The following is a 109042-nucleotide window of genomic DNA, read 5'->3' as shown; positions in this document are numbered from 1 at the left end:
ATGGTTGATTTCTGTTCTTCGATCCTGAGTAAATTAACATGCAAAGGTAGATGAAGACTCCATTAGCACTGCAGGCCACACACAAACGATAAGTTGTTCTTTCCTGCTACCATGAGCGTAAAAATCAAACCCTATCTTGACTGACTTCCTGTGCAACTGATTGGGCAGCGAAGCAAAACCAACATACTCAAACTAAAGACACACTTTAGTGCAGCCAATTGTGAATAAAAGAAAAGTTCAGTTCAGATACCTCATGGGGGCAGTGTCACTCCTTTGTATTTACAAGGTGACCCCATTGATGTATTATAATAACAGTCGGTGACCCACATTATAGTCTTCACTGGAGTGCACTGAATGTCTAATTTCGCACACACAAAGGATTGTGTCTTGTGTTGTGTGAGTTTCTTGATGAGTGTATTTTGCCAATGGGGAAGCCCCCAATTACAAATGATAGCTATTAGTATTTTCACAATTAAAGGCCTAGTAGGCCTAGTACCTGACCTGACATAGGAAAATGTTAATTTAGATTAATTATTTGTGCTCCAAACTAATCCCTAACATTCATTCAACTGCACTTTTCATACCGAAAGAATGGCATATATGTCCTTGTATTATAAAATGCAAGATATACATACAATACAATACATTGACACATTCCACATTCCAAACACATTATAGCATCCAAATTCTTCACAGGGATGAGTTTAAAAACATGTGTCACGGAAAGCTATAGTGAGCCTGAACATATACAAAGGACTTTGAATCACTAATGACCCACCTTATTCAAAAGAAGACTGCAGTTTGGAGTCTACCTTTTCAATACGACCAAAGCAAACAGGAAGTCAGTCAGTGCAACCTGTCAATCACATCCCACTTCCTGTTTGTCAGACGCCAATCTTCAGTGTCCAGTGCTGGTGGTTTGGGACACAGATATGGGCCAGGGAGGGAGTGACCGCCGCAGCAGTGGGACGGTGTGAATGAGGGAGGCAGGAGCACACGACATGGGAACAATGATGAGAACAGGCCACCAACATCTATTGTGTTTCCTGTGCGACCACTCCAGCTGCTTCTGGTGGGAAGCCCAGAACAGAAGTTGGTTCAGACATTTGAACAGTATAATCAACAGCAGGGCAAGGGTTAATGCAAAGTCAGGCATCAAATTAGAATCGGATGCATCAGGCAGTTTAAAAGTTATTGACAAAGATTAGTATAGCTAGAGCCTAGAATGTACACATTATCTCAGAGCAAATTTGCAGCTCTTTTGTCTTCAAACCATAGAATAAAACAGCTTTTCACATTTCTCAATTTGTACTGTCTGAGGCACATGACTTGACTTGACTAAAAAAACATTTTAATGCTGGTCAGACCCACGCAAGCAGTTTCCCTCTCTAGATTTACATGGAGCTCAGGGTCAAGGGGAAACTCAGTGTACCTAAGCATGCAGGAAGGCCAGGCCATGTGGGTGTACAATAGTCATGTGCAAGTCTGTGCAATTCATCCATGTCCCTGCCACTGCGCACGAGGAAGAGTGCATTGTTCTCACCAAGCTTTTCCCCCATTTCCATGGACACAATGGAGATGCAGAGCGGGGAAGGAACACTGAGGAAGCAAAGGAAACATGGATGGCATTTTTATTTATTCTGAGTGCAAGTCAAAAGTTGTAGCCGAACTACATGTTTTTAGTTTCTTTTTAGTGTCTGCTTCAATAGCCACACTCCTTGGCGAATTTATATTACTTAACTGAACATCAAGTATCCTGCTTCTTCTGCTGCTTTTATAGTGATCTGACCAATTCTTCAAGTGATGATGCTTATGTGATTAGTTTCTGAGTTGAGGACGTTTCTCTTCCGTACACAGAGCAAAAGCAAAACCCAAGTGGAAGCTGGTTTAAACTGTCACGGAATAGAGACAATCGGGATTAACACCCACACATCAACTTTCCTACATCAAGTCAAGGCTTTAAACTTGATGTGTGACTCTTGTGGGAAGTTCTGTCGATGACCTGTAGACTTATAAAAAGTGTGACAACCAGCTCTGGTCTCCCGATGTCATTAAGTAGAAAAGGTGCAAACACTGAGCAGTCATGGTGATAAATGTCACATGTGTGACATTTTGTAGATATTCTATATATGCAATTTTAAAACTATGCAGTTTAAAAACAAAAAATATCTGCTAAATATTTTAAGATGTCGATTGTCCATTTTTCAAGAGGTTTTCTGACTGAAATGGGGAGCAGTTGAAAAATATTATGAGGAAGAAAATGCGGATTGATTGTGTTTACCTCTGTGATTGTGCTTGATGGAGGCAGGAAATAATACTGACACACAGGAAATGGGCTGATGCTGCAGATAAGGCCAGAAAATGGCTCCAGGATTCAAAACAAGCCCACGCCAGAGTGACCGCAGTAATCAGAATATCCTAAAGGAATAAAGTGTTACTCTGAACCAAAATGAGAGAACTCAGCCATGATAAAAGGGTTTGTGATTGAAACATGTATTCACACACATTTCAGAATAATATATTGAACATATTTTTGTTCATTTAGATCATCATGAAATTAAAATGTAATAACTAAGTATGAAACGCATGAGTTATCAACAGTACATTCACAGAAGTATTACAAGCATTTGGAGAACATTTTTGATGCTTCATTAACTCTGTCACGGCGGCCACGCCCGAACCCAGTGGTGGCAGGAACTAAGCTGAAGAAGGAGTCCTACTTGGCCTTGTTGGCTTGTGGGACTCCGGAGGCAGCTGAGACGTACCGGCAGGCCAAGCATGCTGCAGCCTGTGCAGTCACAGAGGCAAAAACTCAGGTCTGGGAGGAGTTTGGAGAAGCCATGGAGGAGGACTATCGGTCGGCCTTAAAAAACATTTGGGCAAACGATCTGGCACCTCAGGAGGGGGAAGCAGTGCTTCACCAACACTTTAAAAGTACGAGTGGGGAGCTGCTGACCTCGACTGGGGATGTACTCGGGCGGTGGAAGGAGTACTTCGAGGATCTACTCAATCCCACGGTCATGTCTTCTGATGAGGAAGCAGAGTCTGGGGACTCAGAGGGGGACTCGTTCACCCAGGCTGAAGTCACTGAGGTGGTTAGAAAGGTCCTCGGTGACAAGGCCCCGGGGGTGGATGAGATCCATCCTGACTGAGTACCTTAAGTCTCTGGATGACTTGTCTTGGTTGACATGTCTCTGCAACATCGTGTGGCAGTTGGGGACAGTGCCTCTAGAGTTGCGGATCGGGGTGGTGGTCTCTCTTTTTAAGAAGAGGGACCAACACCCCGAGGGTGTCCAGAGGGTGTGCTCCAATTACAGAGGGATCACACTCCTCAGCCTCCTCGGTAAGGTCTACTCCAGGGTGCTGAAGAGTGTCCTGCCGACAGTCGAACATTGGATTTAGGAGGAACAGTGTTGGTTTTCGTCATGGCACACTGGAACAGCTCTACCAACCCGTCTTCATGTGTTTTGTGGATCTGGAGAAAGCGTTCGACCGTCTCCATCGTGGTGCCCTGTTGGGGGTGCTCCGGGAGTATGGGGTCCAGGGCCCTCTGCTAAGGGCTGTATGACCACAGCAGGAGCTTGGTTCGCATTGCCGGCAGTAAGTCTTGTTCCCAGTGCGTGTTGGTCTCTGCCAGGGCGGCCCTTTGTCACCGGTTCTGTCCAGGCGCAGCCAGGGACCGGAGGGTTTCCCGTTTGGGAACCACAGGATCTCATCTCTGCTGTTTGCAGACAATGTTGTTCTGTTGGCTTCATCAAATCAGGACCTTCAGCTGCTCTGGGGCAGTTTACAGCAGAGTGTGAAGCGGCCGGGATGAGGATCAGCACCTCCAAATCCAAGGCCATGGTTCTCCACCGGAAAAAGGTGGCTGCCCCTCTTCAGGTCGGTGGAAAGTCCTTGCCTCAAGTGGAGGAGTTCAAGTATCTCAAGGTCGTGTTCATGAGTGAGGGACAGATGGAGCGTGAGATCGGTGTGGCGGTTGTGGTGAAGAGGGAGCTGAGTCAGGGGTCGATCTACGTTCCCACCCTCACCTGTGGCCACAAGATCTGGATAATGTTCGAAAGGACAAGATCACGGATACAAGCGAACAAAATGAGTTTACTTTGCAGGGTGGGCACACCCTTCCAGATCGGGTAAGGACCTCAGTTACTCGAGAGGAGCTCGGAGTAGAGTCGCTGCTTCTTCACGTCAAAAGGAGCGAGCTCAGGCGATCAGGAGGCATCTATGCCTGGTGTTCTGGGTGTGACACACTGACGGGGCTATGTCTCTGAGCTGGCCTGGTGTGGTCTCGGGGTCCCCCCAGAACAGCTGGAGAAGTTCTACGTGGATCAGGAAGTCTGGCCATCTCTGCTCAGACCGCTGCCTCCGTGACCTGGCCCTGGATAAAGTAGAAGAAAATGGATGGATGGAATTTTGTTGCAAGGAAAAACTAAGCACACCAAGAAACGACGGAGTGGGGAAGAAAAGGGGTAACTTATCTCAAATAAAAAAGGAAGCTCATGCATTCTCACTCTTAAGAATTTAAAGCTGCAATGTTTTGCTCACAGTGACCTTCGTCAGACTTGAGGACAGACCCTCAATATTTTATAACATACTGCTGAATAGTTTTTAGTGGCCATTGTTCGTGAACATGTTCCCAAACCAGTTCAATCGCGCAACATGAAACGTAAAAACATATAACACCTAACTTAGATAAATAATAAACTATAAAAACGTTCAAACTATAGATTATAAGTGCATGCATGAAGAATATTAAAATAATATTTGATAAAGACAACAACAATTTGACAAAGAACAAGTGTGAGTATTCTCAGATGCGCCATTAGCAGCAAGTGTGGACATACTGCATAGGGGAACCTGGTATTTCACAATACCAGTGCATATTGGAAGACTCACAAATATATCAGACAATTACAGAATTGAACAATGCACAAAGTATATGCATGATTACCTGAGAAATGTCAACATTTAAAAGCATCTAAAGTTTATTGTCAATATACAATTGTACAATGAAATTGCATTGATCAGATATTGGGTTAGTCCTGAGCTGCTGTGACTGTGTGCGCCGCCACTGTGGGCCAACCTGACAAACTCCACTCAGGAGCGACCATGTTCCAGGTTCCTGGGACCTTCTAGTAAGGCAAGAGCGCTAACCACTCAGCCACCGTGCCCATTCATTTAACAGAGGAAATAATTTAGTATAAAAAAGAAAACAAACGCATGATATATCAACATTAAACTCACAGAAATATTACAAGCATTTTGAGACAATTCGCAATTCGTCGCTCAGAGAATAGACTCAAACAGCTCTGTTCAAGTACGCGCCTCTTCACGGTCTGGCATCTAGAGCCACATGAACCATCTCAGGCTCTGAGAACACCTTTACTATTGGATTCCATTCTCTTCTTTTTTCTTTTTTCTCACCAATCTACACACAGTACTCCATAATGACAAAATGAAAAAAGCTAGCAAATGTAATAAAAAAAACAAGACTTAAATATCACAGGTACATACAGTAAGTATTCACTCCCTTTGCTATGACACTCAAAACTGAGCTCAAAAGCATCCAGTTTCCACTGATTGTCCTTGAGATGTTTCTACAACATGACTGGAGTCCACCTGTGCTAAATTAAATTCACTGGACTTGATTTGGAAAGGCACAGACCTCTCCACAAGATCCCACATCTGACAGTGCATGTCAGAGCAGAAAGTAAGCCCTGAAGTCAAAGATATTATCTGTAGACAGATCTGTATCAAGGCACAAATCTGGGTAAGGTGACAGAAAAAATGTTGCTGCAATGAAGGTTCATTGAAGAACACAGTGGCCTCAATCATTTGTAATGGAAGAAGTTCAGAACCAGCAGAACTTTCTTTAGGCCATTTTATACTCACTACTGCCACCTCAGGTCTTACGTGTAACTGCAGCTTCTATATTAAGCTCGTGCATGACGGCACTTCGGGTCCAAAGTAACAACTTTTTGAGTGACAGAGCAAGATTTTAGAGGCAATTGTGGTGAACAGGTCATCAGGACTCTTCCTAGAGCTGGCCGTCCGTCTAAACAGAGCAATCGGGGAGAAGGGCCTTGGTAAAGGAGGTGACCATGACTCTGGTCACTCTGACTGAGCTCAAGCGTTATTCTGAGGAAATGGGAGAACCTTCCAGAAGGAAGGAAGGCACTCCACCATCTATCTTTATGGTTGAGTGGCCAGACTTCTCGTCGGAAAAAGACTGCCCACTTGGGGTTTGCCAAATGCACCTAAACTCTTAGACCATGGGAAACAAGATTATCTGGTCTGATGAAACCAAGGTAGAACTATTTGGCCAGACTGCAAAGCGTCACATCAGGAGGAAACCAGGCACTACTCATCTCCTAGCAAATACAACCCTAATGGTGAAGCATGGTGGTGGCAGCTTCATTCTGAACAATGGAGGCCACTGTGCTCTTCAGGACCTTCAAGGCTGCAACAATTTTTCTGTGTGCTTTTCCAAATGAAGACCACTGAATTTAATTAACCACAGGTGAACTCCAGTCAAGCTGTAGAAACATCTACAACTTGACAATCAGTGGAAACACCAAAGGGTGAATATGTATGTACAAGCAATATTTCAGAGTTTTATTAATTTTTTCATAAATTTGAAAAACATTCTAAAAATTCATCATTCATACTTCATAAGACACAAGAACTTTGTGAAGTCATTTTTTGCTTGTAGCCATGGAAACATAACCGAAAACATTTGTATGGTTACAAGGCAACATTTTTATTTTGTTCTTACAGCCCTCGGTGTAAGAACAAAGTTCTTGCGTCTTATGAAGCATGAATGAGCCTTTAGTGTATGTGTAGATGTGTAGACAAATGCGGTCAGTTTTGGAATGGGTCTGTAGCATAACAAAGTGTGGGAAAAGTGTAGGGGTGTGAATACTTTCCAGATGCACTGTATATACAGTGTATATTATAGCCTGTGTACAAACATTGAATTCAAATGGTTGACTGGGATTATGGCTCAACCAAAGCAAAGAACTCTTACAAATAAAAGATGTATTTGAAACAGAGTCATATGTAAAGCCAAACCTGACAAGGAACCAAAGCTCTTTGATGGATCTCCCTGGCCTTAGAAACTGGCAGGTTCACTCAAACTCCTGAAGAGGACAGTCTCTGTAGATTGTGTGACTTAGGTTGAAAGTGAAATTCAATTTGTGTTATACTGCCCAAGGTGCGATGATCTTGTTTTATTTGGTGAACTGTTTGTTCAAAAGCCTGAAATGTTCTGGATCAGTGTTGAAATGGTTGTTTAATTTTAATGTGTTTAAATTGGCAGACTTGTTCATTTAAATATGTTTATGTATATTGTGCTTACTCTCAGGTAACTGGTCCTTTGTTGTTGTTATTGGTGTCTTATAAGCCCATTAGGGCTGGGCAAGACACAAACCATTCATTCATTCATATTTCCAGCAGATGACTGTGTAGTGAAAGCTGTGTGGCCAGCTAATGGTCGTGTCATGATGACTCATGTCCTCTCCGTGAGTCACTGAGGGGATAGACAACACAAAAGTGTAAACCCCATCTTTAAAGAAATGTTGACAGGAAAACAATGTGACCAGTTCACAGAGTTTTTGATATGTCAAGGTTTATTACCCCTACCAGCGTCAAACTGGAGTCACATCTGACTAACAGCGAATAATAGGTAATAGAGGATGACGGAGAGAAGGAGAGAGTATCCACAGCAGCTCTCAGAACAATGGTGTGGAGCGGAAGTGATAAGAGGCAGGACATCCTAGAGCTGCTTCTCAGACCTCCCTGCAGCTGCAAACACCTCACCCTTTGTCTGCATTCATCACTTTTATTATGGCACTGCAACATCACTACTATATGTAAACAACATACTGTCAACACTTTTCAAACTTTCTGATCAGTGCTACAGGTGCTTTTTTAATGCTTTTTTTGTTCCCTCAAAACTTGGTAAAATCATGTGAATGGCAAAAGCAATAAGGCCGAAAATAATTTATGATTGTGATATTTGTTAGGTGCTGTATTAATTGAGTTGCGAGTTGAGTGTAATTGTAGATTGATGTGGAAATAACCCTGACTGCTTTGCAATGGGTGAGCTAATTAACCGTATTATCGTTTTCAGGTAGAAATCACATTTGGGAGGGTCATGCAAAGTGAAACTGTCAAAAATGAAAGAAGAAATTCCTCAATCCTAAAACATCAAAGGGTCAGGTAAAATATATTTTCTTTTGTTTGTGTGTACATAGAAAGGAAGCATCTGCTTTGACTGATATGCCCCACAGGCACAAGGACGTTAATTAGAGGTCACAATACCATGTGCGAAGACACTTTTCAGTGTCATTATGATTGTTGCTCTTATTAAGCAAACAGGAAAGCATTTGCTAAACTAAAGCCTTTCAGCCTAGTGTGTACGTGACCTGGTCCACTGAAGGCTACTCCCATGTGTGCTATGGTTGGTGTATAATGCTGTTTCCAGACAGGGCTGATTGTATTTGCAACAACAAGCTGTTTGTCAACAATAAAAGCCAAATGATTTTCTGGCACCTGTAATCAGGTCAGAGGTAAATCTGATAAATAGTCCATGGGCCAAACCCCAAATCTGGCATATCGGTACCACCCCTGTGTCTTTTGACAATGGTCCATATTTTGGTTTAGGTCATTTCCAGCCCAGATAGATAATGATTTACACCATTGTATTTGGTATCATTGTAAAAAAGACCTTTTCATGTTTACATTTTTTCACAATTTTCACGATGTTTTTTCCAGAAACATCACAGACACAAATGTTTGATACTGGGAAACTCTCTAGACTCTGAGGATCCAGGAAATGTATAAAATGCCAGTACTTTCTCAGCTTAAGGTCTCACTGTGAGTAAAAGAATGTCCACCCCATGTGAGGGTCTCCAATAGAGATACGTGCTAATTGGTAAAAAAAAAAAAAGTAAGAAAAGTTGGCTGCATTTTCATCAAATCAGAATCAATTTTGGAGTTAGGATTTACTGAAGTTCATATTGTAATTTTAATAAGTGTAATTTCAAGTTGAATTGGTCCTGTCTTGGACAGAAGGTCTCACCAGCTGTTCCAACCTTTGAATGACAGACATAGGTTTATTTCTATAGGAGAGGCTCACATGAGGTGGACATTCTTTTACTCACAGTGAGACCTTAAGCTGAGAAAGTACTGACATGTTATATTATACATTTCCTGAATCCTCAGAGTCTAGAGAGTTACGTATTTACAGCCCTTTTGTTCTTGTTTTGTCACTGAGTACTAAATTTGGGCGCAAACGAAACATGACAATGCCTTCTTTACAATGATACCAAATACAATGGTTAGAGGGCAGGATATAAAAAACTGTGAAACAAGAAGACAAAAAGATCCTTATCAATTTTTTATTTCTCGCACCACGAAAGTGGTGTTTCGGGCGTCAGGTCAGCCCTTCATCAGACATCATCGTCTGATTTTGCCCTACCAGGACACCTTGACAAGGTTTTGTTAAGTTCTGCCATGGTTATGATGTTTCTTGTGCCTATTCTTGTCTTTGTCTCTATTCCTGGCTTTAGTGTTTTGTTTAATGAATGTTTCGGTAAATGGGTTGGTGTCCCGTGTGTCATATCAGTGGACTGAATAGTGACCAAGGCTCTCTGTGAGGTCTGTGGCTAAAGATTGTGCTGCACTTCCATAAATAATCTGGGTAATTAGAAAAGGTGTGGCCCAGTTTTTATCACTACATCACTATGTGTCGAGTAAACACTGAACTATGTCACATAAACACATAAAGGACCAGAGGAAAGAGTGGTGTTTTCATTTGAAGTCTGGAGGAAAATGTGTGTTTCTGAATGAATTGAGTACGTCCATTTCATGCAAAGGGTGTATTGAAGGATAAATCAGGCCAAAGGGATTCCTCTTAAAACAAACAAACAAACCAGAGTTGGGGGATATTTCAATAGCAGATTCCACTGGCACAATGGAGCAACTAAGACCTCTCTTCATGCACAGTGTCCTGTGTGTGCGCATAGGAAGAATGGGTAGATGTGACCGGTGGACTTCTGCGTTGTGTAGTTTATGCAGTTTGTGATGTGTTAAGAAGCCACGAGACACAGCGGTAACTTTTGGAGGCGGTCTCCGTTTACTCTGGCGAAAATATATACAAAAATACAGTCAACATGTGCCGCTAACAAGATCCAGACAATGGACAATATTAGCATCTCCCCGCATTACTTCACATGCATAAATTAAAAACATCGGGGTATGGACGAAGCTCAATATCAAAGTAAATACAAATGAAATATGTTCCCAGAAGAAAATAAATGCAAAATACTGACAAAAGGACTCTTAAAACATAGGATTACAATAGATGACTGACCCCTTCCCAATATCAGATTTGCAAAGGGGAGAGGCAGGGGTCAAACCCCGAATATATATACAGGGGCATCTCAAAAGTCAACGAAGAAGAAACAAAAACATAGAAGAAGTGGCTGGAGGACCAAGTCTGCACAGTGTATCAAATGCCAGGTATGGACAAAATTCAAGTAAACAAAAGGACAATTTTGTGTAATTATACCGTTATTACTTATGAACGGGTTACATAGAGAACTCAATTATTTTGGAAGTGATGTATACTTTCTTGTTATTATTTTTTTTATTATTATTATAAATAGGCCAAGGTGTTCTAGAGTTAGTGTGACATTGTGACATTTGCCAATGTTTAGATGAAGACCGAGAAACTTGCTGTTCAAATGTTGTTAAACAATGTGAGCCATAATCACAAGGCACTGGTGTTGTTTCACATCAGCTAATGTGTTGGTGTGCCAAGTTTCCTCTACTCAAATTCAGAAGTTGCCAAAAAAAAGTTGATATTACTGCATTTTTACTTTTGCCCCAGCGGCTATAAGTGCTTAGCATTAGGGCTGAAAGATTTATATCGTTATCGTATCGATACCGAGATATGAACATTCAAGATATTAATATCGAAAAAGCAATATATTAAAAATATAGATATTCCATCACTTTTGTACAATGATGTTTTTATCTTTCTGAAAAATGCTTGGTTTTCACCAAACCCGTAGTTGTATCATATAATATTGATATATCTGGCATCATTATTGAGATATGAAATGTTGTCCATATCGTTCAGCCCTAGTTAGCATGGCACCTTCACTTTCCATCACACGCTAACAATTGTTTTTAGGGTTTCTGATCTATTCTATGGGTTTTCTGGATGGAATGAATGCGTAAGCTTGGAGATGGCTCCATCCATTTTTCTTTTTTTCAGAACAATGCCTGAGCCACATTCTCACCTCCAGTTACCCTTTTCGGATTGGCTGGTCAGAGATGCGGTCAGTGCTGATTGGACGAAAGTTTTAGAGCGACTTGATGCAAAAGCCTCAGTGAAGGGTGGTCTCTAGAATAAAAAGTTTAGGTCCTCGTTGAGTTGAAGTCTTTGACAGAACGCAAAGGAGGAAGAGCCGTTTCCCCCTAGAATATTGAACAGACCTGTAGCAACCATGCTTGCAGCGTGCCTGGAGTTTGTGGGTTTGGCTCTGAGTGTGGTCGGCTCTCTGCTCGTCATGATCTCCTGTGGGCTCCCGATGTGGAAGGTCACCGCTTTCATAGACTCCAACATTGTGGTGGCTCAAACCATTTGGGACGGTCTTTGGATGTCATGTGTGGTCCAGAGCACGGGTCAGATGCAATGCAAAGTCCACGACTCCGTGCTGGCCCTGACCCAGGACCTTCAGACAGCGCGCGCTCTGACCGTGATCTCCGCCGTGCTCGGGGTGGTCGGGCTCACCGTCACCGTCACTGGGGCGCAGTGCACGAACTGCTTACGGGACGAAACGGTGAAAGCCAGGGTGGTGAATGCCGGCGGGACCATCTACATCCTCAGCGGGCTGTTCGCGCTCGTTCCTCTCTGCTGGATGGCCAACAACATCATAGTGGACTTCCACGACCCCCAGCTGTCCTCGGCCAAGAAGAGGGAAATCGGAGCGTCCATCTACATCGGCTGGGCGGCCACAGCTCTGCTTCTACTCGGCGGGACGATTTTGTGTTGCTCTTTCTCACAGGTCGTTAGAGGCACATATTCCGTCAAATACACACACACCAAACCCGTCTCGATCAATGGAGACTTTGACAAAAAACACTACGTATAGTCTCATGTTTTTATTTATGGTTGCATCGCTTTAATTTTTCATCAAGTGTTTCTGAATCAACACTGTACTTGAATATCTAGGCCTACCGGATTTTTTCTGGTCGTGGAAGGAAATTATTTTTGTCCTCTTTTAGTAGGACATAAGAGGGGAAAAACAATGTATACAATTCATGAGCTTACAGGGTAGTTTTTTCTATTTTTATTTTTTTTGCATTTTTGTGAAAGTGACCCTGCAAGTTGTGTGTGCATGTGAGTGGGAAGCTACAAATATAGTAGGACCATGAGTTTGGACCATTACCAACATTTTAATTTAGTGGCTTTGTCTTCTAAAACAATAAAATTAAGTATACAGTACACTGCAAAAAGTAATTAATTAGATCAGTATAAACATCTCAATTTGAGCATAATAATCAAAATTTTAGTTGTTTTGACTAGTTAAGACGTTCTTGGGCATTTGTCCTAGATTATTTCACTTGTTGTTTCTGACTCGTTTCAATACATTTCGTCCTTATTTCAGGTAATTTTCTTTGCCAATGGGGTAAGAAAATTGATCTTATCTCATTGGCAATTGTACTTTCTTATTTCAAGTGAGATTTACCTTGGAACCAGTCTGAAATGTCCTCAAACAACCAAAGTAAACTGGGTCCGATCAGGAAAAATGTCTAAATTAGCGAAAACCACTCACAACAAGATATATTTCCTCAATTCAAGTCATTTAAGACAATGCTTGATATTTACTTTTTGCAGTGTAGGGCCTTTAAATTTGAATTGCTTTCCCTCTGTCAGCATGAAGCTTTTGCCACTTGGCTTTACTCAGAGTAGAAAGAGAAACCACATGTTTTCAATAGTATTGTTGCTTTAAAACAACATCACTCAAAGAGAAGGTTGTGTGAGAAAACAACCCCATGAAGTAGTCACGTTAAAAAAAAAGTTATTCATGTACAATGCAACTGAAAAACCGCTCCTGGATTTAAGACAATAGGTTTTCTGTGTTTGGTGATGAACTGAATTTGTATCCACTTCCTGGGTAAGGTTTTGAGCCATGAGTTCTCTTAGCTCATTGTAAGTGTCATTTGTCCCAGTGGTCTATTTGTGTGCATTGGATGAGATTGTTTCCCACAGTGAGCATTGAGCTGGCATGGAGTTCATACCGGTGTGCTCTGCTGGTGTTATTTAAGATACAGATATGCAATTGAATCAAGTTTTTAAAGTACAGTATGTATCAGAATGTTTTTGTTGTGAATAAATCTTTTTTTTACTCAATTATGTTGTATTTTAAGTTATAGTGAGTGATACTAAGAACATGTAGTAGTGGAAGAAAGACTGTAATCATGATGGTAGTAATGGGTTGTTAGTGATTCTTGTTTTTTTCTGTATACAAACGTTCACACACACCCTAATGATGTGGTGATGCTCCTGGTCACATGATATATCTAGACAAAAAGAGCCTCAACATGGACCAATAAGACCACACTGCCACACAATGTATTTAAAATGAAATGATACAAAAGCATAGTCGAGGCGTCTGCAGACATTATTTTCTTTTGCTATTGCCTGCACTTAATTTACATCTGTACTTTGTTAGACTGACATATAGTGAAATTCCTACATATTATAACTTCCCCAGTACTTGTACTTCCCACAACAGAAAACAGGATAGCAATTACTCAGACCTCAGTTTAACTTAAGTTAATTTAGACATCATCAAATCTTTATAAAGGCACAACATTGCACCCTAGTGGTGACATGTAGACATTTCATCCTGCAGTCTTTCATCTTCTATTCACAGCATCTCATCTCTTATACTCAGGTAAATATGTCCCAAGGATTAAATACCATTTCTGGCCTATTTATTTACAATGACATTTAAAAAAAAAAGGCTTTACAGGTTACGTTTTTGTACAATCTTGTCAAATCTTAAAGTCAAAACTGTACAACTAATTGGCTTTCAGATTACAATCAAATTACAATCAGAATTACAGTTATTGTTGGTATTCTTTCAATAGGTGTCCCGCAATTACCAGTCTTTGGATCTCGCTGGTGCCCTCATAGATTTCTGTGATGCGAGCGTCTCGATAGTGTCTTTCCGCTGGCATGTCTGTCACATAACCCATTCCACCCAAAATCTGGATAGACTTGATATGACATTATATATAGAGCATTAATTAAAATGTTTCATGCAAAGCGGTTTTAAAGCGATTTGTTTCATTCTTTTACCTGATGTGAGCAAAAAGTGGCAGCTTCTGATGCAGCTAGTTTAGCCATTGCTGCTTCCTGTGGGCAAAAACATGAGATAGGGCGTTCACTTAGAAATGTGTGTGCAGTTGAATTATGTGCAGTTTCTCTGTGAGGAGTGTTCCTGTACCTTTGTGAAAGGTTTCTGAGAATCTCTGAGGCATGCAGCTTTCCAAGTGAGCAGACGTGCACTTTCGATTGCCACCGCCATGTCAGCCAGCTTGAACTAGAAAAATCAGAATGTTTGTTGATATCATATAACATAATATAATGGTTCCTTTTTTTCCACATTTAAGTGCAACAAAACGGTGGCTTCAACACTTCCTTACCTGTATGCCCTGCAACTTTCCTATGGGTGAGCCAAATGCACAGCGTTTATGTGCATAGTCTGCAGCACAATCTAGTGAAGCCTGAGCAATACCAAGAGCCTGGCCTGCTATTCCTATACGTCCACTGTCAAGGGTTTGCTGTGTAAAGTTACATCATGTACATTTAGCCAGAGTCACAATAAACACAACAGATTCTCTTTTAATCTTATGGTTGAAGCTAAGTTACCATAGCAATTTTAAAGCCGGCCCCACGGGGCCCGAGCATGTTTGACAGTGGTATCCTGCAGTCCTCCAGGATAATGTTAGCGGTTGATGAAGCCCTGATTCCCAGTTTATCTTCCTTCTTCCCAAGAGACAGTCCTGGGTGAGGCATAGGGATGAGGAATGCACTGATACCCTGAGATAATGTAGACAAAAAATACATTTCATGAGAAGCGCACAATAGGTGATTTAGGAACAAGGGGAGAACATTAAAAGTAGTTTTTAAAAAAATGGATATGCCATGCCTTGTGTTTTAGTTTCTTATCTGTCGTGGCAAACACTACAGTTGCTGAGGCATCCCAGCTGTTGGTGATCCAGGCTTTTGTGCCGTTAAGCACCCACTCATCTCCCTCCTGGTGTGCTAATGTGGAAGCAGCACCTGCATCACTGCCATTACCTACAATCAAGGACAAAAAGTCAGATTTTAACAATTTGCCTTCAGACACGACTACCCAGACAAAGACAAAGTAGACAAATATATAGTTTAAAACAACATTACCTGGTTCACTGAGTGCAAAACAGCCCACTTGTTCTCCTGTTGAGAAAGGTGTTATCCACTCCTTTTTCTGTTCTTCAGTTCCAAATTTTAAAATTGGCCCGATGTAAAGTGACTAACAAAGTGAAAGAATAAAGATAAATGCTTTATTGGAATAAAAAGGGAAGGAAGTTACTGAGACAAAACTACACAGATAATATTCCCACATTATTGACAGAGACCACGACTCCTGCGCTGGCACAGCCTCGGCTAATTTCCTCCATGGCCACACTGTAAGCAAGATAATCCATTCCAGCCCCACCTAGTTCTTCTGGAACTTCAATGGCCATTACCCCCATAGCACCTAATTCAAGGATCTGGAAAGGAAATCATTGTAAAAAATATATATATATATATATATATATCAAAATATCTCCACCAGCCAGTACATGGTATATATTTGGATTACTTGTTTGGTAGGGTAAGTAAGGCTGCAACTAACGATTATTTTTCTATCGATTAATCTATCGATTATTTTTTCGATTAATCGATTAATCTATCGATTATTTTTTCGATTAATCTATCGATTATTTTTCATGTTACCAATTATTTTTTCATTTAAAATGAAGAAAAAAACATTGATGTTTCCAAATGGCATGGCTTTTATATATTTATTTACTACTAGTCTATTTTCCCCACTTTTTAAAATAGTAAATGGCAAACGGTCCCATTCTCTCACTTCTGGCCCTGACCCACACTTTGGGAACCGCTGATTTAAAACTAACTGAAACCTGCACCTGACAGTTATTTCTGTCTGACCACTGAGAATTAGCCTGTGAGTCGCCCAATTCGTTATAGACTGTGCACATTCAGAGAACCAGAGTTACTGTAAGTTACTGTGCTCGTGAGAACCGTGTGGATTCAACTCCTCTTTGAGACAAAAAGGCCACGGACACGGCTTTACTCTCGTCTATCCATCAAACTACTGTCCTGATTCTCCGCTAGACACGACAACAAGAGAGTTTAAATGAGTGTTTTAGCCGATGCCCCGAGTCCGCGCAGAGTAAACATGAGAGCAGCGCCGGGACACGGGGACGTGATGCAGCCGCGGAGGAGCCGCGCATGAGGGCAGCATGAGGCGAAGCGAGAACCGGGAGACAGACAGCCGAGCGGGGCACGAGCGGAGAAGTAGCCTACTCGCGTGTTGGGAGTGACAGGGGGAAGGCGGTCGGTCTCTCCTGCTCATTCACCTGCAGACTGCTTCGTTTTGGTTTTATATGCGGCAAAGTAGGCGGAGAGTGCGTGCGCGCTGGAAGAGCCTGTCCCCGTAACAACGCGTTGATTAATCAGTGAAACAACACCGTAGTTTGACTGAGATGCGGGGCCCTTGCAGCCGCGGGTGTTTTCGTTTCACATGTTCGTTCATAGCCGTTGTGCTGTAGCCTGGCTAACGCCAGACTAAAATCACAAGTGATGCTGCAGTTCGAAATGATTGGAGCCACACAGCAGTCTGGTGTTAGCCAGGTGAGCTGTGCTGCTGTGATATGACATTTCCGCTCGACACAGTGTGCAAACAACAACATTATTAGGCCGTTTCTGGAAATACTCCCACACTTTTGACGACTTTTGCCGTGCTTTTCCCCCCTCGGTCGCAGCGTTTGCATTACGCGCAGCCACGCTGGAAGTGAAATGTAAACAAGCGACGCGTCGACGCACAAAAACGGCGTCGACGTATTTACGTAATCGACGACGTCGACGACGTCGACGCGTCGTTGCAGCCTTAAGGGTAAGTATGCTCTTTGTCTAGCCTCCCAGCAATGGGAGAGAGTTCTCTGTCGGCATAGTCTCTGCAGGTTTGTCTCAGGATCTGATGCGTCTCCGGTAACTCTGCTAACTGAGACAATCTCCGACTGCCATTCACACACAAAGCAAGAGCTGAGGACAAAAATGACACAAATCATTTCAATGATTGAACGCTAACTAACTGACAGAGAAATCATTGTTGTTTGACGTCACACTTTAGAAATCTCGTTCAGAAGGGAGGAGATAAGTGAATATTTTTGTGTGTGTGTTGTTGGTTTTTTTACCAAAAGAAAATGAAATGACCAGGTCTCAATAAACATTTGTTCTGCAAACAGCAAGCGTGTATAGTAGAGTTTGAATGGAACCAGCTGTCATGTCTGAATAACAGGAGTCAGCTGGGGTGGCAAAATGCCCTGAGCCACCAGAAGTGACAAAGTTATTATGGGAGCAATCATTCACAAAGGACACGGTTTCAGATTAATTCAATGTGATGGATCTGCATTTCATAAACAATTGGTAAATGAGTCACATCAAAGCGCCAGTCCTGAATTAGGCCTTAGGTTATTGCCACCGCCCTGACCCTGAGTTGTTACTGATTCATTTGTGCATCAGATTAAATAGAGAATGATATTTATTTATTTATTTAAATTATTTAAACATTAATAATTCAATACGGCTGGTGGTTTTTCAAACATTTCACACCAAGTACCACCTTATGTGACCTTCAAAGTACCACTAGCTCAAGACAAAAATATCAAATCAGGACTAAACCTGGTCTAAATTAGACTTGAACTGGACTACAGCATGTGTAAACTCTGTGTGTAAACCACGTCTAAATCAGAAAAAAAAAAAAACATTAAGCATAAAAAGGCATAACTAAAGCACAGTGGGAATCATCATCAAAATGAATGAAGTCAAATATCGCAGATGAGAGGACACCTTGAAGAAGTACCACAGTTTGGGGACGGTGTTATGTATTAATAGGTGAAAGGTCACGGTCTCTTCAACGTCACTCACCTTTGTTATAAAATGACCAGGAAAACAAATGCTTTATACACGTTTAGAAATATATTTTCTCTCCTCGAGTCTTTTTGATTGCGATACTTTTTGCTAAAGAAAAATTAGCAGCTCATATTTTGTATCCTTATCTAACCCCCAAAGCCTCTTCGGTCACGAATGATTCCGTGGAAGATGTGATTTACATTTGTGCTGCTCAGTAATTCATCCTTAGAACTGAACATTATATCAGGGTTTACTTTGATAGTAAAATGTTTCCTTGGGTTAATGGAAATACCCGGCTATGTAGCAACTTAGCTAGGTCGCTACATAACCAAAACCATAGACTGTAAAATTAGCAAGTCTATGGCCGAAAAACAACAACAAACAGAACTCTGTTACATCACGTGACTAGTGCCGATACGTTTGTACGTATTAAGCTACAATCTTAACAACGAGTGTGGTTTTAACACCCACCTTTTCTTGCTTTAAAAAGCGCAGCCATGTTTTCCACTGTAGTAACGCTGCTCCACAAACACACACTGGACTGAGGACCGTGAAGTAGACTGGTGCGTTTGAGTACAGTCAGGAACTACTGCCGGAGCCTAACTGAGAAGAGAAAGTCCATGGATATGACCACATTAGGCAGACCTACTTCTACCGATAACTCCACTATGTACACGGCGACAACAGAACTAAGCTACTACTGTAACTATTTACTGCCTACATTTGTATTGCGCTTTACAAGCTTGACAAGTTTCTCAAAGTGTTTAATATGTTGGCATTATGGGGATATGGGTATATGGGTATATACTACAAACATGCACAATAGGCCGGAATGAGTGTGTTTGAGAGTGTGAATATAACGGGTGGAAATTAGCCCAAGGCTCAATAACATGCACTGTCCAAATAATTAAATAAGTACACAAATAAAATGGGGAGGGTAGTCACAGTGGCGCAGATGGTAGAGAGCGTCGCCTCATGATTGGAAGGTTGGGGGTTCGAATGCACATTGTTAATGTGTCCTTGGGCACGACACTTCCAGTGTCTGCCATGGGTGAGTGGTTCCTTGCTGTAAAAGTGCCTAATGTAGGTGGGAAAGTGCTATATAGAGGTTATGCCATTTCTTTTTAAGTATTTTAGAATAATGTAACATGTCGATATTGGTTGATATTTAAAAACAACAACAAATCATGTCAAACATCTTTCATCAATCTGCCCCAACAGTCTGCTCACTCACTCCATGAGGCGAGTTTGCACCAGCATGAGCCTACAACTGCGGCTGCTACTACTACTACTACTAAATTTAATAAGTACTACTTCTACTAACTAGTACTACTACTACTACTACTGCTGTTGCTGTTGCTGCTGCTGCTGCTGCTGCCACCACTACTACTACTACTACTACTACTACTACTACTACTACTACTACTACTACTAATAATAATAATAATAATAATAATAATAATAATAATAATAATAACAATAATATAACAATAATAGGATTAAACTTTGTCCAGTCATGATGAATTACATTTTCCACAAGATGTTTATTTTTAAGCACCATTAAATAGATACTTTATTGATCCCGAAGGAAATTCAGGCATAAAAGTCACTTAATGTTGTCCAGTGTAATGCTCTGATTCTGTCTTTCCTTTGGGATGGAGGAATGACGGTACAAGGTTTAGGAAAGCAATGATGAAAAAGCCTTGGAAGAAATAAAAAGATTTGGGGGCCTGGTTAGAAAACACCAGACTGCCTGTAGGTGTCATGAATTCACTTGTTGGCAGAGGTGAAGGTGAAGCATCCTCTCTGGTGGAACTGCATGTCCCTGATGCGACGCATGGACTGAATCTGAGGCTGGAAAGCGCAGAAGTCGTTGTAGTGTCTGTAGTCACCACACTCAAACAGGTACTGGTAGCCTCTGTAGCCAGGGTACTGATAGCCCACCCAGCTGTGTTTGACAGAAGAGCACAAATAGATTGTTAGCATCCTTATTCTCAGTTCATAAAGTGTTTTTGAGGGAAACACAGATTTTATTTAACGGCATCGACTGGCCAATTATCAATATTTTGTTTTTATATGTTGATGTATGTTGATTTCATGATTGCTAGCTTAAAACAACAATCGAGGTTGAGGGTTTATAGCATCCCAAAAGAAACAAGTACAATTTTCTTTTCAATATAGCAGAGAAAAACTATGGAGTGAGTATGGAGTGTTCGACCAACAGCAAAAAAAGCCTAAAAACTCTTTTTCTCACTAAATATAAGCCTTAATACAATACATAATGCTACTTAATCAAAGTAGTAATCATTTTGGTTTTGCCAAGTATATACTAACTTGATGATCTACTGAAATGATTCTTTGATGATGTTTCAATGGGATTTTCATTTGTTATGCATTTGATTTCTTTCTTAACATGAAATAGGTAAAAATGTAACTTGTTTAGGGGTGTGACATTAAATATGAGCCCTTTAGGGTTTCAGTCACACTCCATCACACTTTTCATTTTTATTTATGTTATCAACATTTCTGCAGTTATCTATGTGAAAATAAATGAATAACAAAAATGACCTTGACTGTTATTGGTCTATGTGATAACTACATTTTAGAGTCATGTCCTCTAAACAGCACTGTTGAAAGAACAGTTATAGCCCAGATCTCACACTCTATGAAGTAGAGTTCCCAGGCGGCGTGATAAAGCATATTCTCGGGGTCAGACAGATATACCACAGTAACGTGACATTAGCACAACATTAGCAGCTTTACTGTTATCTTTGTGACACTTGTTACTCACGCTCCTCCGGGGACCCTCACGCTGCCCACTCTGTCACAGAAGCCGTGCGCCCAGAGGGTGGGAACATCATCCTCCTGGATCTCCATCTTGTTGCCCTTGAAGTCGGAGAGCTCATACAGGCAGATCTTGTGCTCCATGCTGTCCTGTGGGGAACACAAACATCATAAGTTAATTTGTTTTGTTTAGTATAGTGTGTATCAGTGATAATCTAAGATATAGTGTACCATCCGGATGGGCCTGAGTGACATGAGGCAGTCGCTGCGATAGGAGTTGCTCCAGGTATCCCAGCGAGGATACTCTCCCTTCTCCAGGATAAACATCTCCCCACGGAAGTTACTCTGCTCAAAAGCAACAAAGCTGGAGAAAGAGAGGCACCAGGTGCAGAGAGGGCACAAGTGAGGAGAGAAGAAAAAGAAGGAAGATGACAAGGATATGAGTCATTGGCATACAGACAGGGGAAGTCAACCAGGGGCTTGTGAGTGTGTTTGCTTACGGGCCACACTCCACGATGATACTACGCACTCTATCCATGCCACGGTCACACACATTCATGCACTCATTCTGGACCTCAATCATTCTTCCCTGGAAGTTCTCCTGGTCGAAGAGCATGATCTGTAAAGGAGAGATGGCAAATACCCATTAGCGGCTATCAATACGGATTTGCCATGGACAACAACCATAATAACGTACTTGGACTAAAAGTAGTGTTGTGAAAAAAAACTGCTATGCATAATCAACTCCTAAATTAAAGTTTATTGTAACATAATTGTTGGTGCCTAGACAAACTACTTCTGTTTGTCATAATGACACAGTGCTTATGTGTTCACTACAGTACTACTATGTAAATAAAACAATCTATAATCATTGTAATCATTGGGAGAAGAGGAAGATATATTCTTCTTGAAATTAGAAGAATTAAAAGAATGAAGGCAAATGAGCTGAAGTACTTACTCTGTAGGATCCCATTCCAGGGTCTCCTGTCTTGGTGGCCTTGCTGGAAGCAGCAGGAGCAGGGGCTCCCTTGTCCTTAGCATCAGTACCCTGGCTGGAGGCGGACTTGGCAGTCTGAGACATGGTGAGGGGTCTGGAGAGTCTTACATAAAACAAATACAGACGTGTGAATGAATGACACTTTGGGAGAATGGGCTTGTCATGTTTTTGAATTTGAACTTCTCAGCTTTGGGTTTGAGGCTAATTTATGGCCACTTTCCCAGGTGGAGGAACACATGTCTCAATGTGGCCAACAGGGAGTGAGTGGATACCCTTGTAAAACCCTCAGTGGCGTGTGTCTGCGTGTCCTTACCTGCTATAGAATAGCTTGTAGTGCCGTGCTAGAGTGGCTGGCTCGTGGTGGTCCCTTCAACCCGCTACCAAAGCTTTTATACTCTGGCAAAGGCCAAACCTGGAGGCTCAGAGCACAATAAAAAGGCTCTCGTCATCACAGTGGCCAACACCAAAGCCGGGAGTCATCATGAAGCCCAGAAAACACTGCCGGCCTCTCTCTGGCCAGCCTGTAAGCATTTCACTGTCAAAAGAAACGACTGAGTAATGCATTTTCCCCATGTGTGGCAGGGCTTGAGCCGAAAGCTATAGTGCATGTAGAGAGGTGGAATGCAGAGGTAATCCCTCCTCTGTCACTAACCTAAACTATTCTTCTATAGCTTACTAAAACTTATCCTAAAGTTTTGAAGAACATAACACTTTACTAATGTGTCCTCAAACAATTCCCTGCTCTTCTACATATATATATCAAACATAAAATACTTAATGTTAAACAGTTTCTAAAATATTTGGCTACATTTATGAAGGCTCTCATTCGTTCAGGAAGTAGCTCCAGACAATGATTTAAGCTTCACTGTGATGAAAATGACTTCACGGTGGAAATCAAAATGATTGCGATATTTTTGTGATGACAATTTCTAAAACAGTCATATAAATGGCGAATGGAGGCTAATAAAGAAAATTGGGCTAATATGTGTGTCACTGTCATCACTGTCATCACTACACTATAATTTCATTAAATCAGGTCCCATAACATCTGTTTATGATCAGTGCAATTTATACTCTACGTGTGTTCATTAATGTGTAATTATTTGCAACAATATAGCATGAACAATATATTTGCATAAAGGTTATTCTTGGTTACTCTTGGTTAAATATAACTACATAACCTAAACATATTGTTCCACCATTTATTGTGATGCTACATAAATTAAACAACATTGTACAATTGTAATCTGGGGGTGGGTGGGTCGCAAGACACTGAAGTGGGGGTTGCAAGATGATTTTGAGACTTAAAAAAATTAAAAAAAAGACATTGGATTTGATGTATTTTTGACTGAAAAAAGCATATTTTAGTGAAATTAAGCCAAAATATAAAAAAATACAATATCCTAACATTAACATAATTAAACCAGATTTTAAATGTTTTGCACCTTTAATCATTATAAATCTGAATTACATTTTACAGAAGGGGGTCCTGAGTTATTGGTTGAGTGATTTGGGGGGGGGGGGTCATGGTCTGAAACCTTTGGGAACCCCTGATCTAGACCAGTCGAGACCAGTAATTCGTTTCACCTCACACTCCAAAGACACATTCTCAGGGAGTCTTGCTCAGTTACAGTGGTCCTGCAGTAATAATGTGATGTTTGCACTTCTACCTCAGGGCAAATTAATGCCACTTTTGTTAGGGGTGACAAAGAATGGAGCTCCTCCCTGTTGCTGAGCCGGGGCTTTCAGCATGGCCTCTTGCCAGGGGAGGCTTTAAAAGGGTGGGGGCGCGTGGTTGCTCTCACTTTCACAGCAGGACAGCTCCCGAGCATCAAACAAGGTGAGTTTCTGTCCGAAAGATAGCATAGATCAGGCACACAACATCTGTCCCAAACCAGACCAAACAAGAGCCTTTGGAGTCCGAGCCTGGTCATATAAGTTGTGAGAAATGTAGATAATAGAAACACACACACGCACTTTCATTTCTATGTCAAGGTATCAAGTTTTAATTTACACTGTGATTAATGCAACTATAGTTTCAATTTACCTGCATTTCTTTCAGCCAAGATGACTCACCATTGTACCAAGTTCTCCGGACACTGGAAGGTAAGCCTTTGCTGTATGCGGAACTATTTAAAACTGGTACTTGGCCATCTGTGTGTTTATAGGGATAAGATTTTGGACAGCACACTAAATATTTAGATTATTATGTTCTGCTGATATCATAATTTAGTCAATAAGTGAGCACAGAAGGCTTGTGTAGTTTATCCAATGTAAATATAATAACTTCGCTTTTTGGGTGAATTTTAACTGATCATACATTCCTTCCAGATTATTGTGTACGACGAGGAGTGCTTCCAGGGTCGTCGCCATGAGTTCACTTCTGAGTGCTGCAATGTCATGGAGTTTGGATTTGAGAGTGTGCGCTCCCTAAGGGTCGAGAGTGGAGCGTAAGAACAGAACAAAATACATTGCTCAACATATAGTAACACTACATAAACAAATTGTTATTCCAAAACAGGTGTTGTCTCTTGTGAGCGTCAGAATGCTGACAAGGTCCAAATTAAAAGAAATGTTTTCTCTTTTTCCCAGCTGGGTGGGCTATGAGCATGCCTCTTACCAGGGACAGCAGTTTGTGCTGGAGAGGGGAGAGTATCCTCAGTGTGATGCCTTTGGTGGAAGCAATGCCTATCATATTGAGAGAATGACCTCCTTCAGACCTATTGCCTGTGCTGTGAGTTGTTCGAAATGCTTTACCCATGAATGTATCAATTGTGTATAGAAAAAGATTTCCAAACATATTGTCCCACTTGTGCAGAACCACAGAGAGTGCCGTATGACTATCTATGAGCGCGAGAACTTCCTTGGCCGCAAAGGTGAGCTGAGTGATGATTACCCCTCCCTCCAGGCCATGGGTTGGTGCAACAACGAAGTTGGCTCTTTCAGGATCCAGTCTGGAGCGTAAGTGTCCTCTCTAGATACAGTTTGTTTTTCTTGACATCATAATTTTCCACTCATGATGTGTTTCCAAATGAAAATATGTCTCTAAAATATTATTATTTTCTTTTTTTCACAGCTTTGTGTGCTACCAGTATCCTGGTTATCGTGGATACCAGTATATCATGGAGTGTGATCGTCACTGTGGAGAGTACAAACACTTCAGAGAGTTTGGCTCCCATTGCCAGACCCCTCAAATCCAGTCCATCCGCCGTATTCAGCAGTAACCACTGATGCAAACCTCTTCCCACGTGACCCTTCCTTTGACACTGCTGCTTCCAATGAAATAAACTGTCTTTCTTAACCCAAACTCGCTTCACCAACGTATCTGTTTTTTTTTTTTACTTTACAGCAGTGTTAATTTTGACAGCATTTTTCAATCTAGTTTTAGTCTTAGTCTTTTGCCGAAAATGTATTTCAATTTTAGTTGAGATTTAGTAAAAAAAATATCTTCGATTTTAGTCTAGTTTTAGTCGACTAAAATTGCAAGTAAATTCAAGACAAATTTAGTCGCCTTTGCATTCATAATTTTCATAATAATCATATTTAATTTGCTCCTCTGCTTCATGGAGCTTCTCCCACATGAACAAAGCTCAGCTGTTCCTTTGGCAGAGAATTTACATGATCTGAGGCTCTTTCAGACGGTCAATGGACGTTTGGATAATTTTAGTGTCTCCTTTTCATTTTTATTTAGTCTTATTTGAGTCGACTAAAATATCAGGACATTTTAGTCTTAGTTTTAGTCTCATGAAAAACTTTTAATTTAGTTTTAGTCCAATTTTAGTCGTCAAAAATATCACTTTGATTAAAATTAAGACTAAATATTTCAGTCGACGAAATTAACACTGCTTTACAGTTGTCTCAAAAGGTGTGTTTGGCTATAGCCTCTATCAGTGCCTTACATTCACTGGTTAGCCTTATTGCATTACCACAACTAGCCAGGGAACGGCACTGCGTGTCCATTGAAATAGAGGGACAGTGGCTCGCAATGCATTTTCTTAGTTACCTCATTTCAGACCTAGTTTTTCTTAGTTTAAATATTAATACATGTAGGAAACTGTAAAAATATGCATTAAAAGTATTCATCATAATAATTATTATCATTATCAAAATTATAATGTTATGTTTTATTATTATTAAAATAATAATACATAATACATTAATTCTCATCAGATTAAGTTTTAAGGTATTTTGGTAGCCACACTGTCCCCAGCCTGAAAGTCTATGTCGATTGGTCTACACTAAAGGTGACCAATGTGTGGCCCGGGGACAAAACTCAGACCAAATTTTGGTGACCCTCAGGATTCATTTTGAATTGGCATGCATCGCAAGAGACAATACTTTTCACACCCCTCAGGAGGAGAAGCAGTGCTTCAGCAGGATGTTGTCGGACTGTCTTGGCTGACACGTCTCTGCAGCATCGCATGGCGGTCGGGGACAGTGTCTCTGGATTAGCAGACCGGGGTGGTGGTTCCTCTCTCTAAGAAGGGGGATCAGAGGGTGTGCTTCAACTATAGAGGGATCACACTCCTCAGCCTCATGATGGATCTGTGCGGCGTCAGCAGTGATGCGGTCGCTGTATAGGACTGCTGTGGTGAAGAGGAAGCTGGGTCAGGGGCAAAGCTCTCGATTTACCGATCGATCTACGTTCCCACCCTCACCAATGGTCATGAGATTTGGGTAGTGACCGAAAGGACAAGATCGCGGATACAAGCATCTGAAATGAGTTCCTTCGCAGGGTGGCTGGGCGCACCCTTCGAGATCAGGTGAGGAGCTCAGTTACCTGGGAGGAGCTCGGAGTAGAGTCGCTGCTCCGTCACGTCTATAGGAGCCAGCTGATTGTTTCGAATGCCTCGTGGTCACCTCCTTCGGGAGGTGCTCCAGGCATGTCCGATTGGGAGGAGGCCTCGTGGAAGAACCCTGGACACCCTGGAGGGACTATGTCTCCGAGCTGGCCTGGTGTCGTCACAGGGTCCCCCCAGAACAGCTGGAGGAGGCCTGTGTGGATCGGGAAGTTTGGGCATCTCTGCTCAGACTGCTGCCTCCGCGACCCGGCCCGGATAAAGGGGAAGAAAATGGATGGATGGATTTATTAATTCCACACAATTAAAACATCAAAAAGTAGAATTTCATTGTGGGACAGATCTAGAAATAAGGTTCCAAGCCTAAATAAATGTTTGAAAAAGTTTGGACACCCCTGGCCTACCCGATATCCACCCATTACTCCCACACAATTCCCAGGTGGGGTTTGCCCAAGGACACAAAAACAGAAGGTTTAGATCGAGCCAGCAGTGGAAGTTCTGTAGAAGCTATACGCAGGAATTCAGCCCAATGGTTTAGTCGTATTGTATTAGCTCCATTTTTGAACATATTCAGCCCAAGCATTGAGTGAGCCTATTGCCTATGACCACCAACGGTCTATGGTGAGAGTTGTGGAGTTTGTGCTCTATAGCAGGGCAGGGGAATAATTGGGAAGGGAAGCGATCAAGTCGCCAAATCTACACGCTGATGCCTTTCAGAATCAAAATTGGTATGAGGCATTGAGTCCTCCTGTTGTGAGTTTTTGAATGAATTACTCAATTATAACAAGTGGACTCTTTGAGACTATGTTGCTCCCGTTTTTTGTTGTGTTTACATTTTAAAGCACTTCATGCTCCTCAAGTTAAACGATCAAAATGAATCTGCTTTTGTTTTTGAGACTGTATAGCGTTGCAGACATGATTACTATTCCAGGTCCAGTTCTAGAAAACCCCGGTCTGTGTTTTGCAACTCTCCGCGCCGCAGAGAAAGGAAGTTAAACCACGAAAGCACTTGTGCACTGCAATGACAAAACAGAAAATACATCGCATTTTACACGAAAGGTTTACAGAACACAGTTTATCGTTTGCCACCCGCGCGCCACGACTGCTAAACTCTCCGACTGTGGGCCTCTCTGCTCGCAGTCTGTGACAGCGATTACAGGGTGCTGGCAGCGTCATGGTGGCGAGTCCACAAAATCAACCCTGCGCATGACATGTGTATCCCCGAATAACGTCGCGCAGTTTACTTGGTATTTTTGTTTTGGAGAGGCAACACACACACACACACACCACCGCTGGGCAGCCGAGTCCATCATCTCCCACTAGTGAACCCTCCCCCTCCTCCACCGTCAGTCTGCGCCACGATCAGCTCGGAGGCAGCACTCTGCATGGTCCGTAGTAGGAGAGGAGAATGCCCCTTAATCTCGAGGAGCACGGCAAGAACGTTTGGATTAAGTTGTATTTTTTGGCAACATCCTAATCTGGACCATCGCGGAAGCTGCTCTGGGAAGAAGATATAACTTCCCTTTTTGAGACAGGCCACTTAACTCGCTGACGCTAGCTTATTAACTAACTAATCGGCGTCTGAAATCGTGCCGTGTCCATCTTCGTGTGACTGGTAAATGCCGACAAGGACAGTGTCTGCGTTGTGGGAATCAGAAAATATAACCTGGATGCGCATAGCGACTGATCACACACACCTCGCTGTTAGTTAGCCTGCTGGCTAACCAGGCTCGTGCTAGCGCTCAAGCTAACTAGCATATGAACCGAATACCAAGAACAACGGCATCGTATGGGAACTGTGGATTGTATTTTACCACCGAAGTTTGTCGACAACGTTGGGTTTGATGCGGAATCTTTTGCCGAACTGCACCTCTGAGGCGACATTTTAATGATTGATGAGCCGATAAGGAACCTTACCCATTACACAGGAAGCAGCGACCACGGCAACATAAACAACTGCAGTGCGTGGATTTCTTGGGACCAGTCATGACACTGGGCCAGTCTTTCACAGAGGTGCATGTACTCTTTTGTCTCGACCTTCACTCATATCTTTAAGGACCAAGAACACAGAAGTCGGTGGCCATATACTTTCCAGGAAAGTCGTAGCCCAGCGTGCTCAACTCTTCCCCCGATCCCACCAGAAGGCTGCATGTGATGGGCTTTCACTGAGCTGTAGCAGGTTGCCTTATATTACACAGTGTATTTCCAGTATTGTAGTTTATAATCAAAGACAAATAGAAGCATGCCACGCTGGTGACGAAACAAGCCCGTTTCCATCAAGTGGATCGACCGCGGAGACCTGTTGGAGCGTTTGGTGCCTCTGTGCGCGCGTGTGTTTGACCATATCACATCGGTGGAAAAGCAGGGGATTGCTGCGTAAAACAAGACTGCAATTCTGCTCGCACCGTCACTATTTCTGTGCAGACTTTAGACTAAATGGCGCTGCAAGGACCGTGACCCTGGACTGCAGCTCGCAGTGTGTCATTTACATGAAACCGACAGCCATTCTCTTTAAAACCTGTCATTTTTCTGCCATAATGATTCGAGGGGAAGAGAACTGACCGATACAACACGTTTATTCTCGACGGGGATCTGTGTCATTCGCTCCGCTGCCCCTGTCACTCACCTCGACCATTGATGCTGCTCATAACTGATGGACTTTGTTTTATAATCCCCTAAAAACAACCTCCCCCGAACCCGGTGTTATATTGATTTGATCGTCCCAGGGTCGAAAGATGGCGGACCTCGAAGCAGTGCTCGCCGACGTGAGTTATTTGATGGCGATGGAAAAGAGCAAATCTACTCCAGCGGCCCGGGCGAGTAAGAAAATCATCCTCCCTGAGCCCAGGTAACCCTCTTTCATCTGGTTATTGTCGCTGTGTCGCAAATAGCAAGGGAACGTGCTTTGAGGCCGCTGTAGTTCTGACCACAATGGTTCGTCTGATGGAGGCGGGCTTCCTTTAAACGTGTCTTAAAGCAGATAAGTGACACTCAAGCAGGCCTTCGCTTTACAAACTTCTGCTTTAACTTATTGTGATGCATGTTTAAGTCCATCACAAGCACGAGCTGTCACTGCTTTGCCATAAGCCTGCACACTACAATACGTCTTCCATCCAACATGCATTGCTTGTTATATTTTGACTTGATGCCAGAATTATTGCTGCAACACTCTTGACAGTTTGTGTTTCTTTTCAGTTTCAAATCACTTAAGTATTTGTGTGCATCTGGTCACCGATGCACACATGCTTTTATAGGCCTATCTGTGTTGCATGCGACAAGAGTGAAGAGGATGTGGTTACAATTTGGTTATTGGAACAGTTGCTTTTCATCCAGGGTTTAGTGAGCTGGCGGAACCATTTGGTTTTAGTCAAATTGCAACTCTTGCTTCAACAGAATGTAAAGCAAGGCCCGCAGTTTTACGTGTGTTGTGTGGGATAATCCATTTGTTGGTATAGCTTTGCATAGACCTTTAAATCTATTTGTGTTTGTAGCACACATAACAATGCAGCTTACGCAAAAAAGCGCACAGGCTTGTTTAGTGTTTGAAGATTGGTGCATTAGGCTTAACTTTGGTCAACAGCCTGGCAGCAAACGTGACTGGTCTTCTGAACTTTATTAGAATCTACTGACAGTGTGACAGTGTGAGAAAGTTAGATTTGTGCAGCAATAATCAGCTGTAGGGCGTGATTGTTGCTTGTGGTTATTGGAATATCTTTGAAAGGTTTGTTTGTTGCCTGATCGTTATGATTTGTCAATTCCATGAGATGTAACTTTACTATTTGCACTGCAGCCAGCTTCATGAAATGTTTCCTCTGCTCTCAATTTGAACAACAATCTTGGTTTCAGCATCCTCTGCCCCCCATGGTCAGACCTTACTTATGAAACTGTCATCAGGACAGATGAGACCACTGTAATGGGGCTGAACTTAATCAAACATTGAAATAAGACTGGGGAGAAAGTCAATCAAATTATTGTTTTCTCGACTATTTATTCAACATGAGATTTTATCACTTGACGAAGTAATAATTACATCAGAGTGACACAGAAAATTAGTCAGTTGCGTTTTTGATAATAACCTATAAATAAACCTATTTTGCATACGGATAAGTATACTTTATCAAGATACCCTCAAGTGGCCTAACCTGATTCATGTGGTCAGACTGAACTTGACTATAGCTGGGCCCGACCATAGCCGGTAAAGTTATGACTGGACTGAAGGAGCTTAGCGTTCAGCGCAGGCTACCTGAGGCGTGTTCATGCTAGCAATGTGGCTGGATTTTGGAGCCAGCTCAATTATTTAGAAAAGGGTGAAAATAAATATAGTAAAAGGATCAAATTAGGACGATGTTGCGCATGTTAAGACAAACATGTTGAGGTAAGAATGACTTACAGAGGGGCAAAGCTCTTTCAATGGAAAGTCCATAGGAGTCAAGAACTTCTGGAGCCAGTCACCATTTCCTTATGGTTTCAGGAAGAAGTCGGTCACAATAAATTCCTTCTTAATTTTACAGCCTATGGGCCCGAGCCTGGACAAAGTCCTGTTATTGACTTGTATTGTAATGGCAGTGACAATTATTGTAATATTTCAATATAACATTTAATTAAATCCTGGTTTTACTATTTACCTGTTTTTACAAAAGCTCATTGCACTATGTCCATTAAAAGGTATAAAAGCCACAACAATATCTGATTTTGGGAGATTGAAGCTGATGCTTTCTATTAAAATATGTGGCTGTATCTTTTTAAAAGCTAAGGAAAAGTCTGCAAATAATAATGGATAAGATTTACTCTCTGCACATTGCATTATTTTAACTGGTCTAATATTGCAATAATGATGTTGTGATATTTTAATATACCGTTTGTTTAAATCCTAATTTTTCTCTTTACTTTTTGCTTCCTCAATTATACCATTCTGTTTATCTGGTAGTGATCTGATTGATCATCTTAATTGTAATGCATTTTGTGTGGATACATGTAACCAGATATAGCTTATACAACAACAACAGAGCCAACAGTCAACAGTACAGCTTTAGAAGAAAAGGAAAATAAGTTGCAATTCTTTTGGTTTCAGGGTGCCGTTAAATGTGGCACTTAGAAGATAGTGTGGTGATGCAACATTCTCTGCAGGCCAGGGCTGTGTCCTCTGGCAGAGAGGTGAGATTTTGACAGCAATGCCAAAGACAGTCGAGATGAAGGCATGGGGGAGGGCAGATGGATGGCAATGTTGTTACAGCAATCAATAAAATGATACACTAAAGTTCAGCCAAGTGGGGCTTGATTGCTTGAGTCAAATTCATTCTTCAGAGCATAAGTATCTCAACTAGTCTTTATGATTAATCTGTAAGGAATGATGATATAATAGTCTCTTTGCCTTTACTGTACGTCACGTCATGTGATCCATACAGTAATAAAGTCATAAAATCTAGCTTCCCTGGCTCATTGTGCAAGTTGAACATGAAGCAAGCATGTGCTATATTAGCACTGCATTTATCTATCTAAATCCATTAGAATACTTGTTGTCTTGGCACCTCTGAATAATTCCATTGACTCCACCAAAAGGCAGTCCACACACCGTTCATATTGCGGCTCTCAAAAGTTATTGCCGTGCTGTTGTTCCTTCAGTGATGTATGTTCTGTGTACCATTTCTAATGGAAATAGTAGATGAGTTAAACCGGGCGAAAGTGTGTGGCTCTCCGGCCAAACAGTGCTGGGTTGAAGGTGCTACATGCAAAAACACCACATGATGCACGGTCGGTGTGTTGTTAAAATGGAGTACAGAGGGGGTGGGGAAGTGTAATTAATATTTAAAGTTAGCCATAAACAGGAAGTAGATTGCCACACCTGTCACTTTAACATGGTTTAAGATAAGATAGGACTTTATTGATCTCACTGTGGAGAAATTCACTTGTTACATCAGCTCTCAAGAAACACTCAGAGGGTGCAAACAGACAGGAAAATGTGCAATCAGGTAATAGTAACTAGAGGTACCTTATATACAATGCATATAAGACTGCAGCACTCCCTCTGTTCATGTTTTCCCACATGAACAGCTTTTCCCTCAGCCATCAGACTCATGAGCACTAAATAACCTGTTACCTGCCATTTGCACTGTTGTATTTGCACTACGTGCTCATTATTCACCTCACATCTGCTGCTTTTTTATACATTTGTAAATCCACAATTCATACATTTTTTATAAATCCTAATTTGTTTTATTTTTTGCACGCCCTTTTAGACTTATTTTATTAATAGTTTGTTTCATGTTGCACAATTGCAACTGGAAAAAAAAAATCTAGTTGGTGAATGTACCTTTACTGACAATAACAATATACCTCTTCTGATTCTGAAAGATAGTTTAACTAAGTGATTTATCCTATCAGCGCCATCAGTCTTAAATATAACCTGTGGAAAGATGAGGCATTGTTAGTGTAAACATGTAGAATAGTACAGCAGTGTTCCGTGATTGCCTTTGTCATTTTCTGGTTTTAATAGTGTTGTTTATGTAATATGCTTTGTCAAGTACTCAGCGCACTCAGGCAGGAGAGCAGTGGAGCTAAACTTAGTTTCAAGTTTACTGTATGTCCATGACACAGATAAAATAATGTTTTATTCTGATAAGAAAATGGCTACTTTTTAATTCCATCTGAAATTGCTCTGGTTGATTGTCAAGCTTCAAATGATGAGCCTTTTAACTATTCAGGGGAATCTATACAAAACTTTGTTCGCTCTCCACAGCTCGCTGCTCCGTGAAGCCGAATGTAACTGATAAAGTAAACAAGAAAGAGGATGTTCCTTTTTGGCTTAATGTGAAAGCATACTTTATACAGAGTACAGACTAGTGCCAAATGGTTGATCGAGCTGGAGCTTTAAGATAGTTTTACGTGAATGCTCTATAAAGTGCGGCCCGGGGGCCAAATGCAGCCCTCAGACCTTTTTTTGGTGGCCCTCAAGCTTCTTGTTGAACTGGCACTGGCATCAGAGGTGGTACTTTTTATGACAAGTTTCATATTTTTACACAATTGTAACCTCATAAACTAGCTTTCTGGGCAGATAGCAGATTTTAAGGGTCCAGTTCTAAATAAAGGTGTGCGGCACAGGTTCAAACTTTGTTAAAAACACTCCCTCTACTGTATACACTTCATTATACGGCCCTCAATGCAAAAAGATTGCTCCATTGTATTACATTGTAAACTTACCTCACCCTGCTGTCACTACACAAACCGGATGTAGTTAAGTTGTTGAAGCCATTTTGTAGTTCCCCCCAGTACTTGGTGTTTTCAAAGCGTGTGAAGATGTTAATGATAACTCAAAATGAACATGTTTAAATCTGTGGTCATTGTCATACTCGCTAATCAACAAACTACAGCCAATCCTACGGCAATAACAGCTTTGTTTGGACAGAGCATAAAATGGAAAGTATTTTTGTTTTAGATGGAAATGGATTGTAAAGATTTCATTTGTTGTCTCAGGATTTATTATCTCATGGACCATATTAGTAAATGTGAATAAAAAATTGGCAGAGTGAAAAACGTGAGGAAGAAAATTGTGATGTATTTTTTTGGCCAGCCCAGATTAAACTACCCCTCCAGGCCAGAATATACTCCTCTAATGAGGGAGTCACTCAGCGTTAAAGCTACACTGTGGAACATCAGAAAAGAGTTAAAGCCCCACTGTTGAACATCCAAACATGCAAATCTTTTTGGCAAAATCCGCCATTTTGACCTCAGAAAATACCTTTCACGTGAATCGTTTCGATCTGTAATAAAAAAAAAAAAATGGGTTTGGTAAAGGTGTAAATAAACTATGCACAGGGTGAGGTTTGTAAAAGTTCACCGGTGCTGTTACGGCAAAGATGCCCTTTCCCCGTGGCTGCGGCTGCAGGCGGTGTGCCCCACACTCGCTCACTTCACCTGGGCAGAGGAACAGCAGCCTGCAGCCACCGGCTATAAGCTCGTCTACTCGCTAATCCTGCTCCAACAGATGCACCACTGGGAGCGATGAACCACATGAGACATGGCACTGACTGTGAGGTGAAAGTTCTACCGTTGTATACATTACTCGTTTGATTCACGATCACGGTCAGGAGAGGGCTGACCTCTCCAGGTGGACCATGTAGTCATTGGTTCTTTCTGCTGATCATGTTAACGTTGCCAAGTTTTCTGAAACTGAACTTAAGTTTACTCACCTCTTTGGACTCGCAGCTGTTCAAATCTGCCCAACCCTTGGAACCAACTCGGAAGCTTTTAGTGGCCCAGTGTAGCCAGAATAAACCTGATACCAATCTTTGGTTTGTATGCTATAGGATTACATATTCTATGCTAGGCTATATTCCTATGAATCAGCCATACAAGTTTAAATCTATATTTAATAATATTTCCACTCCACTTTTAGTTGAAATAGAAGATGGTATGTCTTCTGTTGCACATCCTGATTTGGAGAATCCTGTCTTTGTCCACACTCCACTGTGATGAAACTGAAGCACAAGTCATTACAGTTTGAAAACTAAATGAAAGCTGACTTTCAAGTTTAGAGAGTATAATGTTCCACAGATTTGGGGGTTTACAGAGTGAAGGGCAAGGTCTACTCCAGCGTGCTGGAGAGGAGAATCTGACTGATAGTTGAACCTCGAATTCAGGATGAGCAGTGCGGTTTTCATCCCGTTTGTTGAAGTACTGGACCAGCTCTATGGCCTTCATCAGGTGGTCAAGGGTCTGCACAATCAGTGTCTATGCTGCCCTGACTGTTGCTGAGCGTAGCTCAGTCTTAGGGGTGTAGCACCAAATTCTTGGCCCTAGGTACAAGCTATATTTTTTCTTGTAGCTTGGGGACATGCAATGTGTTTTGACAGGAATAATGCATTTGTGACTTTAAAATAGGAACTATGATGCCGGATTATATATTAATGATATTATATGTTGCCTGTGTGGCTGGGAGGTGTGGCCACTTCATGAACAAGAAAGCCAAGTGCTTCCGCCTGGTTTAGTCTCTCATCATATTTGCCGCCTACATGAATATGTACTGTCACAGTGAAGTTCTGGAATAGGCTAAAGCCCCATTATAAGTCAAAGGGAGAAATTGGCAGAATAACTGGCCAATTGCGTAAAATCTGGGAATTGCAGAATTCCCAAATGTAACAGCAGGATTTTGAGGTATAACTTGTGGATAACGCTGAAAGTGTGAAATCAGTGAAACACGAACACTGGAATGAAAGGTGGACGTTTTTTCAGACCCATGGCCTGTCAGAAGAGTTCCTACAGTTGGATTCTCGTTGATGGGGATATCATGATACATTCAGTTGTGCTCAAAAGTTCACATACCCTGGCAGAATTGTTTTAATTTTTTCAAAGAATATGAAAGATATCACATACGGTTTTTTTTTGTTTTTTTTATTCATAGTGGTTGTGTGAAGCCATTTGTGGTCAAAAAGAGTTGTTCTTTTTACATAATGAAAAAAGAAAGTCCAAAAATGACCTGGATGGAAACCCCGTTCTGTGTTTTTCCCCCTTTAGCATCAATGACAGCTTGGAGTCTTTTGTGGTTGTTGTGGAGAAGGTTCTGTAAATAATCTAATGGTAAAGCGGCCCATTTCTCTTGATCATAAACCTTTGATCCGGGTCAATTTTGATACTTTCTTTTTTCATTATGATTTAAAAAGAGCAAACTGTTTTTTTTTTCACCACAAATGGCTTCACAACCACTGACTATGAGTGAAAATAAATAAATAAATTGTGTTATCTTTCGTATTCTTTGAAAAATAGTCAAAAAATCCAAAGTTTGTAAACTTATGAGCACAACTGAATAAATGGAGTGAAAAGGTTGCTCAGTCTGTGTGGGTTAGAGCAAAAGAAATATTTGCTGCAAGTAGTTGAAGATCATTGAAACAAACTGTCAGCACATACAAAGCACATAGATTTGAAGCAGTCCACATCATCTGCTGACAAGGGATGGGACGATCATGAAATCTTGGCCAAAATAATTGCGATTAACGATGATATCACGATATTTGCCTATGGTTTAAAAAATCACTGAAACTGCAGAAATGATGGGGATTGGGCAATTATTAAATATTCCTCTTCATTGTCTGCTGTAAATGTCATATTGAGTGAGACATAAAGTAAGTATTTAAAGGCACACTGTGTAACATTTTGGACTATACTGTTGTATATCAATATAAAACATGCAGCTCGACACAGAAAATGCTATTTCTACAGTGGGTCATCACAGAGTGGATTCGGATGAGGAACTAACCGGCTGAAATCTTAAATACTGCTGACTTTAGTCACATCTCCATGGAGACGTACCCACTCCCGGTAAAGTTACCGGCACTGGTTGTCTGGTGGATTTAGCGATTATCTTCTATTAGTAATAGCATGATAATCAAAAAATATGGCAAACGATTAATTGACGCATTTTTTATTGCGATTAATGATATTGTTTATCGTCCCATCCCTGCTGCTAACATGAGTTTGTGGCACTGACAAATTCTAACAATATAATATTTGTGCTCTTGCAGTGAACTCCGGAGACTGTCATTGTACACGACTGTAATACAATTCAGGTGGATTTGGCAAATCCTGAATATCATTTAATCCTTTTAATACAGCCTATTTACAGCCTCTTGAACACAATGGAAGGTTGGTCAGTACATTTCTGACTCTTTGTTTTTTTAGGAACACCCTAATGATCGGTGACGATCAGATCCGTGCACCTCTAGCGGAAGTGGCGACCGTTTTAAACATCACTCACGTTGCTAGAAACTTAAGCAAACATCTTAATAACATTCTGATTACGACAACAAGCGCTTTGTTTGCTTGAAGTAACTAACTGGATCATTCACAACGGAGGAATTAATAAGTAGAGACAGGACAATGACAACGTCTTCGATTCAACCAGACCGGTAACTAAAGTGAGTCTTGTTGCTGTGGTAACCAGAGGCGCAGAGTGGCAGTCACATGACTGGACTAACGGGCCTTTATTACTACAAATAAAGCACTTGCTTACATGCATGCATATTGTGTGACTGCGATATTAAAATAGACCGTTATGCATGATCTGATATGGCCCATATCATATCATCCATTATCGCGTACTCATCCGTGTCCAGAATTTGACTGTACAAGTGTTCTCTGAATCCGCCTGTTACATTATTTTTCACCAGTGTTGTTTGTCAATGACAAGAAGGTTCCATATGTAAATGCAATGGTGTCAAGCAGGATTACTGGTTGAGCAGTTTTCTCTGTGAAGGTGTTTGTGGATATGGCCCGGCCTGGTCAGTTCCCTCGTGTGTCAGCTCTCATGGCGCCATGATGCTGTTGTAGCGTTATTGGGCCAGTGGAAAGGGTGCTAATTGATTCATTGTCCCCACACTCATTCTTATTAACACCTATCACCAGGGATGCGTCGCTCTCTCCAGGATTCCCTCTGCCTCCCCTGTGTCTCGACTCCCTTGTGCAGTTTGATGTGTATGGCGACCGGCCCAGACAAACACAAACCTAGCATCAGGGCATGAACTCGGGAAGGCTGCTTGATTGTTTTCATCCTATCTATTGTTAACTCTGATAAATAATACTATTCCTTTTTCTTTTCTCCCCACAGTATCCGCAGTGTGATGCAGAAATACCTTGAGGAGAGGGATGAACTGACATTTGACAAGATTTTCAACCAGAAAATTGGTGAGTTAAATCAACAAAGGTGCCATACCGTACCAGTTTGAGTAGTTATGATAATGTTGTTTCCTCATCAGTAACATACCTAGTTTTAAATTCACCCATTTTTAAGTTTTTCTGCATGATGTGTCAGTCTCCTCTTCAAGAACTCAAACAGCCAAACATTCACCATACAGGACCCATATTCATCACAAAGCATTCACAATGTCAATAATTGGACAGTTGCTTTTACCATGACTTGGACGTGCAAACTGGGCATGCTCTGTACAGGTGCTGAGACCACCCTTGTTGTAGTTGGTGCCTTTTTTAAACCACCAAGAGCACATCCTACAAACATTACCATTAACCTAAATAAGATAAGATAAGATAATCCTTTATTGATCTCACAACAGAGAAATTCACAGCAAAAATCCTAGGGGGCAGAATTATTACAATAAGGAAATAAGAGTAAATAAAAATAGAATAAAAATATAAAAAGTATAATATTGAGGTGCAGAGTTTACAGTCCTAGTGCAGGTTGTCAATAAGTGACTGGACTGTTTACAGCATGTGCTTCTTTTAGGACACCACAGTTTGGTTCAAACCATGCAGTTTCTTTTTGATTGAATGTCAACTTTCTGGCTGTAAACCTCCTGATACAAGTATTTTATGCGTGATGTAAGCCATATGTCCTATATGATTGAGCTGTGAGATCTGGTACTTTGTGTTGACAAGATGGTGACCTTGATGTTTGTATGATTGCAAACAGCAGTCTGTGCTGAATCGTAATATCTCTGCAGAAAGCAGTGTGCTAGTATGTGGTTCTCCAGGGGACTACAGTGGCCCTGCAGGCATCAGTGAGGTTTACTTACTGTTCTGGGTCTCAGACCCCTGTGAGAATAGACTGTTAATTCTATCTGCTGCCTGCACTCTGCTTTCATCTCTATTCTGTCTCACACTTGTTGCTTCCTCCACTTCCCTTCATCTCACTCTACTTCCTTTGTTTCAGGGTTGTGTGTGTGCCTGTGTGACCATGTGCGCGTGCATGTGCAGTGGTACTCAAAAATGTACACACTCTGGCAGAATTTTTTCTATTTTTTTTGTGTCATTTTTCAGGGAATATGATTTTTTTTTTTTTTTTTCACTCTTAGTTAGTTGTTGTGCAAAGCCATTTGTGGTCAAACAACTCAGTTTACTCTTTTGAAATCATTTTTGATTGATTTAAAAAAATGACCCTGATCAAAAGTTTACAAACCCTAGTTCTTAATACTGTGTATTTAACATCAATGGCGGCTTGGATTATTTTGTGGTAGTTGTGGATGTGCCTCTTTATTTCCATAGATGGTAAAGCTGGCCATTATTTTTGGCAAAATGTCTCCAGTTCCTGTAGATTCCTGGGCTGTCTTGCATGAACTGCATGATTGAGATCTCCCCAGAGTGGCTCAATGATGTTGAGGTCAGGAGACTGAGATGGACACTCCAGAACCTTCACTTTATTCTGCGAGTCACTGAGAGGTCGACATGGCCTTGTGCTTTGGATCGTTGTCATGTTAGAAGTGTCCCATGTGCATCTTCCAGGATAATGAGGAGTTGCACTTTCCTAATTTTTGCCAAACAGTTTCACCATCAAAGGAAATAAAGAAATAAAGAATCCAAGCTGTCATTGATATTAAAGGAGGAAATACACAGTATTAGAACTGTGGTATGTAAACTTTTGATCAGGGTCATTTTGGTAGTTTATTTTGTCATTTTTTGCCACTGGAATTTCTGAAATTTCTGCCTAAAATGGTCATAAAATATCGTCTGATCTTTATTAAAATCACAAGAAGGAGTAAACAGTCTGCTTGAACTGACACCAGCCAACAATTACATATTTTTTATTGGCAATAACATGTATTGCTCTCTGGGTGAGCGATACACAGCGTGGTGCGCAGAAGTCAGAGACGAAGATGCTGCAGGCGACTCGCTCTCCCCACTTTGAACATGTTAATGTTTAGAACAACGACCGCTCGCTCACTGCACTGTTTAGCTTCATCTTGTTATGGACATTAGTGCACGAATCAGCACTGTCGTCTTTGTGAGCAAGTTATTACTACTGATATTCAAAAGTAGTTAAGAACTCCTGGGCCTGACTTAATCACGAGCCAATGAACCAAGCACTAATACATTTTTATCTTGGCCAGCATCTATTGTCCCCCACTCACCAATTTGGACAGTTGAGTTTAGTTATAAATGGGGTTGATCTGTTTATGCACACAAGAAAATGAAGCATGGTACTCAGGCCATTCAGGCCATAGTTCAGTCTGTGTTTTTGTGGAATATTAGGTTAGTGTACAATGTACATATAGCTATTAGTCGGTTTTACGTAAATTGTAAAATGTTTGACATAGGAATATAACCTTATAAATAATCATACTGGGCTTGTAAATACATTGTTGCTGGTAACATTTAAAGGGGGGGTATTATGCAAAATCGACTTTTCCAAGCTTTACATCATGTTATTAAGTCATTCCCTCATTAAAAACATGCCTGAAGTGTTGCCTTAGCACATTCACGTATTTTCGAGTAATCTGTAAAAACTCCGATGGCAGCCATTTTAGGGATAAAACGCCTGATTCCTTCAGGAAACGCCCTCGACCTCCAGGATACGCCTCCGAGCTTTCGTCACCAGCCGAGTAACCAACCACTGCTCCTCAGCAGAACCCCCTCCCCGCAGTGTCTAGCCCCAAGATGTAAACAGAGTCATCATGGAGGATTAGCTTCATGTGTTGTGAACCGGAGCCACAGCAGACTTTTACAAAGACACACATCAGTGTTTCTGTTATCGAAACACCCAGGATTAAAACCGGTGACAAGAACGCTTATTTCAGTGTCTGGTTCTGCGCTGGGCCTTGATGATGCACAGAGCCTCCGGAGAAAGCTAATGCTAAGCTAAACCTCGAGTCATCACGTGAAAACGAGAAATATGCACACATAAAGTCAATAAAACCACCACACACATAAAGAACCGTTTAACAATGATCACACACGGAGCCTGGCTTGCTGATTTGGAAGTTTATTGCTCACATTTCATATACAATGGGTCATAGCCGAGTGGCTTTCTCCCGGAGCTAACAAGCTAGCCGCGACAAGCTAACGGGAAAATTCACTGAATACAAGCAGCATATTATGCATTGAAAACGTCACTAAAACAGGCAACTGCTTGAAGCAGCCTTTATGATGATCACACACGGAGCCTGGCTTGTTGATTTTGTAGTTTACTGCTCACATTTCATCTACAGTGAGTCGTAGCCGAGTGGTTTCTCCCGGAGCTAAGGCACTATTAGCCGCGACAAGCTAACAACCTTCACCTTCACAACATTCATTGAAAACAGGCAGCATATTATGCACAAATAACGTCAATAAAGCAGCAACTACTTGAAGCAGCCTTTACGATGATCACACAATGAGCCTGGCTTTACACATTTGTGGTTTATTGCAGACTTTTCATCAACAATGAGCTGTAGTCGATTATAACAAGCTAACGGGTAACCTCGAAAAACCACTGTCCACCTGCACAGATAATGTCCGTCTTTTGAATCGTATGGGCTCCTGCAGATCCTGGTGTCGTCCATGGGGGTATAGTTAGAGATCCATAGGGCATGGCAGATGCAAAGAGATAGCCTCCAAACCGCAGTTATTTTTCAGGCAAGAGCCCCTTCCAAGCGTCCGGTGTGGAAGGTTTGTCTCCAAATAATATCCTGTGTGGCCATTGTTCACAAAGTGATAAACAGTAGCTCCTTTCCAACAATAAAAATTAAAATGCACCGATCGTAGTTTCAATACAGTTGAGACAACGAGCGCAGTGTTGTTGTGATGCCACAGACAGCGTGTGGAGGGGGCGTGTCGGAAAGGGTCAGAGGTTCTTAAAGAGACAGGGGCCTATTTCAAGTCATTTGCTACCGCCATTTTGAAAGAGCAATTTTATACAAGGCAGTTATTCTAATTTACTGCATTGACAGACCAACAGAAGGTTTCGTCATCATTGTAGTGTGCTATAGACTGGTGCTATGTGGCTGAAAAAAGCATAATACCCCCTCTTTAAATAAAATAAATTCACCATTAAGCAACAATCCCATCCCATAGGCTTATTTGAACCTGCTCATGGAGTCATCCTTGTGACAGATGGACCTACATTATATAGGCCTATGTAAAACAGTATGAGCTTCATTTAGACTTTTACACCAGTTTCTTCATAAGACATGTTTAAGTTCTTTTTTCACCTTTTGTTTGTATTTGGTTTTGATAACATGTTTTTCTGCTTTTCTCTAAATTCTCCGAGTCTCCAATTCAGGGCCAGCCACTTTTACAATTACAGGGCACATGCCACTTTATAATGCAGCTTTGTATGTTTAATTTCTGTTTTTACTCTCAACTGCAGAGACTGAGATGGATGTATTCAGGTCTGTTTCTTGAAACGTTTCAAACCATTTAGTTTTGGTTGCACCTTTTCTGAATTGGTAAAATTCATTTTATTTGTGCTTAATTGCTTCATTTTACTGATACTGTAGTGGACTCTTCACCTGTTAAAATTCATCAAAATCCAGGAAATATGAATATGAAATATGGACGACCTCCAGACCTACCTCATTTAAAAAATTACTTATTTTATTTTATTGCGGCCCGCTACAGTCTATTTCAGCGGGTGTTTTTAACAATTCTATTGTGGTATGTTATCTATCAATGTACATCAAAACAATTTAATGGGACATGTTAGCTGTTTGGACCCTACTTTCATTTGCACTAGAAATTACTTTCTTACAACAGTGAAATGTTTTTTTTTAAGTTGTTTAAAATGCACCAGAATGCAGGTAAATGCATCTAAATTTAAAAATCTTCATGTGATCTGAATGAATGTGCCCCGGTGTGGTGCTCAAAAAAAAACATTCTCAAGGTTGGCAGGTCTGAGTCAGGCATACCAATCACAACTGCTTGTCTCCACCGAGTGTGATTTTATGTTTAAAAAAACCATAAGTGATTTACATGCAGAGCCTGCTCAGCTGTGATTTGATTCAGAACTCCGACCTTTACACACATGCACTTTCAGACAGATCTGAAGCAGCTCATTCGAGAAGAGCTGCTTATGTTTGTACACAGGCCCCTTTTCAGACCCGGAAGAGATGCCTTCATGCCCCCAGTGCTGAGTGCTGCTCGGGCGACTATTTGCTCAGAAAAGGGGTCCGTGTGACCAGCTGGTGATGCACTTCTCTGTGTATGGTTAAGGCTAATTTCTCGGGTTAACTGGGTTGTCCTACCCTATATCTCTCACATGTACAATTTAGAGCAGCCACATTTCAGCCATGTGTACTGTTTGTAAAAGGCTTTAGATTTCGTCCTTGAGCTCAACAGGCCTTGGCCACTGTCATGACAACTGCTGTCAAGCAGAAGATAGTGTTTTATCCTCAGGGGTAGTGTTACAAGTGCACTTTTAGTAAAGGGTAAATGCTGTGTTTTTGCTTAGTTTTATCCAAATAACTTATAAACTAATGTACCCTTTGTTTCATACTATTCTTTTTTCCAAACGTATCTGGCATACCTAATAAAGTAAATATATTTTTAGGCATCTTGAATGTTTTAAAACTTCTACCAGAAATTATAAATGCTTTCACATGAAGTCTTGAGATTGCTTTTAAAATACATAGTTTTCCTCTTAACTCTTGCAAATGTATGAATTGCCTTCTGCAATACCTTCTACTTCTGTATTTGCTTTTTGTTGTTGCCAGGGGTACTGCGTGTACACTGGTTTAGATATACGGCTAAACCATCAGAACGATCAGAATTGGGAATGTGATTTTGTTTTGATTGATCTTAATTCTCAATTCAATCAGATTTGATTTAGATCTGTGTTCATTAATGTGGTGTATTTTACCTTTTCTTAGCTGAATACACACTGTGGACTAGGGCGCGACCGATACAGAGTTTTGCGATCTGATACCGATATGAAGGGGTTGGCATGGCCGATAGCCAATACATAGGCCGATATTATTAGTCATTTAATTTTTGTTTTTTTCCAGATAGCCTATAGCTAAACATTTGATAGGAAAGTTTTCAATCATAGAAATATATCTAATAGATGTTGACCAAGGCCGATACTAACATGCACCGCTGATATTTTTTGAAAAAGTCTGGTCTATAAAGCTTCTAAAAGTGTCAGTGTTGAACTGTGACAGCAGGTGGCGCTGTATATTTGTGTTTAGTAGGTACTTTAGAGGGAGCTTGTTTGGAAGACAAAAATCAGTAGATTCCAAAACAAAAAAAATGGTAAGTCTCTATCTTGTATGGTTCCTACATTATAAACAAAAGTCAACACATAAAATGTATAAAATAGGTAGTACAAACTTGTGACAGATTTGTCTCCGCCCTCCTGAGGCCCAGGGAATTGTGGGAGGGCTCATTTTAAAGCCCTGATTGAGCGCTTTCCAATGAAAAAAGTTAATCCCTTTCACTTTTGGAGATATCAGCATTTTTATTGGCCAATATCGGCCGATAGCTGATTTTGTAAAATACCTCTTATCGGCCGGATGACCCAATGGCGCAGATTGGCAGCTTCACTTCCATCCGTCTACCCCAGGGCAGATGTGGTTATAATAATAATACCTTGCTGCCACTGAGTATAGAGCAGAGCTGGGTAGAGTTAGAGTAGCCAAAATATTTACTCAGGTACTAGTAACAAAAAGTTAGTTCCAAAGTAGTGATGCAAATACTACTTTAGTAAGAGCAAAAATAATATTAAAAATGTTACTCATAGCATTGAACTGTGTGAGTGTGAAAGTCTGATTCATATTTCTGTTATGGCACAAAGTATGAGAAACAAAACTTTCAATGTTAAAATCCTGTAATGTTCCAAAGAAAATGCCATGAAATATAATAAGAATTAATTTGAATAAAGCACACAAAACCTAAAGTACATTGATGTGTCACATGAAGCTCTTGCAACTTTAAAGATTTTGCTTTTTTACACTGGTAAAAATCTTTACTTAGCTGAAAGACAATGTCTGTACTAGTACAGATGTTTAAATGTAATATTACTCAAGTAGAAGTAAAAAATACTGTGTGATTAAACTACACTACGAAGTACAGTTACTTGGAAGCTAGCTCAATTTTATGTTTGCACATTGTCTGTGTTGAAAAAAACGAAACTTCAAAAAGTTTCTCAATAAGTGTGTAAGGCACAAGTGTAATAATCATTCCTCTGAAATTGTCTTGTGAAGTTCCCTCTGGAGCCAGCACTGCCCTGAAAAAGAGATGTTTAATCTCAGTGAGACTTTCCTGGTTAAATAAAAGTCAAATGTGCACACTGCAAACCCGTCTAAGGAGGCTACTCTTTCTGCCTATAGCCATGGACAAGTAGAGGAAGTCGTGTTGTGGTTATTGTCCCATAGTATATTTTTTATATTGCTTCATTCTCCTCTGTAGTGCTGCTGCTGCTGCTGCTGCTGCTTTATTCTTCCTAATGTACCCCCATGCTCTCATCTTCCTCTCAGTGTTTTTGCATTCTCCCTCTCCATCTGTCAGACTTCTGGAATGGATGATGGAGAGTTGTGTGTTGCCTAGCAACTGGGGTTGCCATGGGAACCCTACCAGAACTGCTGCATTTGCTTGTCGACAGGGAGAAATAAAATTGATTAAAGGAGGAATATAATAGGTGATGAAAAGAAAGGGGAAATAAAGACACTGTCCGGACATGAGCTAAATACGATGACAGAGAGATAACAAAAACTCTCTTTAACCAGAAAACATGTAGTTGCTTGACTAATCTGTCATTTCAAGTGATCTGCTGCAGCTTCAATGAAATGGGCCCAAGGAGGCCTGTGCAAGTTATCAAAATTCAATTACGACTTTGATTTCTCCACTTAACAATTAAAAAACCAGAGTAATCGAGTGTAAACAATTATTAAGGATGTCCTCACAGTTTTCCCTATAGAGCAATTAGTTTGTAAGCAGCACAACTACATGTGTGGCTGCATTTGTCAGAGTCAAATATTTAATAAATCTTCATAAGTCACTCTTGTGATAATGCCACTGATCCATGCTCACCCTCTCTGAATTCTGAAGTTTTAGCCTCTTCTGGAACATGTCTTGAAATAAAAATTTAAATTTTTTTTTATTTATTTTTTTACACATTTCTGGGCAAAATTCTCATTTCTGCAACGCATGTGCAGTAAAATCTGTGCAGGATTCTTAGACAAGTTAATATATGAAAGTAAAACTTGGAGAAAAACAATGTCATCAATCATTTAATTTTTAATTTCGGAAATGTGTGCTAGGTTAATGCTGAAGCGAGCTGTTCAGTGTGAACAGTCATCACATCTTTGCAAATGAGCCCGAACTGCAGAAATATTTGCGGGACATGGGAATCGCAGTCTAAAAGCATCGTCATTTATTATTTTGTTCATGCTGTACGACCAAACTACCACAACTCTCTGTTGTTCAGTCGTAACCTTGATTCCACAATAAATAAATAAAAAATGTGCAAATCGCTATGCATATGCTAATGCTAGCGCCGGTATAGCTAACATCCACAGCAGCTTATAAATGCTGCTGATGAAGAGGGTCTGCGTCTTCTAGAACATCAACATTGCAAGGAAAGACTTATCTTTTTTGTGCTTCCATGGAGCCTTTAGAGTAGAGTCAGAACTCTGGTAGAAAGTATGTCCTTTTGTTTTTTGCATATTAAGTAGCGGTGTGGGTACGTCTCAGCCTTTCAGAGTAATACAATAGAAGTGGGAGGGCCTTTAGACGCCAATATGACTGAAATAGCATGTGTCTGTCTGTCACAGTGAGCGTTATAACACTGCATCTGCTGCTGCTGTGGTGTTTACTACAGGTTTTATGTCTCAACTCACTGGCTTTTACCCATGTTTGCGCATGCGTAGCACAACTCAACACTGACCAAGCATGTATTTCAGAAGTGAGGAATTCTATGAAGTGTTACAATAAACAAATAAGAGAGATTTGGCCTCCAGTCATAAAGTTTAAGAAAAAAAAAAAAAAAAATGCAAAATGTTTATGGAAACTTTTCTCATCCTCCGGAACTATTTTCAGCTCTTGTTCGAATGTATAGGGAAGTTATATTTTGAAGGCATTTTTGGAGGAAGGCTTTGGAGGTGTCACTCAAATGGAGTGAAACTTGGCCATTCTCATCATAACATTGTATGTACAAACCATCCGCATGATCTTTTGATTCTCATTACCAAAAAGGATCCTTTAACAGCTTAAAAATGTATGGGTTTTTTTCTGTTATAGTATAGTACATTAAAGGGACAGAGTTTGAAAATGTTAACGTTAAGTATTTTCCTCCCCCTACATGTTCCAGCCATGTCCTAATGTGTAGAATGAGCCCAGACCTGTTCACCACAACTGCCTCTAAAATCCTGCACTGTCATTCAAAAAGAAGTTACTTCGGGTCTGAATTGCCGTCATGCAGAAGCTTAATATAGAAGGTGCAGTTACACGTATGACCTGAGGTGGCTGTAGTGAGTATAAAATGGCCAACTTGCATCTAGCCCCTTTTAAGTCTCAGTTTAACCATGAAGTTAAAGCTTTCGTAGTCCTAGTTGTAGCTTCCACAGTGAGCAAAAACGCTGAAGGACACTCATCCTCTGAAACGGCATTCTCATCCTCTGCCATAAATTAAGTCTGTTGCGATAGATGAGATTTCACATTTTGGTAATGATAATTTATGATTCATATGAATAGTATAGAACAAGACTGCCCAAGTCCCCTTCTCAAATTGAATGCTATAAGAAATTCTAGAGATAAGAATCAGGTTTCAAAAACAAGTTACTGAGTCTGCCTGATGATTTACAACCATTAATGTTCATGTTTTACCAAGATACTGGGAAGGACTCCACTAGTTTTGCACATAACCACAACTGATGTTAGTAATAGTTAGGAACATTAACCTGTGATACATACGCGAGTATGAAACTTGATGTGTTGATGTACCAATGCATCAAGCTTCTATTTACTTCACGGTGAGAAAACAGACAAACAGACAAGAGGAGTTATTCTAACTGAATAAGGGTGTTTGTCAATCCCCAGTCAAGGTGACTTTGGGTACTAGGGTTGTTCTGATATACCAGTATTGGTATGTGGAGATACCACAGATTTTACATGAACCTAAACTGATGTATTTTTCTCACCAAGAATCTATCAATGGTAGCACCATTATGTTATTGTTATATTGATTTATGCAGCTTAGTTAAATACTGGCTGTGGAGACTCTGTATGATCCAAAAACAATAATAATCATCAGAAATTAAACAGCTTGGCGTCTTTTAACAACGTTTCACTTCTATTTGCTTTGTCTTAGCTCTTTTGGTTCCCTCCACCTTAGAGCCTCTTGTATAAGACTGATCTAGCTTGGGTATAGTTGACATTCAGACCTTTATAATTAATTCTTTTCATATTAAAATTTTTAAAGGTCTTTTCGAAGTTCATTCATGGAGTTAGGCAGTGTTGAGGACAGCGTCTGGTCAAGTCTGATCCATTCTGTAGAAAGGCCTAACCAGGTAAAGAGAATTGGCACTAGCTATAAACTCCATGTCTGATTTTCCCCTGTCAATGAAATGGTCCCCAAGTTCAAGTCGAGTCACTGCCCCATACCCAGGTTTAGTAAGCCACTTGAGATGGGTTAAAAAAAAAAAGTCCTGGAGGCAAGTGAGCAGTGACTGGTTAGTCCGTAGTCATTCAACCAAATAAAATTGACAAGAAAAAATTACATTTAGGTATTTGTTTAATTGAACCGCATCAATAGTAACACCAAGTATCACCAAAACAGTATCACCAAAGCAATGTGGTGATATAGACTGACAATTATTATTTTAACATTGTTTTGTTTTGTTTTTTTATACCAAAAAAAAAAATCCATCCTAAATGATTGCATTAACAGAATATTCAGATGAAAAGCTTGGTCTGTCAAGCCACACAAACCTTTTGGATAAAAACCCTCACATTGTGCATAATGTCCGTGGCCTCCCGGCGGCCCACATCATTCAGTGTTCACTGAGTGAGAATGAACCTTTAACAGGACAGAGACAGTAGCTGCGCGGCCTGCATCTTTGTCTGCAGGACCTGCTGTGCACATCTGCTCTGCTGCTCTGCTCCAAAGACCGTGACCATACGACCATACTGTCCTGAATTCAAGGCTTTTGTTCCTGATCCCAAACTGTCCTGATAATGATCCTTGTCCCGGACCAGCCTGATTAAAGACCAACACACACGCCTTTAAGACGGGTTATTATTGTCTGAGAGATCGCCAGAGCACACACTACGGGGCGCGATGACGCTCCATCCCACACCCCGGCAAACCTGTCCTATAGGCTGCAGATGTAGCAGGGGATTTCTGCCGATAATACAGTTTGGTCTGACTGTTACAGAGGCAGGGATCACTGTAAACTTTGAGACAGAGATGAGATCTGCAGTAAGAGGCAAAAAATAACTCAACACCAGTATTGGAACATGCAATGTCTTTCTCACACTTACAAAACTGCCTCTACTTCTTTTTCTCACTATGGTGCTTTACACACTCATCCCTGTTCTAAATTGTGTTGGCAATCAGCGGAAACAAAACACTTCAAACAGTCTGCCGTGATGTGCCGCGCCTTGTGAAGACCACATGTTTCAAACATGAGGCCCGCGAGGTTTAATCCGGCCCATTCTTGTGGAGCGTATATTCCTGTGTATGTCAAAACAATGAGTACGTCTTCAGCCCATTCCCGTGCAGATTTATGATTTTTCTAGAGAAATAACCAGAATTCTTAATCCAGTCACTAGGGGGCAGCCAAAATGTAAAAAAAAGAAGAGGAAAGCGTCCCGCCCGTGTCCAACAGAGGGCACTGGCATTATAAGATCAGGACATAAACAACACATTATAGCCACGAGGTAAATGGTCAGTCTGCCCCAGGTGTGTGCCCAATGTGTGAGTCTTGAGTGGGGAACAACGGATGCAAATTAGCCCATGGCTTCAATCCGGTTTGTAAGAATACATGAGTTCCTAATGGATTTGCAAAACTGATTTGAAGATGCTTGTTTTAAAGATCGTGATTAGCGCTGCATAATAAAAGGCTATCGTTCTGACAGAGTTGGGGTCACTGATGGCGGGGAAGCTGGCCTTGCCAAAATAATGGGAGGAAAACACTATTAAAGGAAATCATGCAATTTGTTACCTTGATCTGGACATATAGTCACGGGGCAGGCAGCGGAGGTTCTGTCTGCATGTATGGCTGAGGTGAGTCAGTGGCTCAGTCAAAATCAGTTGGTGCTAAATTTAACTAAAACTGTTTCCATGTGCTTCTCTATTCGAAAACAAAACATAGACCAAAGTTGTGTCTTCTCAAACTAAGAGACTAATGCAGAGACATAACAGTAACAGAGTCACCAGAGGCTCCATCATTCACAACTGTACAATTCCACTCTGCGAGACTTCATTTGGTCAGTCTGCCATTTCGTACTCGGGTCCGAAGCTGTGGACCTTATTACCCAGAGAACTTAAAACCATATCTGAGTTTAAAATGTTCACTTCTAGGGTTAAGTCTAGGCTGAAAACAAACCAAAGCTGTACCCATTTGTAAACAGCTCTCAGTCTGTGTGAATGTAGGTATGAGCGTATGCAGAATGTATGAGTGTGATTAAAAAAGTTCTAATACAAATACTTTACTTTACTTTATTTGTTTATTTGGAGAGAACACTCAGTACAGTTACTTTGTGTAAATGCGCCAGATTATGTTGTATTAATGTATTTTATTATTGTAAATTGTGTAGAAAGGCCCAACCAGGGACATGAGCTGTGAATTAGCACTAGCTAAAAGCTCTATATGCATCGCATCAGCTGCAAACCTTTATTGTAACTATGTTGATATCATCGCCCCTGACAAATAAATAAAAAAAAGGCATGTGTAGCTTAGCTTCGTCTCTTGCCCGGATACCTCCTCATTTGCCCCTTCCTTGTTTCTTGTAGCGCCTCTAGTGACGCCTCCAATGCTGCAGGTGTGAGGGGCTCTTGGTGCCTCTTCAGTGTTTCAGTAGAAGTTTGTAGGTCTCAAATGTCTTTAACTCATGAACTGGCTGTTTGTTTACTTTAAAAAAGTTGCTTTCTTCTTCTTTGCCCAAGTACAAATTATACAGTGTTAAGGTATTAAATATAGCTTAACCCCTTGCTCCTACAGGTCAGACTCCATCATGGTCTGAATGAGTGAATAAAATAAAATCATTATACAAAATGTTGACATTTCCGCTGCAGAGCATTGGAGAGGGTTTGGGAAAGTTAAGAACCATGATTTGTTTAGCATTTGCCCATTTTTTAATTTATTTTATATTCTTGCTGAAGTTCCCATGGAAAGTCATATTTGGAACTGATCCTACATCGGTGTATATTTGCTCAGCTTCAGCAGTTGTGGGTGATGAGGATGATGAAGGCCACAAGAGGCTGTCATGACGAGCAGTTGGTATTTTTAGATCTTTCAGGTGATCTCACTAATGAGACAAAGCTCTGAAGAACTTGCGTCTTATCTGTACTCGCTCTCTGCATGTGTGTGTGTCTCTGAGCAAGGCTGTGTGCCCTGGAAGAGGCTATTTGTTGAATTAACTGGGCAGTGTTGAAGTGTTCAGTGATTAAGGTTAATCCTGGAGTCTCTGTGATGTAAGAAGTGCCATTTTCCACTTAGTACCTCCTGTGCACTGGCAAGAATATAAGATCTGAATGGCTGCCTGTTCATATATAAATGTATGCTTGGTTGTCGGGGCATTAGTACCATTGGCCACCATTGTTGACTCATGTACAGTGTGAGATCGTTCAGTTTGTAATGACCATAGAAGGGGAAGTGATGTGTCACATCTGGAGAAGAGATAAACCACAGGGGAAGAAGTGACACTTTGTGATAGTGAGTTTTTCGACTAAACAATAACAAATGTTCAGTTTGATTTTATTAAAGGTTTTAAAAAACAACTAGTAATGTATCTGTTATTCTGCAATAAACATTACTTGTTTTTGTCAAGGTACCAATTTTTTTTAAAGTAGAACAGAAAAATGTATTTGAGTAAGTTAGAAGTAGAAATACTCACTTTAGTACAACATGTCTCACAGTAAAATGTCCCATCATGTTTTGAAGGAGAAAGTAGTGAACAGAATCTTGTTAGCCATCTATTTTTGCTTATAAGCCATGTAATCAGGTGACGTCACTGAAGTAGACTGCAGCTACACAGTTAAGCTGGCCATCGCTAAGTCCTGTTGATGCATTTGTTTGACTTGAATACAGTAGCAAAAGGTCACTGTCCTCTTTATCTCAGGTGTGTAGCCTCTTTGTTGCAAACAACTTCCTTCATTCCTCTCTTGGTGTCTTTGTCTATTTCATTGTTGTGCATATAACACAGTATGTCACAATAGCTGAATTACTATGGCAACAGTCACTGACATCTCTGCAAGTAACTTGTTTCGTCTCTAATGATAGGTTTAGCTTATAAATCAACACCAATGTGCAATAGTAATGTGTGATCATGATCAATGTATCAGGCAAGAACGGGCCTAGCTAATTAATTGCTCATTATTACATATACTTTTTATTTTTAAACAAGCTGATAGAAATCAACAGGATGTCATCCGTAGTGAGTGACACTATTGAGTTGTATGTTTTGTCATGATTTGATTTTTCCTCTGTGCAGCACATTGCTAATGCTAACGTCCTAGGGTTGAAGCTGTTTCTGTCCTTGTTTTATGCCTCACGAAATAAAAAATAATAATTAAAAAACCCACACATGGTAGAAAATAAAATCTTTACATTGAAGGTAAATAGTTGCCCGGAGTAGATTTCTGTTTACGGTACGTCTTGAAGCTAAAGGCTAAATCTAACATTAATTTGATGCATAATAATTGTCAAAATTGGCCCCAATCTAAAGTTATTTAATTATGACAATTTTGTTTTTAAAAGGGGATGTTACACAAAATCAACTCTTAGAGCCCCTCATTTACCCTGAGTACATTTTACTTTTACACACATCTGTTACAAAAAATGGTAAATGGTCTTAATTTATACAGTGCTTTTCCGCATTATACACCCAAAGCGCTTTACAGCAAGGAAAGCCCTGCCCCCATTTATGCAGACTTGATTGCTTAGATTAAAATTTCCCTCTCTCTTTTGCTCTTTGTGTTCGTCTCTGTCTGTCACATATTTTGTATTTAAAGGGATATTTCTATATCAGCTAGCCTGCATTAAAAACGGTCGAACCCGCTCCACAGTGCACCTGAGGCAAATCGCTGATATCGTAGAAATGCGCTAGCCTTGCACTAGCCTAGCACCACGAAACTCTTCAAATATATGAACTGCATGAATTACAAAAAATTATATATCTAGCAATCAGCAACACTCTGGATAACTAGGAAATGAGGCCCTATGTCGAAAATCATGAAATATCCCTTTAAGTGCAGTTTTTTAACCAAGGCGGCATTGGCAATGGGAAGTTAAAAAAAAAAAAAACTTCTTGCTTTTAAATAATTGTATCATCTATTCATGCATTTATCCATCAGATAATAACCTAGTGTCAAACATGAGAGAAATGAGACCCGGACAGAGGGTGGAATCAGCACAGATTGAGAGGAGCCGAATGACAGAGACTGCAGGCCTCACTTGGCCCCTGCTTCAGTCTGGAGGCACTGGACACCACTTCCTATAATAATTATAATGAATAACTGTGCAAGAACTGAAAGGGTCTGTAATATTGAAAAGTTGAATAAATGCATGTCTGCCATGTGAGCCCATCAAAATCCCTCCGGTGCTAACGGTGTCACCCGTGCCAAGGTTTGCTGATCCCCCTGGTTTAGTGCTTTTCTATTCTGATGATTTGTCTTCGATTTTCAGGCTTCCTGCTGTTCAAAGACTTTTGTTTGAATGAGATCGACGAGGCCGTGCCACAACTCAAGTTCTACGAAGAAGTAAGTCCGTCTCTCAAGTGTGCTGTTAGTGTACTGGATTAAATCGCAGCGTGCATGGGATGGGTGACAGATTAAAGGCTTAATCCCTACAATTCAGATTTAGCCCTGGAAGGTTTTTTCGTGTTGTTTTGTGGCGCTCAGACGACTAGGTGACTCTGTTTCAGATTAAGGAGTACGAGAAGCTGGACTCAGAAGAGGAGAGGCTTAGCCGAAGCCGACAGATTTACGACGGATACATCATGAAGGAGCTCCTGTCCTGTTCACATGTGAGCACACACACAGTCTCTCGGGATCACACTCAGAGCATGACTAAAGAGTGGCACTGCCTCTGCGTAAGGACATGATGCAAAGGCCTGGTACAAAAGCCTCATTTGTATGTTTGGGTGTGCGCACAATAATCTTTTTCTTTAATTGCCAACTTATGCAGAGTCATTCAAAATTGCGTGTCAAATCGATACATTTTATTAGACACAGACATTTCTCAACAGGAAATGCCAAATTTGCTTGTGAAACATTGTGTTTACTCTGCTACTATTATCATGTGTAGATCATGTTTTTGTGTAATATGGCCCCTCACATACAATACAAGCCTCAGAACCTTGAATCTAAATGTGTTTTGTTTGTTTCTTACACTTTTTTATTCCCACCCACATACTACTACTGCAGAGCAAAAGGAAAACCGAATTTTCAGCCCAGTGGGCAACAGTGTTTAAGAGGATTTGACAGCTGTTTGAACTTAATTTACGTGTTTTAGTAGAACTTCATCATTTTGGTGTCGAAAGATTTGACTCCGTTTGAGCAGTATGTCATAGGGATGAGTAAACTGATACCATGGTATCGCTATATCCGCCTTTTGAGTATAAATACTGGGTAAAAGTATCAATGCTAATTAGCATACATAAAATGTTTATTTCTAAAACCAGTATCGGTCATTTCATACACGTGAAATGACCAATACTGGTAATTAGGGTTGGGCCATATCGTATCGCATATTGTTATTGTGATATGATTTTGTGATATCATTGTAATTTTTGATATCATTGTGGCACGATATCATTTATGTTAAGCTCAGCTCCGTCAGAGCAGCATAAACACCGACTGTAGGACAACGGGGGCAGGTGCTTAAAAAGTGAAATGAAATGAAGGAAGTAAACTACTTGATTAGGTCATTTTTGCGATGAAATTAGTATGACGCCAAAAAAAGAGAATGAAATATCTTTGCATTAATCTTCCAAACTGGCGTAACGCTGGAATTTTAAAGTCACTTGTCCGTTGTACAATTATATCATCAAATATATTGTTATTGTGATATTTCTTTTTAAAATCGTGATAGAGATTTTAGGCCATATTGCCCTGCCCCACTGGTAATTCCACCCATATGAAATAAACAGTATTGGTCTCGATATCGACTGAAATGACCCCAAATTGACCATTTTCATCGATAGGAAGGCAGTTCAATAACATAACATTGTGTAATAACCCCTCTTCATTTTCTCCCTGACTCAGCCTTTTTCAAAAAAAGCCGTGGATCATGTGCAGAGTCATTTGGCAAAGAAGCAAGTTCCTCCATCTCTTTTTCAGGTAAAACCCTCGTCAGCTTGTTCTTTTGTCCTGCAACTTTATTTACTTATAGGATGCCAACTATTACAACCTACAGTAACGTCCAACCTGCTTTGACTGGCTTATACCGGATCAGGGACAAATTGACTTGGTTTCCTGTGATTGAAAACACAAATAAAGATGCTTAATAAGAATACTGCGAAGACGCCCTTATGCAATGTTGAATTTAGATGTTAAGGTTTGGAAGTGTCTGTGTGCTATGCTAGAACTCTGTTTATTTAGATTTGTGTGACTCAGTGACTCAGTTTTAAAGACTCTCTTGCTGTTGTGTTTCTGTGTTTGCCTACAGCCATACATTGTGGAGATCTGTGACAGCTTGAGGGGCAAGATCTTCCAGAAGTATATAGAAAGGTACGGCGGCTGCAGATACAGGTCTGATGCTACAGTTGTTGTACATTGACTTATCTTACACTGCCATTTGTTCATTTTAGTGACAAATTTACGCGTTTTTGCCAGTGGAAGAATGTGGAGCTCAATATTCATGTGAGTTGTGACCAAAATGTATTCGGCAAATAGTAGTAATGTAGTAGTAATGCTTAATGTTTCACGATTTGATGTAAAAACACAGCTCTCGTCGTTGCTGCTGTAACTTTGACGTGACAGATGTGAATGCATTTGACATTGACCATTTGAATTGAATTTGTTTGTTCATTCCTTCCGTTGTACTTGTTTTTTCCAGCTGACCATGAATGATTTTAGTGTTCATCGGATCATTGGCCGAGGAGGCTTCGGGGAGGTGTATGGTTGCCGGAAGGCAGACACAGGAAAGATGTGAGCAAAGATGGAGATAAACCAGATAAACTACAAATACTCTCATAAACTAATCATTTGGCATTGCGCTTTGTCAGGTATGCTATGAAATGTTTGGACAAGAAGAGAATTAAGATGAAGCAGGGGGAGACGCTGGCTCTAAATGAAAGAATTATGCTGTCACTTGTTAGCACAGGGGTATGTTTTCACTCTTACAACCTCGTCCACAGAAGTTGCACTAAACATGTCTGTGCTGACGATTCTTTCATGCCTTCATATTTGCAGGACTGCCCGTTCATTGTGTGTATGACCTATGCCTTCCACACGCCTGACAAGCTGTGCTTCATTCTGGACCTTATGAACGGTAAAGTCTTCAGTATTGCACAATACAGGTGAAACTTGCAAAGTTAGAATATCGTTAAAAAGTTTATTTATTGCTGTGATTCTAATTTAAATGTGAAGCTAATATATGATATAGACTCATTACATGCAAAGTGACATATGATTTTGATGATTATGGCTTACAGTCCATTTTCAGAATACTGTATTCTATTTTTATGAGATGTTTAATTTGAGGTTTTTACAAGTTGAGCCATAATAATCAAAATTATAACAAATAAAGACTTGACATATCTCACTTTGCATGTAATGAGTCTATATCATGTATTAGTTTCACAGTTTAAGTTGAATAACAGAACATGCACTTAGGGTAGGGCGATGTTCCTTAAAGGAATAGGCCACCGTTTTTACATACTGAGATATGCTCTTACCTCACTTTAGCCGAGTTAATATATCCCCGTCTGGTCTTTGTCCGTGCGCTCTGTCACGCAAACGGAGCACATACGCAGCCTCTCCCAAATGTCACATAGCTCCAAAAAAGCTCACGATAGAATTTACCAAGCTCTTCCACGTGTTCCCTATTTAAATAAAGTTACGTGAAGTGTTTTCATGCGAAGTATACACAGAAATGTAGCATGTCGATTTTATAAGCAAATAAAAAGGGGGACTATATTGTGAGGCGTAATGATACGAGGAGCAAAACGTCCGCGCAGTAACTCCTAAAGACTTCCCCCGCTCACTTCCGTCAATAACCTTTAGGAGTTACTGCGCGGACGTTTTACTCCTCGTATCATTACGCCTCACAATATAGTCCCCCTTTTTATCTGCTTATAAAATCGACACGTTACATTTCTGTGTAAATATACTTCGCATGAAAACACTTCACGTAACTTTATTTAAATAGGGAACACGTGGAAGAGCTTGGTAGCTTCTATCGTGAGCTTTTTTGGAGCTATGTGACATTTGGGAGAGGCTGCGTATGTGCTCCGTTTGCGTGACAGAGCGTGCGGACAAAGACCAGACGGGGATATATTAACTCGGCTAAAGTGAGGTAAGAGCATATCTCGGTATGTAAAAACGGTGGCCTATTCCTTTAATTGGCCGTTGATGATGTTTACAGTGAACCATTGTGATGGACGATCATATCGTTTTTAAAGACATTTACATAGCCTATATAGAAGCTGCATATTACTATTTATGTTAGGAAAATGTGAGATTGCAGGATAAATGGATCTAAACTAAACATGATTTGAACACAGTCATGGAACACGACTTTTGCAACAGAAATTTGCTAAAACTCGTGCGTAAAGTCTGAGAGGAAAACGACTTAAGAGCGTCAACTCCTCAATACCAAGGCTCTTATCACACTAACACGAATGTAAATCGGAGCTTATTATTTGCATTTTCTCAGTTTTAACGTAATGTTTAAGAAACAGTGGGTGAGCGGGACAATATGTACACGTTTGCGCCGTAGCTTACGTTTTTGAAGCTGCTCCACGCGCCGCCCGGTCCGTGAGCTCGTAACTTCGTAACTCCTGCACCGCCTCTTTCTCTCCTCTCTCTCCTCTCTCAGTCCTTCGTGAGAATAATCTAAACCCATGCGTGCTCAGCTAGCTCCGATGTGAGAACCATCTCGTCATTTTAAAACGGTTTAAGTTTCCGTACGCAGCAAAGCAAAGCAAAACCATGCACTGTTAAACTCTGAGCTGGAGAGAGAAAGAGAGAGAGCCCCGCACGTCAGAAATAGAGCAGCGCTGCGTCTTTACTTTAATAATTACGGCTAACACATCATGGCTTCTGGCAGGCCACTGAAACTAGCGCGCATATTAGTTGTATTCGTGATTGAATTTACAGTGCAATCCCTGCACAGTTTTAAGGTTTACAAGGCCTACAGAAGATCAGAGCCTGTTTGCATCACGATGCATCACGATGCCCGTGGCATCACGATTGTGGCTCTCCATCGTGATGTTGCCCATCCATCACGATGGACGATGATATCGTCCATCGGCACAACCCTACATGCACTATTTAACGATATTCTAATTTTCCGAGTTTACATCTTTGGTTTGTGTTCACTGTATCACTATAACGTAACTGCTTTCTCTCTGAATGGTGACATTTTAACAGTTTTGGAGCTTGTTGGGCTTACAGTGTATTATATTGCTGCTGTGTATGTTCAGGAGGTGACCTACATTACCACCTTTCTCAACATGGAGTGTTCAGTGAGAAGGAGATGCGGTTTTATGCAGCTGAAATTATCTTGGGACTGGAGCATATGCACAATCGCTTTGTTGTCTACAGAGATCTCAAGGTAAAGAAACCTATAGGGCCCGACCGATATATAGGCCCATATTTTAATAATAAGTCATTTAATTTCTCTCTCAAATAGTCTGTAGTTAAACATTTGTTATTTTGGTAAAGGTTTTGATCATAGAAATGTATAGAAATATATCTAATAGAAGTCGACCGATATGGTTTTCTCAAAGGCCGATGCTGATAAGCACCACTCATATTTTATTTATCATCTACAATCCTGTGTATGATGCTTCTAAATGCATCAGTGGTGAACTCTGACAGCAGGTGGCGCTGTATGAGGGGAATAGGACTCAATTATGCAGGATATTCATGTTTAGTAGGCGTTTCACAGGGAGCTTGTTTGAAAGACAAAAATCGGCAGATTCCAAAACAAAGAGTAAATCTCTCTCTTATGCTTCTGAAATTAGACACAAAAGTCTGCAACATAAAATATATAAAATAGGTGCACAAACCTGTTTCTGCGTTCCCCTGAGGCCGAGCTCTTTCCAGAGTAAAAGAAACGATAAGTCTCTTATCAGTGTCGGTTCCTGAGCCAATATTGTAAAATACCCAAATATCGGCTGGATATATCGGCCAGGCCCTAGTCCCTTATGGGCTTGTAGTTTCAGATTCTGTTTGGGATCCTCCCGATTCCCATGTTTTACTGGTTGTCATAATATTGGCTGTGTCTTTCTGGAAGTCAGGGAGCAGACGAAGGGCTTCAATAAACAATCCATCTTAATGCAGATAATACTTGGTTTGACTGAATGTGAGTGAGCGATGTGGTGTAGAGCATAACCAGGCCAGGAGGCTTACTGTTCATGTCAAATATTATCTGTGCCAGCGGAAATTGTAACTCAAGTCATGAATTAGCAGGCTCTTCAACAATGTTTCCCATACAGATGGTGTTATAGTAACTGCAATTCTTTCAGCTTGAACCTCAGCATCTTTCTTTTGCTTCTTTGTGCAGCCAGCGAATATCCTGTTAGACGAACATGGACATGTCCGCATCTCTGACCTTGGTCTGGCCTGTGATTTCTCTAAGAAGAAGCCCCATGCCAGTGTGTAAGTATGCAATATTAATTACGGACAAAAGGGTAAACAGACAGAGTGTTTGACAAAAGCTTTGCCTCCTCATTTGCAGAGGAACTCACGGCTACATGGCTCCAGAGGTCCTTCAGAAGGGAACGGCGTACGACAGCAGTGCTGACTGGTTCTCTTTAGGCTGCATGCTCTTCAAACTCCTCCGAGGGTAAGCAGCTTCTTTCTTCTTCCTTTTTTCATCTCTCTTTGACCCCCAACTGCTGACATCTTTTTCCCTTCCATCCCCCTGCTCTCCACTTCCACCGTGTTCGGACGTCCTGTCAGCTTTGCCACTCACACTACACCTTTTTTGAGTCCACTCTCGCCTTTTCTCTGTGTGCCTTCTTTTCTCAGTGCGTGTTTGGTGTGTTTGATCTTGTTTTGTGTGCTGCGGTGTGTGTTTGTTTGATCCGGAGTGTGTAAATGCCAGAGGTCTGAGCCCTGTAGGTCAGGGAGCAGGGAGCGGGGTAGTGGTGTGTGTGCGTTCATGTGTGAGTAAGAGGGAAAAAGAGAAGTGCATGTCGTGTCTTTCCATTGATGTTGGCTTCTGTCTGTTCAAGACTTAAAAAAGGAATAATCAATGAATTATTGAATGGTTATGCATGTGATGTCATAACATAGCAACAGAAAATTGAGTGGCTATTTCTGCCAAGTTATTCTTCTGATGTCTTTTAGTTTGAGGCTTAATTTCTATTTAGATTTAAGTAGAATTTGCATAATCTCTGTAGGTCTTTAAAGGTTAGCTTGGACAGCCAAAACTATTCTAACCAGTAAAATAAAAACTGTTGCTTGTAATGAGCGTTTCAGCGCATGGAAAACTGATCTTGTTTTTCTCATGAACAATCCTATACGCTGGATTTTGAAGCTGTCTTTAACTGACGACGACACTGTAACGCTGCTGCTTGAAAAGCTTTATCTCTGTGGTAACACTGGATGTGTTTCTGACCTGCAGTAACCCAAGTGCAATATGATAAAGCAGCTTTTGCCTGTGATGCGGACATCATCTACACATAGATATAATGCTTTGACTAAAAACTGCAAAATATAATTAGATGCTTAAGTATGCTTGAAAGTGCTAGAACATAGTTAACACAATTATATTTAAGATGTTTGCTAAAGATTGTACCCAGCTTTTTTTAGTTTGGCCATTTTTTGTGATGTTTATAGTTTCACTTCCTTATTGGACATCGACAGGAAGTGACATAGAAGAAGGTTAACTATTTTAAATTGTTGCCATGCCAACCATGTTAAGTCAAACTTATAAACAAATGAATGAGTCAAACTGCTGTGGAACTTCACCTTTATCTATGTCACTTCCTGTCAGCAGCTTAAAAATTTAAATAAAACTAACTTTTCTGCCCAACATTTCTTCATTAAATTTTCTGCTTCACTAAACTAAAATGATAATTATGCAACTGTTATCCTTCTAAATAAGCCATATTTTCAAAAGCATTAAAACCTGTCACATGCACTTTAAGTGTTGTGTATTGTTTACCTTTGTAAGTCAGTGACCTCACATGACCTGTCTCCATTTGCGTTCCTCTCAGTTTGTCAAACTGTGATAGTGCTGGTGGGACTTGGGCTTCTTCAGCCGGTACTCAGTCATCTGCAAATTTAGACTCGATTCATTTTAATTAGAGATCTTTACCCTTTTGTAGTGAGTTAAAGTTAGGTGTTTTGTTCTGATTTGGTTTACTCCCACTTTAAACATAATTTAGTCCAATTGAGGTCTAATTTAGCCCCTTTTGGGACTTGATTTCGTCCTGATTTGATCTTAATCGAGGCCTGTGATACTTTTTACGAGGTGATACTTGGTATGAAAAGTTTGAGAACCATCACTGTAGAGCAGTGCAGTGGCATTAATTCCTCTCCCCTCTACTTTCAGGCACAGTCCTTTCAGGCAGCACAAGACCAAAGACAAACATGAGATTGACCGCATGACGCTCACCATGGTAAGACTTCTCCCTTCCTTAAAGACAGGTGTGTCCAGTAACATAGAGCACACAATGGAGGACACATGCCCTGTATTACAAGAAGGCACTATGTCAACACTGAGAGCACAGCCTTTACTCAACCCTGCTCACATGGGCTGGGTTTTATTTACTTTACTGAAATGCAAAATGCACAACTGCACTACAAGTTACAGCTGCTGCTTGTTTTTACAGTGCGTGTTTATTTAACTTTCCTGACAGACTCATTTTTTATATTTTGAGGGTCATTGTATTGGCCACTGTCACTGAACAATACATACTGCTTGTGGCAGATACAGAAATATAAGATAATGTAAAGATTCGAGCATGTAACATAAGGAGCCATGCAGGAATTTTAAGATATGCATATCAGGGTTGACCAAACTTTATGTCACAGCGATTTTAACGGTAGCATTTTTTTTTCTTTTCGGTATACATTCGCATTTTATTCTATCTGTGCAAATAACATGCTACCTTAAACAAATGTTAGCTTTGGCAAAAGCCTAGTTTTTGTACAACAGAATCAACAATTGCAGTCAAAAAATTGCAGCAATATAGCAATCGTTGCATCTCTAACAGTACAAACTGCTTATATTAGTGAGAGACATGAAACTGGTCTTTGGACATTATTTGCCTATTAATGTGACGCTTGCAGCTGGCTCACTGACAAGGTGAGTTTGTCATCAAGGTGTGAGTCAGTCAGTGACCTCTGAGAGTTATCTTACAGTGACGACCTTATTCATTTGTTAACTCAAAGAGTTCAGCATCAGTTAGTTTATGTCTAATTTTACCTTTGTTAATGTCAACAACCTTCGCAGTAAAGTTGGAAAACTGGGAAAGTCGCTGCGCAACAACAACAACAGTATTTCCTTAACTTTGCAGGAGGAGCAAAACGTGCATCCATACTGTATGGGCTTACTATTGAGAATGAAAGGGAAAAGTTAAAGAGTAACTAACCCCCAAATCAACCATATCATTAATGGGTATGTAATAGTGTTGACTACATGTCTTTAGTGCATATTTGTTAAAACGCCTGTGTGGCGCCCTCTGTGTTAAAACAACATTTCAATTTCGCGGCTGCCGTGTGTGGTTTGCTGTAAAGATGTGTGTGTGGGAGGTGGCAGAGGAGCAGAACTGACTGACGTAGAGCAAACCACACACAGCCCTGGCCCCGCCTCCAGTGAGGGGGGAGGGGGGGAGGGGGAGAGGGAGAGGGCTGTTTACCTCCGAGCAAAGGCTTGTTAGTATTTTAGTAACTTTGTTTGATACAGGTGCCGTCACTGCTGCTGGAGTTTTACATCAGAAATGTGTTTTATTGGGGAGAACTGGCTCTTGGGCAGAGATAGTAATGTTCCTGCAGAATAATGTTTAATTTGAAGACACTGCTTTTATGTTACATGTTTTGTCACATAAAACAAATAATATAGATATATAGATATGTTATCCTTCCCAGCTCTAGAACTGCACTTTTCTGAACTGTGATGCCTGATATTTAAATAATAATCATATGTTGTTTTATACTCAGGGGTTTTGTTATTACCTGCCTTGTGAGACTGTAAGAAAGGTGTAACCGAGCAGGAAAAAACAACAGGAAGCAAAAGCACGAGAGGGACGGCCATGTACAGCCTTAATTTAGGATTCATAGAACGCCATTTCCCACAAATGAGACTAGCAATACTCAATATATTTTTTATAAATCTTTGGTCGTAGAAATGTCTTTTTGATCCAATCAGTATTATGTTCAAGATGATTTAAGAAAGAAAATGTATGATCAGTCATGCTTATTGATTTATATCGTATTTTTAGACTATGTGGGAGAAAGTTAGACACTGTGGGGCATCACAGTCTCCTTTATGAATTAGAAACACTGAAGAATGGAGTAATGTACAATATACTGGAAAGTGTGTGTAGAACAGAATTGTGCATGTTCTACACAGTTTTTAGTTTTTAGGTTTAGTGCACACATTAAAACACTCACAAATAACTCACATCATTAACATTAGCTCAACAATAACCATTTAAAATGTATCATATGGCATCATAGCTTAAATGTATACCTATATTTGGGTATATACCGTCTATTTAGGTTTAATTTGCTTTGTCCTGCTTATTTCAACAATCTTTATATATTTATTTCTATCTTTAATATGATTGGCTGGTGAATAAAGACATATTCAAGTATTAGTGGGGCTGCTCAATATGAGGGAAAATGTTGATATTTGATAACTGTCTTTGTCTGCTGTGAAAGTAATATGAGGTTAGTAATTTTAACCTTTTCAGTGCAGAATGTACCATTAAACTTGAGCAAAAATCAAGAATACAATATCAAAAGCAAGACAAAGCTTTATGGAACTAAATTAGGAGATCATGACTGGTACTGAACCAGCATGTGAAGTTGCCATGAGGTAATTGCATTGTGTCAGGGCTGTGTAAATCTCAGCCAGATGGAAGATTGAAAATACTGTGGCTTCTGGTGATATGAATTTCATAACAATAATATATCGTACAGCTCTAATTATTGTTATTGATATTTTGTAATTCTGTAAAGGGCAACGTCTTGTGACTCCTGGAAATTCTTATTTTACATTTTTCCTGTGTCGTTTTTATTTTGTGTATTGTTTGTTACAATAAACTCCAAAATCAGCTTTGACCCAGATGTGCTGAGAACGTCCCATTAAACTTTTATCCCACCCCTGGAGTTTGGCGTAAGGTTTATGAGAACTGCTCCAACAGCCCGTCTGTTATTCTTTGTATGCAAAGAAAAATAGCATAAAACTGCTCCGTCCTGACAAAGCGAAATCTCTTTATGTCGATGTGTTTATGAACAGTTTTGTTACATAAACTTGTCAGCGGTAGAGCGCAGTGCTGAGAGCACAGTGGCAGAAGGAGGGGGTAGGACAAGACTCCGCTCGACTAAAGACATGGTCACAGATTACATAGAACAACCCACAACCTGTGCAGCCAGAGTGTCAAATATGTCATAACTTTCTTGTTCCTGATTTAACTCCGTGGCACCTCTGATTTCTTGCAGAACGTGGAGCTCCCAGACTCCTTCACTGCAGAGCTCAAAGACCTCCTGGAGGGTTTGCTGCAGAGGGACGTATCGAAGAGGCTGGGCTGCCAGGGACAAGGGTATGACAAAAGGACTTACTTTTGTCTCATGTATTTTTAACTATTTAGATAAATAGGGAAAGTAAAAATAAAGTTTTGGAATATACATACTTGTTCTCAATGATGATCTCTTAGTTGTTGTAGAAAGTCTGGTGATATTATATCCATGGTGAAAGCTGACTGTGGCAAACAGCACCACCTCCTGTTGAGAGTAACAATGACCACTCTCTTTTTACACAGAGCCACAGAAGTAAAGGAACATCTGTTTTTCAAAGGCATTGACTGGCAGCAGGTGTATCTGCAAAAGGTAACGTGCGTCACATACATTCTTAGGAAAAGGCTGATAAATTAGGATAATTTTGCGTTGGCTGTGTCCTGCTCTCAGTTTGTCTCTTTATATACTTGACTGTCAGAACTCCTTAATTCATTCTTGTCAGTGCAGCTGCTTAAAGGAATTTGTATTTAGACAATAAGCTAAAGCCAAATAGTACAATGCAAATATCTCATGACCCCGCTTATGAGAACAGTTACAGTTGCTACGGTTACCATAACACTGAATGTAAAGGTGGTGTGTATAACACTTTAATTTTCTCTGATCTGTCTTGTTTCTCTTCTTTCAAAACACATTGATGCTCCCTGGCTCCCCCTACAGTACGCTCCCCCATTAATTCCTCCCAGGGGAGAGGTAAACGCTGCTGACGCTTTTGACATAGGCTCCTTTGATGAGGAAGACACCAAGGGCATCAAGGTAAGAGCACTCACTGTTCAAGCACTCATTGTTCAAGCACCTCGGTTTACACTGAGGTTGTTGAACGATTGGATCATTTTTGATGTACCTATGCGACCTATGCAGCACATATATATATATATAATAATTATAATCTAAAAAAAATACCAAAGTAATGGCTTATGTTATTTTCTGCATCAAATGATCAAGGCAGTTCTGTGTGGATCAGAAATCCACAATTCAAACCCTACTTAAAGCTATGGCATAAAAGCCCTTTGCTTATTCTATAATTTACAAGTAATGGATTATTAGTGAGCTCAAGCTGTTGCCCGAGATAGTCTAGTTTTTACTTGAATAGATTATATAAATATTGTTATTAAGTATACTAAAAGTGTTCTTAAATCTGTTATTGTTTCATTTAGTTGCTGGACAGTGATCAGGAACTGTACAAGAACTTCCCACTGGTCATATCTGAGCGTTGGCAGCAGGAGGTTGCCGAAACTGTATATGAGGCAGTCAACTCGGACACAGACAAGATCGAGGCCCGCAAACGAGCCAAAAACAAACAACTAGGCCACGAGGAAGGCAAGTCACATGTGGAAAAAACAAAGATTTGTATTGTAGATGACATTGTTGACATTTTCTTGTACTTGTGCAGACTATGCCTTAGGAAAAGACTGTATAATGCATGGCTATATGCTTAAGTTGGGCAACCCCTTCTTAACCCAGTGGCAGCGAAGATACTTCTACCTATTTCCTAATCGTGTGGAGTGGCGAGGGGAAGGCGAATCACGAGTGAGTTTCCACATTTTTATGTGCAACGCGATGACCATTTTGATTTGATTGTCTGGTCTGTCAGTGAATACATGTTATCTGTTTGTTCGTCTTCACTTACGAAAGGAATCCTGGCTAGCACAAATAAAAAAGCTCAGAGGGGTGAGTGTTTGATTTAAGAGATGCTTCTGTGTTCCAAGCAGCTCTTAGAGCCTCACAGACTCCCAGCTTCAGTCTGTAGCATGTCCCTCTCCTTTGACCATCCCTGCTGGTAGAACAAGTATGAAGTTATGTATGTACTGTAACTAGGGTTCTATTCCCCTGTAGGAAAACCTTGGTAAGATATGAAAGTGTGCCCCGCCATGGGAACATAGCGTGGCAAACTGTCTTTGAATTCAATTTTAATAATTAACCTAACATTTTATCAGTATTGTGTGGTACAATCTCTCCTATCACACTATTGCATTGTTTACTGTATATTTATAAAGATTTAAAGTTAATCAACTAATCACAAAAGGCAAAAACAGTTGTGTCAGTCTGGCTCTGCCTCTCTAAGGAAGGTCCATATAATCCACAGAGTGTCATCTTCATAAATTTGAAACTTGCTTTTGCTTTTGCTAATCTGTTTGTTTGTTTGCAGCAAAACCTGCTGACAATGGAGCAAATAGTGACAGTGGAGGAAACGCAGATTAAAGACAAAAAATGTATCCTGCTGCGCATCAAAGGTGGAAAACAGTTTGTGCTGCAGTGTGAGGTAAAGCCATTTGGCTGTTTATGTGTTGATGAGTGTAGTAAAAAGCTGACTTCATCACGTCTTTCTTGTGTAGAGTGATCCCGAGTTTGTGCAGTGGAAAAAAGAGCTGACTGAAGCGTTCACAGAAGCCCAGAAGCTGCTGCGTCGCGCCCCCAAAGTCATCGGTAAAGGCAGAGCCGGAGTGGTGGAGCTGTCCAAACCTCCCCTCACGCACCGCAACAGCAACGGCTTGTGAACCTGCTCACTCGCGTCTATTTGCACACACTGTCTGACCAATACGCACCCCCCCCCCGACACCCAACACGCTGCACCCCCTCCCCTGTTCACTCATTAGCCCCGGGAAGTTACACCTGAACTCTGTCCATCCTATCGGGCCCGACTCGTTTGTGTGTGTGTGTGTGTGTGTGTGTGTGTGTGTATGTGCGCGCACGGACTCACACAGCACACACCCAACTTCGTGACCAAGTCGTCTGTTGTAGTGTCGCCATGGGAACTCTCGGTGGAGGAGGAGGAGAGTCGGACATCACAGTCAGAGGTCTTAGCATGTGAAGAGCCTCAAGTCAGTGTCTGTGTCAAGGACAAGCTCCCCTGGCTTCATGTTTTGCTTCATCTTGCCGCCTCTTTCCTCCCCTACCTGTTTTTAATCAGGACACTCAACTTTCGAACCAGCTTTACTGTGGACCGGCTGAAGGAAAAATCGCCCTTTTCCTCCAGAGAAAATCCAGAAAAAAAAAAAAGTATTTCTTACGTATATGTGTATTTTTGAGAGGCCTAACTTAGAAAAAAAAAAAGGCTGCTCAAGACTTTGTCCGTCTCTTCGTGTCTGTAACCATTCCTTCTCTCCACAAGTGAAGTGCGTGAAGTGCCAACGTTTGATTTGTACTTGAGACGCCCCAGACACAACGTAACTACTGACAGATTTCGCTCTCGAATCCGCCCCGGGAGAAAAAGCGGGGCCGATGCGGTTGAGGCCCGATCATTCCATTGCCAGGAAGTGTGCGGACTACAGACTCTTTTCTGATTGGCTTTCGGAGAGCCAGTTACTATAGAGACTGCCGTGCCATTGGTTGACAAGCAGCGGCTGGTTACTATGGGAACCCTGTGTCCCGACTGGTAACCAAGGACAACAGTGGGGGGAGAAAAAAAGAAAAAAAAAAAAAATCAAGATGGCAGGCGAAACAGGGAGCGACGACTGTATATAAGTAACCCTTTCTCTGTGCATCTCCAGTGTTTTAGTCTATGCTACGATGTGTTTGCATTATCAAGGACTTCTCTGTCTGCCTGTCGTGAGTCGTCCGTGTGTTCGGTTTTTTCGGGATAACAAAAACGGGGGTGGGTTGCGCGGGGGGGGGGGGGCGGGGGGTCAACAAGAGGAGCTTTCAAATTTCAAAAATCGCGGCGTACAAACCTTTTTCGGGCAGTGTCGGTAAAACTAGGCTGAGTGAGAACTTTCTTTTATGGGCTTAAATGTGCTATGTGAGAGGTGTGTGTGTGTGTGTGTGTATGAACTGTATAGAAATCAGTCATCGATTTAGAGAAACAAACCCACCTCTGATTTTAGTGTGAATATGAAGATCACCATCCGAAGCTTATAAATATTCCACTCTTAGATTCATTTAACACATGATTTTAGGGGCATTTGTGGTGACTTTAATATGAAGGTTTGTCATGTTTTTAGTTTTTGCACTTTTTTTTTTTTTTTTTTTTTCCAACCTGCCTCGAGACATCAGTTGTAAAGTCCTGCATTTCCACGGATATCACTCGAAAATCCCCTGAAAATAAGTTTCTTATATTGGTCAAGAGCTGCCTGTAGACCAAAATGTTTTTATCTTAATCTGTAAATAGGTTATGTGGGTCCAAGGGGTATCTTAATTTTACATATTTTCACACAGACAAACAATATCTTTGATTATTTTATCAGTTTCGCCCTTCAAGCTGATACATTGTCTCATATCACAAGTTACCTCGCTATTCCCACAATCCAATGTTTTTGTGGTTTTTACTGTACAATACCTGTAAGTAGTCACCATTTGTAATAGTGTGAAATTTTTACTTTGGGAGCAAGTGCTTGAATAGACAGGAGTGGTTAATGAAGTAGAGTGAGGTGTACTTTATTGATACCAGTAGGGAAATGTTTGTCCTCTGCATTCCACCCATCCTTCGATGCTGCTGGGGAAACCTGAGCAGTGGGCAGCCGCATTGGCGCCCGGTGACCCATCTCCAGGCCAATAGTCGAATCATCTGGCTGGAGGATTAACCTATTGTACATGTTTCTACTGGTAGGAAAGAACCGCAGCACCTGGAGGAAACCTACGCAGACACGGGGAGAACGTGCAAACTCCAAACAGAAAGGCCACATCTGGCCCGGGATCGAACCCGGAACCTCTAAGTCGTGAAGCTCGAGTGCTAACTGCTGCGCCACAGTGCCACCCATATATTGGTCAACAGTATTCATTTTCGGGGCCACTTGAGTCAATCAAATGTGTTACTTGAAATTGATATTAATCAGAGTGAAAAGTAAATATTTTTTTTTATATATAACTTTATATAGCTTTTTCATTAAATTTCCTTCAAGGTAACAATGGCAGTTGTCTCTAGGGTTGGAGTTTTACATATTTTTGTTGCAACTTAACGACAGTCAAGTTTTGAGGGAAATGACAGAAGAATAAAATGTGTTGGGTAAATCACTCTATTCAGGGCTTGTGTTTATGCAGTACTGTGTAATTGTGAAGTCCATGCATTTCCAGAACTGTTAAACATATAGTTGGAAATTGGTTGATTCGGGTGCATTTTTGATCAATCTGAAGATTGTCTTTTTCATTTTGTAGCCTTTATCGTTCAGGGGGAGAGTTATTGTCTTGAAGAATAATGTGCCACCTTTCAAGGTTTATAAACCAAAATGGTTTTATCTGTTTTTTCTTTGAAATTCAAGTTGTCGCACCTTTTAGCCCACTGTGTTTCTTAATAATTGTTAAATGTGCCAAAAAACTGTTGAAGATCGACGAGAGCCAGTGGGAGTCACGCGGCTCCTCTCTCTGGACTCTGTGGACTTGCTGGGTCAGCAGCATAGTGTAACTCTGGTTCAGAGCGGCAGTGCAAGGGTATGAAGCTGTGACCGAGTGTGTTTTTTAGAACTGACGCTGAAGTGTGCGGTTCTGCCATGAAACTTTCTCCCCTGTTCACCTCCTGCAGACTCTCACAGTATGTGTCCTGAGTGCAAGTGTGCGCTTCATTACTGCGTCTGTTCACAAATCTGCTCCGACACGGCTCAACACAAGACCATTTAAAGGGTTTGGCATATAGGAAAAATTAAAGGTATATAAATATATGTGTATAATATGAAATGACAAATTTCTCTAGGTTTATTTAAAATTAATGTAGAAAAGAAATTGCTGCGAGGAAGTTTGGGGTTTTGATGTATTTGTTTGTTGTAATGAGTTCAGCTCAAACCTTGCACATAAAGACTTAAGATATTGTACCTGGAGTAACAGATAAATATTTTGGTTCACAGGACTCTTTCATATTTATTGTGTGTGGAGACTATGGTGGTAGATCCTCCGGTTTATACCCAACAAAATCCCTTTTTCAATGTTATAAAACCACATACTACTGGCTTTAGTTTGCCATTCAGGTTATGATGATGTTGAAATATAATTGATATAATTCAACAATTAAATTTGTTTTATTTCAATGAACTTGCTCTTTTGGTTTTGAAGGCTGGTAAGTTGCGTGTTGGACTGCTTGTGCAAACAGTTCATGAATAAAAATCTTTTTTTTCCCCCGTGTTGCCTGACTGACTAACTCTTTGTGTCTTTCCAACCCTGTTATAAAGTGACCACACATTCATGACAGTGTTATACTGCCTCATGTAAAAGGTCTTAAAATAATTCTCACTCACTTTTATTGCTCCATATTGAGATGAGCTCGTTAGTATTAATACACATTAGTAATCTGTTTAAGGTTAGGATTAGGGTAGGCCATGAATTAGCCTATTATTCATTATTATGTTAATAGATAATAGTATAAGAAGCTTATTGATATCTACACAAGCATATTCATGGCCAATGAATTACTAATGCTTAATAATACCTTATTAATACTTAACGAGAACACCTTAAAGCATGACCAAATATTTGTGTTCCTCTCCATGGACCACGTTATTAGTAGCCAGGAGTCTCTGACTGCATGCTTGTGACCTCACAGGAATAGTCTTCATCAAAGATATTACACTACTGTATCAACGCAACAACACATTCACTGTCCTGAACATGTGTCTTTGGACATAACATGAAATGAAAAAGATTCCATCACTTAAAATACGCACACAAATGAGTCAAAGCTGTGAAAATGTTAAGTGTTCATCCCAAAGTTATCCTCTTGTCTAAATTGTATCTCCGCCCCCTCACACTTCAGTCTCCACCCCCTCAGCTGTAGCTGTCTGTCACTCTGGACAGCTGACAGACCTGCAGGTCCCACCAGGAGCTGTGAACTGTGTCTTTGTAACTTTTTAACCTGTTTGGAATCAGACAGGCAGAGCAAGACAGCATTTATACTCTACTCAATTTATGAGTAAAAAACTTTTCAATGTGCAGTATCTTTGCTGAAGTAGTTCTCTAAGTAGGACACAGTCCCCTGCCCTACCCCCTGCCCACTGGTATATTTATAGAGGCGTCCTCAATCAGGCCGGTCCTATGCCTGTGTGTTTGTGTGAGGGGGAGATTGGCCCATGCACCCGAGTGTCTATTTCTGACACGATTGCATGTATGCCCCTCACAGTCCGTGCTGCCGTGTGTCTGTGCTGGTGTCTGTGAGACAGAAGGCCTCCTTTGGCCCAAGGATTTCCTCAAACAAATCTGGATATACTCAGTGTTTTGGATCTTGAAAGGTATGTGGTTGAATGTTGTGTTGGTGTTGTTTGTCTCTTCTATCCAGGCGCATTACAAGGAGATTCTTTGGGTTATATATATAATGGTGATATGAGCTCAGGCCCACACTCTGTGCTAGTGTATGAATTGACAATGACTCTGCTACAGAGGCGACCATGGACAAGTTAATGTAGATGTTTAGTTCACTATTTCACAGAAGACATTATCTGTTGTTGGAGCTGCTGTATTGTATAGGAAGAGGAAATTGGGGTCAATAAGATTAATACTATCTGTGGTCACCACAGCCTTCGGGGCAGTGACTCAAACAAATCTGATATGTTTTTTTTACAAGATGCTCCCTGATGAAATCATCTCTGTTTGGAAGCAGCATGAATGGTAAACTGGGGAAACATGAGCCACAGTCACAGAGGAATCAGTCTGTGAAAGTTGTGGCTGAACTGTGTGTAGGGTTGCAGTTGCTCAGACAAGTCAAAATAGATCATAAAACCTACGGGTCAAACCTCTTGAAAAAGAAAGAACACAAGTATATAGATAGGTATGACACATATCACACATCATCTTTACAAATACAGCACATTTAGTAGCAACTTAGACTCACTCGAGGGCTGGACGATATGGTATTTTCAATTTTACTTTATTCTTTGATATTACATTAAAAAAAAACAATTACAGTGACAAGATAGACCTTTTATATAAACCTCAGATCAAACAAAAACAAACGCTTTCCACTCCAGCATCTCAGTAACTTTAAAAACAAATCTTCCAGACGATTTTTTTAGATTGACCAAAGCTGACATAGCAAATTCTATTAATTCTCCGATTTATTGCTCTGCCCTAAATCATAGTATGACGCTATATAATACTGTATTAGTAGAAACAGTTTCTCTCCCATTATTTTTCACCTTGCCATTACTTCAGCATCAGTCGACTATTAGGTCTTATTAACATTTCTACCATCACTCTTTTCACTGAAGTATTACCTTGTTTCAAAATAGTGATACTTCTTATTTAGCAGTAGCAATGACACTGACTTTTAACAAATAATGCCAAATGATAGTGAAATTATATTATACTATTGTGTAAAATGTGTTCCCCCAGTGTGTCAGACCATGTAACTAAAAGACAAAACATCAGACTTCACCGTAGTTTACATAAGTTATACTTATTTAACATTGACAAGAAGGTTTAGTTTCGCTATGGCTCAATTTCCTCTGTGCATAACTTCAAATCATAACAAAGCCACCCAAGAAGTGACTTCCTGTTGCGATCCAGCACACCAAAATAAAAGCATCATCTTATTCATCAGTTCAACTTTCTTTCTGCCTAACTATTAACAGACAAAACACTTAAAATGTCCATCCATCCATCCATTTTCTTCCACTTTATCCGGGGCCGGGTCGCGGGGGCAGCAGTCTCAGCAGAGATGCCCAAACTTCCCGATCCACGCACACCTCGACCAGCTGTTCTGGGGGGACCCCGAGGCGACACCAGGCCAGCTCGGAGACATAGTCCCACCAGCGTGTCCTGGGCCTTCCACAAGGCCTTGTCCCACTAGGACAGGCCTGGAGCACCTCCCGCAGGAGGCGACCAGGAGGCATCCGGAACAGATGCCCGAGCCACCTCAGCTGCTCCTTTTGACGCGAAGGAGCAGCAACTCTACTCCGAGCTCCTCCCGGGTAACTGAGCTCCTCACCTGATCTCGAAGGGTGTGCCCAGCCACCCTGCGAAGGAAACTCATTTCGGCCGCTTGTATTCGCGATCTTGACCTTTCGGTCACTACCCAAATCTCATGACCATAGGTGAGGGTGGGAACGTAGATTTATCAGTAAATCGAGAGCTTTGCCCCGACTCAGCTCCCTCTTCACCACGACAGACCGATACAGCGACCGCATCACTGCTGACGCCGCACCGATCCATCTGTCGATCTCACCCTCCATCCGTCCCTCACTCGTGAACAAGACCCCGAGAACTCCTCCACTTGAGGTAAGGACTCCCCACCGACCTGTAGTGGGGAAACCACCTTTTTCCGGTGGAGAACCATGGTCTCAGATTTGGAGGTGCTGATTCTCATCCCGGCCGCTACACACTTGGCTGCAAACCGCCCCAGAGGAGCTGAAGGTCCTGATTTGTTGAAGCCATCAGAACAACATCGTCCGCAAACAGCAGAGAGAGATCCTGAGGCTCCCAAACCGGACACCCTCCGGCCCCTGGCTGCGCCAAGAAATTCTGTCCATAAAGGTGAAGAACAGAACCGGTGACAAAGGGCAGCCCTGGCAGAGACCAACACGCACCGGGAACAGGTCTGACTTACTGCCAGCAATGTGAACCAAGCTCCTGCTGCGGTCATACAGGGAACGGACAGCCCTTAGCAGAGGGCCCCGGACCCCATACTCCCGGAGCACCCCCCACAGGGCACCACGAGGGACGCGGTCGAATGCTTTCTCCAGATCCACAAAACACATGTGGACTGGTTGGTCGAACTCCCATGAACCCTCGAGCACCCGACGGAGGGTATAGAGCTGGTCGAGTGTGCCACGACCAGGACGAAAACCGCATTGTTCCTCCTGGATTCAAGGTTCGACCATCGGCCGGATCCTCCTCTCCAGCACCCTGGAGTAGACCTTACTGGGGAGGCTGAGGAGTGTGATCCCTCTGTAATTGGAACACACCCTCCAATCCCCCTTCTTAAAGAGAGGGACCACCACCCCGGTTTGCCAGTCCAGGGGCACTGTCTCCGACCGCCACGCGATGTTGCAGAGACGTGTCAGCCACGACAGTCCTACAACATCCAGAGACTTAAGGTACTCAGGGTGAATCTCATCCACCCCCGGAGCCTTGCCACCGAGGACCTTTCTCACCACCTCGGTGACTTCAGCCTGGGTGATGGGCGTGCTACCTCTGAGTCCCCAGCCTCTGCTTCCTCATTGGAAGACGTGACGACGGGATTGAGGAGGTCCTCGAAGTACTCCTTCCACCGCCCGACAACATCCCCAGTCGAGGTCAGCAGCTCCCCACCCGCACTGTACACAGTGTTGGTGAAGCACTGCTTCCCCCTCCTGAGGCGCCGGATGGTTTGCCAGAATCTCTTCGAGGCCGACCGATAGTCCTCCTCCATGGCTTCTCCGAACTCCTCCCAGACCCGTGTTTTTGCCTCCGTGACCTCACGAGCTGCAGCACGCTTAGCCTGCCGGTACCTCTCAGCTGCCTCCGGAGTCCCATGAGCCAACAAGGCCAAGTAGGACTCCTTCTTCAGCTTGACGGCATCCCTTACTTCCAGGCGCCACCACCGGGTTCGGAGATTTCCGCCGTGACAGGCACCAGAGACCTCACGGCTACAACTGCGAGCAGCCGCAGTGACAATGGAGGAGGAGAACATGGTCCACTCGGACTCCATGTCCCCAGCCTCCCTCGGAATCTGGGTGAAGCTCTTCCGGAGGTGGGAGTTGAAGACCCCACTGACAGAGGGATCTGACAGATGTTCCCAACAGACCCTCACAACACACTTGGGCCTGCCAGGTCTGACCAGCTTCCTCCCCTGCCAGCGGATCCAGCTCACCACCAGGTGGTGATCAGTTGACAGCTCAGCCCCTCTCTTCACCCGAGTGTCCGAGACACGCGGCCGGAGATCAGATGACACAACTACAAAGTCGATCATCGACTTTGTCCTGGTGCGACGTGCACTTATGGACACCCTTGTGCTCGAACATGGTGTTCGTTATGGACAAACTGCGACTAGCACATAAGTCCAATAACAAAACACCACTCGGGTTCAGATCGGGGAGGCCGTTCTTCCCAATCACTCCCGTCCAGATCTCACTGTCGTTATCCACGTGGGCGTTGAAGTCCCCCAGTAGAACAATGGAGTCCCCAGTCGGGGCACTATCTAGTACCCCTCCCAGGGACTCCAAGAAGGCCGGGTATAGTGCATCGATGTTGGGCCCGTAGGCCGAAACAACGGTGAGAGACCTGTCCCCAACCCGAAGGCGTAGGGACGCGACCCTCTCATTCATGGGGCTATGAGCAAACCCACCCCAGCCCGCCATCTCTCTCCGCCAGCAACTCCAGAAAAATGGAGAGTCCAGCCTCTCTCCAGGAGTTGGGATCCGGAACCCAAGCTGTGCGTGCAGGTGGTGAGTCCGCAGGAGGGCGGGCCCACGTCGTCCCTTCGGGCTTTGCCCGGCCGGGCCCCGTGGGCAGAGGCCAGTCTCGGTCCTTGTTGTTGTACTGTCCATAGAAGTCTTTTGAACTGCTCTTCGTCTGACCCGTCACCTCGGACCTGTTTGCCATGGGAGACCCTACCAGGGGCATAAAGCCCCAGACAACATAGCTCCTTGGATCATTCGGGCACTCAAACAACTCCACCACGTTAAGGTAGCAGCTCACGGGGTTGCATTTAAAATATGTGTATTTAATTATGTTGTAAGTACCTGTTGAACTATTCAATGACTCATTGAATAGTGCATTAGTGATTCATTCAATTCAAAGCTGTGTGCTTTTATTTTGGCGTGCTGGTTCGAAACAGGAAGTCACTTCTTGGGCGGCGGTTAGTTATGAGTCCATTTCCTCTTAACTTAAAATATTTACATAAAATGGTAAAAACAGATCCGAGCTCACAATCACCTACACGGGGTTTTAGTGGCAATGGACGAATGGCTCAAAAGGAAACGGTAAAGAAATGATAATCTTTATGTTGGGCATAACAGCTGTTTGTGTTTGCCTCACCTCGTGTCTTTTCCTTTTCACTCCAGGCGCACTTTGTACCAGTTATTCTCTGAGCACACACACCTCCACGCCACGCTGACTGCACACCTGGCTGACACACTCCCACTGTGAACACCCCTCACTTACAGCAGACACCATGGCTCTGTCATCGAGGCTCAAGCTGTGGGAGCAGAAGGGAGGTGCTTGGTTGCAGCATGTTGAGTTAACAGCATGGACTTTATATAGTGTGTGTGTGTGTGTGTGTAGTAGTTGTTATTCCCTGCATGAGTTCACGTATGGTGACTAACGCGACTTCTGCAGTACGCCAGCCTGAAAATGCCCACATGGCAACCTGCACTGGGGCTTTTTACCTCTGGTTGCCCCTATTCCCCTTCCCAAGAGTCATATTTTGCAGGTGCAACCACCCTTTACTGTGAGAACACCAGTGTTGGGGTAACATATAACAAAAGTAACAAGTTAATTTTTTCAGTAACTAAGGCAGTGTTTTTCAACCACTGTGCCGTGATATTGTTTGGTGTGCCTTGGGAAATTATCCAATTTCAACCTAGGTGTTTTTTTTTTTAAAACAAATTCATTATTATCCACCAATAATGTAGCGCTTTCGAGTGTCTGTGCTGTCTAGTGATCAGCAGAGACCATGTAAAAATCTTCCATATCAGTAAGTGGCTGCAGGGAGCTAATTTCTTTGAGACAAGAGAATTAGTGATGCATGGATGCGACAGGTGGCGGTGACAGTGGCATTGTGGCTAGTGAGACTATACATGCGTTACCAATGACATCACGCATAGTCTCAATGGCCATTTTGAATACCGAAGTAGAATTATGCAGTACTACAACATGTAACAATATCACTACTCAGGATGAAAATGAAAGACAACTGATTGACAGTGACACTGTTGTGTACTCGTAATCATTGCTCAAGAAGATAACAGAATAAACACAGCCCCAGAGACTCACGTTTATGTGATTTAACCAGAAAATGCAGCACAGACGTAGCAGCTCTGTCTCCTCCTCAGACTAAATTAACACATCAAAGAGGAAACAGAAAACCTTTCGCTGTGATTTTTACAGTTTGTCATGTCAACAGAGTCTGAGTCAGTGTGTAAGCTGCTCAAGATGTTAGCATGCTACCGGTTAGCAATGTCATCAATCAACTCTCAATGGCTTCAACACGATCAACACACGTGTGGCTCACATCTATGAACACTGAGGAAATACTACTAACAGCTCAGCTCTGACCTCTGTCACATGTTGTATCCAAGGCTAGATGTTTGTAGTTCAGTGCATTCTCATGGAGAGGTCAGAGCTGAGCTGTTTAAGCTAAATGCTAACTGGTAGCATGCTAACACCTTGAGCAGCTTAAACACTGACTCATTGGTTTCTTCACATAAACGTGCGTCTCTGGGGCCGTGTTTTTGCTGTTATCTTCTTAAGCGATGATTAGGAGTAAATAAAAATGCCACAGTTGTCTTTAATAGAGTAGAGATATTGGTACATGTTGTAGCACTACATAATGCTACTTCGGTATTCAAAATGGCCGCCACAACAACAAAAGTCACATGATTGAAAAGCGTGTATACGGCGTTCCTATTCAAGGCACTTTGATGAGAACGAGTTTAAAATGATAACATTTTCTGCTGGTGGTGTGCCTTGTGATTTTTTCAATGAAAAAAAATGTGCCTTGGCTCAAAAAAGGTTGAAAAACACTGAATTAAAGAATATAACATATTACTTATACAAAATACTGAAATATATTACTCATTACAATTCAAGTAACTTGAGTTACAAGTGCATTTAAATGTATGAATGAAATAAAGCCAAACTCCCCCCAAATAACGGACACTGGTGTATGAGATCTGCTGTTGTGTGTAGCTAATGTTGGGAGAAAGAGACGGAAAAGTAAATCTTTGACTCCAGTTTTGCTCAGTGACATTATTACTATTTTCGGTTTATATTTTGCCAAAAGTAACTCAAAAGTAACTCAAAGTAGTGTAACTCCGCTACATTTTTGAAACAGTAATACTGAACGCAAACATTGTATTTTTATAGCTGTAACTACTAATACAGAATATATTACAGTTTTAAAGTAACTTGCCCAACACTGGAGACCACACCTGTGTGTCCACCATCTAACACAGCTAACAACAACAACAGTCAGACAGAGGCAAAACTTTAGAAAGAAAAAGTAATTGTAGTAGTCGTTGTTCTGAAAACATCGTCAGAATATGACAAAGGATGATTGGATTGTGAAGCCCACTACAATGAGCAGGTCAGGCCATTAGAACGCCCTATGGCCAAGTTTTGCAGTACCTGATTATTGCTCCACGATCAGATTACTCCCCTGATGCCGGGCGATCTGCCTGGAAGTTCACACCAGTGGCCCATCATCTGAACAGGCCCTGGTCAGTGAAGCGGGATCCTCTGGCAAGCAACATCCTGCTAGTGGTAATAGTTGTATAGCAGCAGCAGTGTTGTGGTGAGTGGGCCACAACCTAAAGAGACCACACTTCAAACATACAATGAAGCTTCAAGATGGGTTAACTTTTTGCATTATGAGTGACGTGAAATACTAATATAAGTTTTGAGACATGCGTTCAATCAGTTGCTGCGGTCTATGGCACGTTTAGTCTCTTTACTCTGCAGTCTTGGTTTCTGTGTGGGATTTGTGACTGAAGCAGTGTCTCGATCCCATAGTTATAACATTTGCGGTGTGTTAAAAAAACAACAGATAAAAGAGGAGAAGACGCCAGTGTCCGCCGCAGTCCCACCAACACCTCTGTCTGCAGTCCCAGGGGGCTTCCTCAAACAGCTGGTCAGAGACTCAGAGAAGGAGACCAAACTCAAAGAACCAGAGGTCAAAGACGAGGCAAAGGCAGTCGTGAGTGTTTTCTTTCTTTCAAATCAATCAATCAAAACTTTACTTATAAAGCGCTTTACATACAAGGTTGTAACACAAAGTGCTTTACAGATTAAAAGCAGTTCCCGCCCCCCCCAACCACCCACTCTTCCAAACAGACAACAACACTGCTCACCCCACCCCCCTCCCCATAGCCACACACGCAGGCACACACACACACACACACACACACACACACACACACACACACACACGATGAGATAATGGACGTAGTGCTGAGTCTGGGTACAGATGAACCAGGTAAGGAAATGCCATCAGAGGAGCCGTCTGCACCGGGAGCGGTACATCAGCCACAGCCACAGGGCACCACCACCGGACACCCAGCGGAGGTGCAGCAGAAGCACCACACCTCCATCCGGGCACCCAGAGGACAGTGCCCACACAGCCACAGCCAACCACCGCTCCCGGGGCAGAGGGCTCCCTCAGAGGAAACACATAATAATAAACATACATAATAAAAACATATATATGAAACTAACTAAAAACTAGTATAATAAGATAATAATAAACATAAATAATAATAAAAATAACTGAATAAATAAGTAAATAGAAATCAATTAAAAGCTAAGCTAAAAAGGTGGGTCTTGAGCCTGCTCTTAAAAAACATGAACGTTCTCTGCAGCCCTGAGCTCCTCCGGCAGGTCGTTCCCGAGGCAATGGCCGTAATATTGGAAAGACCCTTCACCATGAGTCTTTTTGTTGACTTTAGGAATAACAAGGAGACCCCTGCCGGAGGAGCGAAGGGGCCGTGAAGGTTCATAAGCTAAAAGCAGTTCTGAAAGATAAGAAGGACCAAGACCATTAAGACATTTAAAAACCATTAAAAGAACTTTAAAATCGATCCTGAAACACACGGGGAGCCAATGCAGCAATTCTAAAACCGGTGTAATGTGGTCCCGCCTTCTGGTCTTCGTCAGGACACGAGCTGCTGAATTTTGTAAAAGTTGTAAACCTGAGATACTCCTTTTGGAAAGACCAGAAAGCAGGGCATTACAGTAGTCGATACGACTGGTGATAAAAGCATGCATATCATACAAACAAATCAGAAGCAATTGTTTTTATCATCAAATTGTGTCTTGAAAAATACTCTCGGTTCCTTTCACAAGAAGCTAACCAATGGAAACTTTCTCCCATCAGCCTTGCAAACTAAGCAACAACCTCGTGCAACAGTTTCTCCTCCCGGACCAGACTCCTCCGATTCTAGAAGCTGAGATGTCCCTTAAAGCTGAGCAACTCATGGTTCAAAAGCAGCGGCACAATTCGGCACAATCAGAACACACGTCTCCATCTCCAAGGCAATTAGTCACTCCCGACAATGTACAGGTGACGCTGCAAGAGGCGACATCGCCACAGACCAAACAGGGTGTGTCGTCTGCTGTGAAGACAGTGAACAAAGCTGAGAAGAGGAAGATTGAGGAGGTAGTACAGCAGGAGATGAAAGTGGAGAAAAGGCAGGAGCCAGAGGGCCGGCAGGCAGACTGCACCATTGTGGAGCACGAGAGGAAAGAGGTATGTCACTAATACGTTTAATCCAGGATCTAATGTAGCACTTGGCCTTTTAAACTCCTCAGAACTGGCTCTCTAGAGTAAAGACTGAACTTATGCAGCTGAATGTGAGCTGACGGTGATGATTATGTATGCATTGCAATGTATGACACAAACCCCTCATGACTTGTAATTTGGTAATAAAGTATTGAATTGGACATACAGCAGGTCATGTCATACATGTATTTGGGAATACTACATAACATTTTGACTCCCAGTTTCAGCGGGCTGGATGCAAATTATGATGACGTTCAAATATTATATTAGACGTTGAATTATACATTTTAAAATAGTGCCACAAATATGAACAAATCTACCCCAAAATTGCCTTGACTATACTTTTCATTTTGTTCAGTTATTTATTTTTGATCTAATTTATTAGTCGCTCTCTGCACAAACACAGACACTTCTCCCCACTCTGCTTTTTTAATGTGGCAATTTATCCAATTACGGTAAAGTGTGAACTACACTACGCTATACGCTGCAGACGACTTTACTTTTACTTACGTGTGCAAGAATCGTGACAAAATCGTGATTTAGGCTTTTTTTTGGTGGGCATATTACCCACCCTTGAGTTGAAGCAAGTCATTGTTAGAGATTGATTTATCATTTCATTATTTGTGTGTCATGTTTCAAATAGGTCAGAGATGTCTGGTATGAAGCTGGGACAGTTTGGTGTATCCACAAAGACGGATTCGCTCTTGGTAAGTACGATTTAAATCATTTCTGTCATTACTAGCTAGTGTCACCACAGTGTTGCCCTATGTTTCCATTTGTGTAAACAGTGAAATAATCTCACTCATTTGGTGTAATGCGCTATGGGATTAGCACAGAGCCTGTTAATCCAATCACAATGGTTTATAATGTGTTAGTCTGTGACATAGTAGCCGTGGTGAGATCGGTCCCCTGATGCTGATCCATATGTGCTCAGATCTCTTCCTTCCATCTGCAGAGGCCTTTCAGTCCTGCATATCTGCTGAATGTGATTACTGTGCAGCAGTAATCCAATGATCTCATCATATGGCTCACAGCGCAGTACCTTGACCCTGCATAACTTTTATAGCCACAGGCATCACAACATTCATTTACATAGTGCAGAGTTGTGCTGAGAGCCGTTAATATGTTCTCTTTTCAAGTTCTTCTTGTTAATTAAGATTTTTTGCCCATGCCTCTCTGGTTTTCCCTATGACCAAAAACATGTACAATAGCCAAAACGAATGCGGAAGTGTTTGTGAGTGAGAGAGCAAGACAATATCTGTAAATTAGCTCATGGCTACACACCGGCAATATCTCGTGTGTTCATTAGTAAGGACAATCCCACAAAATAAACTTTATTTTAACTATGTATGGATTTGTTGTAGCCACTCAGCTGAAGCCTGATGAAGGCACCCCTGAACTACCAGATGGCAAAGTGAGGGTGCGGCTGCAGACGGACGGCACGCTGCATGATGTCACGAAGTTTGACATTGAGACGGTAGATCATGGTCATCATTTTTTTTAATTAGGTATACTTGTCCAAAATACGAGGTACCTGAACAGTTCCTCTGGCCTCTTCACAGTGCAACCCTAAAGAGCTGGAGCTCTGTGAAGATCTAAGCAACCTCCAAAGTGTGAATGAATGTGGCGTTCTACACACACTCATCAGCAGAGCTAAGGCCAACACGCCCCTCACTCACGCTGGACCCAACCTGGTCAACTTCTGGCCTCCATTGCAAGTCAACAGCAAGGTATAGTTAGCATCTAAAGGGACTTGTAGAATGCTACTTTCGTTTTTCGTTCTTTATCTTCTAATTTAAGTAAAGTAGGTTGAATGCCGCCATTATGTGACTTGTATTTACTCACTGAACCTTTCGAAACAGACCCCAAAGTCGCGGCGTGGAGAATCTGCCTGGGATGCCCCCCCTGCTCTCGATGCTCTGGTCAAACAGGTGTATGTGTCCATGGTGGGCAGCAGGAGGGACCACAGTGTGTGTGCACTGGGTCGTAGCGGGACAGGCAAAACCACAGCCTGTCAGGCCTTCACGATCGCCCTTCTCAAACAAGCTGGGACAGCTGGCAGCAACATCAATGGTGGGTACTTCAGCTGCAGTCAGAGCCAGACCATTAGTGATGGTGTTTTTCTTTTCAGTGGATCGAGTGAAGGCTATGTTCACCATTTTGAGGTCTTTTGGCTGTGTTGCCTCTCATCACAGCGACGCTTCAACACGATTTGCAATGGTGTTCTCCTTGGACTTTAACCATGCAGGCCAGGCAGCTGCAGGACACCTTCAGGCATGTCACACATGCACCTGTTATACACCCAAACACAGAACATACTTATGAGTCATGACTTCTATTCTTGAACTGTGACTGTCCTGTATGTGTCATCTTCTCCAGACCTTGATGCTCGACAAATGGAAAGTGTGTCAAAAATCCCCTGGAGAAAGTAACTTCCTGGTCTTTGCTCAGATGCTTGCAGGACTCAGTACAGAGATGAGGTACTGCATATTTCATCATCATCATCATCATCATACCCTCAGTATAATGTGGATCTTTGTATCGTTTATGTTATTTTAACAGAACAGAGCTACAGATGCACCAACTGCCTGAATCCAACTCCTTTGGTATTTTTCATCCCACCAAGGTAAAGTATGTAACAATGTTGATGTGTTCAGTTGTTTAGGATAGGGCAGGACTATCTTGATCACATACAGCTCTGCTTTGCTGTTTGTAGGTTGAAGAGAAGCAGCGTGCATCTGTTGCTTTCACCAAGCTGCTAAATGCCATGGAAATGCTGAGCATCTCTGTCAGTGAGCAGAAGGCAATATGGCATGTGCTGGCTGGTATTTATCATCTCGGAGTTGCTGGAGCCAGCAGAGGTAACACAGCATTAACACCAATTACACTGCCTAAGCAAACCCCATATTTCCTTTTTTCCATTTCTATGAAGCAAACATACAGTCCTGCAAGTAATCTATTTTCTTTTCTGTATTTGTGCAGTGGGCAGGAGACAGTTTGCTAATTTTGACAGTTCCCAGGTGGCTAGCAGTGTGTTGGGCTGTGAGGGAGATGACTTACACACTGCAGTCTTCAAACATCACCTCAGGCAGATCCTACAAAGAGCCACTGGGGGCGCCAGAGAGAGGAGTGTGTCCGCGGAAACAGATGAAGGTGAGAATTGGCAAATAAATGTAATAAATTGCAAATGATGGCGCCTTTTCACAGTCTTCATTATTCAAGTCTATGCACGTTTGCTACACTATGTGCAGGGCCCCGGCTGTCAGCATCCCAGTGCCTCGACGGAATGGCCGCTGGTCTTTACGAAGAACTTTTCACTGCTCTTGTTTCGCTCATAAACAGGTAGCCTATCTCACAAAATGCTCAACCTTAGTGTTGATAGGCTAACATCGGCACGCTCCACTATGCCACCGTGATGGTTTTGACCGATTGTGCTCATGCGTCCTTCCCAGGGCCTTGTGCAGTCAGCAGCTGACTCTGGCCTCCGTGATGATCACAGACACACCCGGGACGAGGAACCCCCGACACTGCGGGGAGGAGCGAGGCGCGGGATGGTCCGAGCTCTGTCACAACTACCTCCAGGAGAGACTGCTGGAGCATTACCACGTGCACACGTTCAAACACACGCTCGAGAGATATGAACAGGTGCTGCTACTCTCAGTCAAACTAGAATACCGACATGCGCGCGCCATAAGGTTCATGTCCGACAGCGCAATGCAGGTCTCTGTCAAAAAAGACATTTTATGTCAAGGGACCTCCTGGTAAAAGGTTAAACAAATAAAAGTCAAATATTAAGGGGAAATATTATTTCAGCCTACTTACATATATATTACGTATGTATTCTTGGAAAAAAACACATTTGACCAAATGTGGTTTTATGCAAAAATCATCTCTGACATTCCACATTGTCATACATTCACTGATCAGACCGTGGAGACAGTGTAGTCACTGTGGGCCACTAATATGGACTGGTGAGTAATTTGGCATTTGAAATCATGTTTAACACATGGTGTTTTTCAGGAGAACATCCCAGTGCAGTTTGAGTGTCCAGAGAACAGCCCGTCTGAGTTGGTGTCAGCCATTGACCAACCTCCTCCACAGGTGTCGCACTATTACTCCTGATACAAAACTAAATAAGTCTCTATGTATATTCTATATAATACATATCTGATGCTGACTCAGAAGAACATTTTCAACAAAGAGAGTGCCTGTCACGCTCTGTTTGATGCATGTGATGTGTGTTTGTATTTTAGATACGAGCAGCAGATGGAGACCCCCGCGGTCTCTTGTGGGTTCTGGATGAGGAGATGGCGACACCAGCCTCCAGTGAGAACAGTGTCTTGGAGAGAGTCTGCCAGTACTACAGCGGCACCGGTACAAATCACAATCACTGCCGCACTCTGTGACAAAACCATTACAATGAGTAAATGTGTTTGTCTGCAGTACGTCAGTGTGAGCAGCCTCTCCAGTGCGAGCTTAACCATCTCTTGTCTGGTGACCCGATCCGTTACGACATGACTGGTTGGTTTGGGCTTGTCCAGAACAACCCTTCCGCCTCCAACGCCATCTGCCTGCTTCAGAATTCCACCATGTAAGTTTCACCGGCTCAGATTTGACAGAAACACATTATTCAAGTTTAACCAAATGTTTGGACACTGCTGCTTCCACTGAGCTACAGCTCTACTCAGTTTACCTCAATCTTCAGAATGCTATTACAGCTTTTGTCAGTAGACAAGACACCAAATTCCTTTCATTGAATTAATAAGGTAAGATCTATACCAGGGTGCTGGGGAGGAGAATCCGGCCGATAAACGAACCTCGGATTCAGGAGGAACAGTGTGGTTTTCGTCCGGGTCGTGTCACACAGGAGTTCACTCAACCAGTCCACCTGTGCTTTGTGCATCTGGGGAAAGCGTTGTGTCCCACTGTCCCTCGTGGTGTACAGTGGGGGTATTCCGGGAGTATGGGGTCCGGGGCCCTGTGCTAAGGGCTGTCCGTTCCCTGTATGACAGCAGGAGCTTGCCCTTTGTCACCGGTTCTTCTGTTCATTATTAATGGATAGAATATCTTGGCGCAGCCAGGGGCTGGAGAGTGTCCGGTTTGGGAACCTCAGGATCTCGTCTCTGCTGTTTGCAGATGATGTTGTTCTATTGGCTTCATCAAATCAGGACCTTCAGAGTGCACTGGAGCGGTTTGCAGCCGAGTGTGAATGAGCACCTCCAAATCCGAGGCCATAGTTCTCCACCAGAAAAAGGTGGCTTCCTCAAGTGGAGGAGTCCAAGTATCTCGGGGTCGTGTTCACGAGTGAGAGACGGATGGAGCGTAAGATTGATTGACGGATCGGTGCGGCGTCGGCAGTGATGCGGTCGCTGTATCGGACTGTTGTGGTGATGAGGGAGCTGAGTCAGGGGACAAAGCTCTCGATTTACTGATCGATCTATGTTCCCACCCTCACCTATGGTCATGAGATCTGGGTAATGTTTGAAAGGACAAGATCATGGATGCAGGTGGCCGAAATAAGTTTCCTCTGCTAGGTAGCTGGGCGCACCCTTCGACATAGGGTGAGGAGCTCAGTCACCCCAGAGGAGCTTCTGGGGTTTCAGGCATGTCCCATTGGGAGGAGGCTCCAGAGAAGACCCAGGACATGCTGGTGGGACTATGTCTCCGAGCAGGCCTGGGTCCCCCCAGAACAGCTAAAGGAGGTCTGTGTGGATTGGGGAGTCTCGGCATCTCTCCTCAGACTGCTGCCTCCGCGATCCGGCCCCGGATAAAGCGGAAGAAAATGGATGGATGGAATTGGTAGAAATATACAAGTGATTCCAAACAGTGTTAATTCTGTTTTATGTGAATCTTACCAGTGTAACACAATGTTCATAGTGTTGAGTATATTAAAACGGTTCTTTGAAAACTGTTTTTCTTAGCGATCCAGTGAAGGCCCTATTCACTCCAAAGATCTCCTTGCCCCCTCTGTGTCGTGGTCTTGGCGGGTTGGAGGGAAGCAGCCAGCGTTGCCTGCAGAGAAACGGCACCATCAGAAAAACCTTGAGTGGAGGAATGGCAGCCGTACGCAGACACTCCCAGTGCATTGCTGTGAAACTCCAGGCTGTACGTGTTTACACAAAAGTGTGTATATAATAAGCATGATTGATAATAAATTTATGTTGTTCATGTGCTATAGGACGCTCTGGTTAACGTCATTCGCAGAGCCAGACCAGTCTTCTTTCAGTGTGTGCGTGCTAAGTCTGAGGGAGGAACGTTTGATGTCCCTGCACTCAGAGTCCAGCTCCACTCAACTCAGATACTCTCAGCACTGCAGCTGTACCGAACTGGTGAGGTTGTTATATAACATTGTAAAGCTCTAAACTCTTCTTACTAGGAAGAGGAGAGAACTATTATAGTGGAGTCTACTTACTACCAAGTCACCAGACAAGCTTTAGAATCATTAGCCTATATTGTACCTTTAAAAAAATATAGAATGTATTTCTCATATATTGTACTTTATCCTTGTCTTTTAGGGTATCCTGATCACATGACCTTGAGTGACTTCAGGTTTCATTTCCAGGCTTTGTCCCCTCCAATCATGAAACGCTACGCTTCAATGTTTGTTATGCATGACGAAAGAAAGGTCATAAAGAAAGTTGCCGCCTGTTAAAGGCACTGTAAGTGTAGGTTTGGAATGGTCTGTCATAATGTGCTGTTTCTCAGGCGGTGGAGGAGCTGCTGGCCGAACTGGATGTGGACAGGAAAAGCGTTGTGTTGGGAGCCAGCAGGGTGAGAATGTGTTCAGGCTTAATGTAAAAAATAAATAAAATTGAGTCCACTGCTGAGTTTCTGGTGTGTCTTAGATATTCATGAAGCGAGGCGTGCTGCGATACCTGGAGCAACAGAGGGACCAGCAGGTGACTGGATGGCTGGTCCGTCTACAGGCCTCCTGTTTGGGACATCTGGCTCGCCAGCGATACAGGAAGCTTAAAGTGAGTTCCTCTGTGCATTAAATATGTAGTCATGTAAAATCGCATATTTCAGGTGGGAGTTTGTGCTGTGAGTAAGATCATTTAAAGGGGCTAGATGCAAGTTAGCCATTTCATACTCACTACTGCCACCTCAGGCCAAATGTGTAACTGCGCCTTCTATATTAAGCTCGTGCATGACGGCAATTCGGACCGAAGTGACACCTTTTGAGTGACAGTGCAGGATTTTAGAGGCAGTTGTGGTGAACAGGTCTGGGCTCATTCTACACATTCGGACATGGCTGGAACATGTAGGGGGAGGAAAATACTTAGTTTTAACATTTTTAAACTCCCTATAGTCCTTTTAACTGTCTGTCAATAACACCAACACGTTGATGACAGCTTGGCTGAATTGATGAAGCAATGTATCCAATTGTTTATTGTTAAGAAACAGTAGTAGACAGGTCTTTAATCAGACAGTTGTTGCTGCTGATCTGGGACTAGGATCATTTTTGGGTTTGGGCTAGAAAGGGATTTGGTACAAAAGCTCTGATTTCGGGACTGTATTCGGGACGTATGGTCACGCTACTCGAAACCCATCGAAAAACGTACTTCCCGGCTTCAGACATCTTACCGTTAAAGGTGCATTATGGAATTTCTTTTTTTGTTGTTGTTGCATAATGCACCTTTAACTGTTGCCTTGTGTTATCAAAACACGCAGATAGTTTTATAAATGAAAACAAAATCAAAGTTGTTTCTCAGAGGTCCCAAAAGATTAAATCGTAACAGAATCATTTTTCCTTGAATTAATCCTCTCAAATTTTAGACATATTCGGGTCACTGACCACAGAGGCATCGCACATGTATTTAAACTCAATAATGTCTCATTTTCTGTACTGTATGACTGGCTGGTCGCAGACTGGCAAGACAGCCTTGTAACCTGTGTTTATTATATACATTTGAGGTCAATTATTATGATAAAAAACAATTATTCTTGTTGAATATATATATATTTCTATTTCGATACTTTGATCATACACTCAAATCTTTGCTTACTTTTTAACATCATTCATGGTGCTGCTCCTACTTTGAGAGGTTTGAGTCATTGACTTTTTAATACAATAATGCTTTTGATTGAAAACAGCATATTTTAGAAAAGCCAAACCTCAAAATGCAGTATCCAACATCATTAAACCACATTTTAAATGTTTTGCACCTTAAATGATTGTAAATGCTAATAACATTTTACAGAAGAGCATCCAATGACATTAGTTATTGGAATAATTTGCTAACAGCGTCTGATTTGTGCAGGATTTCCCATGTTGCTGCTGTCAAAACAAAACCGTACACATTAGGAATCAATGTGGCTATGAATGATAAGGTGTTTGCATGTATATGTGAGTGTTAGGAGAGTGTTTGTATAGTGTAAGTCTGAGATTAATTTTATTATAGTATTCTGATCACTGTAATACTGTAGAGGCTGTGATCTGGTTAGTTATATTTATAAAATACAACTTTAATATTTAGTTTTCAATCATCAACCTGCTCAGGGACCACAGGCCCCCGTGGGGGCGACAGTGGTGCAGATGGTAGAGTGGGTCATCTTAAGATGATGAATTAGCCCAGCTCCTGCAGGTTCACACTGTTGTTGTGTCTATGGGCAAGACTCTTCACCCACTTCGCCTCCAGTGTCTGTGCACATCGGTGCATGAATGAGAGAGTGAAGGGGTGACCGGATCCTTGCTGTAAAGTGCATTGAGTGCCTAAAGTAGGTGGGAAAGTGCAATATAAAATGTGTGCACCATTTGAAATAGCCCACATGTATTACCTGATTCCAGCATCTTTCCTGACTTTGTCTTGGTCAATGTATTTGTGTGGGACCCTGAGAAATTATAGTGACACTGCAGACGAGTTGTAAAAATAATGTTATAAAATACATTCATTATTTATTATTCTCTTACATTACACAAATCTCTATATATGGATAGAGCCATATTCATTATTTTGTTGGCACTGTAGGTAAATATTTTGTTCTGTTTGTTGTTCTCAGGTCCAGCAGATGGCAGTGAGCTGCCTGCAGAGGAACCTGAGGGCTCTGAGGGCTGTGTCTACATGGAGCTGGTGGAAACTCTTCTGCCGAGTCCGTCCTTTGCTTGACGTCAACATGGACAATGAAAAACTTAGGGCCAAAGAGGTACACAAATTATCAGAATGCTCTTATTATTCTTTGGAAATATGCAGCTTTGTATCTATTTGCCTGAAAAGTTATTTTTTAAGGTTTTCAAAGCATGTCAAAAGCATTTATGGACCATGCTAATGCTATTAATGCTTTTTGCCTTATATAGTTGTATATAGTTGTATCTTTGTTATTCATACTGTAGTTCTGTATAAGTTAATTGGACAACACACACCAGTAGTTTAATCTCGAGTTGTCGTTTCCTCTCAGGATGAGATCTCGGCTCTGAGACGACGTCTGGAGAAGTCCGAGAAGGAGAGGAATGAGCTAAGGCAGAGCACATACAGCCTGGAGACCAAGGTTAAAAAGCACATATTCATAACAGTGGTTTCACAGCAAAGAGGTAACACCAACATTTAACTCTGCGTTCAGGTCACCGCTGTCACTTCTGAGCTGAGTGACGAGCGTTTCCGTGGCGATGCAGTGGGCCAAGCTTTGGATGTGGAGCGGGCTGAGAGGATGAGGTTGTGTCGGGAAAACAAGGATCTGCAGGTAATTCATGTAACTTTCAAAACTCCTCGTGTTTTCAAAAGTCGTCTTTTTTCTGTCAGTGACATCCAAAAAATGCTGCTCTAGGAAACATTTTGTTGTGTTACTTCCTTTAAAGCAACTTTGTCTTGTCATTTCATACAAGTGTCGTCTGGAGCAGTGCAAAGTCACCATGGAAACACTGGAGAAGCACCTAGAGGAAGAGCAACAAAAGTCGACCATCGCACTGAGTCAGAGAGGCGCAGCGACAGGTAACAGCTTTGTTTATTAGAATATAGCGATGATCATGTAATAATACCGTTCGTTCACTTTAGTGACAAACAATGCTGCAAAAATGGTTTCTGAATGTTGGTTCAAGTGTTTGTGAGGTCTTTGTCATTAGTGGAACTCTGCTGTGTTCAATGTGGAAAGAGTTGCTTCCCTCAGTGGTGGCAACAGGTCAGATGTGGTTAAGAGACAGTTCGTGACGGCCTAAACAAAGACGTCTGACATTGACTGCGACCGCCACAGCTGACAGTGTTGCGTCCAACCTGTTCTCCTCAGAGAGCGAGCTGGCCATGCAGCTGGAGTGCTGCCAAACAGAGGTGGAATTTCTTTGCAGACGACTGAAGCAGACTGAGGAAAAACTGGAGACAGAGAGACAGACACGTCAACAGCTCGATGCCAAGGTGAGACCGGACGCTGCTGCAAAGTACCTGGAAGACTTTTGATGCACCGTGTACCTCGATACCTCTGTGTGTAGGTGGCGACTCTACAGGCCCAGTTGGAGCAGTCCAGGAGAAGCTTAACGGAGCTGAAACGCCACTGTCGCCGTGTGACCTCTGACCTTCAGGATGCCCGGGTCCTCACCGACAGCCTGCAGAGCCGCATGCACGAGCTGGAGCGCAAACAGAAGAGGTGACATACTTTGTGCTTTGAAATGTCCTTGTGTGTGGCACGTTTATGCTGCACGACTCTCACTTTGTGGGTTTGTGTTCGCAGGTTTGACAGTGAGTTGACTCTGGCGTTAGAGGATGCTGAGAATGAGCGGGAGCAAAAGGACAAAGCTTTTCAGGAAAACACTGGTCTAGAGACAGAAATGTACACACTGCGCCGCAACTTGCAGGTGGGTGTTTTCGTAAATTTCTTCTTCAACCAAAGGCGTGATACATGTTTGCTATATTGTGCACAGGAGAGCCAGTCGGAAGTGGATCGTCTACTTAAGCAGAAGGATGAGTTGTGTGCTCAGATCCGAGACCTCAGCCTGCCCCTGGACCTGGCCTCCGAGTCCCTACCCGACCTCAAAAAGCAGCTGCGCCTCTTGGAGAGTAAGGCGGGAGAGCAGACTGAGGAAATCACCAAACTCACTGCCAAAATACAACAACAGCAACAGGTGCCTCTGTTGCTCTTCAGATACAGTATTCCTACAACATCCATAACCTGCGTCTTCACTGCATACGTTCCTATTACAGATCCACATGCGTTTCGAAATGGAGATGGAGCGCATGAAGCAGATCCATCAAAAGGAGCTGGAAGATAAAGAAGAAGAGTTGGAGGATGTTCACAAGTCCTCTCAAAGACGGGTCAGTCAGCATCATACTGTCAAGATGTGTTTCTCTTCTTTGTCTCATAAGCTCTGTCACAGGTTGGGAGCCACACTGATGGCCTCTGTCATTAGGCTGTGTTTGTCTTTAAGGGCTGCAGATGATGATTGAGTTTTTATGCTTATCACTTCGCATCGCCCTGCAGGGACAAATTTCCTGTCTGGGACTATGGAAACTCATTTAGCTTGTTGTTCCTTTTGTGATGTGCGCAGCTCAGGCAGTTAGAGATGCAGTTGGAGCAGGAGTATGAGGAGAAACAGATGGTGATTCACGAGAAGCACGACTTGGAGGGACTGATAGCTACACTCTGTGACCAGGTACTCGCAAAGATGACCCGCTCCACTGTTCCCTTTATGATGATTTAATGTAACGTTGAAGAATGAAGAACAAACGCATCCAGACTTAATGGGTCTGCACTGACAGTGGCGTCATAGCATTGTCTGTATGTGTCAGACACTTCATGACAAATATATCTGTAACAAATTCATTCGGTTAAAATGTGTGTACTTAAACGTCAGATGACACTGTACAATATACTGTTCCTGACATGATTCTTCTTCTTTTCTTGACCTTGATTAGAGAGAACAGATTTTAGATATTTATCATGTGTATAAGTACAGTAATTAGAGAGGTATTCATTCTAAAAGGTCACCCAAATAATACCACTGAATAATTGCCTCCATCTCAGTATCAACAGTCTCTTCAGAAGGTTGTTCTCTCACGTGGACACAACCTGACACACTTGATTCCTTGCAGGTGGGTCACAGAGACTTTGACGTGGAGAAGAAGTTGCGAAGGGATTTGAAACGGACTCATGTGCTGCTGGCAGACGCCCAGCTGCTGATCGCCACCATCAACAACGCGGAGGACAACAAGCCCAGCGGCGGCAAAGACCAGATTGAGCGCCTTCACTGCCAGGTCCGGAACACAGTGCAGAGAGCCACAATGTGTATAGCGTAAAATAACTGCCGTCTTCTTAAAGTAGGGGTGTCAAACATTCAATCCGGCCCCTGACTGTAGTGCACACATTTCTGAATATGTCCAAAAAAAAGTATTTTGCCCATTCCTGTGCAGTTTTTGAATTTTTAAAGAAATAACCAGAATGCTCACTTCAGCTACTAGGAGGCAGCTTTATTAAAGAAAGGAAAGAATTCCACATGTGTCCAGCAGAGGGCACTGTTATATTAAGAGATCAGGATATGAACAACACAGTACAGCCATGTGGTAAATGGACAGTCTGCCATAGACCATAAAAAATAATAGACAGCTCCTCCTCACTCCTCCCCATTTCCCATAATAACTACGTTCGAGGGGGAAATCATGGCGGATTTACAGACTCCTCCTACCCAGCTCTGACGTAGCATGTTCCTAAAAAGGGCATAAGGGCGGGATCTTCACTGTAGACTCGGCTCTGGTCGGGCGTATAGTCCAGTTGTAACCACGCCATTAGCTCTGATGCCAACGGCCTGTCAATCAAAGCCCGGCCCTCATTAGTATACGAGATTTCTAAAAGGTTCCTTACGAAAACTGGCCTGGTCCCTGTCATTTTGCCTAACCGAGCCTTATCTTTTTTTCAATTTCTAAAGTGCAGTGGTAGCTTATGGAAGACTAGCTTGTTCTGCCGCCTCTATATGGAGGTACTGCAGCAATGTCAGCCCCTAGTGTCGTGGTCCTAAAGCGGCGCAACCAGCCATTGCAGTCTGTCCTGTGGTAAAATATTGCAATAATATCGTCATTGCAATATTCAAGACAGTTATCGAATATCACAATTGTTCTCATATCACGTAGCATGCCTGCATATTATAAATGTTCTGCTGTAAATGTGACAGTTTGAGGAAAGTGAAGTGAGGCGTCTGGAGCTGGAGAACCTCCAATTAACTCTTGCCCAGGAGCTGGAGAACTCTCAGATTGAACTAGAAAACATCTGCAAACAGAAGAGTGTGGTGAGTACAACAAAAACAATTACATATTTGTTTAGTTTGTTCTAATGCTCAGTCCTTCCCGTTTATTCAACATGTGTGCAGGTGGATGAACAGTTGGCCTTGCTCCAACACGAGAAGGTGGACCTCCTTAAGAGACTTGAGGAAGACCAAGAAGATCTGAATGAACTCATGAAGAAGCACAAAGCTCTCATTGCACAGGTATTGAACTATATGCCTATAGCTGAGTTGAAATGGAAACTTATGCTAAATGTTCTGTTGTGCAGTCCTCCAGTGACATTGCTCAGATCAGAGAGCTGCAGGCCGAACTTGAGGAGGCGACAAAACAGCGACAGTCTCTTCAGGAAGAGGTAAGTGAGAAAATAATACTCCCCTTTGTGCTTCGTGGGCTATGCTATCAATATAAAGTACTGTACAGGTCAAAAGTTTCGACACGCTTTTTATGTATTGTTTTTTCTATTTCTATTTACATTGTAGACTCACCCTGAAGGCGTTCATTTATGAACACATATGGAACTATGTTTTAAACAAAAAAAAAGTTGAGATACATACATACATCTTTAAAATAGCTTTGATTACTGCTTTGCACATTTCCAATTTTCTGAATGAGCTTCACGATGTCGTCAACAGAAACGGTTTTCACTTCACAGACCTTTACAGGGACAAGGACCATATGAAGCTCACTGAGAACATGCCAAGAATAAAGGGAGGAAATTTTGAAGAAGTTAAAATATTTACTTATATTTATTTATTCATAGTTTAATGCCTTCAGTAAGAATCGTAAGAGTGTAAATAGTGTTGACCGGTACTGTACAAGCCACGTCAACAGAGGTGGTCAAACTGCGGCCCCCGAGCCCTTTTGTCCAGCCATCGACTCTCTTTACGAATAATTCAGAACACACAAGCACAGCATCAACATCAGCTGAACACTCTAAACAAAACATACGTCACACACAAAAGGAGGAACACACCGGTGTGAGACTACAGTGTCCGTCACTAGTGGTCACAGCGATAGCCGTCGGCCAGATGTTTCACCACAGTCTTTTTAAAAAGTCCAGGTGACTGTATGGTTCTTATGGTGAGGGGGATCCTGTTCTAGGCCCTGGTGAGCTCACAGAAAAGGGGATGTTGTCCGTAGGTGTTCCTGTAGTTGGGTTTGGGTAAGATTTTGTTTCTGGTGGATCTGGTTGAATGCTGGGATCGAAAGCTGGGTCTTGGGAACAGAGCGACAGTGAGGCCGATGGGCAGCTGTGGAGCAGATGGACGTAGAGCTTAATTCCATGGCTCAGAACAGAATTCTGGAAAGTCAAGGCACCAGACTGTGATAAATCAGGCCAATGGTTGGTCCAACCACCATTGCACTGTAGCTTATGAAATGCTGTTAAAGAATAACTGATATAACATATTTGTAATGCACAAGTTGTAATGAAAATAATTGATTATGTATATGCAGCATTTTGTTTGCAGGGAAAGATAAGACTTCATTGATATCTCACAATAAAGAACATCTTTTCACTTACAGCAGCCACTTTTAAATAAAGTCTCTTGGCATCGGTTAATATCAGATTCTCAAACCCCCAGTATCAGAAGCAAAAAAGCTGGATTGGCACATCTCTAATATTTTTCAATTTTACTAATTGTATTTGTTTGATTAGTTCAAAAGTGACACTAAAATATTCACAACAAAACTGCTAAGTCAGTACAGTTTGAATGAAAAGGAGCAGAGAAGATGATGATGATATTTGCCCCTTTATTTACTTATCATCAGTCCTGTTATTTTGTCTTGTTTTTTCCTTTCATCAAGCGAGTTCCACATATAATTTGGTGGGGAAAAGTTGAGCAGTAATAAGTTCTAGTTACTGTTGGTGTAGCCTTCTAACTCAGTTCAGGTTACTCATGTGGCCCCTAAGTGCCCATCCCTGGTCTACAAGATAATATTGAAATAGCTGTTTTACAATATTGAGAATAAATGATATCTCCAGTGTCAAGAAACCAACAACAAAAAAAATGCAAAAACAGCTTCCAGAAAAATACTTGATGTAAAATATAAAATATAGCTTCATTACTGTTACAGAGAAAGTTCCCTAAAATATTGAGATATTTCATTATCTCCCTCTCCTACACTTTTCCCGATGCAGCTCCAGCAAAGTGTGTCTCGAGTGCAGTTCCTAGAGTCGTCCACAGTGGGGCGCAGCATTGTCAGTAAACAGGAGGCACGTGTATGTGACCTGGAGAACAAGCTGGAGTTTCAGAGAGGACAAGTCAAGCGGTTTGAGGTGAGGTCTTCACGTAACATTAAGCATCTTCTATATTTTTGATATATTTCTGGGCCTTACGACGTGCCTGTGTAGGTGCTTGTGCTGCGCCTCAGGGACAGCGTGGTGCGTTTGGGGGAGGAGCTGGAGCAGAGTGCCCAGGCCGAAGCTCGAGAGAAAGAGAACGCTCGCTACTACCAACAGCGTCTGCAGGACATGAGGCTGGAGATGGAGGATCTCATCCAGAGGGAGCAGGACAGCGGCCGCAAACGCATGGAACTGGTACTTTTCTCACTAAGGTCACACCAAATCGATCCTCACCAATGCCACGTCTACGGCTGGGTATCGGTAACAGGTACCAGCACAGTACCGGGAAGCACCACTATTTGAGGATTGTTCAGGTATCGGTATAACAATCAAAGTACCGTTAAAGTACTGGTACCAAAAAAAGGTTGAAGGGTACACAGCCCTTGACAAACAGTGGCTCTTCCCTAGAGGACATTACCCTTTGAACACAGAGGGCCATAAACATTACAAATGTTTTGGCAGTGTCTTAAAAATGCACTGTTTGTAAATGTGCCCCACTTTCAGAATGCCTTGGCTCGGTCATTAAAATAACAACAGCTGCTGAATTGTCTGAACCATTAAAACTTCTCATTACATTTTTATAATAACCACACAATCAGCAGACTCCTTAACACCCCACATGCACGTCGATGGTGGTCGAATGAGTGCTTTCTAAGTCAGGCCCAAGATCATTTGAGTACATTTTGTTTGTTTGTTTGCAGTGTTAATTTTGACAACATATTTTAATTTAGTTTTAGTCTTAGTCTTTTGACGAAAATGTAATTCGATTTTAGTCTAGTTTTAGTCAAAAAAATACCTTCAATTTCTAGTTTTAGTCGACTAAAATTGCAAGTAAATTTAGTCGACTAAATTTAAGACGAATTTAGTCGACTTTGCATTGATAATATTCATTATAATCATGTTTAATCTTGTTCCTCTGCTTCATGGAGCTGCTCCACATGAACAAAGCTCAGAGCTGATCCTTTGGCAGAGAATTTACATGATCTGAGGCTCTTTCAGACGATCAATAGAAGTTTGGATGATTTTAGTCTCTCCTTTTCATTTTTATTTAGTCTCATTTTAGTCGACTAAAATATCTGGACATTTTAGTCATAGTTTTACTCTCATGAAAAACGTTTAATTTAGTTTTAGTCCAATTTTAGTCGTCAAAAATAACACTTTGACTAAAATTAAGACTAAATAAGACCAGATTTACAATGGTTCTGCTTAAAAGTCCTATTAATCGTCATAGTGTCACAGGGCTGGCACGTATGTCTAAAAACTACATGCAGTTTTAACAAGTAAAGAGATAAGTTGTTAAAACTCTTGTTGCATTAAAACCCATCGGGAACATCTGAGCGGCAAGGTGCGAATATATCATATTCAAATCAACTTTTTGATCAAAACTACTTTTTTCCAAAGGCACTTTTATTGTGGAATTGTGAATAAAGATGTATTTATAGATAACATTATAATTAATAACAGGTTAATAAATTAGAATACATCAAATTTCTAAGTACCGGTATCCCCTTTACCTTAGACTTAAAGCAGTACTAAGTAACTTCTTTACCATAATAAATCCTTTCCATAGTCCCTCTGGGGGTAATACAAGTGTTAATGGGGTGTTTGGGGGTCTTTCATCGCCCCCTGGTGTCTCTGACCAGAAAACCACAATTGCAACTTTCCTGCCTCCGGGTTGGAGTCACCAATACACAACAGGCCAACGGGCAAAGCTAACTGCGGGCTAACGTCACTTTAAACAGTATTTACAGCCATGTTTGAGTGAAAAAAATCTCCATTGTGTAATTGGATGTACAATATCCCTCTCTCCCTTTATCATTTCTGCCAGTGTAGTATTTACTTGGCCAATTAATGAGTAAAAAAACGTAACACGCTACGACACCTGCAGTGGCGCCTATGGCCTCTAGGGGCATGACTTACTTAATACTGATTTAAAGGGACTATATGGAGTTTAAAAATGTAAAAATTAAGTATTTTCCTCCCCCTACATGTTCCAGCCATGTCCTAATGTGTAGAATGAGCCCAGACCTGTTCACCGCAACTGCCTCTAAAATCCTGCGCAAAAAGTTATCAACTCGGGTCCGAAGTACCGAAAACCATAAACGCTGTACCACTGTGTTGCCCAGCGGTAAGCATAGAGGAGATACTGAAGTAGTTTTTATCAATATGAAGCATCGCAGACACAAAGCAACGTCCTTTAGCAACCTGCCGATCGCACACAGCCACACACACACAGCTAATGGGCCGCCACCCGCCTTCACCCTCCTTGTTCACGTCATCTCCCTCTCCCTGCCTTCTCTCTCTCTCTGTGATTAATCCTCATTGTCTCCTCAAGGTTATGAGCAAACACACACACATTTATGTATGCTTATGCGTCTCTATGACAACTGCTGCACCCACACCCGTCTTCTGAAGCCAACAAAACCAATAACTTTGAAAGCCTGCGAGCCTGTGTGCGTCTGTGACAGAGACCGCAAAAGACCAGATGAAATAATAAATCACATTATTCCCTCAATGTCAACGTGGGTATCTAACAATTTGTTTTCAATATAACCTGATCACTAATGCCTGAGGCTGTGCTCACGCCTTTAGAGCGGACACATGCCATAGGACACTCACTGTTTGACTGATGGGGTAATATGGCAAAGAGCAGGTTTAATTGTTGAGCTGGAATAGCCCTCCGGTCCGTAATAGTCATCAGGGGATGAAGACACAGCTGGCTATTGAAAGGTGAGTAAGTCGCTGTACCTCTCAACCTTGACACGGTGTGTGTTTTTAGGAAATGCAGGTGGAAGAGCTGAATGCCGTCAGGCAGGCACTACAGGCCGATCTTGAGACATCCATCAGACGCATTGTGGATCTGCAGGCGGCCCTGGAGGAAGTGGAGTCCAGTGATGAGAGCGACTCTGAAAGGTGACTGACTGTTCATTGCAGGAAATAAAACATGTCCAAAAATAAATGTAAACCCAACTACTCACCTCACTTCCTTCGATGCAGTGTTCAAACTGCTGTGGAGTCTTTAACAAGAAAGAAAGACCTGTAAGAGTCCGTGACAGAATTTGCCATGTGTCTGTGTGCTCAGTCCATTTCCTTAACCTCATCTGTCTACATGGTTTTGCTTGTAGCTTTGGATTTTTGTTAGTAGTTGGTTAAGTAGTGTGGCAAAACAACACACTGGAGTTTTAAATAACTTGTAGGGAAACTAGTTGTATTTCCATCGCTATTAACAATGTGCTGGCAATCTTTTACACAAATTCAACTGCTTTACTATTCATGCCAAGCTAACTGCATAAATAAGTGAGTAATATTGTGATTATTATTTAAACTGCCTGATTTGTTATATAATCATCTTACTGGCTGGCACGAAAACACTGGGAAAGCAGATTAATAAATTCACTATGTGGATCAATGCCACACATTTTGTGGCGCTCACTAAAAGGATGCAGGGCAAAGTTTTTTCTTTGAGTCTGCCAGTGAAGATGATTTGAATCCCCAAAAGCAGCGTAAACTCACCATGAGTTTGCTGTGTTGTTATGGGATCTGTTTGACCACCGGAGTTATCCGTTTGTGTGCATGTTCATTTCTTATTTAGAGTGGTCCTTGTTGTAAGTTGTTATGCCTTTTTTCTGCAGTGACTCAGTTTCCAGCGTTGGGTCTGTTGGAACAGAAGATGTGGGGGAGGGCATCCGTCACTGGTTGGGGGTACCCAGAGCCCGGTCTCAAGGAGGCAGCTCCTTCTATGATACTGGTAGTACCATCAGTGGACACGGGGGGCGCCAATCTGTTGCAGACACCGCTAGTACCTACAGTTTTCGGTATATTCTACATTTTCTCTTATCTTCTTATTCAATTTACAGAAATGTATTAGCAATAATCAAAATGTCACGTTGCTTTGTTTAGCTCCTGTGTGGACCTCGATGATGAGGGTCCAGAGACTGGGGCAGGTAACCGAAGTCTAACTCGAGCCCCATCCTCCTCTGCTCTGTCCGAGCTGTTGGAGGGTCTTCGTAAGCGTAGAGGTGCAGCTGACACAACAGATGGAGCTGGTAGTACCGCGTCTCTGCCTGTTTACCAAACAACAGCAGCGTCCACTCTGCGGCGGAGGGCCTCAGCTCTGTCCCTCAGCCCTGAAGGGGCCCAGGAGCCCCGGAGCATCTTGAAACCCTCCTCTCCGCTGCTATCTCGAGCTGCTAGTACCCACTCTGTCGGAGAAGTGTCTACTGGAACAAAACGATTCAGCTCCAGTGACTCCGTCTCGTCTCTTCCCTCACTGCCCCATCTCTCCTCTTTAGCATCCTCTCTTGCAGCTCACCACCTCCTCCCTCCTTCTCTATCCATCCCAGAGGAAGACCCAGAGGAGCCCCTGCGGTCTGCCTCCTCAGCCCAGCGCTCCCCCCAGCTGCTCAGGCGCTGTATGTTGGGTAATTTGGTCACAGAAGATGGTGGTGAGCACCCACTTGGATCAGAACCTTTGGTATTTCAAAACCGCAGGTTGGCTGAAGACAACAGGGATGACGCGGCTTCAGATATCCTGCCGGCCATTAGAAGAGCCCAGTCCACCAGCAGCCTGGCCTGCTCAGTGAGAGGGGGGCGCAGGGCGCTGAGTGTACACTTTGGGGAGCTGCCTCCATCCATTCGCAGCAGGAGGTCCTCAGAGACTGAGTCGTCCAGCTCGGGAGGGTCAGGAGGGAGTTCACAGGGCAGCGGGCCCATGCGGAGGTTGGACAGACCTCAGGGAGAGAGACTAGAGGCAGAGGGCAGTGAGGGGGAAGATGTGGCTTCAGTCATGAAGAAATACCTCAAGAAGGACACAGCCTGACCAGGCGAGTCTTCTCAAAAAGTCAGTCTTGTTTGACCTTTGTCCATCAGTGTTTTCTAACAAATTTTGTACTTTCTCATTTCAAATGTAACTTTCCGTTTTCCATTTTCTTGTTCTGTCTGAACTAATTTCTCTCTCTCCTCCATGCCTAGTTGTGTTCTTTCCAAAACCTCAAGTCCAACTGCTGCAGTCGAGACTTTGAAGATCAAGAGTCTATTTTGAATCCACATGTTAATACGAAGTGAATATGAATAAAATGCATCAAAAGGCCATGAGCGATACTTGTGATCATTGACATTAAACCTGTTAATTTAGTCTCTGTTAACCATAATCTGACTCATGTTTTCAGATGATATTTAATATCACTAAATCAAATGCACTTCCATTTGGGACCTATGTAAGATATAATCCTTAAGGAAGGAAAACTAGCCTCAAATTAAACCCAATGGACCAATTTCAAGGAAAGGAAATACTTTGAATTTGTTTTGCCTTGTGTTTATGGCAGATGATTTTATATAATTCATTGAAAGCTCTAGCCACAAGGGGGGTGCTCAGCTTGGATAGAGAGAAGTGCTCTACAGTTAACATTTGGGCAACTCCACTGAAACTGTGGTGCACTGTGTACAGCAAATATGCCCACATACCCCTGAACCTCCTAATCAACACATCCTTCCACTCAGTCTTGAACTTTTGAGTAAGGTCCTTTTCAAACGCAGCTGAATGAGCTGGGCCTTGCGTCTGTGAAGCGTTTTTGAGTGTGGAGGACTCTGGAGCTGTAGAGCGAGCGCATGTACCCCCACACACCACCGGTTTTGGACTATGTTGTGAGTAAACAGGAGAGCGCATGGCTCGGTCAGTGCTGTGGGCGCATCCACTTCTCTCTCTCTCTTTCAAGCCTTCAGTGTAGTTCCAGTGTCTGAGTGAAAACGTACGAACGCTGACTCCTCCAGCGCCATGAGGATCGTTTATACGCCTCTATCATTATCAGCTATATTTTATTTTGTGCCCAGACAACACCGGAGCCGTGCGCAATTGCGCAGCGTAAGCTCCTTTTCCACATACAGGCGCGTGTCAGCCGAATGACTCTTTCATCCGCTTTGTCGAGCTTAGAGGGAACTGTGTCTGTAGAGACAGAGAAAGAGAGAGGGGTTTTCACCCCTCTCTCGTTCCCCGCTCTCGCAGTTTCAGGGGCGGAAATAGCTACTTGTTGTGGAGTTTGGGCTGGTCTTTAATCTGACAGAAAGCGGGAAAAAACACTGCGCATAATGAGTGATACGTTTCTTTGCCCAGTTTGTAGTGGCTATACGGTAAATCTGCAGGCGTATCACGTAGACTACACCACTGGTCGCATAGTGTCTGGGCAGTGCCGGTTTGGCAGTGAGGAGGGGATAGGCTTGTCATCGGCTCAGCATACATTACCCAGGTCAGGGCAAAAGACAGGTACTGAGCAGACACCAGTTCACTTTAAACATAGGCAACATGAGTTAGTGAGTAGGGTCTGTCTGCAGCCTCTGGCCCAAGTGTAGGCTACCTGTCTGCGGCCGTGAGGTGTGTCGTGAAGTAGTAGGCGTGTCATGTCGTAACCGCTGTAGACTAGAGGCTAACACTCAAAATGTCTCCTCAAACAATGAGGCTGGAAACCGTGAACCTTAAGATTAGGCATTAGAAATCAGTATTTTAAGATTAGGGCCAAGGACTGGTTAAAGCTCGCATAATCCATAACAAAATTGGTGTAGGGACGTCACTTCATGACACACCGACTTCACGACACGCCTCTTGCAGCTGCAGACGGATGCTACTCCTCTGGCCTGCTAGAAAGAGGCGTGTCTTGTGGTGACACCTCAGACCAGAACACAGGTAAGGGGAACATACTGTCTTGCAGTCACAAGTAGTGACAGATGCTCATGTTTTGTTTGTGAAAAGGAGCTAGTTCAGTAATATTAGTGTGTAGTCAATGCAGGAATGTTGGTTAAAAGTTGTATGAAACTAAGCAGACTTTGCGGGAGGTAGCATTATGATGCTAACTAGCTAGTCTGCTTTAGCTCCCGCTTGTTTATTTAAAACCTTGGGACAACCCTCGCTGGTTTGACTGTTATGTCTCAGGACATTTGATGGAGAGAAGATTCAGGTGAGGACAGTACGACAGAAGATGCAGGGGGAACGTCATTCATTCACTGATCGGGAAGGACTCATCAAAACATATACACTGTGTTCCAAATTATTATGCAAATCACATTTTTCTAAGATTTTCTAAATTGTCAACTCAAATGAGAGTCAGCATAATTTTCAAGTCTTTAACTGGTAGAGGATCATTTAAATGTGGTGGAAAAAAATTCCTAGTGATAACAGTATTTTTTTCAAAAATAAATATAGTAAAAACCTCAAAATCTACTGTTCCAAATTATCATGCAACTCATTGTTTCAATACATTTTAAAGCTTGTAATTAACTGAAAATGGTCATTTGTTGAATTTGTAGCATTAGGAGGTCATATTTACTGAAATCAAAAGCTATTTCAATCAAAAAAATATTAACAGGTGAAGTTATATTTTACCATAGGAGTCCTTGTGTGATAGCAGCTTCAAAATTCTTAAATCCATTAAACTTGTGAGTTTTTGGACAGTTTCTGCTTGGATTTCTTTGCAGGATGTTAGAATAGCCTCCCAGAGCTGCTGTTTGGATGAAAACTGCCTCCCACCCTCATAGAAGTTTTTTTTGTTGAGGCTCCGAAGGTTCTCAATAGGGTTGAGGTCAGGAAAGGAGGGGGTCCATCATGAGTTTCTCTCCTTTTATGCCCATAGCAGCCAGTGATGCAGAGGTATTCTTTACAGCAGGACATGGTGCGTTGTCTCTTAATTTTGTAGCATAGAAGACAGTGGTCAGTCAGAAACTCCACATATTTTTCAAAGGTCATTTTCACACCTTCAGGGAGCCTAAAAGGGCCTAAAGGGGCCGACCAGCTCTCCCCCCATGATTCTGGCACAAAACATGACTCCGCCCCCTCCTTACTGACGTCACAGCCTTGTTGGGACATTGTGGCCATTCACCAACTATCCACTACTCCATTGATTTGACCACCGAGGGTTACACGGCCTCATCAGTGAACAAGACTGTTTGAAAATGAGTCCTCATGTATTTCTGAGCCACTGCAGCCGTTTCTGTTCATGAACATTCAATTAACCGTTTAGGGGAGGCCCGGATAGAAGGTTTATGCACAACTGCAGCCTCTGGAGGGTCCTACACCTTGATGTTCGGGAGACTCCAGAGACACCAGCAGCTTCAAATACCTGTCTGCTGCTTTGTAGCTGCTGTTCTATTCATCTGATGTGTTTGTCTGTCAGAAACCGTCCATATTGTGCCTTTATCTGCACAAACCTGTGTGTGTCTGAATCATCCACAAATCTCTTATCAGTACGATGATTACACTTAATCTTTCATGAAATATCGAAGGTTTTCATACCCAGACCAAGGCATTCAACTATTTCATGCTTTTCATCAGCAGAGATCCTTTTTCAGTAGTTTTTCCCTTAACTGGGCTTAACCTGAAAACTAATCATCACAGGTCTGTGAGATTAATGTCAGTGATTCATAGAGCCCTGAGACACAATACCATCCATGAGTTTCATTATTATTAGATAGACTGCGGACTCTACGGGTCAGTTCCAGTCAACTGAAGAACAGTTTCGTACACAAGGCCATCGGGAAGCTGAACTCCCTGTCCTCCACCCCACCCCTGTTCCCCCTCCCCCCGCTCCACAATCAAGGATGAGAGAAATCTAATTTCAAACCATTCACATGGTTTGACAAATGAAAAATCTTGAATCTTGGACCACAGCTGCTCTTGGGGTAGCTGACCCTCCATCCGCCACACACACTGCGCTGACTGTCAAGGAATCCAGGAGTGTATTCATGTGAGCACCGATCCTCCTCAGAGACATGGATCACAAAGACCATCCCAGTTACAGACAGTGCCTTGTCATCAGACTCATCACTTTTACAATTATTTCTAACAATGAAGAGTAAGTGAAGCAAAGCCAGAATACAGCCATTTTCTGATGAATAAACACGCTGATGTTTGATATTTTTGTTTTTTAACTGTCTTTCACCATAATTATTTCTACATGGGGCTGCAATTAAATCATCTTCAGATGCTTGATTTGATTTATGCTCTGTAAGAGGCTACTGCACTCCCGGTGTTAGTAATTATACAGCAATTTTAACACGCAACATCCAATCAAATATTGACAGGGTACATGTTTAGCAAATAAAAAAATACATATATAGCATCTTGTATGGGTTAAATAATTAATTTATTTACATTTAGAATAACAGGCCATGTGGTCAAGAGGCAGAGTATGTCTGCCTCTTGACGTACTGGACATGGTGCAGGGATAAACGTGTCCTTGCACGTGTCCCCTCCGACTAACAGTCCACAATACAGTAAGCAATGGGCACTGAGTCCGGCGGCCTACAGTGCAGCACAGACAACCACACCTCGAAAACATCAGGCACCACAGAGTTATAAGGCAGCGGCAACTGGAGACATCGGGCAGAACAGGCATACGGCATTAGGATAGTTGGAGTCTGAAGACATCAGGCCGCCATGCACCATGGCAGTCGCGGGACATCCTGACAACAGGCCTAGGCCAGGCTCCCAGCTCTGGCTCGGCACTGAGGTCCAGGCACCCCGAGGCATGGTCAACTGTGGTCGGACACAGGAAAATCCCAGCCACCCCGGAACACTGCCATTCCCATCCGCGGCACAGTCCCACACTCACACGGCACCAATGGGTTCGGGAATCGACGGGGTCACCAGGCACACCAACGCGGGACAGTCTGGAAACGGGCTCGGTGGGCTCTGCAGCGTCAGGCGTACGTCCCGGAATTGCTCGGCTCTAGTCTGGCAGTACACGGTGTGCAGCCTCACTGTCTGCGGCAAAAGTCCAATGCTGCACAAGATCCGCGCCAAAACCTCAGTCCAAAAGCTTCACTCCGGCAGGGTGGTAACGCCGGCACCGCTGCCACCACGGGCCAAGTGGTCAAGAGGAAAGGACAGGCAGAGTAGGCTATGTCTTTTTGACCGGGGATAAACGTGTCCCCTCTGTTTATTAACGAGCGAACAGAGAGAGAGAGAGAGAGAGAGAGCTTGGGAACAGCATTCAAATACAGTGCCAGGAGCATGCGCACTACATCACTCGCTTACAAGGATAAGTTAATGAATTTAAAGTTCATGTGTGCAGCCAGTAATCTAGGGATTAAAGGTTTTTGTATAACCGCACAGTTAAATCAAGTTCACTGCAGCTGTTTCCATAGTGACGACAAACAATTGAGCTGGAACTAGCTTCAGGTAGAACGGCTTAAAAAGTAAATTAACTCCTGGCCAGGACTTTAACGAAAGTAAACAGACCCAAATGAACAGTTTCCGTTTGTGGCACCATGATATGCGCAGATTAAACAACGAGGTCGAGAAGCCATGCATTAAACAGTTTTAATGCACTTGTAAAACTCCACTTCTGTTGAATGTCCCATGTTGTGCATTAAAACTATATAATGCACGGCTCCTCGTTGTTTAATTCTTACTTACTCACTTTTCCATACTGAGATATGTTCTTACCTGAGCTTAGACGAGTTGATGCGTACCTGTCTGGTCTTTGTGCGTGCGCTCAGTCACTCAAAACAACCAAAGATGTTGTTAGCATTTGGCCTCTCCCAGCATATTCCTATAGATCCAAACGGGACTGAAGTTGGAAGCAACCACGCTCTTTCACAGACACAAAGACCAGACAGGTACATATCAACTTGTCTAAGCTCAGGGAAGAACATATCTCAGTATGGAAAAACGGTGGCCTGTTCCTCTAAGTAGAGAGAAAAACAGAAGCTTTTCTGTTTTTTTTGTGTTTTTGTGCCATGCCTCTCCACAGTGTTACAATCTGCGCATTCGCTGTGCCACATCAGTGGGAGACCTTCTCAGTGATTACATCTCAGCAACGCGATAGAGCAGGAATTATATGAGGTCTCATTATGCTGCATGGAATTGAAGCATGATTTAGTGCGATAAAGCTGGCTCTATAGGACTGTGCCACAAAGACTTCTGCAACTAAACAGCAGCAAAATTACTCTAAAGCCTGTTTATGATAATGAATTGGATAAATTAAGACAATAACACGAGATAATTCAATTGAATACTTGCAATGTTTGCAGCCTGAAGACCATTGGACTCGTCTGTAAAGTCAGCAGATGTGTTTTCTCAATATCAGACACAGGCTACTATATGCCTAAGGGTATGTAACATGGACAACAGCCGCATACACCCGATTCAACACTGGAAGACTGCACATTATTTGTTTTTGTTGTTGTTGAAAGTCTATTGCAACACACTGACCACCTCTACTACATCAAGTCTGTCCTGCTCAGTGACCTAAAAGACATGCATGCTGAATACGTGTAAAGAGCACACCGTTTTTCTCAGATGCATTTTTAAAAAGAGAGAATTGTAATTTTGTGTAACATCTCCACGTTTGAGTATCCCCAAATTGCATCTCATAGTTTTCCCCCTTTATAAAAAAGCTTTTTCGTAACACTGCAAAAATCCATTGCATGACTAATATGTAGAATGAGAGAGGCACTTTTGCCCTTCTCAGAGCATGACTTCTCTTGCACAGTGAAACAGAGTGAAGCAGCGTCACAAAGCTGGCTGAGGGCACAGGCTTATCCCATCACATGTGAAGAAAAC

The 109042-nt window shown here is 42.1% G+C and overlaps 6 protein-coding genes across 6 annotated transcripts; 4 read left to right on the top strand and 2 right to left on the bottom strand.

Moving 5' to 3' along the window:
* The first annotated feature begins 11320 nt into the window (after positions 1 to 11320).
* Positions 11321 to 12217, top strand: LOC306983107 (claudin-4-like). The gene has a single exon (XM_079582832.1). The coding sequence runs from the start codon at positions 11517 to 11519 to the stop codon at positions 12162 to 12164; it is 648 nt and encodes a 215-aa protein (XP_079438958.1). The 5' UTR covers positions 11321 to 11516; the 3' UTR covers positions 12165 to 12217.
* Positions 12218 to 13683: 1466 nt separating this feature from the next.
* acads (acyl-CoA dehydrogenase short chain) lies at positions 13684 to 18844 on the bottom strand. The gene is given in 11 exon segments (XM_079551957.1): positions 13684 to 14298; positions 14381 to 14437; positions 14529 to 14624; positions 14728 to 14865; positions 14954 to 15124; positions 15234 to 15385; positions 15488 to 15599; positions 15691 to 15840; positions 17230 to 17246; positions 17249 to 17398; positions 18740 to 18844. Coding segments are annotated over 11 exon segments (1224 nt in total). The 5' UTR covers positions 18768 to 18844; the 3' UTR covers positions 13684 to 14145.
* Positions 18845 to 19842: 998 nt separating this feature from the next.
* crybb1 (crystallin, beta B1) lies at positions 19843 to 22152 on the bottom strand. Its single transcript, XM_079582902.1, has 5 exons — positions 22011 to 22152; positions 21553 to 21671; positions 21284 to 21416; positions 21060 to 21202; positions 19843 to 20216 (listed from the first exon to the last, which is right to left on the bottom strand). The coding sequence occupies exons 1-5, from the start codon at positions 22131 to 22133 to the stop codon at positions 20039 to 20041; spliced, it is 696 nt and encodes a 231-aa protein (XP_079439028.1). The 5' UTR covers positions 22134 to 22152; the 3' UTR covers positions 19843 to 20038.
* A 1332-nt stretch (positions 22153 to 23484) lies between these two features.
* On the top strand, positions 23485 to 25371 carry cryba4 (crystallin, beta A4). Its single transcript, XM_079582901.1, has 5 exons — positions 23485 to 24155; positions 24381 to 24499; positions 24642 to 24783; positions 24868 to 25010; positions 25126 to 25371. Exons 1-5 carry the CDS (start codon positions 24117 to 24119, stop codon positions 25271 to 25273), a joined length of 591 nt encoding a protein of 196 aa, XP_079439027.1. The 5' UTR covers positions 23485 to 24116; the 3' UTR covers positions 25274 to 25371.
* Positions 25372 to 28117: 2746 nt separating this feature from the next.
* Positions 28118 to 68277, top strand: grk3 (G protein-coupled receptor kinase 3). Its single transcript, XM_079582875.1, has 21 exons — positions 28118 to 29696; positions 38445 to 38521; positions 54388 to 54461; positions 54626 to 54727; positions 55968 to 56042; positions 56371 to 56432; positions 56513 to 56564; positions 56761 to 56852; positions 56930 to 57029; positions 57117 to 57195; positions 59351 to 59481; positions 60436 to 60530; positions 60610 to 60717; positions 62434 to 62500; positions 65550 to 65650; positions 65870 to 65936; positions 66282 to 66377; positions 66779 to 66941; positions 67015 to 67151; positions 67771 to 67884; positions 67958 to 68277. Exons 1-21 carry the CDS (start codon positions 29584 to 29586, stop codon positions 68117 to 68119), a joined length of 2067 nt encoding a protein of 688 aa, XP_079439001.1. The 5' UTR covers positions 28118 to 29583; the 3' UTR covers positions 68120 to 68277.
* An 11476-nt stretch (positions 68278 to 79753) lies between these two features.
* Positions 79754 to 102563, top strand: myo18b (myosin XVIIIB; the record flags this gene model as incomplete). Its single annotated transcript, XM_079552181.1, has 42 exons — positions 79754 to 79761; positions 80136 to 80370; positions 81547 to 81918; positions 82595 to 82658; positions 83316 to 83428; positions 83514 to 83681; positions 83814 to 84024; positions 84083 to 84225; positions 84331 to 84431; positions 84514 to 84577; positions 84668 to 84812; positions 84934 to 85104; positions 85203 to 85293; positions 85404 to 85596; positions 85972 to 86052; positions 86205 to 86325; positions 86395 to 86542; positions 87873 to 88056; positions 88130 to 88280; positions 88467 to 88576; positions 88657 to 88722; positions 88797 to 88925; positions 90952 to 91095; positions 91348 to 91437; positions 91510 to 91629; positions 91772 to 91877; positions 92170 to 92294; positions 92369 to 92523; positions 92608 to 92731; positions 92798 to 92998; positions 93078 to 93188; positions 93422 to 93526; positions 93966 to 94127; positions 95039 to 95152; positions 95234 to 95350; positions 95416 to 95499; positions 97288 to 97425; positions 97501 to 97686; positions 100271 to 100404; positions 100489 to 100530; positions 101124 to 101306; positions 101392 to 102563. The coding sequence occupies 42 exons, from the start codon at positions 79754 to 79756 to the stop codon at positions 102308 to 102310; spliced, it is 6429 nt and encodes a 2142-aa protein (XP_079408307.1). The 3' UTR covers positions 102311 to 102563.
* Positions 102564 to 109042: the final 6479 nt, after the last annotated feature.

This window comes from Gobius niger (genome assembly GCF_951799975.1).
Source record: "Gobius niger genome assembly, chromosome: 2".
NCBI lineage: Eukaryota > Metazoa > Chordata > Actinopteri > Gobiiformes > Gobiidae > Gobius > Gobius niger.
Note: the sequence above shows the minus strand (reverse complement) of the source record. Positions and strands in the feature narration are given on the sequence as shown.

Excerpts from the sequence above, each read along its gene's own strand:
- LOC306983107 (XM_079582832.1), top strand. The coding sequence starts at position 11,517 with ATGCTTGCAGCGTGCCTGGAGTTTGTGGGTTTGGCTCTGAGTGTGGTC.
- crybb1 (XM_079582902.1), bottom strand. The coding sequence starts at position 22,133 with ATGTCTCAGACTGCCAAGTCCGCCTCCAGCCAGGGTACTGATGCTAAG. Across the intron at positions 21,672-22,010 it reads CTGGAATGGGATCCTACAGA|ATCATGCTCTTCGACCAGGA; the intron begins GTAAGTACTTCA and ends TCTCCTTTACAG. Across the intron at positions 21,417-21,552 it reads ATCATCGTGGAGTGTGGCCC|CTTTGTTGCTTTTGAGCAGA; the intron begins GTAAGCAAACAC and ends CTCTTTCTCCAG.
- cryba4 (XM_079582901.1), top strand. The coding sequence starts at position 24,117 with ATGACTCACCATTGTACCAAGTTCTCCGGACACTGGAAG. Across the intron at positions 24,784-24,867 it reads TCAGACCTATTGCCTGTGCT|AACCACAGAGAGTGCCGTAT; the intron begins GTGAGTTGTTCG and ends CCACTTGTGCAG. Across the intron at positions 25,011-25,125 it reads TTCAGGATCCAGTCTGGAGC|CTTTGTGTGCTACCAGTATC; the intron begins GTAAGTGTCCTC and ends TTTTTTTCACAG.
- grk3 (XM_079582875.1), top strand. The coding sequence starts at position 29,584 with ATGGCGGACCTCGAAGCAGTGCTCGCCGACGTGAGTTATTTGATGGCG. Across the intron at positions 38,522-54,387 it reads GATTTTCAACCAGAAAATTG|GCTTCCTGCTGTTCAAAGAC; the intron begins GTGAGTTAAATC and ends TTCGATTTTCAG. Across the intron at positions 66,942-67,014 it reads ACAACTAGGCCACGAGGAAG|ACTATGCCTTAGGAAAAGAC; the intron begins GCAAGTCACATG and ends GTACTTGTGCAG.